General features: G+C 35.4%; 4 protein-coding genes across 8 annotated transcripts in view; 3 read left to right on the top strand and 1 right to left on the bottom strand.

The window, feature by feature from the left end:
* Positions 1-30,640: 30,640 nt before the first annotated feature.
* On the bottom strand, positions 30,641-56,018 carry ALDH4A1_1 (Delta-1-pyrroline-5-carboxylate dehydrogenase, mitochondrial). 3 transcript variants are annotated; one of them, XM_051214466.1, is made up of 14 exons: positions 55,930-56,018; positions 52,783-53,008; positions 52,537-52,740; positions 52,413-52,493; positions 52,303-52,371; positions 52,113-52,249; positions 46,278-46,403; positions 44,275-44,348; positions 40,631-40,872; positions 37,173-37,322; positions 34,532-34,634; positions 33,510-33,650; positions 32,547-32,801; positions 30,641-30,903 (listed from the first exon to the last, which is right to left on the bottom strand). In XM_051214466.1, the coding sequence occupies exons 1-13, from the start codon at positions 55,947-55,949 to the stop codon at positions 32,791-32,793; spliced, it is 1,584 nt and encodes a 527-aa protein (XP_051067644.1). In that variant the 5' UTR covers positions 55,950-56,018; the 3' UTR covers positions 30,641-30,903; positions 32,547-32,790. The 3 variants fall into 3 exon arrangements, with proteins under 3 accessions (XP_051067644.1, XP_051067643.1, XP_051067645.1); XM_051214465.1 differs by having other exon boundaries at positions 52,413-52,747; XM_051214467.1 differs by lacking the exon at positions 32,547-32,801 and having other exon boundaries at positions 52,413-52,740.
* Positions 56,019-72,092: 16,074 nt separating this feature from the next.
* MS3_00010770 (uncharacterized protein) lies at positions 72,093-98,834 on the top strand. The gene is made up of 12 exons (XM_051219171.1): positions 72,093-72,290; positions 77,068-77,351; positions 80,792-81,064; positions 81,449-81,742; positions 83,472-83,610; positions 85,201-85,324; positions 87,414-87,616; positions 89,875-90,031; positions 91,979-92,228; positions 92,964-93,152; positions 94,376-94,843; positions 97,837-98,834. The coding sequence occupies exons 1-12, from the start codon at positions 72,152-72,154 to the stop codon at positions 98,065-98,067; spliced, it is 2,751 nt and encodes a 916-aa protein (XP_051067642.1). The 5' UTR covers positions 72,093-72,151; the 3' UTR covers positions 98,068-98,834.
* A 676-nt stretch (positions 98,835-99,510) lies between these two features.
* Positions 99,511-137,178, top strand: FGFR1_1 (Fibroblast growth factor receptor 1; the record flags this gene model as incomplete). Of its 3 annotated transcripts, XM_051214463.1 has the most annotated exons (11): positions 99,511-100,003; positions 100,560-101,538; positions 104,263-104,603; positions 112,772-113,021; positions 116,551-116,713; positions 119,518-120,117; positions 122,818-122,925; positions 124,643-124,854; positions 126,833-126,949; positions 128,344-128,414; positions 135,089-135,581. In XM_051214463.1, exons 2-11 carry the CDS (start codon positions 101,407-101,409, stop codon positions 135,579-135,581), a joined length of 2,487 nt encoding a protein of 828 aa, XP_051067640.1. In that variant the 5' UTR covers positions 99,511-100,003; positions 100,560-101,406. The 3 variants fall into 3 exon arrangements, with proteins under 3 accessions (XP_051067640.1, XP_051067641.1, XP_051067639.1); XM_051214462.1 differs by lacking the exons at positions 99,511-100,003; positions 100,560-101,538; positions 104,263-104,603 and adding an exon at positions 136,424-137,178 and having other exon boundaries at positions 112,529-113,021; positions 124,694-124,854; positions 135,089-135,188; XM_051214464.1 differs by lacking the exons at positions 99,511-100,003; positions 112,772-113,021; positions 116,551-116,713; ... (4 more) ...; positions 128,344-128,414; positions 135,089-135,581 and having other exon boundaries at positions 100,559-100,627; positions 101,363-101,538; positions 104,263-104,743.
* Positions 137,179-143,146: 5,968 nt separating this feature from the next.
* The window catches only part of MS3_00006332 (uncharacterized protein), an 8,853-nt gene continuing 7,820 nt past the window's right edge, over positions 143,147-144,179 (top strand). The window contains exon 1 of the mRNA XM_051214461.1: positions 143,147-144,179. This exon is cut by the window's right edge and continues 2,746 nt beyond it. The gene's annotated coding sequence lies outside the window, so the exon portion shown is untranslated.

Genomic DNA, 144,179 nt, shown 5'->3' with positions numbered 1-144,179 from the left:
TTGAGTTGATCTAAGCTAGACCACCATTGACAACCTGGAAGCACTGGATGGCCATTTCGTCCTAGTATGGGACTACTCATCATCCACGATCGTAAACCCAGGACATTGGTTCTGGATGATTTTTTTGGATATATATATATATATAATTTGAAGATCAAAACCATTGTAAAGTTTACATACTTATAACCGTAAAGTGGATGTGTATCATCATGGTGTAGTAGTGAGAGTGAAGATATATATAATGAGTGTTGTAAATACATATAACACATGAGAGAAGATTCTGGATCATCAATCATAGTAACAACTAATCAATTGATTATATAACGATGTAGTTGGACATAAATTAATAACAACTAGTAGTGTTATTCCAAAACATTTTTGTGATTCAAAGCATCAAGTTAACAGACTAAAATATTTCAGCATTATCAATCAGCAGTCGAATGTTGTTCTTCTCAAATTCGCTGAAGCCATAGCCACTAAACGACTCAATCCGGATTTATGTATCCAAAAAGACAGTTGCAAATCTGTCCTTAACATGGTAACTTTGTCGTCATTTTATTACAATACTTTTTGCAATTTTATTTTCTCTCCTCTATCCTAATTGCATCACTTATTTCAAAGCCATAAACTTACCATTTGTTTTTTTAACTGACTGATCGCAACCCACGTTATTCTTGATTGCTACTAATTTATGTTCATCTACTTCGTCATATAATCAATTATCGGTATAGGGTTGTGGAGATTAGTAAATTCTCGATTGAGATCATGGACTGATTGATGTTAGACCACTATTAAAAACTTGGAAGCACTGGACGAACGTTTCGTCCTGTTGTTGGACTCCACGGCGGTGCGCATCTACGATCTCGCTCGCGTTCGCGTGAGAGACTGAAGACCCTGGGTTCGAATTCCGTGAGCGGGATTGTGGTTGCGCACTGCTGAGGAGTCCCACAATAGGATGAAACGGCCATTCAGTACTTCCAGGTTTTCAATGGTGGTCTTACATCAATCGGTTCAGTGAAAATTGATGAATACTAAAGTATAAGGAAATATTTTATAGTAGCAATTTTTCGATTATCATATATTATAATATTTCAGAGAAAGATGGGAAATAAATGCAAAAAGTGATCATTAAAAAAACAACAACGATAAATTCATTGAATTTGTGTGATTGATAAAATGCAAATTGTCAGACTCCAATTCTACTTGAATTTTTTGTCTACAAACAATTTTAACATGAATAGAGAACTTCGAGTTAAAGTGATCTACAGAATCTTCTATTCGTCTGGTTCAATGTCTTATTAAAAAAATTGTTATTACACAGATTAATCATTGAATGGTAATCGGTGACGTGTTTGTTTAATCCCTAGTGATGAATAAATCTTGCCGATAACTCTATAATGAGACAATAAACCGAAGTGACTTAACATCTCATGTACCGTGTTTTGATAATAACATGGTTAGGGTCAATGCATAAGAAGGATTGAAACTAAATTTCGTGCTAGTAGGAACCTATTAAAATCAATGATTGAATAAACAAAGATGATCAATTCATATAAATATCGAAGTCCTACAGGAGGTCATTTAGTCTATTAATAAATCATAGGTAGCTTCCATGACTAGGGGACTCGGTGACGCATGTTAGAATATTAAAAAGAACGTCTTTTTTATAAATATTTTAGATATACACTTATGAAGAGTGTCAAAAAGTACGAAAGCTAGTCCTAAGATTCTTTGCAGTTGTTTTCAACAGCATAATATACTTACTTTGATTCGAAACATATTATGTTAATATACTTTCAATGGTTGATATTATTCTGACTTAAAAATTTGCTTACGTGAAAATAATTTACACAGCTTTAAAATTAATTTAATAAATGAAATCTTAGCAATATAGGGGTTTGTGATTTTTTAACGTTAGTAAGACTACGAACAAATTTAGTTTACACAAGCTATCGAAAACCTAGGAACACTGGACAGCTGTTTCATCTTCATATCCTCAACAGTTCACATCCATGGTACCAATGGGGATTGAACCCAAGACCCTCAAATCTTATAGGGAGTGATTAACTTCCATATCAATGAATTGATGTTCATTGATTCATATGTTTAACTTTAATGGTTTTAAATGGCTAGCTAACATAGGTTGATTCGGGATTTCAATAAAACGAAATATTGTTTCATACAGAGCCTCAACAACAAATTGGTAAGTAGCCAAACTATATAATTACTTTAAACAATGAAACTACAACTAAGGGATTTGTAACTTACTCATTTTATTCTTACTTATCATTATTGCTCGCTCATTACATAACCGTTTATTTCTAGTCTTATGGTTTTGGATTTTTGTAAATCTCAATGTTCTGGAATTTTCTTCTGTATAATACACATATTTACAGTTTTTTATTTGGTTTATGAGATTTATTTACATTTTTGACACTCCATACTGATGTGTGATCGCAACAATTTTCAAACAAATTTACGCCAGTATATTCAACCCACTTTGGTTATTTTGATTTTTAAATATTCCAGGTTTTATGAACCAGCTCATGAAAACCTAGTGAAATACGATGAACCCTGAAGGTGAACGGAAAAGTGGAAGTCTGAAGAACACACGGATTTTTGAATTGGAAGCAGACACCAAAAAAGATGAATAGCAACTGAAAAGAATTGAAATAGATTGCTCAGGACAGAGTTGGATGGAGAATGCTGGTGAGCGGTCTATGCTTCTCCACGAGTGGTAATAGGAGTAAGTAAGTACATAAGAATTCATGTTATTCTGAGCAACTCTTTATTCTTGCTGTACCCAGGAGACTATTAGTATGAAAATAACATTAAAGTTTTTCTTAGGATAAACATAAACATAGATTTTTTGAGTTAAATGTTCAATTATTTAGTTCGATAAAAAAATTTCACAGTATACTTATCCGATGTAAGAATAAGATTTAATTATCATGAATAGGCCAAATGTACTCAAATATTAAATCTAAATCTTCACGAAAAAGGTTCATAAATCTCAGCACCAAGCAACTTGAAAGATATGACGTTTATTTATGTTTTCATAATAATGTAGGGACGCAAAAGAAAGCTCTGTGGTAAACAATTATTTTGTAATGAGTAATCATAGTCAGTGTGAATAGCTTTTCATCAAGTTGTGGGATATCAACTCACTGAAGACAATGGTGTGCGGTTGCGCAACTTCGTGGATTGGTTGAAGGTAGACATTAACACCGTTGGATGCTGGCTCAGTGGTCTAGTTGGTTAAGGGCCTGGCGCGAGACTGATGGCTCTTGGGTTCGAATCTCGAGGGGTGTGGGATCGTGGATGCGCAGTGCTGAGGAGTCCCATACTGGGACGAAACGGCCGTCCAGTGCTTCCAGGTTTTCCATGGTAGTCTAGCTTCAATTGACTCATGATTTCAACCAGTGAAATTTCTAAAATCTCCATAAAACCCCTTCTGATAATTACATATTAGCCAAGTATTTGTTATAGTAGGAAAAGACAAATAAAATCACATTGTAGAATTCAGTCAAGGATATTAAAGACAGATACCAATTGTTTTCAATAACAATATTTCAACAACATACGGTAATATCAATCACTAATGACATTCACGTTTTTAGAAAGCAAACTATATTTCTGAAGAGACATGTTTGAACTTTTCTTACATCATCTATTTGCTATCTCCCAGTAAAATGATACATACCTTTCTTTGTCACGTAGTTATGATGGTTAGTCTCCAAGATTATTTTGTCAGATAATAAACAGGAAATCAATAAATTATTACGTTTTACTTCAATGATTCAAATGTTTATTTTGTATGTCGAATAACTAATAAAATAAATTATGTTTTTACTTGTTATTATGTAGTAATTATAAATATGTACTTCATTTTGGCTGACGATCCCTGACTAAATTGAAAAGCATATTCTAAATGCCAACTTATAGCAGCATAAATGATATCAACTCAGGACCAGTTGTTAAATCAAAAGATAAGTTGCTTAGAAAGTTTGACTGTAACATTTGTGACTGTAGGACTAACTAAATCGAATTATATTCTCTGATAAATTATTCGTTTTATCAAAATTGTAAATATATCTTGCTAATGAGTGTCAAAGAATATAATGTGAAAAACTGACCCTTCCTATAGATTATCCACAAACCACTTAACATCAAAACGTAGGATTTACTACAAAGATAAATATTGAGAAATATCAAGTCATTTTAAGTAAACATAATCGTTAATTACGTGTTTAGAAAGAAATTTGAATAAAAGTTTTATGTATTCATTTGTTGAATGTTAAAAAGAACTGATTAAAGAGAAGATTCACGCATATTGATATAAAGGCAGATTAGTAGTTCTGGTACTTGTCAACCACATTTATAACGATAAAAAGACATTCATGAAACTGAGAAATACAAGTTCAAAAATCAAACTATCGATTCAGTTCACATTTGTTGAACTCTATCGGTTGAATAAGTAATATTTTGAAATTTTAGTCTATTCACTCTAGTTCATTTTTATATTGGTTGTTTGGATCTTCTGATTAATTTTTAGGACTGCAATTGATCAATCTCTTGTTGGTATATGTGCATCCTGTGCGGATTGCCTCGATATTGCTTTAAGTCACAAATATTAAAAAATGAATTAAACCTCACCGCATTGCACAAGTAAGTGACCATTTGGACTCAGTAGCTAAGTGGATAACGCGATGGCGTTTTAAACGAATAGTACTGGGTTCGGGTGCCGTAATAAACATCAATTCTGGGATGCAGGTACATTCAACTGGCGAGTCCCGAATAAGACTAAACAAGCATCCTGGATTCCACTGTTAGCCGTTTCTGCTTATAATATTCACTTTAGGTTCAGTATTGGTAATTATTTTGAGAATACTGGAACATGACAATTAGAAGCACGAAATTTTCGACAGTCTTTGAATATTAATATTACATGAGAGAAAATCACTTCTAAGGTAATCTGTTTTCTCACAAAATTTCTTTGAGAACTGTTGTAAATAAACACATCACACACGAAATGATAACAAACCGTGACCAATGGAGTTCAACAATGTCGTGTGAGTGGCAGTTACCTACAGAAGGTAAAAGAACATAGTTGTGTAACATCGTGAAATAATTGAAGTTAGATATGTACAATATTAAATGCTGGTCTAGTTGCCTAGAGGTTAAGCGTTCACTATGTGAGTTAGAGGTCCCGCATTACATCTTCATTTAGGTTATGAATGTTTGCCGCTGAACAGTACACACTGTAATGAAACGACTATTCAGTATTTCCTGGTTTTCATTGATTGTCTCATCTAAGTGATTTTGATAGTATCTAACATTCCCACAAATACTGTCACATTTATTAAGATCATTTTCTAATCTAAACAAAAACGACATTTCTTCCAATTAATGATTAAGGATTAACTCAATAAAGAATATTATGATAAATACTATCAGCCTACATGTAATCTATTAAAAATACATTTAAAAGCATAATAGAAAACAATTTATTAGGATGAGAAAATCAAAACATAATAATGTAAGCATGGTTAATATGAAGTGTCGATTGTTTCTCATCACTTTCATTAAATCTATCTATCTATCTATCTATCTATCTATCTATCTATCTATCTATCTATCTATCTATCTATCTATCTATCTATCTATCTATCTATCTATCTATCTATCTATCTATCTGTCAATTAATATTGGCATATTATTAGACTACATGATTCAGGTAATTAATAGTAAATCGAGTACAATTTGGATAGAAACTATCTATACATATACATGTAATTATAAATTTGAAAAAAAATCCAGTATTGTTCTAAATACCGAAATGATTCAATTGATTAATGTTTATGATAATTCAATGTAAAGAAAAATACATAAAAAGGCATTTTTCATTAATTAATTAAATCAACATTTGTTAATGATGGTATTAACGTTGTAGTAGCCCTTATTTATTCAGTTATTTATATAACTCAATAGTTGAATTCATGAGTCAATTAAAGCTAGGCCACTATAGAAAATCTGAAAGTACTGGACGGCCGTTTCGTCTTAGTATGGAACTCTTCAACAATGCGAATCTACGAGCCCCCATACGGGACTCGAACCTAGGTATCTAACCACTGAAGACAATGATGGATGGTGGTGTAATATCGTGAATTGGTTAAAGTTAGACATTAACACCACTTGATGCTGGTTTAATGGTCTAGAGGTTAAGTATTCGCGCGCGAGGCCGAAGGTCCTAGGTTTGAATCCCGTGTGTAGGATCATGAATGCATACTGCTGAGGAGTCCCATACTAAAATGAAACGGCAGTCCAGTACTTCCAGGTTTTCCATGGTGGTCTAGCCTTTAATCGACATATGAATTCAACTGCTGAATTATTACAATCTCCACAAACCCTCATTCTGATAATATATAACTCAGTAGATTCAATGGCTTTTGAAAAGACTTAAATGCTAATATAAAGATGATTTTGAGCTTTTTAAACGTTCGATTGTTATAGCTGAAGTGTAACAACACTGAAACTTAATAAGCTGTGATTTACAGCTAAATAATAAAGCCATAATGCTACTTTTAATGTAGCGTTTACCAATAGATATTCATTGGCAAAATTTTTTTTTAAAAAAACAGTCATTTTTATTCAAATGAACAAACTCTCAGAAGAGCACCCGTTTAAAGAAAAATAATCATGTTCAGATATAAGAATTGAATTGAATTAGATGAAGTTTATCAGCCTAATATCCTTCTGTAAAACTTACTTTCATATGATAAGGCAGCATTATACTAACATGGTTTGAAGAACGTCAAATCATTCAAAGAAATATTTCATTAAATCGTACAGTAAAGTGATCAGCATAATTTATGAATGTTAGTAATATATATGTAATTTCACCTGAATTTGATTAGGTTCTTATGACTATTTTCGTAGTTATTTTCATTTTAATAAAACTGACATGTAATTGAATTCAACAAATGTGAGTCATCGGTTGTACTGGCAACCATTCATAGAAACTATATTAATCAGTCAAATTAGTTAGTTATTGACATATAACATTTCTATCAAAGGCAAATAATCATTTTCAAAACTGAAGATAAATACGATTAATGTAATATGTTTTGTTTGAAGGTCAACTGCAAAAGAATTCGAGGATGCACTTTAAATATTTATCATTTTATTTATTTATTTCATAGTGTGCTCTTTGGATAAGTATGTTAGATTTTGTACTATTCAACACTCGTTAGCAATACATATTTTCAATATTTATGTAATCGATACTCCCTCTACCTCTCATCATCAAGTACCATAGTCATATTAACTATTACTGACCTTTCCGAGGTGTGACTAATCTCCAGAAAGACTAAGTTATTCAATAAGACCTGGATTAAGAAGATATTGGTAACTACTCAGTGATCAGTTCGTGGACTGGATAAGTATAATAAACAATAGATATGGAAGACCAAGTATTTATGGGATCGCTCTAAAGGTCTAAAATGACGTTTATCAGTTTTTCTATCTTGTTGAAGCAGCTATCGTTTTGGCAAAGATCTCTATCAAATGAAATAGATCAAAACTACTTTACAAAACAATGTTTAGCAGTTCTGGATAGTCGGTCCCCTACAGAAATCTGCTTTGTATGCCAAAGTTCTAAAGCTGTATTAATTATCAGGACAGCAAATGATATACTTCTGTTAAATGATAGACTGATATCACGTCATTGTGTTTAGAAATATAAAGGAGTTAAACTTGATAGGAACTAGTGGTCGAATCCAGGACGTGTGTTTTATTCACCTTACTACTACTACTACTACTACTACTACTACTACTACTACTACTACTACTACTACTACTACTACTACTACTACTACTACTACTACTACTACTACTACTACTACTCAATAGTCGAGTTACATACTATAACCAATATAAACATGTATATCAAACAAACGAGGAATAGAATTCTAAAAAAATAAATTATCTATAATTTTAAAAGTCCAATAATGACTCAGTAACCTTTAAAAATACACTTATCTGTCACATCTATATATTGGCACTTTGCTTACTTGTCATAATTTATGATTGTGTGCCAAAGTATCATCACTGTTCATATTACAATCATTTTAAAAGAAACAAAATTTTCAACAACAATAAACAGAAGAGAAATACATTCACTATTCAGACATGACATTTCATTATTAGTAACTATGATTTATTTATATGTAATTTAATTTAATTTCTTTTCTTCATCATTCATATCATTATTAAACTGATGGACAGTTTTAATTGTTTTTACACTAATGAATTGAATCAACTATAAACATAACAATAGTAGAAGAAGAAAATTTAAACAAAACATGTCATGGAAATAAACAATGTATAAAACAAATAATATTTGATGATATATATAATATTGAAACTTACAATTGAATGTTCATGATATATATATATATATATATTTCTGGTTAGCGTTTTTTTAGCAAGTTAGTTTTCTACTGGATGGAGTCGCTAACCCCATGCCCAACCGTCCTCCTTTATCCGGGTTTAGAACCGGCAGTAGTCGCAGAGGGGCTCCAGGTGGAGTTATATATATACAATTTCGTTTATTTGAAATATGAATAAGAACAGCACTTATTCTAATATATATATTGTATAGTAAATGGATAAAATTCAAATGGTACCCGATTATATTAGAATAAATGAAGAAAAAATTTTAAGGTTTATAAATTATGCTCATAACTTTATTTGATAGATTGGTTTCATTGTTCAATCACAGTAAAAAAAAATGACTGCTTATTCGAAGGTAATCAACTCATATTACTTAATGATTTAAAATTACTTTCAATTTTTCTTAGTTATATTTTATAAAAGTTGACATAAATTTTATCTAATGAAGTAACTGTGTAAACATATTGTACAGTTTGCAAATAGGGTTGATCAGTTATAGAGTGGGGTTCGATGTTATGTTTGTTTAGTCACTTAGTGTTGAGTGAATCCTATTGATCAAGTTGGTCATTAGCGTCAGTGGCTTGAAATCACACGAGTTATTTAGATATGTTAAGTAGTTGGAAGTAGTTGTCAACAAATGCTGGACTTGGGCTTTATTCTAATTGGTACTTGACACCATGGCGTACCTACTAGTGGTCACACTGTAACTTAAGCGATAGGACGTGAACAGCACTAAGGAACTAAACAAACATGAAACTAATCAATACTCTGTGTTCAATCACTTATGAATATCTCAGTCCTGCAGGAAGTCAGTCGTATCTATAATGGCTTAATCATTACGTCTCAGACCATGAACTTGTGTAACAATGGTCCGAACCCTACAGGAAGGATTATTTCCTTTGCTATTGTTGGTATGACTTGCTAACATGTTGCAACTAGCACGAAATCTAGATTCAGAGACACCTTCTGGCCACTTAACGATCTGAAGGTATTTTCACTATAAACAACAAGTATACGAATGAAAATCAGGAATCACTGAACAGTTACTTCATAGTACTCTAAGTCTTTTCAGTATGAAATATCCATGACATTACCAGAGATTTAAACCTGGACCTTCGATTCTCATGGTGAGTACGATATTTTTCAGTCACTGAGTAGAAGTTTTGTAGTTCATATGTCCAAACTTCTGATATATGGTGATTTACGCATAATATTACTGATGAGTCACTGTTTCACTTCCGATTAGGCTAAATCCAAAGATTACGGATTGCAACTTAAATTTTCATAAATTTATCTTCGATTTGATAAGTAATAAATATATGGTTCTAACTTATTAAGTTAGATGTACGGAAAGGTTTTACACCTCGAAATAAATCCTGACTCAGTGGACTAGAAGTTTCCGGTGTTTATTATAAGACATATAGACATATGGTTCGAAACCATATAGAATCATAAGTGAGTCGAACTACTACCTCTTTCAGTAATTACATATTTTCAACTAAAATAAATAGCAAGGGAAGATCAGTCTCAACATTTTAAACAGACACTGAATTCGACTATAATTCACTGTCTTTCTATCAAGTATTCTGTATTCGTTATTTAAGATTCCATAGGCAAAAATTAACAGAAGTGTCACATTAAATAGGCAAGACTATAATTTATGAACGAACCAATCAGATATAAGATAACGCTTCTCGGATTTTGGCGCGAACTTTACTAATCCATTTGGCTAACTCGAGCTTTGGCATTATAACTTATGTCAGTTCGTGATGAAAACCTTAAATCTAATTTCTAACCTTAACCATCAACTGTACATCATAATTCTAGTTTCGCACACTGGTTTATAACTCTCATTTGGTCGTAGTCATTAGGTGGACACTCTCAAAGTCACATTAGCGTCGCCCAAAGGTCGTCTATAAATTACAATCTCACCATAATTATATGTACATTAACTATCCCACATAATTATTTGCTTGAATATATTCTGTAGTCATTTAGTAACCAGTTAAAGACACTTCAGTTCACTTTGTATTTCACTTATTTTTCGTGAATTCATGTGAATTAAAAGATAAATATTAATATCTACCCAATTAATCTGAATGACTATTTGGGAGAAAGAAGTAGTGAATAGTGATCTCGTTTCCATTTGATGCTATTGAATGATGTACCCCTTTAAAAATCAATTACATTCCATTTAAATAGTTGATTTGTCGCTTTTCAATGAAATAATTAACAATTTCCAGCCATACAAACTATAATTTAACATAACAACATGAGTACGGTATCAAGAAGCACACTTTTTTCGGTTACATAACTATTGAAAAGCTGAAAATCTGTGGAAATTTCACCGATTAGTGTCTTATTTCGGTCATTTTAGTTGGCTTTTTTCAATGTAAAAAAGGTCGAGAATGTTTTTCATCACGTTTTAAAGTTGTTTGAAGAACTATTAAGATTGAGTAGAAATGAAAACGACTTGTCTTAGAATATGAATTCGCTCATTTTTCTTCAAAAAATCACTTATGATAAATAACAGTTACAAAAATAGCTTGATAGTTGAAAACTTCAGTCTTATGGTTTGATAGGAACTATGTATTTGACAGAAACCAAAAAGGTTAGTAGGATTTTGATTTACATAATTTTAGGCATTTTCAGATGGTGACCAAACATCTATTCGTTGCTCTATATTTTTGGTTTTTTTTATACCGAAAATGGGGTTATGAAGTGAGAAAAAAGTCTACTTCAACAGCAGTCATAGAGGTATAGCATAAACTAATCAGCTTTATTCACTTATTAATAGGTTACATCAACTGATGATGTTTTGTAAATAAAAATCAAGATATTGAAATAATCAATAGCATGGGAGTTGTGGAGATTGTTATATTTTCTTGAGATCGTGAATGGATCTAAGTTAAAAATGTACACCAATGAGTTTCGAGTCAGTTGTCTGAAAGTTGAGCTTTCGCTTAAAGGACCGAAGGTATGGGTTCGATCCCCGACTACGGAGACATGGATGGATACTGTTGAGACATCTCATACTATTACCAAACTCCATCAAGTCTAACTTAGATCGATTCATGATCTTAATAAGATTAAAGTAATTGTTTAAAAGTTTGAAAATGTTACTAATTAAATGGTAAAAAGTTGGTTATATTAACTAATTAGATCAGTATAATATTAATTTGACATTGATTAATAATTCAAACGAATATCATTCGTAGAATTTCCCTATTATGAATGAACACCATAATACAGGTTACACTGATACTTGCCCATAAAAAACCAAATTAATCGTTTTTATGTCCACTTTGAACAATGAAAAATCAAATAAATGAAAGAAAGAGGTTGTATATAACAGTAGTTCTTTTACTAAAAGAAAAAAACACAATAAGAATTTCAATCTTGTTGGTAGCTTGTATACTGCCTAGAATTTATGTATTATTGAATTAAATAATCATGCTTTACTTTCCTAAGTTGGTGTTATATATAATGATCACAAACAATAAAGAATAAAGTTGAATGAATATCAGATCAAATTACTCTATTCAAAATAAATTCACATTATTAAATGGTATGTAGAATAGTTTCTATATTGAATCGATTTAGTTGTTAGTTTAAAACATATAAATTTCTCACATTCTAATAAATTTGTTGCTAAGGTATTCTCAATAACCCTGGGATGATAATGTCTTCAATTTAATTAAAATAACTGCTACTATACGTTAAGTTACTTAACAGCATGTCAAATATTCAGTGCTGTATAAACAAAAGAATTAACATTTCGGAAGAATCAAGCCGTGGGTTTCTGCTTTAAGCAAAAAAATTAAATTTAAAAATGACCTGTTCATATAATGATTCTGATGTGAACAAAGAAACAAGAGGTCCTGACAAACTACGAAAGCTATTTCTCGAGACGTTATTTCATTTTATTCAAAGCTTGTAAAACACTAACATTTATTTTTGTCCCTAATCTATTCTATAGAACATAAGCTTTCGTTCGATGTATGATTCACTAACATACCCCTTTTCTGTTCCGATGCTATTGTAATTTAAACATAATATTTTGCACCCTATTTTCTACTCTAATTCCCAGCTTTGGACATAATTGTATTTTTCCAAATGGTTGACATTAAGTAACCGGCCTATATGATTCCCTACCACCCCTTTTAAAAAAATTGTGGGGTGTGAATGAAAAATTTAGGTATCATTGATTGGTGGACTTGTTTTGCAAGTGTGTGCTCAAGTGATAATGAACAAACATTTTGTTACCTTTAATAATTTTGTGATTGGTCGTAAACTGTTCATCTTTGTAATCTGATTAGTTGAAATCGAAATCACATCTGGAGCTGTGATTGGATACCAGAATTTTCATTTTTTACATTTGAAATTTATCAATTTTTGTTTTCCGATCAAGTATACCTTGAATTGAAGTCGTTAGTTATCGGAACAGGAATAATCATATGTATCTCAGTAAAAGAAAGTTTTTGGGAAAAAGCATCTGTAAACCGGTTTGAATATTTGATAATAGTGATTACTGAATGAGGTCCTACGTCGTATGAACATTTTGCAAATCATAACCATTGTTTTATCTTATTACATTCACTAATAAATGTCATCATAAGTTTATTGACCTAACGACAAAATTACGATTTTCACTCATTTAAAATATTCCTATTAAAATGTACTCAAAATGTACTTTTATTAGATAGTTTACAAATGTGTTACTAAAACATGAACGCTAATCACATTATTTTCAATATAAAATTACTAGATTAGTCTTCATTAGATGACAAAATCTTGTCTAAGTTTTCTTAACCTTTATATCTAATAAACGTTAGAAACAAGTTTACGAATACATGAACGATAATCGCTTTTCCACTATTAATCTCTAAGGGATACAACCAACAGCATCACCGGTTTCACACGGAGGCTGCGCAAGATTACAGATGTCGCAGAGTCGATTCTCGTCATGCTCTTCTTCATTTTCGATGTCCCGTTACAATCCATTGAATATTTATGTAATCTTGCTTCCATCCAATATCCAGTACGAAGCAGCACATTTACAAAACATAAAAAATTATTTTAACGCTTCAACCGATGGAAACGCAACCAGAAACAAGGTAGTTTTTGGAACTAGCCATTTCATTGGACGAAACACGGGATGAAAAATATTGTAATTTGGGGTTGGAAAATTTTTTTTAAAAAAAAAATGGCCGGTCGGACAATATTATTCTTTCCAAATTATTGTACGTTGTGGTCGGGTTAGTCACCTGTTTATTCATGTGCCTTTTTACACTAATCTGAAATCAGAACAGAAATCAGGATATCAGGAATAGATCGAGTAGTGTTCCAGTTGTTTTGTCTTCTCTCATTCTCGTGCTTGTCAGCCAATCAGGTGATAGAATAGTTTTCTTCTCTCTACCCCACCTCGAACTCACGCGTACTAGCCTCAAGATTAAGCCGGTCAGCCCATCGCACGAAGGTCTTAATCTAGATTAGACAAGTTATCCTCAGCACCAAAAGTGGGTAACAGATCAAGGACGTAACAAATTCTATCATAAAGACAATAGCATCTAAACAGCGATTTTCTACCTATAATAAACGTACCCTTAAATAACTGAATATTCATTACGCCGGGAATCTGGCTTTTATACTTCGTTGTGATTTTCATCAAGAGATATCTGTAATGTTTGGAAATAACTATGTTCCACCATAGACTCTGAGCTTTATTTGGTGAGAAGAATAGTAATGGATATTATTACTAGACCATGAAAACCACGATGGATACAAATTAATATTTAACTAGTATCAAGTGTTGTAATGAAAAACAAAGGGTTGTTCTCAAAAATCTTGCTAATGAGAGCCAACCAACAATCTGTGTCTACAGTTTGTTATCAAGTGAATTAATGTATGTAGTTTCAAGTATACGATGATAATCCCATAATAGAATGGACAAGTGCTCAAGCTGCTCAAATTTAAATCGGACCTATCCCATTCAATGCAGTAAGATAGTTGAGCATAATTAATAATCCTTAGATAAAATATATGCTTCAAAGTCAAATAATGAATCTATACTCAGGTAATTAGTTGCATTCATTTATTTGATTCACTTGGTGACTTCGATTTAAATATGATACAAGTTAGTCTGTAGTAGATTAGTGTGCATACGGTATTTGAGTTTATTCCCCTTAATTCTACTGGAATGCATAGATATAGATTTAGATGCTTGAAGAGATTTAGTTTTTTTAAAAAAACTAGAAAAAATAAGGGAAAACATGTGCAGTGGTGAATAATTCCATAAGATAAATAATTCAGTAGGTGACCAATATTAGATACAGACCTCGTTAGTTTTAATAAATTATACTATTCATAGAAGTACGGTAAAGCATTGATTTTATTTTTGAGCAATTCACCGGTTGCTTTACCTACTCTTTCTATTTTTATAGTTAGCTAGCTTATCAGTCTCACCACTGTCAGCTTCTGTGTATGATCAGTTATATTATTTCCTAACAACCAACGACGTCATTTTTCTTATCAATCATCTATCGAGTTTGTTTGTGCTATCTAAGTACAAAACCTTGAAGAGGATGTTATCAGAGTCGTCACTGGCATCAGGAAAATCGAATGAAGACAAAGAGAATCATAAACTATTGCTGTACTTACATAATTAAGATGTGATAATTCCTAGGGTCAGTTTACATGACCGCTGCTTGTCATAGACAAAATAAATGATATTTTCAGCTTATGTTTATCAAAAAACTTAGGACACGCATTTCTTCCAGTTTCTGACTCGTCAACCGAATGTATTTACATCCCACTGTTGATGTCCAATCCTAAGGCCCGAACCCAGTGCTTAATAATTTTAATGCCAATGAATTATATACTAATCTAATAAGTTTAAATGATAACTAGCTTCTTCAAAAGACTCAACATCTACACAGACCATCCTATAGATATCACTTCACCAATGATAGAAGAAATCGGCATAGTCATCAGACATATCAGGAGTGAGAAAGCAGAAGGATTCGAAAATATACCGGCTGAAGCACTGAAGTCACACATAAAAATAAATGCAAACATTCTCCGCGTTCTATTCAGGGATATTTGAGAGGAGAATTAAGTCCCGACAGAATGGAAAGTAGGACACCCCATCAAGATGTCAAAGAAGGGAGGTCGGAGCAAATATGAGAACTACAGAAGAACCGCACTACTGTCAATATAAGGAAAGGTCTTCAACAAGGTGTTGTTGAACCAGATGAAAGATCCAGTAGACGTACATCTTTTAGGTCAACAGACCGGATTCCGTAAAGATAGTTCGTGCACAAACCAAATCGTGACACTACGAATCATTGTTGAACAATCAGTTGAGTGAAACTCATCATTATACATCAACTTCCTTGATTATGAGGAAGTATTTAACAGTGTGGTTAGGAGATTATTATGGAATCTTCGTCGACACTATGGTGTACCTGAGAAAATCGTCAACATCACACGGAATTCATATGACGGACTATATTGCAAAGTCCGGCATGGAGGTCAGCTGATAGGCTCATTCTAAGTGAGGACCGGAGTCAGACAAGGTTACCTACCCTCACCCTTTCTCTTTCTTATGGTGGTTGATTGGATTATGAAGACCTTCACTTCTGACGGGAAGCACAGAATACAATGGATAACTTGCATGCAAATAAACGATTTGGACTTCGCAGATAATATAGCTCTTCTATCCCATACACATAAACAAATGCAGGTCAAGACAACCACTGTAGTAGCAGCCTCTACATCAGTAAACCTCAACATACACAAGGGAAGAACCAAGATCCTCGAATACAACGCAGAGAACACCAATCCAATCACACTCGATGGACCAGCTCTGGAAGAGGTGGAAACATTCACGTATGTAGTTAGCATCATCGATGAACGTGAAAGATCTGATGCAGACGTAAAGGCACAGATTGGCAAAGTAAGGACAGCATTCATATGATTGAAGAACGTATAGAACTCAAAACAATTATCAACCAATATCGAAGTGAGAATTGTCAATACGAAAGTCAGGATAGTCCTACTGTACGGAGCTGAAACGTGGAGAACTAACATACCCATCATTAAAAAGGTACAAGTATTTATAAACAGTTGTCTACTCAAGATACTTAATGTTCTTTGACTGGATACAACCAGCAACATCCTACTATGGGGGAGAACAACCTAGCTTCCATCTGAACAGGAAATTAAGAAAAGACGTTAGAAGTGGATAGGACACACACTGAGGAAATCATCAAACTACATCACGAAGCCAGTGCTAACTTGGAAACCTGAAGGGAAACGGAAAAGAGCAAGGCTAATGAGCCAACTAAGTCGAGAATAAGAAGCAGACACTCACTATATTTTTCGATCAGGTAAACCACATTTTAGCCGCAAATAATTTATCAATCTATCATGTATGCTTCTAGTTTAACCAGATCCCATAAAACTGGTCTGCATACGAAATAATACGGTAATTTCAAGCCATATACGAATGAAGAAATATGGTTGTGACAGAAATTAAACAACATTATTCTATCTATAACAACTGATACTGATGGTAGATTTTATAATTTATAACATTAAATCCTTTAGTTTTCAATTTCAATATTTTCATTCACCAGTCTTAATTGAACTTCATTTTAAGTTTATAGGAGAAATTAAACATAATAGTGTAAAACATGACAATAGTTAGTTGGTGTGAACTCTAGTTGAGAGCAGTTATAAAGTATTTACATAATACATATACATAGCTTTCAATCGTCCATTTGCATTTTTCGGTGTATTCTGCAATCTGAACTGTCTTCTCGACTAATCTCCAGGTGTTCTGCCAACTTCATGTTTCGATGCACTGGAACCTTTCAATTTGTCAGACACTTGTTGCAACTTCAACACCACCTTCCGCTACAAACTACGTACAAACATCCTTGTGAGTAGAGTTCATTACAATGGTACTGAATGATAATATGTGACAAATGATAAAAGTTGCATATTATTTGGTTTTTCAGGGTTGTTGTTCTTTTTCATAATCTCCATCGTCAATTCTAGAGCTAGGAACTTCTTAACTTGTCTGAGGTTAAGAAGTTGTTGTCGAGGTTATTTTCTTTTTCATTTTTAATCTCGCTAATTATCTTTGTTGATTATGTAATATGCATGATATACATAGTTCAAAAGATCATATCAACTTTATTTATAATAAGCTTTATTTTTATTTGAATACAGTTTGCATAAAAAAAGTTACATTAACTGGAGAACATTTGGAAAACTAGGATGGGCTGAGAAAATCTTCTACTAAAATCTTGTGAGTTTAATAATATTGAGGTAGTCAGTCAGTAAAAAGGAATTAACCATTCACAATCCTTAATTTATCAGAGGCAAGATTGACACATTGACAATTCGAATTCATTCCTGTTGCATAAGATAATGGCTTTTTGAATTCAATAGCTCCGTGGATAACGTGTTATATGTTCGAAGAGAAAGGCCTTAATTTTGAGCATCTGTATGAACTACAAAGTTAGGGTACAGGTTTATCCAGATGATGAGTTCCAAATAAGATGAAACCCTTGTTCTAGATTCTCTTTCTAGCCATAATCTAATTCTGATTTAAAAATATTTCATTTTAGTTCGAATGTACTTGCTATCTCACACAGAACTAAATCTATGAATTTCAAATCTCATGACAAGTACAATACCTTAACACCCTTAAGACTGAATTTAAAGGTTCACATTTCCATTAATTACATACTTTTGTCACATAAAAGTCATTATAATTCAAAATAATTATAATTTGTTATTGCGATTATTGTATTATGTGATTTGAGAGATTAACAATAGAATAACATTCTATTGTCAACTATTATCCATTTGAGAAATTCAATCCTTGGTTTATGCAATTATCAACAACGATAATGTAAGACAGCATTTATTTTATGGATATTATCACTTAATTTAAATATTTAACTGAATTTTCAGTTTTGGGTTGTGGAGATTGTTGTTCGTATCCTGCGTGCGGGATACTGGATGTACACTGTTGAAGAGTCCCATACTAGGACTAGTGCTTTTAGGTTTTCATCGGTGGTCTAACATTGATCGGTTCATGATTTCAATGAAATTCACCCAAATGTTTCATCTTTGTTTAAAGAATGTAATAATAAAATGTATTGATGTCCTATACGGTTGTAAACTGTGTGTATGACTTGGAATAAAGTTCTATAAAATAAAAGTAAATCAAAATTGAAATATTTCGAATCTCTGAACTAAACAATGATAAGTTTAAAAACATATGAGAAAGATTTATCACATTTAGAATAATTTAATAGTTGAATTGACTAGTCAATTGAAGCTAGACCACTTTGGAAATCCTAGAAACACTGGACCGCCATTTCGTCCCAGGATTTATCAGTCTTGCGCGCGAGCGCTTAACCTCTAGACCACTGAGCTGGCCGGCATTCAACGGTGTTGATATCTAACTTCAACCAAACGACTAATCCTCTAATAGAATACTTCAATAAGACTAAGAATAATTAGAAAAGTATTTATTGAAAATAACATTTTCATGATATAAAATCGAGTAAATTTACTTCATATTTTAGTAGTTTTGAGAAAATTTTATAATATTTATAGATGATTTTCACTAATAAGTGATATCGACTGGAGAACTGTTGAAAATCATAGGGAATTAAGCAAACGTTACATCCTAATTTAAAACCATGTGATAGTGTTCATTTACATTAGCAAATAACGTTGAAATAATGACCTCCAGGATTCAAAAATATTCCGTTACCACTAGTCTTTGGATCTGCGATCAAATAGTCTACATAGAAAACTTCCATCATCCAATATCACTTTCGAATTCTAACAGGAAGTTGTGTGGCAAGTCAACTGGGAATATGATATTGACCCATCGGTGACAGTGGAAGGCAAACATGATTTGTCTCGAGTGAACTGAGGTAAAAAAAAAGTATGAACGATTAAATTTTGAATAGGTAGTTGAAGGCATAAAACTCACCCATAGAACTTACAAATTTTGGTCTCAGTATCGTGTAGGATTGTTAGTGTACACTTCTGAAGAATCATGAACTAAGACGAAACAACTTATAAATGTCAGCTAATATTAATTGAATCTTATTGTAGTTTTATAAACTCAGTATTTCCAAATTCAGAAGTAAGATATTTGAACATTTACGAAAGAAAGAAACATTTTTAAGTTCTAAAATCTAAGTATTTCCTGTTTTCTTTTTCTAATTAAGAAAACTGAATAAATAATTAATGAAGTTAAATAATAAAAGAGACACTGGATATATCCACATACATACACCTACTTACATTACTATTAATAATGATGTCGATAATAATAATAATGATAATTAGTAGTAGTAGTGTTAAAGGTAACACAAAACACGTAATGACCTTTCACTTTGAAGTTAAAGGAAATGAAATCGGATTCTTTTACAAGTTGAATAATTTTCAGTAGTCTATTTATGTATTAAAGTAAGAAATTATCTAGTAATTTTTATGATAATTCATTAATGATGTTTATGAATGAATGATGTCAGGAAATGTAACATTGTAGCTTCTCTTGACTTCTATGTTCAGTCTTCACAATAATAATAATAATATAATGACCTATTAGTTAATTATATAAATAGTTAGGAAATAATGGGGTGACGAAAACAGCAATAATCTGTCTGGAGGTGTGGCTATAAATTTATAAGGATAGAGGGAAATTATGGACAAAGGACACAGACTATTTTTAAAATTTACTGATATGAATTGTGAGCAGCTGCAAAATATGGTATCCTATAAGTAAAATGTTTAGTAAACAACTTCAAGATGAGTTCCGAAAAGTTTTGGAAAGAAATTATAGCTACTGGAGTCAGATCACCGTAGTAGCATAATAGATATCAGTGTTTTTATTAGATGATTGTCATGCTATACATCAAAATGACTAGTTGTAATGTGGACGTTAGGGTTCTCGTCCACTAATTTTAAATTCTTGTGTTTTCAGAGAAAAATAAAAGGTCCTAGGTTAGATCCTTGAAAAGTTTATTTTTGTACACTGCTAAGGAGTAAGTATTTATAAATAGCTGTCCACTCAAGATACTCAACGTCCATTGGCCGGATACCATCAGTAACAGCCTTCTGTGGGAGAGAACAAACCAACTTCCAGCTGAGGAGGAAATTAGGAAAATACGATGGAAATGGATAGGACATACATTACGCAAATCGTCAAACTGCATCACGAGGCAAGCCTGTTATATCCGAGCGAAGATTAAGTCACGAGTAACTTCTGAGACATATTAATTGACTAATATTATCTATACATTCTTATGGTATAACTATTCAATAATTAGATTATGTATATTTATATTCCTCTCATTATAAGCTTTATTTTGACCTATGATTTATTATTGTACAATTTACGGTTCTTAAGCTATGTTCAGTTTATTGACTACTGCCTCCCACGTTCACAGCCACTTTTTGGCTTTATTGTGTACAAATCTTATTTCCTATTTTATAGTGCGTTGCGGTCTGTTTGTTTGATATATATAAACACGGTATGTTTAAAATATATGAGTCACATATTGGAAGCTGGTATTTGGGGTTCTGGACTCAAGTGGACGGGCTAGGCGGACATAGGACCAATAAGGACGCTAGACTACCCATACCGGTCGAACGTCATTGGTTGGGCACAGTGCGAAGATTGTATAAGTCGTATTTTGATTAGTGGATAAATCACGTGGATAAATCACATAACAAAGCCCTAGCTTGGAATCCTGAGGGGAGGCGGAAAAGAGGAAGGCCAAAGAACACATTACATCAGGAAATAGAAGCATATATGAAAAGGATGAACAACTGGAAGCAGCCGGAAAGGACTGCCCAGGACAAGGTTGGATGGCGAGTGTTGATGGGCGGCCTATGCTCCTCCACGAGGAGTAACAGGCGTAACTAAAGTAAGGATTTCTAAAGTATTGAAAGATATCTAGATGGTTTGTCAGAATTTGATTAATTACCCTGTTTGAAATATATTATAACTTATTCCAATATTACTTCTTCATTCATTAAATTGTTTGCTAATGGAATAAGAAACATACTGTACATTTGTCTGTATTCATTGAGCATGAAAAATAAGGTATTCGGATCATTGTGAAAAAAGTTTTCTTTTTTTAGGAAAAGAACAATTTCAAACAACCAAAAGATGATACTATGACGACCATTAATCCTTGACAAGGTGTTTTAAAGTTTGTATTTCTTAGCTTAAACAACTCTCTAAAGGTAATTAATATAAGCTGCTAACAATCTCAGTGTAGTATCAGGCAGGATAAAATGAATTAAGTGTTTGTTCTAAATTAAATAAAAGAAAGATTTTGTTTAAATTCTGTTCTTCGCTGCTTAGAAAATAAACTGGAAATCTATGTAGTAAGCTGTTCAAACCTAATACATATATTTCTATGTAAGACACTTTCAAAGTTTCAGATCAGTTTTCTATTCATTTTGTTTTATCAGGTATGTATATATTTTTTGGCAACGCGTTGAACAACCACCTCTTGGCATTCCAAGTAATAGATACTTGGTTTGAGCATGAATGTTTGCACCAACACTACAATTCAGGTACATCTGGTTGTTAAGTTCCAAATAAAGAGAAACTCTGTCGGCTATTATCCAAATTTAATATCAGGCTAGTTTCAGAGATTAATTCTTAGAGGTCATAACTGGCCAATCCTGAAGAATATTTCATAATATTTGATTGTGAGTTTGGTATTATTTATTAGTATGACTGGTCACTCAAATATTTTCTATATATTCGCACTGCTGAGGAGTTCCATACTAAGACGAAACGGCCGCCCAATACTTTCAGGTTTTTACCAGTGGTCCAACATTGATCAGTTCATAATTTCAATGAAATCATAAATTGCCAAACAATGAAGAGTAGCCATAGGTCATATTAAACACAGTAAGATTGTTTTAGATCCAAAAATTAAATTTGACCAAGTAAACTCACTGGTTAAAACTCGGTAAAGTAATCGTCTTACTACCAAGTTATGAGCTTCCTTCTGAATTGTAATGATTCGGCCCTCTGTTGAAGACCTCTGAACTATAGTATGAAAAGTTGTTTAATACTCACTAATTCTCAGTTTTACTTTCAAATTTCTACAAGTTTATGGAGAAAACTGTATTCAAAATAATAGGTAATGATCCATGTTATGAAGAACGCTTGATAAATACTTTAGCAGAACCGTTGTGCACTTAAAGATAAATTACAAAAAGCTACCTCTATTATTTACTGAATTGATGATAGGATGACGAGAATGATAGTTTTTATTATCTTTCAAAATGATGTCATAATCAACACATAAGCAAACAACTTTCATAAATAACAAATGAATGACCTATAAATACTCTCTTAGATGGGATATTTGTTAGAATTTGTATGATCCCGTTGCTGGCACTCGCGAATGAACTTCTTGATTAATCTCTTTTGACATATGCGGATTCTGAGCGGATGCCTCGATGTGACCATTTCGTTATATGTTCTAGTATGTTTTGATTTTGAATACCAATAAAATCTAAGAAGATCGTTTCTTCCTATTTTTAACTCATCAACCACACCTCAGTATTGATATTTATACTGAAACTGGAACCTAGTACATATTGCTTCAAACCACAAAGATTTATCCAGTTAGCTACTGAGTACACTTATAAACATGACAGAATAATACTAATCTTTATTAATAAAAATCAAATCTGCCTTTTGGCTTTTTTGGAATCAGTAGCTAAATAAATAAAGAGTTGGTATTTGAAGTGCTAGTAGTAGGCTCGAGTTTCAATGTAAACACCAGTGTTAGGTTACAAATATATCTAGATGAATAGTCCATAACAGAAAGTAATGTGGACCCTAGATTCTAATGCTATCCAGAAACTAGATGTGATTATTCTAGGTATCACTCACGTTTCCCATCAATCGAAATAAATCCTTATTCTTTTAAAATAAAATTATCCAGAATTAATTATTATCTTGACAGTAAGCTTTAGAAAATAACTGACATTCCACAAGATTCTAACAGCTTTTACTATGAGAATACTTATGGTGATGTTTATTTCATCATAAGATGTATGTCATACATTTTCTATTTATTTCCTACAATTGACCACTTAGAAAACAATAATCAGAAAGGTGATTTTGTTTCTTAACGCCAATCAAACTAGATAAAAATAATATATGTTAGCTTAATAGCTCTGAGATCGAATAGAGTTTTTTAAAATTTTCTTTTAATATCATCATACCCTTTGAAATTATTGAATTATTATGTAGATATATAGTTAAAGTTTCATTTATATATATATGTAGTTTTTTAATAATAATAATAATAATGGGGGAAACCGAAAGGTACAATCAGAACACATTTTTCAGTTAAGGAAGATACAACCACTTTTATGAAGAAAGTAAAAGGTTACAGCAGGATCGCCACTGGCTTCTATTCTGAGCCATATCCGATAACGTTTCTATCCACTGTGTTGCACCATCTCTCGGACCCCAGCCAGGGAGTTGTGAAGGACCAACAGAAGCCAGCCCTTTGCAGCTTTCTTTCATGCCACGACACCATGTCATACACTGACCACCTCTCCGCTTTCTCCAACCAGTCCCAGAGTCGGCAAATAATGCACGACGTGGACTTCTCTGGGACGATATTCGGAGAACATATCCAAGCCACCGAAGTCGGTGTTTCAAGATGGTGACACAAATTGCATTATCGTCTCTGTGCCCGAACACACGATGCCGAACCTCTGCATTACTGACATGATGTTGCCACTGGATGTCAGCAATCCTTCGGAGACAGCGATGATCGAACACACAGAGTCGTCTAACGTCCTCAACTCGGAGAGGCCAGGTTTCACAAGCGTAGAGCAAAACTGCTCTCACGGACGCGTTGTAGATCCGACATTTTACAGCCGAACCAACATCATGAAGGCGCCAAAGATGGCCCAGATTGGCATAAGTCCCTCCGGCTTTCACTATACGTGCATTGGTCTCATCACTCACACCCCCACCAGCATTTATGCAGCTACCTAGATACACGAACTTTTCGTCTACTTCTATATGCTCACCATCCAGGGTGAGTACAGGATTAGAATCCTGCCAGTCTTGTAGAAGTACTTTGCACTTCGAAGGTGCAAAGCACATACCATACCTACGGACACTGATTGCCAACTGACTAAGCGCGAATTGTATGTCTTGGGGATTATCGCACAGTAAGACAATATCGTCCGCATACTCAAGGTCGAGAAGCCTTTCTCCAGGCAACAGATCCACACCACCATTGCTTACATCCATCAGAGCTGTTTCCAGAATGTCGTCGATGGCAAAGTTGAAGAGGAATGGTGAGACTGGGCAACCCTGTCTAACCCCACTGCTCGAATAGAACAATGGAGAGAGGTGGTTGTATGCCCTCACTCTGCCTGAGGTGTTTGTATATAGGGCTTTTAGGATGTTAATAAACTCAGGCACATGCTTCTTCAATAGACAATCCCAGAGAACAGTCCTGTCCAACGAATCGATGGCAGCCCTGATGTCAAGAAACATTACGATTGTTGGCCTTTGAAAAGTGTGCCGGTGTTCTGACATTTGGCGGAGGGTGAAGATATGATCAATACATCCTCGATCAGAACGAAACCCAGTCTGCTCCTCGCGAGTCAATCTTTCTCGGGTTTTGAACAACCTACGAAGTATGACGAAGCCAATAGCTTGGACGCAATCGGAAGTAGACTTATCCCACGATAGTTGTTACAGGGACGACGTGAACCCTTTTTAAAGATAGGGACAACTATCGACTCATTCCATGACGTTGATACACTCTCTAGCTCCCACACTTTTGTAAACAACGTCGTCAGTTCCTTAGTCAGAAAGTCACCACCATCTTTAAAAAGAGCCGGAGGTAAGTCATCTGGGCCAGGTGATTTGTAGCGCTTCAAGAGTTGGAGTTCCTTGCGGACTCCCGCCACATTTGGTGGATCAGTCGTCACCGGCCATGGAGGGCAGGACAATTCGACCGATGTTGCCGGAGCAGCAGGTAAGTTGAACTGCCCTTCGAAGAATTCTGTCCATCGTCCAAGACGTCGATGGATGTTAGTGATTGGCATTCCGTCATCCTCGCAGATTGTTTTGCTCACACCAGACCTTTTGCTTCCGGTGGCCCGGATGAGTTGGAAGAGCTTCCGGATGCAGCTGCCGTTTCCAGCTCATTAGCACGCTCCGACCACCAGGCTTCTCGGTCCTTACGCGAACTTTGCCCAATTTCATTACGTAACATCCTTCGTTTGTGGTCAAACTCACGGTCACCCGGAATAGACCGACGAGCTTCAATGAGTTGTGAGGAGCCTGAAGAAACACAGTGCTTATAAGCGGGACGTTTCGCGAACCCACAACTGACTGTACCCGCCATTTTCATGGCGTCATGCAATGCAACCAATGCTCATCTATACTTTTTGGTGGAATGGTAGCTAGCCTAGAAGCTAGCTCGGTTCGATACTTACTAGCAACTGAAGTTGCAACCAACTTGCTAACATCAATCCGTTGGTGGCGGTCACTCCGTTGGCCACTGAAAAGTAAGGTAAGATTGGCGCAGACCAAGGCATGATCAGAGTCCGGATAGGTACTCCAAAAGGAGCGGCAGTCTTGTACACAACCACGCCAGCAATAGCTGATCGCGATGTGATCAATCTGAGTCCAGGCTTGAGATGCAGAGGGAGGATGCCAGGTGGCACATCGGCGATGACTGTGCCGAAAGGCCTGACCCACAAGGCAGTGGAGTATCGTGAGGAGATGCAGTTCCACGGAAGCCGGTGACAAACGATTGGTTCATACACCATTTGTTCCTTCAGGAAACTGGAGCCCATGTGCACCATTGGTTTGGAATCCGGTTAAAGCGCCGGACATTCGCTTTTCGTCCTCTCACTTTCGTAAACAACACCCGTGTTGCGAGAAGGCAGTGAGTAGGACTTCCGTGGTAGAGGCTGTATAAGCGTGGCCGTGTGAGAGTATTTCTAGAGGGAGGGCGGGCCCAACCCAGTCTCAGCCATACCAGGGCATGTGGGGGCTATATTTATAAAGGGGGGTTTTCTTTATACATAATCGTGAAAATTTATCAATAGATGGAGAACTAAAGTCACACTGATAATGATTTCACCTATATACTTATACGCTCAATAAGTTTTATAAACTGCGCCGTTGATAATTTTCGTAAAATATTTAAGCTACTGAAAAAGCATGAAAGTAAGATAATGTGAAAAGACGAAATAGATGTGAGACTTGATTGACGACCATTTGTATGAAATCATCATTGAAAAATGGGTAACTTCTAGTTATCAACACAGACCATAACAGTGAAGAAAGTATCAAGAAACTACTTTCATAGCATGGAATCTAATCTGAATGTTGTAAATGATGTATTAAAACAGTCTAGAGGAGATATTAGATAAAATGAAATCAATTTTCAATAGAAATCGTACACAACCTATGGATGAACAGTGATAATATATCATGATTAGAAATAAATTTCGAGAGGTTGAATAAACAAAACATTAACGGCTAATTACAAAACAATGTATAATGGACACATGAGATCCTCAAAAACATTTCATAGGTAAGAACACCACATCTGAAATTGATGGAGAGCAGTAAGTATGATCATCGAATGACTGACAAAGTATAAGAATGTTTGATATTGGCGAGAATAATCTAACAAGTACTAATCGAAGAGATTTCCAAAAGCAGAGCAATCGGTGGAATGAACTCAGTGATTTAAAATGTTATATTTTTATACAACAAATTTAATCCAAACCATGCAGCTTGACCTCAGTAAAAGGTAATTAATTGGTGATGAAAATCATGGTCACCAAATAGCTACTGAACCTAAAGCTCTGTTAATCATATAATTATGTTCATTTTTCTAGTGTTATGAAATGTTAACTCTTGTGATCAGCCTTACGGTATTTTATAAATGAGAGTGATTGAACCTGGACCTACACGAATTCGATAGACTGGACAATTAACGCACAACTATAATCTACAACGTGAAGGAAGAAGTCAGGAGGAGCTCGATATTTGAGAAAACATACTTAAAATAGATCAAATCTGTGTATATTGAAACAAACATGACCTTATAAAAATAACAAACGTGAGAACAGCTAATCAAATGACAGTAAAGTCAGTAAAGCAATATTAAAACGTCACTGAGGTTATTATTCCACTAAAGAACCAATGTTTCTTAACAAAAACTGGACAACCTGTAGCTATCATAGAATAACATCATATTTGAGGACGTTTGAAGATAAAACTAAACTGAACTGACAACCTTGAAATGAATGAAACCAGCCAATCAAAATAAAGATACTGGTTGTTGAACTTAAGCGCGAATTTTAAAACGAAACCAGGGATAGTGCGACAAGCTTCAGTCTTATCCCACCAATACGCGATTTCGACTTTCAGATTGTCTTTACCTTATGTTACGTTATGGATAATTTTTATTAATTGCTTTGATTATTAAATATAAGTACATTCCAGGTGCTTACTGAGTTGTAGGCTCACTTTTTCTCTTGTTTCTTCCTATTCCAGAGTTCCTCACACACTTCCTCAGCGTCTGGTATATATTAGTATCTCATCAGGGGATTTACCCATCGGGTGATTCTAGCCATCTAATCGAGTTGCACACTAATAATAACCTCTTACAGGACACCATTTTCCATGAGACTTCACATTTCCGCTAATTTCTTTGGTGATATGATTGTAGATCGCTTACAGAATGTTGGACCACTAGGAAAAAGCATCTTACATAGCTGTGGTCAGGAAATGACTCGCAGATAAATCACAAAGTCAGGAGATGAAGTTTTAAATAGCAAAATTGTAAGTATTAAAATTAGAATCGTTAGGTTTAGGAATATTAGTGTAAGGAGTGTCAAGTTTAGGCTCAGGATAAGAGCTGAGATGCTAGCATTCTAACACTACATTCTTTTCAGTTTTACCGTTTTTTCGTAATATAAAATTCGTTTACAAAAGCTTGTAGTGTCAGTTAAGCCCATATATCATATTCTCGCTTTCGGACAGGTCAATCTATTCATTCTACTTGAGTCACATTTTGACCTTGTTAATTATTCGCTTATCAATCTTGACTGTTTTTATATGAGCGCGTAGGTGTGTGTACATTTCTTATCCTATTCATCACACGTCTGTAACTTATTTTTGTTTGCCTATAAATATTGATTGACGCTGGACTAAAGGGAGTTGGCTTACCCGCCATCTCCACTGCGCGTCGTTTTGATTTGATCTATTCCATTCGCTCTATATACAAAATATATGTATTCAAAAGTCCATTCTCGTCATTTGACTTATTTAATTCCATTATTGACTACCGCGATTTAAGTCGATGATTATATACGAGGATAGGCGACATATATATTTCAATAACAATCATTCATACGATCGAATTAAAGTCAGAACTCGGGCCACTAAAGTGGAGAGCCCGTCAACAAACATCGTCCGATTTAAACGACGACAAAATAACGGGCCCCCAAAAAGTGGTGAGCCCGCCGTCGACGACGGAGTCAACACAGCAAGCTATGTCGATGAAGAAACTTCCGCACTCTATACTTTCGACGAACAAATTCAGCGAAGCCAGCACAATCTTCAATCCGAAGCAATCAGCAAAGCCTGTGCATCATGGTATGGACATGCTCAAGACGTATTATCTTATCGATACTTTGTCCTCATGTCAACTATTCTCATTGATCCATTTGTCGGATTGTTTCCATTATGATTCAAATTATCATCATATGCTTATTATTACATTATTGTCATATCATGACCGAATGTGGGATTACTAATTTTGTTCGTGCTGACATCAAATATAATCATCGACTTAAATCGCGGTAGTCAATAATGGAATTAAATAAGTCAAATGACGAGAATGGACTTTTGAATACATATATTTTGTATATAGAGCGAATGGAATAGATCAAATCAAAACGACGCGCAGTGGAGATGGCGGGTAAGCCAACTCCCTTTAGTCCAGCGTCAATCAATATTTATAGGCAAACAAAAATAAGTTACAGACGTGTGATGAATAGGATAAGAAATGTACACACACCTACGCGCTCATATAAAAACAGTCAAGATTGATAAGCGAATAATTAACAAGGTCAAAATGTGACTCAAGTAGAATGAATAGATTGACCTGTCCGAAAGCGAGAATAAGATATATGGGCTTAACATAATAACTGACACTACACCCTCACGTGGAATCCTCAAGGCCAAGGGAGGATAGAAAGACTGAAGGACACATTACGCCGAGAAATGGAGACAGACATGAGAAGGATGAACAACAATCGGATCGAACTAGAAAGGAATGCCCAGGACAGAGTGGGATGGAGAATGTTGGTCGGCTGCCTAAGCTCCATTGGGAGTAACAGGCGTAAGTAAGCACGCTCAGCATGACATGCAGCATGTGATTTGTAATAACTCTGGACATTTTTCATATATGTGATTCTATAGTAATTACTAACCAAAATGGGTGTAAGACCAATATAGAAATGAATGTATTTTCGACTAGGGTCGGCGTTGTGTGTTGGGGTTAATAAATCTTAATTTGTAACAGTCTTTGTGTTCTTACTTCCGTGTCGTGGGAATTGCAGTAGTTCCTCGTTTTCCGAGTAAAGTGATAAGCTATTCCGACATAATATATCAGCGACGACCAGATACAACAATTAGCGTTAAATTAGAAGAATTATCAATGAAATTACGAGATAAGCAAAACGTGTTTAACTGTCAACCGTCTCACCATGAATCCTAACTACTAATGTATGTGACTTCGATGAAAAAACTATGAACCATTTTATACATCTAGTTACTTAGTTTTAGCCGTGCACGAAATGCCAAGAGAAGGGAACTAAGGAAATCCAGAAGTGGTTAGAATAAAAATTCACACATTTTGAAATATGTGCCTTCTGGATGCCTACTGATCACTAGATGACAAGGAAAATCTTCATCCAAAACCTATGAATGAGCTTTTTTCCTATAACTGATTCACAATCGGTTAACGAGTAGAAAATATACTACCGTTTTTCGAAATATAAGTGAAATTGTGACAACCGTTTGAAAGGTTTTTAAATAAGCAAAATATCATCGAAAAGTATAAAATTTATTACATGTAAGATTAAAAAAGAGTACAAACATTTTGTTGAAATAACAAGTATAAGGATGGTTCAACGATTAGGCCTTATACGTATGCAATGAGTAATTTCCAAATAGTAAAAGTGAATCAAACAATTAATCAATCATATGTGCTTGTTTCCATGATGGAATGGGTTTAATTTGTGTTTTAATCGAAAGCGGAGAAGTGAATTTCAAAGTGTATTGAGGTCCACCGGCCTTATCATTTGTACCTAGATTATAACATAGGAAAAAAGAATCACGACAAGTTAATCAGGTACACAAAAATGAAATCCGACAAATTTAACTTCGAAATTATTGAAGATGATCCTAATTTCACCTGAATAACGCAACGGAGTCCGAATATTAAGGTTATCGTAACATAATAATAATAATAATAAATATATTATTATATATTAGTACGATTTAGTACTATTTAACCTTGTGCTAATTTTATTTCGATTATCTATTTACTCTGAAGAAGTGGCTTACACTAAGTCACGAGACGTCAGACAGACCACAATACTTCAACTTTTCTATTTTTCTATGATAAGCCAATAGATGGTTTGAGAATCTTTTTTTATCACATTCAATAATTAGTTAAGTTTAGTTCATACACAGTAAAATAAGAAAGTAACCATAACTTTGAAATTTTACAGACTTAATGTAATTCCAATTAGTTTGTATTATAACGTTATGAATTTTTGTAAACTTACACATCAGCATTATATTCTATTCATATTCTTATAATAATAATGATAATAATAAGGTAATGAACGTCAACTAGTTTTCCTACTACTTATAAATAAACATACGAAAGTCATGTCAAAAACTGATAATTATTAAAATTCAATGAATCCGTACTGTCAAATCATTCATAATTACTGATTACTAAAGGTCAGAGCATAGAACAAATGGATTATTGAAAATTCTATTCCGTTAAATTGACAATGAATAATAAGTGGCATGATACATTGTGAAAAGCTCATAAATTGTTTAATCTTATATGAATCAATAAACAAGTAAACATGTATACTAAAGCTTTTTACCTGATTAAATTAGTGAAATTATACGTTATCATTATGTCAAAATCATATACGAAATAAAATCAGCGATTAGAATTTACATAATTCATCGATCTTGGAACTGAGTTGAGGTGAACTGAGAGATCGTTCCCATTATACCACCAACGACTGCTCAAACGATGAAACTTTTGATGGAGATGTTCGCCCGCAACGGATTAGAAAATGTAATCGTATCCGACAATCGTTCGCAGTTCACCTCAACTCAGTTTCAAGATTTTTGCCAACGGCTGTCTATCAAGCATCTCTGCTCTCCACCTTACCACCCACAGTCAAACGGCCAAGCAGAAAGATTTGTGGATACATTCAAGAGGGCTGTAATCAAGTCGAAAGGGGAAGGGACGCCAGTGGAAACATTGAACTTCTTACTCGTTTACCGAACGACACCTAGTGATATGCTACCGGAGCGGAAGTCCTCGAAAGAGATCCTCATGGGAAGAAAGTTTAGGACGATCCACAATCTGATGCTTCCGAGAACCACACAATTGCCATCACAGACCAAGTCCCAGAAGCTGTTAACGTACGAGGTTGGATGTCCGTTGTTCGCTCGGGACTACAGACAAAATCATGGTCCCTGAACCGAGGCACGTGTGGTCGGAAAACTAGGCCATGTTATGTACGATGTAGGGGTGGGAAGAGACAGGTGGACTCAACACCGAAACCAGCTACATAAGCGGTTAGCCCCAGTTCGCCCATCGACAGAAAGAAATCTCCCGCTGAACGTAATGTTGGATACCAGGAAATTACGTTATTAGAAGGGAAGGTGTTGGGGATGTTAGATCCCCAGAACTCACTTTGTAAATGCCTTATTTTTGTAATTCCATTGTAAAAATTCGAATTTCTTGTTTTCGCACCAAAAACCCCCTTTTCACCTTCGTGTTGTATTTCCCACTTGGAGGGACCTTAAATACCATTGGTTCGTTGTCTCTTTTAGTATGCTATTTTGTACCGTTTCCCAAGGACATTTTTATGCTGTATATATACGCTTGCGTTTTTCAGCGAGTTAGTTTTTACTCAACATCCATTGGCCGGATACCATCAGTAACAGCCTTTTGTGGGAGAGAACAAATTAGGAAATTAGGAAAAGACGATGGAAATTGATAGGACATACACTACGCAAATCGTCAAACTGCATCACGAGACAAGCCCTAACTTGGAATCCTGAAGGAAGGCGGAAAAGAGGAAGGCCAAGGAACACATTACGTCGGGAAATAAAAGCAGATATAGAAAGGATGAATAACAACTGGAAGGAGCTCGAAAGGATTGCCCAGGACAGGGTTGGATGGCGAATGCTGGTGAGCGGCCTATGTTCCTTCACAAGGAGTAACAGGCGTAAGTAAGTAAGCAATATACGCTTGCGTTGTGCTTATTGTTGTAGTTCGTGTTTCTTGCTGCTTGTGAAATATATTTCCCCCTTTCGAACTTGGACTTCTCTCTCTAGTTAGCAGGGCTGGGACCATCAGAATAGTTAGCCGATCCAGTCATTATGTCACAGAGTCTTAGTTCCGTTCTTAGATTAGGTGAACTCGTAATCTCTTCAGACATGGCAAAATAGTTTGCAACGAATTAGATAATTTTTTTCAACAGTTCAACATAATGAACAATTTTGTTTTGTTAATATTTAAACTAATTACTAGTGTTTAATTATTGAATTAAATAATAATAATTCTTTTAAGTTCTATTGACAAAGGCAGGAAAATAAAAATGCTATGGTTTCATTGTTAGTTTTTTAAAATGGTACAACACTTTAAATTTACCTGATAATCTAGCTCCGCCAAATGGTTGTTGACCAACTACAGATCCAGTGGATTGAACATTTACATAAAAATTACCAGTTGTATCGATAAGGCGATCAGTTGCATACTTAATAAATTCTTCATCCTGAGCAAAAATGGAACCTTTTTTTTTAAAAAAAAGACAATAATATCTTAATTTTTTCCAAACCAATAACTGGATAGTTGAAGAAAGAAAAAAAGAAAGAAGACGAAAACTATTACAACTTATTTGAACAATATGAAATGTGAATTTCAATGAGGTGATTTTTACAAACACCTGACCACCTGAAGAGCCTGCTTATACTACTTTTCGTCACAGTTGCATGGACTGCATACACATCAAATTATATGGAGTTTGACAATAAAAGTATGTGTTTCTGTACTTCACCTATTTTATGGAAGCTAGAGAAATTGCAAACCGATTTTTAAAATCACGTCAACAGCGCAAAATATGATCTAAAACTTAATTATTTTAAGTGGGAATTTTCAAATTAATACGTTAAAATTATCTCAAGGATGATTAATTCATGAGGGTTTAGATTGTCTCCCTATCAACATGTGATTGAACTTCGATCAATTAGTAGCTATTTGAACCGCTTAGCTTACTGAACAATCCTATAATATTTGACTTGGTGGGTACTGGATTCGAGTTTTAGTGTAGACATCAACAATGAAATGTAGGTACATTAGGTTGATGAGTCCAAAATGAGACGAAACGAGCATCCTGGATCCCATACAGCTCAGCACAACACAAATCTACTGAAATTTGTTAAATATAATTTCAACCACTAAAGAGATTGTAGTATCATCAGCTTGTTTTCTTGATACCTGATTATGAACGCTTCATCAACAGATTGGTGGCTTAAAACCGGAAAATGAAGTGCATACGACAATCCCTAGTTGACTTGAAAAACAATTAATGAGTAAAGGAGAGTTTTATGATATATATATATATATATATATATATATATATATATATATATATATATATATCATGTAGTTACCAGTTAATGCATAATCTGTAGTTGAATCAACAAGATCTAAGGTTTTCTCAATTTCATTTTCACGATATAAATATGTGCATAAAACCGGTCCAAAAATGTCATCCTAAATTTAATTAGGAAAAAAAGCACAAATGGTAATATAAATGAAATCAATATATGAAATATCCATATACATATAATCAGATTTCATCTGAGTTGTTTGAAGAAATAAACCTTACGAATGAAAGAATAACTCACTGTATAAGAAATATGTAACATATGCTGATTAGAATTATTATATTTATTATATACTTTTGACATAATGATGAAAATGTTTTAACGAAGATAATTGATTAATTCAATGTAATGTAAGAATGTAAAAATATCAACACGAAACCAACTTGGATGTAAGTAGTTCAAACAAACTTTACAATGTAATATATCCTAAGTGGCTTGGTTCATCTAACAAGAGAAAATTAGAATAAGGTATAGTTCACTAATCAGTGATAACCGCTAACTAAATAGTTGTTTGCAGAATTCAGTCAGTAACAACGTAGAACTTCGTACGTACCTACATCAGTTCGAGCTGCTATACCAGAATTATTCAAAATTTATTATGTACCCCTCCCATTTTTAAATAAGTGACCATACCAAACTTATTCATATATTTGACTACATGATTTCCATATAAATACAATTGTACAGCATTTGAAAATGAAAAGATATTCCTCGATGAAATATTTGTTTACTTCCTAAATAAGAATTATGATGAATTCAAGTATTATTGAAATGAATTATTTTCGAAAATAAAATAAATGTAAACTATAATGTAGCTATCAGGACTCAGTAGCTGAGTGGATAACGCGATGGCGTTTGAAGCGAATGGTACTGGGTTCGAGTCCCAGAGTGAACATCAACTCTCTGAGATGCAGGTACACCCAGCTGACGCGTCCCAAGTAGGACGAAACGCGCGTCCTGGATTCCACTGCTAGCCACTATCCATCATTGCTTACAAATAGCTTGTGAATTAAGGTAATATCGAGGCATACACACAGTATTCACATATGCCAATAACAGACTGATCAATTGCAGTCTTAAACCTCAATGGGAAGATACAAGCCAAACAATACCAAATGAATTTTAATGTAATATTATTCTACAATAGTATTTTTACTAATAGATAATCTTGAATTTGTAAGTTGTTAATTAAAAAGTGATTCAATTTTATCAACTAGATGCTCATTAAACAACATCCATTTAACAATAAATTTACTATAGCTATATTGAAAATCAACTTTAATTATATTCATATGGAAGTTATAAAAAAGTAAACAAATGAAGTATCAATTAAATCCTCTATGTCTTTGTTATCACACATAGAATTGAATGTCTATGATTAATGACATCAAGTTAAGCATTTGAAGATAATCATGTAAAAGGTTTAAGTCACATGCAACCTGTTCAACAGTAAACTATAAGAAAAGATAAAAATTTTGATCATTCAATCAAAGTTTAGATTTTACATCAACTCCCATCTATCCATGTACACACGGTTAATACAAGAATATTTTACACATAGTATTCTATCTTTGACCAAAATGACTGTTGGGGTCCACAGAGAATTTCTTAATAAGGTCTTCAGAGGCCAAGAGAAAACTAAGGACATTACGTTAAATTAGCATGCATTGGGAGCACCCTAGGAACTACTAGTAAATTAATGAATTGTGTGCTAAAATCTGATTGGATTACGTTACTATTAAGTTAACGATATCTTCAGAAGTTTTCAAAGGTGTATAGGTTACCAGCAAACGATAAATCCTGCTGTTCCCTGCAAATAAACGAGCCTAGAAGTAAAGCTTTTCTCCTTACTTTAGATCTTTTCCCCACAAGCCGGAGATCTATGAAGCAGTTATGGAGTTTTTATTAAGCGTTCGAGTAGCAGACTTATCGACAACTTTATGATGAGAAGTGGAAACTTTTTGGATATACCAATTCATTTTTAAAATTGTATTAGCAAAGAGAAAGTTATTTATTCTTTGAAAAAGTGACTTAAACTAAGCTTTGAAATATCAGAAGTTCGACTTCCCTACTAACTAGGATGGAATAAACTTGTCAATGTTTTCTTTTAGTGAGATATCAGTATGACGATCAATTTTAAGTTTGGTATCTTTAATTCACAGTACACATATTCATTGATACAGTATGTTTAATTTCGCTTCATGACCGTAAAACACGAGCATAACAAAAATATGGGCGGTTTCATAAGATCATCGTCAATTCCAAGATATTATAAGTACCCAATAAAAACATCAAATGCAAAGAAAAAATGACAAGCATGTAAAAATTACAGAGTTAGGGCTTTCAATTGAATATCAAATGTGCATTAAGTGAGATGAACAGAATAGGTTTGACACACATCAGTCATCATGCTAATATGAAAGATGAAGAATCCAAAGACACTAATAGCATTGAAGATGTCAAGTTCACACATGGTATTAAATTATGAATTGTCTAATTACCATTCTGAAATGTAAAATGACAGAAAGCTATCGGAATACAAATAACATTGTAAACATAATTTAAGGGCTTTTAAACAAAAGAAAATGACGTTATTTTTGTTGCTAAACAATATCGATTCACAAGTATAAACAATGATATATACCTTCATTAACTTGTCTGTTGGATTATTAGTAATCAAAATTGTAGGCTGAATAAAGTAACCAACGCTGTCATCTCTATGACCACCGGCGACAACTTCAATATCTGGACAACTGGATGCATATTGTAGATAGCCAGAGATTTTATTGAATGCCTAAAATCGAATTTATATTCATTTTGTGTAGTGGTAAATTGATGATAAAAACAATTTCCAAATAATATCAAAAAGATTTAAAAATCTCATTGTATTTAATAATTCAGTATTAACCGACCTACAATCTTTTATTTGCAGTAGGTTACAATTATTTTGATAGGAATGATGAAATACATTATTATTCCAAAATATAATTGTTAGGTCATTGATCTGTCTACCCAATAATACACAGGAGGGAACTCGTCTCGATGTAGACTAATACCTTGACACTATAGACTAGCTGAATTAACCTTGAGGCTAGAGATGCGTAATTTCAAGTTGAAACTAACGACCTTGGGTAAGTAGAGGAAAACTAAAGTATTTCACCTAGTCCGCCAAAACTGTACACTTCTTTTAGATAGAATCTATATTCAGATATTTTGGCTAAAACAGCATCGAGTCGATTAAGTAACTTGGACATACTGGAACCTGTAACAATTACATCATCCAAATAGACAGCAACCCCTGGCAAATTCGCCAGTATAATGTTCATTATCTATTGAAAGATAGCTAATGCCAGAATTACACCAAAAGGTAAACGTTTACATTGGTAAAGGCTTCTTTGGGTATGTTGGCGGGATAAAGATAGGATTAAAGCATGTTCCGTGCAGGACTGTGTTGGGACACTCTGATTGGCCACTTCTTAGCCGGATAGCGCTGCTGGATACTTGGAGGAGACTCTAGAATATTCTTACGTAAAAACTATAAATATACTAGCGTTTTTCTTACTGTGACTCCTACTTCCATTCAACCTTGTTTATTTGGAATATAATTAAGTTCCTGTTCAACCGTGTTCTGATTTGGAGACTTGACTTGGAATTATTATGAGAACATTTTGCATCCGAGGTATTTGTTTGGAAATTTTATGAGATCAAGTTACATTAGAGGCCATAGATTCAGAAATATTATGAGAAATTCGGATAGATTCAGAGGAAGGCTTATGAGAACATACCTCATGCCGGCTTGTCAGGTAACAGACGTTATCGAATTTATGTTCCTTGAATTGCACCTCGCACACGACTTCTGTTAGCCTCACCATAACTCCTCAGGCATTTCGGGCAACATGTTCGGTTGGTTGAATGCGTGTATATCCCCCAGCTTACGTCACGTGTTTTTGCAAATCAGTGTAATATCGGAAGCTGTATCGAACTGGATACGATAGATTTTTCACTCACTAATAAGTCTACATACTTCCGTTTAATCTAAAAGTTGCGAACATGCTCTTGATTTGACCTAGTGAATGTCGCTTCATATTTCCGCTACGACATTTCAGCTGGTATTTCTTTGGTGGACAGTGACTTTCTTTATGACTAGCGCGATGACAAAGGAGGCGTTTGTGACTCTTGAGCGGATATAAATTCACAAAATACCATGCTCCACAAAACTAACATGGTGATTGTGGTTTACCAGCAGCTTGCTGTGATTTGTATAGAAGATTTGAGTGCATTTACTGAACTGAAATCGGAAGGTTTCACCTTCGTGACCATTTGCAGTCATATTGGGTTCCTGTTCAATTAACGTTAAAATCCTGGTGCAGATGTCCACATCTTCTGGATTCTTTAATCCACAAATAAAAATCAGACATTTAAATTGATCTGCTGTAATTCCTTTTAGTTTAAATCATTCGAATTCTCAATTTACTTTTCCAGCATATATGGGATAATCACCGGATGGTGATTTTGATATTTGAAAACACTGATAGCCATTGTTGAATAATGAGGACAACTCACCAAATTTTTTAGATAATATATGGACTGTATCATTAAAAGATAAATCCCGAAGATTTCGTGGTAGGATGAAATTCACATATTATTATTGTTGTTCCGAGTCTTCTCAGAAGTAAGCTAACTTTAGCTGCGTCATCGAAATTTGAGCATTCGGCGTGGAACATGTCTTCGAAACGATAAAACCAGGAATCGAATATGATATCAGATCCAGGATCGGCGAGACTATAATTTATGGACGAACCAATCAGGTATAAGATAACCAGCCACGAATTTTGGCGCGAAATTCATCCATACATTTGGCCAAATAGAGCTTTGGCGTTATAGCTGATGTCAGTTCGTGATGAAAGCCCTAAATCTAGTTTTTAACCCTAACCATCAACTGTGAATGAGAATTCTAAAAGCTTTATAACCCTCATCTAGTCCTAATCAGTAGGTGTTCACCCTCAAGGTCACTTCAGCTAGGTACTACAATATATACGGATGATTGGAGAGCGTACAAACTCCTACATAGTATTGGTTACGTGAATCGTGTGGTTATCCACAAGTGGCATTTTGTGTACTCAACAACCGGAATGCACACAAACAATATTGAAGCTGTGTGGTCGAGGCTGAAAGAGTTTCTGAGACTTCATCATGGTACTCTATTTTTTTTACCCTGATGGCCAGTTTGGACATGATTATATTTTTCTAATTCAAAAATGAAGAATACGTGAGTGAACAATTGTTTGTACGCTGTAGTCATGTTAGTCATCTCCCGTGTATAAAATTGGGTAGACAGATCAAGGATGTAACAGTTGGGTGGTTATTCCCAATATAATTAGGAAAACAACGAACGAAGTAGGATATTCTTAATTTTAAAAAATGACCCAAATAAATTGAGATATAAAAGAGTGAAATAACAACAGAAAAGAGCCAATAAACTGAAAGATTCGGCAAATTGGAATTCGTAGAAAACAAATTAGAAAAAGAAAAGTAGTTATTTTGATGGGTACTTCATAATCAGTGGTTAGACTAAATTATGTATCCAAATCAATCATTATATGATACACAATATCGCATTTCGCCCTTTGATGAATAAACTAGTCGAGAAACTGAGAGAACCAGATTATTAGTTGAAATCTAACTATTTAAGTACATATTTTAGTACACTCTTAGGTCATGCTCTTCAAACCTTTTTATTAGCTTATTTATTACGTAAAGACTTGCGTATATGGCTGAGAATACCATACTTCAGGTGTGATGTCTAGTGATATTACCCGGTAGCTCAAACAGAGGAAGGTGGAGCGAGGGTCTTAACCTGCGACTTAATAGCTAAAAACCTAAATTCTTAACCTGTGAGCCACAGTATCGTTACTAATACTACCTGGCTGCTTATATAAAAGCTCGGAACTGTAACCAAGTAGTCGGGATTGAAATCCTGTAGCCATGAATTCGTTATCGAAGATTCCAATACAAATCACATAATAATTGATCTTTGTTTCTACTATAGTTAAGTGATCACAAAAACCCCTTAAAAAGATTATAATAATACTAATTGCTCACAGTATGATCAATAACTGCAGATGAAAATGTATCTGAATCAAGTGGTGATCCTATTTTCAATTGTTCATAATGACCAAGTAAAAGTTGTTTAAATTTTGGCCATAAATTTTCTGGTACAAAAAGTCGACTACATGCGCTACATTTTTGACCAGAGTATTCAAATGAACTTCGGATAGTGCCGAGAGCAGCTTCTTCCAAGTTTGCAGATGGATGGATAAAATGATAATTTTTGCCGCCACATTCTGTAACAATTTTATTGAATAAATTAGTATAAATATAAAGAGGTCGAGAAGTGATTTATTATTATTATTATTGTGTGAGTTAATACTAGCATATTAGATTTAACTGACAAGCGAACAAAACACAAAACGATAAAGAGATTTTATACAATTTAAAATCAATGAAAAGTTGGATAATATCATGATAATACAATTTTATATATAAGAATATGCTCAACACAACCTGGTCGTGGCTGCATCGACCACATATTCACCATTCGTCAGATTCTAGAACACAGGCATACTTATCGGCGTCCGACAATGGTGGTCTTTCTCGACTTAAAAGCAGCATTTGACTCGGTAGACCGCGAGATTCTGTGGCAGTGTCTGTCATTGAAAGGCGTACCTCAGAAGTACATAAACCTTGTAAAGGCTCTTTACTCGAACACTACTAGTCGAGTCAGGGCTTATGGCGAACTGTCATCTACTTTTGCAACCTCAAGTGGTGTCCGTCAAGGCTGTCCACTTTCCCCATTTTTGTTTAACTTCATCATAGATCTACTGATGGAAATAACTTTCTCGTCAACTGAATTCTCGGGTATTGATCTCCTAGCAGGAGGTCCACTTATCGACTTAGAATACGCAGATGACATAGTCCTGTTTGGTGAAGACGCTGACAAAATGCAGAGTCTTCTGGTAGCACTGAGCAACAATGCCAGGATGTTTGGAATGCGCTTCTCTCTCTCTCTTTAAATGCAAGTTGTTGCTTCAGGACTGGTCTGCGTTAACACCTGAACTAAGGATAGGTAGTGAAGTAGTCGAACGCGTTGACAACTTCACTTATCTTGGAAGTCTAATCAGCCCTAATGGGTTGGTGTCTGACGAAATCTCAGCACGGATTCGAAAAGCTCCTTCGGCTTTTGCCAACTTACGTCACCTTTGACGAAGGCGAGATATCCGTCTATCAATAAAAGGACGAGTATACTGCGCGGCAGTCCGTTCTGTTTTAATTTACGGCAGCGAAACATGGCCTTTAAGAGTAGAAGACACTCGTAAGCTATTAGTATTTGACCACAGATCCCTTAGAAATATTGCTGGCGTCTGCTGGGATCATCGGGCAAGTAATAGTGAGGTTAGACGCAGGGTATCATGGAATGGTGGTAAATCAGTTGATGACGTTATGAATCTTCATCGACTGAGATGGTTGGGCCACGTGTTACGTACGCCTGAACACCGATTACCACGACGTGCAATGCTATCCGGTATTGGAAATGGTTGGAAGAAAGTTAGGGGCGGCCAAACCAAAACGTGGCATCAGTGCTTGAAGTCACTAACTTCTAGTCTGAGCCATGTTGGTAGATGCAGACTACTTGGTTGGGGTCCGCGTGACTATCGTAACCAATGGTTGGAGACTCTTGGTGACATGGCTCAGAATCGATCACAATGGCGTCGGTGTATACACTCCCTGTCTTCCCTTAAACTAAGAGATTAAAATCGCTTCATATCTTTCTTTCTACGAACCAATTCTTTCTTCTTGTACTATATCTCTATATGCAATCTTCCTCTTACATATTACTACCTTTGACCTAACCACTGCTATGAATCCGGTGTTCATCTTGTTGTGCTGATGCGGTATGGCAACCTGGACTGATGCACATATGTGCCTGGTCCTACGTTGTAGCTGACTGACTGACTGACTCAACACAAAAAACACTGAGCACAAAATATTATTTACTGAGAAAATCATATTAATTAAAACATTAAGTGATTGTTTTAGTTAGCTAGAACTTAAATTTAAGGCAATTATTTCCTTTGATAAATTCCGATAGTGTGATAAGAAGACGAAGATTATCAGAACTATGTTCTGATAAGTTCTGCCACATTTAGCTAGGACCCTATGAAATTGTGTTTCCAGTAGCTTTGTCGTGCGTAAACTTCAGCGGCCTCAAGATGACGTAATAACACTACACCATAACCAGTTGAAACCAAAGCGAATGATGGTGCATTTAAATACCCAGATTGAGAACCCCCCCCGCCTGCCACTAGCTATTACGAAGTACCATTAGAAAGAGATGTAGCATACCCGTGTTCACAGCCAGGCACTGAGGACAGTGCCTCCTAAAGAGACGGGGTAGTGTAACAGTATTAAAAATCACTACATGTGTCGTTGTTAATATGAATCTGTTTTTCTTATTGCACGGTAAAAAAATAAACAGGCTGGAAAAAGAGGAACAAACCCTACATAAATTAGACTTGCAAAATGATGGATGAGACCTTTTTGCGATAAGTTTTTCCCTTTTGTACATGTACCGCGTTATTCGATTTTTGAAATATATATGCGTTGTGCTAGCACGTCGTGTTCTTGCTCCTTAGACATTAACTGATACTGATTCGTGTGCTGTCGTTTCACATCTCTTCTGCTTCCAAATAAACGGGGCCTATGCTCCTCCACGAGGGGTAACAGGAGTAAGTAATTCACAATGTGGAGTGTCATTAAACCGAATTATGATATTTGTTCTGAGAGGAGAAAATATCATTGTTATATCAAAGATGTAACATGAAACAGATATTAGCATTCAAAAACATTGAGTCAGTTGTAAAATTTGAGGCATTTCAATGACACTTTCAGTAGTTCACATCGAACATAGAACAATCTTACAAAAACTGAATGGATCGAAAAAACCACGTTATTTTCAACATTTGAGTTATAAAAATACATTACAATTACAATTATATTTATTAGATAATTATATGCAAAACAGATACATACTATATTTTTATTATAAACTGCTAGATTGTTGAAAATCATCACCACTGTACTAGACGTCTTTTTCATTTCAGTTTGCAGTTCATAAGCAGCGGGTATTTACAAATCCATACGGTATGGAACTAACCATGACTATTAAATCTCACGGACATGCGATGCTGATCGATCAGAGTGAAAACCTAATGGACCGTATGTTTCCCAAAGTCCTGTCTTAAAGTCTTATTTGAGTTACCTTAAGTAATTTACTTATTACACAATCCCTGTATTTTAATATTCGATATTGTTCGGAACATATTGACAGTATAGACTCTTCTTTGAATGAGCTACTGATTACATTCATCAATTCATAGTATATTGTTTTTAGTAGAAGATTGTAAAATTAAATGTTTCGTGTATTGATTTGCTCAGGAGACTGCAACACACAAATGTGATATTGTATGTATTATTAGACCTAACAGTATGTGACAGTATCCCTTCAAAAACCATCCATACATTGAAGTAATTATTTTTTTTCCATAGTCAAGTACTTCAAATAAAGCTAGAGTAAATCGACTCAAGAATCTGACTGAACAATTTTCTATGCATACAAGAAGAGAATATGTGAAATTCAACAGAAAATGAAATATTAAACGCTTCACCAAACCGATTTCATAACTTACCACCTATAGTTCTTGGATAACCACGATACTTATCAACATTGTCGCCAATCATTTTCAATATAGCACGAAAGGTTCTAAAATGTAAATAGTAATTCCTAATAAAAGTGCAACAGTAGGAAAATCGAAGTGGAAAACGTTGGCAGTCAAAACCTTCTTAAATAGATCAAATCTTAAGGTGAATTCTGAACTAAATGGCTGATAAGTTTTGTGGATTGAATGCTATATTTATTTCCTAAGCTATTCCGATGACCCGCACGCTAGAACGACACAGCGACTTGAACACCAGAGAGAAGACGCAAGTACGAGAGAAAATACTTTACTCCAAGGTTCATTTTATTACAGAAAATATAGGGTTTTTATAATATATCTAAATGTCCTTGGGTCGCTGGAATATTCGGGAATGCTACTAAACATAACAGCACTGTAGTAGCCAACCAATCAGAGCTTCCGCATGTGACGTTTCGTCACCTTGATATTTCTGGCCAAGACTCCAAATGAACGCTGATTGGACGAAACACATCTTAGTGTTTCTTGATGCTTGCTTGTCTTTTGCAAGCGATTTCTGGATCACCCCAACAATGGCACAGAGACTAAACACGTACTCTAAGATCGGCTTAATCATTACACAGCAACAAAGACGCTTACGCTGTGCAAGGTAACAACACATCAATCGTTGGGTAAAACAGTATAAGAAAAAAGAACCGATCGCTTAAAAGAGAACCTTCCTAGATTTAAGAGAAGACACAATTATTGTATAACACGCCTGTCATTCAGTCAGTAACAGTTGATAATTGACCTCTGACAGCAGCGAATGAAATAATATAAAAGACAAAATAACTATTAAGGGAGCAAAGGAGAATGTGGTTAGCAGGTTGAAGGCAGTTTCTATGAGAAAGCAGAAATTAGAATTACAAAACTTTAAAAAAAAACTAAGGAGCTCGAGCTTCCCCAACTTCTCGTCTAAGCTGTAACAAGACAGTTTGAATATTCGAAACCATAACACCATAACTACTCTACAACTCAAAGCTTTTTAGTGATCATTGTCTGACTCCAATATGATTGAGTGACTATAATGCTAGTGCAATATACGACCTATTAAACTTGGTACATCTTCTGAAGACTAATAACGTTAATACAACACAGAAATAAAAAGTTGGATAGAAGTAGCATCTAGGACATTTATATTTCAAACATTCGTGTGAGCGGGTAAACTGAACGAGTGAATATGTAAATTGAGTAGATGGAGAAAGGAGTAACTGTAAAAAGTTACTCAGTAAACAATGAGTGATTTTTTCTCTGTATACAGTGAAAAATGTATAAATTAAAAAATAACCAATTAGGGTGTATAGTTCAGAAACATGGTGAGCGCTACTAAAATATGTTCAAAGTCAGAAGTGAATAATCAACAAGAGCATATATGTGAAAATAGACATTCACGCATATAATATAATCAATAAAGTTATAACTGTATATCTAAAAGTAAGTAAAAGGTCCTACAACAATTTGTATTATTCTGTTATATTAACTAAAAATACGACCGTAAATTCATTAAGTATTTACGATTAAAGTGGTCAATGATCATTACATATTACATTTACCAGTGAATAATTTCAAAAAACAAACAAATGATTTAGTTTTAAGTAATGTTATTTTTCAATGGATGGACTCAATAACATTTTAGTGTAATTATCATCGTGACGAATCTAGGTTGAGCAAAGCCGTCCGAATGGTTTGAAATCGAAAATAAGACAACTAGCCAGAAGAAACGACCATTCTGATGGTAAAAGAACGGATTTATATACAAATTACTAACGAAACTAATGACTAAGTGTTTTAAAACGACTAGACAATATTTTGTAGGTTTCAGACTCTCCAATTGATAAAAACATACCCGTCATTATTAGGTTTCGACATATGAACAACATTAAAACCTTCGTTCTTTGATCCCACTTTATATAGGTCATTTATATCACAAATAAAATAAACAAAAAGATTATCCTCACTTCGTGCTTCCAGTGAAGTTGATACCAGCAAGTTGAGGGTGTTCACAAATTATTTTACCAAATGTTGGGCCATCTGCTGGGACAAAGTTGATTACACCAGGGGGTAAACCTGCTTCGCGGAATAATCTTTAGAATTACATAATAAAGAAACTGGAAGATATGAGAGTCAGCGTTGTGAAGTGTAGCACATAAATGCGAATAAACACGTACAGTAAATTTAGTACGTCAGAAATATTCTTGTTATTATTATGACATTCACTAAGTATAGGTTTATGTACTCAGCTTTCAACTAAACTGCGCGAAAGTTAGTGATACTACCTGATTCCCAAGAACAAAGGGGAGCGGTGTTCGAACTTGAAACACAATGGATGGAAGCAGAGTGTTTTAACCGTTAACCCACAGCACCATGACTAGATTAGTAAACATCATTATTATTTTATTATTTAAACATATAAACATTGGTACGAGGCACCAAATAGATAAGCGTCACATAAATCATTCGATTTATAAGAGGGCTAGGATACTGCCTGGGTGCCAAAACCCCGAGCTTTTGACCTTGGGGTCTAATCCACGAGGTGCCCCCAAATGCCCTGGTACGGCCGAGAGTGGAGTGGGCCCGCCCCCCTCTCGAAATGCTCTCACACGGTCACATGTATACAGCCTCTGTCAAGGAAGTCCTACTCACTGGCTCCTCGTGGTGTTGTTCACGAAAATGAGAGGACGAAAAGCGAGTGTCCGATGCTTTAACAGGATTCCAAACCAATGGTGCACATGGGCTCCAGTATCCTGAGGGAACAAATGGCGTATGAACCAATTGTTGGTCACAGGCTACCATGGGACTACATCTCCTCACGATGCTCCACTGCCTTGTGGGTCAGACCTTTAGGTCAAAGGCTCGGGGTGTGGCCTCCTAAGAAAATCACATGCTTCGGCCTGGGCATCCGGGCATTATCACAGCCCATACCCAAACAGAATGAAATGACGATACTTACGGAAAATACTATTCTTGCTTCGATTAACAGTCAGACGATTCACATTATTATTATTATTACTATTGCCATTGTTATTATTATTATTATTATCATTATTATTATTATTTACTACATCATTTATTCACTCTCTTTTATTCCCACTTTATGTATCCTTATTTTTCGACTTATACAGCAGCTCGCCTACGGTGGAAACTCGGATGTACCTAAACGTTCTCGAATCACTGCCTGGTTGAAAATTGAATGCTACCACCAAATACGAATACTGAAGCAGCTTTTCTGGAACCACGTGCACCATTCAAACTGGCTGCATTCAACGTCCGCACACTTATGCAGGTCGGACAACAGATAGGGATGGCTATGTCTTTGGAAAGTCTTAATATCGATGTTTGCTGTCTATCCGAGACCCGTATTCAAGACTCTGGTGAAGTACTACAAATTTGCTCTCCATTTGTCGCTTCAAAAAGCTTATTTTACGTGCGCTTATCTGGGGACCCTGTGGCATCTTCGTCTGGTCTTGCTGGCGTTGGTGTCGCACTAAGCGCTAGAGCTGAGGCAGCACTAATCGATTGGATTACCTTTAACAGTCGGTTATGTGCTGTTAGATTAGAAAGTTCCATCAGAGTGAAAAGAAATCGGAGTGAGAAACGATGTCTTTTCGTCATCTCAGCCTATACCCTGACAGATTGCAGCCCGGATGCAATCAAGGATGAATTCTGCCACCAGTTAACTGTTCTTCTCCAGAAAGTGCGTTCGAAAGATATTACAGTACTAGCCGGAGACTTGAATGCTCAGGTCGGGCGTCTAGGCACAGAAGAGAGTCGTTTAGGTGGCCGATGGGAACTCGTTGGTCGCAGGTCAGATAACGGGGACCGTCTACTGCAACTTTGCACAGACCACAACCTGTTTCTGGCTAGCACTAACTTTCGGCACAGTCATCGCCGATGTGCCACCTGGCATCCTTCCTCTGCATCTCAAGCCTGGACTCAGATTGATCACATCGCGATCAGCTATTGCTGGCGTGGTTGTGTACAAGACTGCCGCTCCTTTTGGAGTACCTATCCGGACTCTGATCATGCCTTGGTCTGCGCCAATCTTACCTTACTTTTCAGTGGCCAACGGAGTGACCGCCACCAACGGATTGATGTTAGCAAGTTGGTTGCAACTTCAGTTGCTAGTAAGTATCGAACCGAGCTAGCTTCTAGGCTAGCTACCATTCCACCAAAAAGTATAGATGAGCATTGGTTGCAATTGCATGACGCCATGAAAATGGCGGGTACAGTCAGTTGTGGGTTCGCGAAACGTCCCGCTTATAAGCACTGGGTTTCTTCAGGCTCCTCACAACTCATTGAAGCTCGTCGGTCTATTCCGGGTGACCGTGAGTTTGACCACAAACGAAGGATGTTACGTAATGAAATTGGGCAAAGTTCGCGTAAGGACCGAGAAGCCTGGTGGTCGGAGCGTGCTAATGAGCTGGAAACAGCAGCTGCATCCGGAAGCTCTTCCAACTCATCCGGGCCACCGGAAGCAAAGGTCTGGTGTGAGCAAAACAATCTGCGAGGATGACGGAATGCCAATCACTAACATCCATCGACGTCTTGGACGATGGACAGAATTCTTCGAAGGGCAGTTCAACTTACCTGCTGCTCCGGCAACATCGGTCGAATTGTCCTGCCCTCCATGGCCGGTGACGACTGATCCACCAAATGTGGCGGGAGTCCGCAAGGAACTCCAACTCTTGAAGCGCTACAAATCACCTGGCCCAGATGACTTACCTCCGGCTCTTTTTAAAGATGGTGGTGACTTTCTGACTAAGGAACTGACGACGTTGTTTACAAAAGTGTGGGAGCTAGAGAGTGTATCAACGTCATGGAATGAGTCGATAGTTGTCCCTATCTTTAAAAAGGGTTCACGTCGTCCCTGTAACAACTATCGTGGGATAAGTCTACTTCCGATTGCGTCCAAGCTATTGGCTTCGTCATACTTCGTAGGTTGTTCAAAACCCGAGAAAGATTGACTCGCGAGGAGCAGACTGGGTTTCGTTCTGATCGAGGATGTATTGATCATATCTTCACCCTCCGCCAAATGTCAGAACACCGGCACACTTTTCAAAGGCCAACAATCGTAATGTTTCTTGACATCAGGGCTGCCATCGATTCGTTGGACAGGACTGTTCTCTGGGATTGTCTATTGAAGAAGCATGTGCCTGAGTTTATTAACATCCTAAAAGCCCTATATACAAACACCTCAGGCAGAGTGAGGGCATACAACCACCTCTCTCCATTGTTCTATTCGAGCAGTGGGGTTAGACAGGGTTGCCCAGTCTCACCATTCCTCTTCAACTTTGCCATCGACGACATTCTGGAAACAGCTCTGATGGATGTAAGCAATGGTGGTGTGGATCTGTTGCCTGGAGAAAGGCTTCTCGACCTTGAGTATGCGGACGATATTGTCTTACTGTGCGATAATCCCCAAGACATACAATTCGCGCTTAGTCAGTTGGCAATCAGTGTCCGTAGGTATGGTATGTGCTTTGCACCTTCGAAGTGCAAAGTACTTCTACAAGACTGGCAGGATTCTAATCCTGTACTCACCCTGGATGGTGAGCATATAGAAGTAGACGAAAAGTTCGTGTATCTAGGTAGCTGCATAAATGCTGGTGGGGGTGTGAGTGATGAGATCAATGCACGTATAGTGAAAGCCGGAGGGACTTATGCCAATCTGGGCCATCTTTGGCGCCTTCATGATGTTGGTTCGGCTGTAAAATGTCGGATCTACAACGCGTACGTGAGAGCAGTTTTGCTCTACGCTTGTGAAACCTGGCCTCTCCGAGTTGAGGACGTTAGACGACTCTGTGTGTTCGATCATCGCTGTCTCCGAAGGATTGCTGACATCCAGTGGCAACATCATGTCAGTAATGCAGAGGTTCGGCATCGTGTGTTCGGGCACAGAGACGATAATGCAATTTGTGTCACCATCTTGAAACACCGACTTCGGTGGCTTGGATATGTTCTCCGAATATCGTCCCAGAGAAGTCCACGTCGTGCATTATTTGCCGACTCTGGGACTGGTTGGAGAAAGCGGAGAGGTGGTCAGTGTATGACATGGTGTCGTGGCATGAAAGAAAGCTGCAAAGGGCTGGCTTCTGTTGGTCCTTCACAACTCCCTGGCTGGGGTCCGAGAGATGGTGCAACACAGTGGATAGAAACGTTATCGGATATGGCTCAGAATAGAAGCCAGTGGCGATCCTGCTGTAACCTTTTACTTTCTTCATAAAAGTGGTTGTTTCTCCCTTAACTGAAAGATTTCTTTTGGTTCTACCTTTTCGTCTCCCCCATTATTATTACACTACCTTACACTAATCTGTGGTTGTTATTGTTCTTCTTTCTTTTCTTTTACGCCCCTTACCTTCCTTTTTCTTCTCTTCCCATTCTCATTGTTTTGTGTGGCGCATATATATTTGGTGCCTCCCTTGTACCAATATTTATATGTTTAAATAGATAAATAAATAATAATCCACAAGGCAGTGGAGCAACGTAAGGAGATTCATTCCCATGGTAGCCGGTGACCAACAATGGGTTCATATGCCATTTGTTTCCACAGGATCCTGGAGCCTATGTGCACCATTGGTTTGGAATCAGGGTTTTCAAACTCACCGGGTTGGTACACACGGAGCGCCATACATTCGCTTTCCGTCCTCTCAGTGCCGTAAACGACACCCCCACCGCGAGAAGGCAGTGAGTAGGACTTCCCTAGCAGTGGTCGTATGCACCTGACCATGTAAGAGCATTTCGAGAGGGAGAGCTGACTCTCCCAACTATCGGCCGTACCAGGGCATTTGGGGGCGATTAGTAAACAAATGGTTTATAGTCCCAACACATACAAGTACCAAAACTGTTAACTAGTAATACCATTTAGTTAAAACTTAATTCACAATAGCTGTGCAATTATGCAACCATGAATTATTATATTTCAGTTTAGTTTATCTGACAAAAGTTTTGCTCCAACTTTTCTTTTAAAGAGTGATGCCAATAAAAAAGTGATATAAACTAAAAGGATACAGGAAAGTGCAGAGTAAACAAGACCAAAATAACTGGATTGTCAAATTTGAAAGCAGATGAATGATACATCAGCACCACAGAGACATATTTGAGCTACTGCAAAAACGGATTTTATTTACTGATTAACACTACAAAACAGACAAACTAAATATTTATCAGAGTAGACTGTTATCTCCCATTTCTCATAATAGTACATAGTATTCGTTATCCATTCATTGAAAGTGGGTTAGTGAGAACCATATTTTACAAAGTACAGTAACTCAGCCAATGAAAATGTCTCGTTAAACACTGAACCAACCAAATCCCGTATAATATAAATAATTCTGTTATTTCAAAACTTTGATATGAGAAATACAACTTATGGATATCTCCACTATGAGCTGAAGGTTTTCGATATCTTTGGCTACCAATATTTTCATGGTTTGCTGAAACTAACGGAAGAATTATACTAAAATTTAGTGGTCTGAATTTGAAGAAATCGGTGATTGATCAATTATAATGCGCGTCAGTTATCAGAATTACGAAGAACACCCGGTCGACAGCGCAGTTTGGTGGTCGGAAAACCATTTGTTTGTAAGTATATTAACGAAGATTATGAAATCCCTACAAACCCATAGACCTTAATTGATGATATATCCATCCACAAATGTTAATACGTATCATAAGGTCAGATTTACCAAGAAATACCTCTGGACAGAAAAATAGACAATATGGCTCTTGTATGACTACTACAAATTATCTCAAAAAAAGGATATTGTAAAAATATGTTCTAATGAACTTCTTACCTGTAAACAAGATAATTAGAATATATGGATGTATCAGCGGGTTTCCAAATCACAACATTCCCCATTAAAGCTGGGGCACTTGCTAGGTTCCCTGCAATAGCTGTAAAATTAAATGGTGGTATAGCAGCCCAAAACCCCTTTAAGAAAAAGAGACAAAAAATAATCAAAAGGGATGAATGATGACAATTACTTCATTTGCTCGGTAAACTACTTCATTCTTTGCATCCTGGGTATTGATTGGTTTATATTGCAGGGCTTCCTGTGGTTAAGAAGAGATTTGAACTTGAAGTAAATACATACTGAGGCAAATTTCACATTAAAACGCAAGAAATCTGCTAATTCTGCAGCTGCGTCAATCTCAGCCTGAAAAATTGTTTTCGCCTTAAAGTGGGCATAGCCTAGAATAGAAAGTATATGGTCTTACTTGACCGAGAATAGTTGATGCCAACAACTCCATGCGATATTTATCGCTAACAAGGTCCGCTGCTTTTAAGAATATCTTAGCGCGTTCATCAAAACTTGTGCGTGACCACGTTTTACGAGCTATTAGACAAGATTCAATTGCAGATTTTATTTGCTCTCCTGAGGCATGATAAAAATTGACCAGTGTTTTCGAATGCTCAAATGGCTTGATTCTTCCCATTAAAAAAAAAACACTTTATTGACATACCAAAATCTGCCTTCGAGGTTGTCCGGATGATAATTCGTTTGAATCAATACATATAGGCACATGATAAGGCCCGTTTATAATCATAGTATCCAACGTACTATCCAACTTCTGACGTTCCGTACTACCCGGTTTATGCAACAGAACTGGTTCGTTTGTGACCTGGAAAAGCCTGCTCAATAGTTTTTGGTACTGCCATTTCGGAACACAACGACAAACGCTACACGATCTACAAGTAATTTGAAAAATCAGGAATGGAAGAAACTTATCTTAATAAGTCTACAACATAAGTAGTCTTTAGATATGCGGTACCTTGTAATCGTGATGATATGATGTATATACATATACGCATGTTACGGGTTATTGGGGTGAAAGTGCCGAATCAAACATAACATGGGTTCTTAAGTACTTCAATAACTACACATATCTCTTTCTTTTGAAGTACCAAAAATATAACTAACCTTCCAACTTAGAGGAAGATGTGAAGCAATTTTATGAAAGTCGCATTAGAAATTTCGAGAAAACGTTCAAAATCCCCAATATTCGCACACAATGTTGGGGTTTTTCCAAAAACATTCCATACAATTCACATTACATTTACACAAACTGGGGAAATCTAATCAACATCATTAAGACATCCCGGAAATCTCCAAAAAGAGGAAATGCACCTCCCCACTACTCGTAACTAAAATTTTAAATTTTCAAAAACTTAACGCCCTTAGAAAACTAGTCACTTACTAGTTGTCATAAGAAATTACTGTTTGTACCAGGCCTCTCTGTATCAGTCAGTCAATCATCTACAACGTAGGACCAGGAAAATAAATGCATGGATACAAGTTGCCACACCTCATTAACACAACAGGATGAACACCAAATTCATAGAAGTTAATTAAATGGTAGTAATATATAAAAGAAAGATTGCATATAAGGAGAAAGAACTAGTTGGTAGAAAGAAAAGTATAAAGCAACTTTAATCTCACTGTTTAAGAGAAGACAAAGAGTGTATACACTTACGCCATTGTGATCGATTCTGAGCCATGTCACCAAGAGTCTTCAACCATTGGTTACGATAGTCACGCAGACCCCAACTGAGTAGTCTGCATCTACAAACATGGCTAAGACTAGAAGTTAGTGACTTCAAGCACTGATGCCACGTTTTGGTTTGGCCGCCCCTAACTTTCTTCCAACCATTCCCTACACTAGTCAGCATGCGCGTCGTGGTAATCGGTGTTCATGTATACATAACCCAACTACCTCAGTCGATGAATATTCACAACCTCATCAACTGACCTACCATCATTCCCTAATACTCTGCGTCTAACCTCACTATTACTTACCCAGTGATCCCAGTAGATGCTGGAAATATTTCTAAGACATCTGTCATCAAATACTAGTAACTTACGAGTATCCTCTACTCTTAATGGTCACACATCGACAACTTCACATATCTTGGACGTCTGATCAGCCCTAACGGGTTGATGTCTGAAGAAATCTCTGCGATGATTCAAAAAGCTCGTTTGGCTTTTGCCAACTTGGGTCACTGATAGCGAAGGCGAGATACCCATCTACTAATAAAATAACGAGTATAGTGTGCGGCAGTTCGTTCTTTTCTACTTTGCGGCTACGAAACGTGGTCATTAAGAGGCAGACGCGCTAGCAGACGACAAATCCCAAGATCACTTTATGGGTTGCAATTATTGTTAATTACAATTCAGGTGAACAAATTGTCGGGGGTAAAGGAAGACGATCACTGTAAAACTGATAGGTCTTTATTGGCCCATGTTATCACCCTAACTCCACATTCAGTATACTGTATGGAACAAAGCTGAAGGCGGGAATTAGTAACTACCGATTTCAAAGAACAGTTAGCAGTAATTGTTTATAATAATCACATATGCCCTAGTGCAACATGTGAAAGCAACTAGGTATGACCTGAACTCTGAATAATCTTTACTAGATCCTTTATTGACCTATTACATGGATGAAGTCACGAGCCTCTAGGTAAAAGTGACCATGCAGTTCTAATACTTGACTTCTGTATAGTTGTCAAGATCGAGCACGCGCCAGCCCAATCCAGACCTAACGTCTGGAAAGCAAATATAGATGTTATACGCTCAGCATCGTCAGTAGATTGGATAATGGAGCCAGAGTCCCCAATTGAAACAGCTTTTGATGTATTTCGGAATTTACTTAAAATTTACTGCACCCCATATACCTTGGACTACACCAAGGGGTCCGAGAAACTCTCCACTATGGTTCAGTAGGGAAGAATGTGGAAAGGATTTAGGTTACTGGGTAATGATGAGACGAAATCTCAGTATCGAGAAGCTCAAAATATTTGTGCCTCGACCCTCCGTAAGTCTAAAAGGTTGTCCAAAGAAAAAAATAGTTAAGTAACCTATAGAATACCCTAAACGCTTGTATTCGTATATAGACCAAAAGACTAAAAGAGGAAATATTCCGGAACTATGGGGAGACAATAATGCTTCATCATTAGTGTAGGACGACTATGGTAAAGCTCAGGTATTCTCACATCACTTTAGCAATGAACCCAGACAACCCAAAAAGGGGAAATAAAGGGGTAAATGCTTTGGTAACGAAAGGGGAAAACGCGCCAGAATGTCGCCTTTTTCGCCTGTCCGGGGGAAATAATGCGGATTTTCCCCTTTATCGCCTTTTTGTCGACAAATTACGGACTTATCGCCTAAGTATCCGCCGAATTGTCGCATTTTCGCCTAAATATCCGCTGAATTGTCTACTTTTCGCCTAAATATCCGCCGAATTGTCGCATTTTCGCCTAAATTTCCTACTTATGCGCTTAGTTTTCTACTTTTCGCCTAAATACACACATTACCTCCTATTTTCCATCCATCGACAAAACCCCAAACGGTATATTAATATACCGTAGAGACACCCTTCCCTTCAGTTCATACAAATCCCCAAACATGAACACACTATAGATAATATGGCCATTAAAGAACTTGATATCTTTGGTCTGCTAGATAAGCTTGATATAGGTAAGTCCGCTCCAAGTTTTCGACGAAATTTTAACATACACAGGCTACGTCTAGTGTTTCATAGATCGATCACTATGGCATCAGTAGATATCGTATTAATTCGAAAATGAAATAAAAATCATAAACTTGTCACCTTGAATGTACTCCTAACATGGGTGAATGGGTCGACGGGCGCAATTCAATAAGACAACTTAAACTCCCCCAAAGTGTATAAATTTAAATAGCTTTCAGGTTGTTCAATACCTAACCACCCGGCTAAATATCATATTCAGTTCAGACAAAATCGACTTTTAGATTTATGAATCTCATCATCGTATAGTGCTCAGTAAGATTTTCTACCACCTCAGGGTGTCTAGTTGGAGCCATCTACAAGCCCAAGTACGACAATCGTATGTTGGAAGGATTAACCCGCTCTACTAGTCTCGGATTCACTAATATCCTAATTCTAGGGGACTTCAGTCCTCCTAAAGTCAGCTTTTTTTGAACTCACATACGTTGGAGGTGAAAACTCTACTGAAGCTCGGTCCTTCAACCTTCTTATTATTCAAAAATGTCAAGTCGGCAACAGTCAGACGTCGTCACGCTTAAACTGCATATTTAAGAACGAAGAATTCTTAATCGCCAACCTATCAATCCTGGCTCCCCTAGGGAAAGACAGTCACGCTATCACAGCCTTCTGTTTTATCAACAAAACTGATCTAGAACATCACACCGACAACAGGCACTGGAATTTCGAACGGCTGGATGTCAGCTTTACAAGACATTCTACAGCAAGTGGACTGAGAAGTTCACCCTCAACTTGATCATGGTGCTCATGGGGATTTCTTACTGCATACGATCTTATGAGCTACAAAGCAGTCTGTTCCATTAACGGTTCCAAAAATCTACAAGCATCATACAGTCATTAAGAACGGCACTCTGCTTTTGCTAAACCGCAAAAGGCACCCCTGAGCGGAACATAAACAAACTGGAAAAAACGATGCATATGGGTAATTCAAACAAATAAGGAACTTAAGTACAAAGGCAATTAGAGAAGGCAGGCTTCAGCACCAGATAATGCTTATTGACAGATTTGTCTCCAATTCGGAAAGCTTATTATTTTATGCAGCCTCCATTCGTTGGGCCGAAACCGGGGTTTTTCGACTGCTAAATCCTGGTAGCCCGACCAACAATGATAGTAGTGCTTCTGACCTTCTGGCAGGACAGTACTCTCGGATATTTCAACTGACCCACTTCAACTCTACTGATGACAGATTCATCTGCAACTGAACAGGACTTTTGGAAGTGAAACTGAGCTCTGACTTGGTGTTCCGGAAACCGCAGCACCCAAGAAAAGGCACTTCTCCTGGTCCGGACATGGTCCACTCTGCTATACTGAGAGAAACAGCTTCAATCTTAGCAACACCGCACAGCTGAATGTTCTCACACTCGCCGACCCGAGGCACATTACCGGAAAATTGGAAGCTGGATCACATCACACCAATTTTCAAAGGAGGTCGCCGCACAGTAACTTCAAGTTACCAACTGGTGGCTCTTCTCTCTATACCTTCGAAAATCATGGAGCCCCTGATATGCGATGGTATACATGACTATTTACTGTCCTTAAATTTCTTCTCACCCCAACAGCATGGTTTCAGAAATGGTCATTCTTGTATAACCGACCAGTTGACGTCAGTGGACAGATGGACAAGCATCCTTGGTCGCAAGGGGAAGGTTGAGATCATTTACCTTGATTTCCCAAAAGCTTTTGATAGGGTTAACCATATATGTTTTATCAATAAGCTCAAACGATTGGGTATCAGACCACCTCTAACTGATTGGCTCATTTCATATATGAAAAATCGGCATTTTAAAGTCAGGGTTACCTTCACCTTATCTCAGGAATATCCTAGTGGGGTCCACCAGGGCTCAGTACTAGGACCTCTTCTCTCCTTGATTTATATATACAATCTTCCACAACAGGTATCATCTGACTTATTACTTTTTGTTGATAATGTGAAACTTTGGAGAGAGATACACAACCAAGAGGATATACTGGTACTTCAGGAGGGTCTAACTCGACTTCATGATTGGGTAGATGATAACGAACTTACCTTCAACACCTCAAAGTGTAAAGTAGTCCATCTGAGACATGTTGCAGACTAAAGTTACAGTTTAACAAACTCCTCTCTAGAAGTGCCCCAGGTTGAAAAAGATTTAGGAGTCCTAGTGCCCTACGATTTGAAGTCTTACGCCAACTGTGACAGAAATACCTTTCGAGCAAACCTTGTACTGGTAGCATTGAAGCGCATTTTTGGCCATTTCGACGGAAGAACTTTCCACATTATCTTCAACAGTTTCATTCGTCCTCATTTAGAGTACGGAAACATAGTATTTCCAACCTCACTCTAAAAGGACAAGGACACTCTGGTAGCTTATAGTATACTTAACACTTCTGGACATCCCCTTAAACACGTACTTAACCTTGGTCTCAATACAAGCCTAAGGGATAACACCCAGAAATCGGAGACACGACATAGCAGAACGGACTGTAGACACAACTTCTACTCCTGAATATTTGTCAAAAGCTGGAATTCGCTGCCGACTGAACTAGTCCAAGCGACTTCCCAAGGATCCTTTAAGAAGAAACTTGACCTATTCATAAGGACTAAGGAAGACATCTTTTTATGAGTTACCAATTTCTTTTTTTCTGCTCTGTTATAGTTGATATACCTAGGTTCCTGCCTGGAGGTATTGGCGATCCACTGCTAATAGATACAGGAGCCCGTTAAGCGAAAGCTTCTTCTATTCCATCCGCAACCATTTGAACCATTTGACATATCCTCCTCCAACTCTAGATGTCGAAACAAGCAAATGACGAACAAGCAATCTCTCACTTTAAACCCATATCACACCCTTGAAGGTTATAACAGCTTTAATCCAGATACTCTCACCCATTTTAACTTAGTAGACCATTTGTTTAATAAGTGTGTTTCAACGCTAAGTCGATAAAAAGACGAATTTAGCTCTCTTTGTATCTTTTTATCAACCATCACTTTTTATGATATCTGAAGCATGGACTAATAGAAATATTCCCGACCCAAGTATATCTGTTTATATCTATTTCCCATATCAAAATGACAGATTGAAAGGGCGTGGTAGAGGATGATTTATTTACGGTCACTCTAGCTTAAACTCACTGTTATGTGACATACCTGATCTAAACAAACTGCAAGATTCGATGTGGATTGTTTTAAAGCCATTGAATCCCATTATCTTACCGTTCGACTGTGTCTATCGTCAACTTAACGCATCAGTAAATGAAGTAGCAGTATTATCAGAGGTTTTTACACTAGCATCATCCCCTCCATTCACAGGCAAGCTTATTTATTGTGATTTAAACATACCTTATATTTCTTAATCTCAAGTCAAGGCGCCGAAACGTTATGCACTATTTATTAAATTTCTAGAGCTTGGACATTGAATCCAGTATGTCAGTAGCCCTACCATACATCAAAATATCTTGGACTTAGACTAAATCAGGAGCCTCACCGCTGTTACTGTGCACAATGGAAAAACGTTTCCAGGCAGCAGTCACAACATTGTCATGTGTAGTCTTAATATAAAAACCACTACCGGTAGACATGAAACTGTAACACTTCATAAAAACCATCTCAAGGTTGATAAAAAAGACTTCCGAAATTACCTAAGAAGCACTGATTAGAGAACTTTTTTACTGTAAACAATGCCGACCCACTAACTAATATATTGTAACACGACATCAAAAATATCTTCAACAAAATCGCACTTTAGAACACTGGAGACCTAAGTTTTCTAATGATCTGTATATTGTAGAGGCTAATTTGCTCTATATCTGACTCCAATAAGTAGTATCCTCTTAACTGAATATTTAACGCAGGCTAAATCTCCTAGTGGACTCATGGGTTTACTGGAGATTACTCATAAGCCTGAACACCAATTATAGAGATAGTTTATTATTGAAGATTAGTAAAATCCGCAAGCGTACAGGAATCAAGCATACAAGGAAACCAAGCGAGTATGTGCTTGTGTGAGTGTTAAAAATACATATATATTTATGAGTGTTAGTTGGTTGTGGATAAATTATGGATTGTCTGTGTGTTACAACCAATGAGAGAATAGATTAAATATTGATGTGCAGACACGCTCCCAGTCAGAATCACACAGAAATTTACATAGTAGATTAGGTGTCTAAATTACAATGAGTAGTCAAATAATACACTAGTTGAATGGGCTTAATACAATATACCGGTCTCTACGCGGATTCGTCTTCAAACACACTGTACTCGATTCCACGACTTTAATGACTTTTCCTCTTTAGTGACGATGACAGAAATATTTGTCCAGGCAGAGGCAATACGTACAAAAAAATAGTCGCACTGAAAAAAAGTGCTGTTGAACTTAATAATGGCTCCTCAACACTCACCAAACCTTTTCGTAATAAACTTAGTTATTCTAAATCGAAAGGAGGAAACATATTTATTACGGACAAACAAGTATGCGAAGACACTAAACTTGCTACGGAACTATTCAGTTAACACTTTTGTCCCTCACTAACTAACGAAAACCCACTAAATGAATCAGAACCGATCATAGTACCTCGCTGTAAAATTACTAAGGTGAACTTCAATGTACAAAATATTTCTAAGGCAATTAGTAAACTGATGCACTCCTACAAGGATGGACCAGATGGCATTCCGGCCAGCATGCTAAAATGTGGGTGATAATCTGTGTGTTTCACTTCTCAAACTATTTCCGATATCACTCTCTACAGCGTGTTACCCTACTGCCGGTAAAACTACACATAACATCCCTAAAAGTAAGACAGGACCTGAAGCAAATGTTGAATATTATCGGCCAATAAACACAACCTCAGTGGTACCTAGATAGGTGGAAAATGTAGTTAAGGCGGTGGTAGTTCAACATCTACTTACTAATAATCTCATCTTGACCTCCCAGCGTGGGTTTCCTAAGTTCAGGTCATGAGATACCTGCCTTGAAGACTACCTGTATGATATGACACTGAAACAAAACAATGTACTCCTTGTATCAGACCTATTCTTAGACTTTAAAAAAGCCTTTGATGAGGTCCCAAACAAGAGATTTCTCGTCAAACTAAAGTCACTTGGAATCAACAACCCACTATATTATTGGTTTGCTTGATTCCTGACAGAACGTAAAAAAAGGTAAAGTACAATGACTGTCATCACCTAAACTAATGACTAGCGGAGTCGTCCAGGGGAGCGTATTGGGTCCACTCTTGTTTTTTATGTATAAGAACGATATATGTAACATCATAAACCTTGGGAAGCCATACTTATACACTGATGATTTCGAAATACTATACAGCTTTAAGCCTGAAGCTATAAGCGAAAGTGTATCCTAGATTCAAAGTTACCTCGACAACCTAACTATCTGGAGCGAAAAATGGCAATTACCATTTAATTTCGACAAGTGTGGGATCATGTATTTCGAAAAACATCCATATGATTTACAACTTTACTTAAATAAAAGTACAGTTCTACCTCGAATTTCTTAACAACAAAGGCTAAGCTTACCTATACACCCCTGCCTTGAATATTGCTGTTTTATCTTCATAAACATGAATACCACAGACAAGATAAGAGTAGAATATGTCCAAACATGCTTCACACGCCGATATTTAGGATATGACTTCACTCTCAACTACACGGATACATGTGAGCACCTCTCCTTAGAACCTTTATTGTACCGTCGGTTAGGAAACAATCTAATATTTCTCTAAAGAGCATATCTGGACTCTCGTTTCTAACCTCTTGCTCAACCATGATCCATAACCCAGTCTACAGACTCAGAAACAACGCATATACATTGCTTACTGTAAGACACTGAAAACCAGTGCGTGTTAAGTTTTTTACACTGCTGTATAGTTTATAATGAAACAGGTCACAAATCCCTGTTCGAAAGGCTAATAATCCTGTTACTAGACTCTAAAGAGCCTCATCGACTTTTCCCTGAACTTCCGCCCACCAATGAAGTACTTTATTATAGACCGCCAAATATATACACCGATCATGAACATAACGGACCCTCATTGTCATTAATACGAATATAACCAAATGATAGAACACATGGTTTGCCCCCTCACACTACTCATTGATTATCAGTCATTCCTTCGTGCTCATACTCCCCATTTTCAGATTCCGAATCACCGTGATGAACAAAATTGTATTACTCTTCCTAAGTGTCATGTCTGTTTTTTATTACAGGTAGACAGATAACACATTAATCTTATGGATGCTGATTAACTAAGGCCGATCATAAGTAGCTCATAATGTCCTAAACTATTGTGAGTTGCTCAATGTTTTGTTTTCTCACTCTGAAAAATTGCAATCCTATACTCTCAAATTCTTTGATTTGCTGACTGTCTTGACATTATCAAACGATATATAATCTGATCAGTATCTTATAACTTATACCACTAGTTATCGTCATAGCAGTGTGATATACTAAATGGATATCTAGCCCATTATTATTATTATTATTATTATTATTATTATTCACAAACATCTTATGGGTACATAAGTGTTGTGAAGAAACCATTTCGGGTTTCTTCAAAAAAAGCCTCTGATACAGAGGCTTTACCCATTTGGTTCGCTGGTAACACGGAACTGGTAGAGAATATATTCCAACAATAGGCCTAGATTAAAGCAATATTCATACACACCACAAACATAAGATAGCCTAACATCACGAAAGAAGGGTGGAGTTATTGACCAGCAAATATGATGTTTGAGAGATAACTTCAATCCACCCATGTGTGTAAGGCAGATTACTTTGTTTAATTACGTCTCATTATGGTCTAGTGTAATGTCACGAGGTAGTGGTATTGATGCTAATTTATTATTCAAAATACCTCTTCAAATCGTGTTTGTAACGCTGAATCAATTTCATTTCCTACCGAGTAATCCTATTACAAACAACACTAGACAATTCACTAAAAACAAAGCCTGCTCATGACCCCATAAAATCAATAAAGGTAAAAATGAGCTGAAACAGCCCTGACAAAGAAGGGCGACAGCCATTTGTGTATCAGAATGCCATTTTCAGTACTATATTTTAAAACTACACATAATCTTATACCTTCATCTTTTTGAACCACTTTCATTTATACAGTTCTTTGTCCAGTCATACAATATTTACGCCGGTTTTCTTTAACTTACTAAGATGCTCTTGCTTAAAAACTACATCAATAAAAGAGAACTAGACTAAGCCGTGATACCATAACTATTCCACCACAAACGAATCAACTTCAGTAGGCATGAACGTGTCTGCCCCGCTTCTCTTCCTTTCTTTTTATTACCCTCTTTTTCAGCCCCCTCGATATATGCCACTGAAAACACGTATGAAATGGGTGACTTCGTCCTGCTCCATCACTCACGCTTCAGCTGTTCCAGAAGGATAGATGGTTGCGGTTTCTAGAAGCTCTTAACTGTATGTGGATTTATTCTCGACCATCCGTTGTACATCGCAACACAACGTCCATAAAGCGCTTCAATTGTCATATTTACAATACGAGTCTTACTAATATTATTTACATTCATATGTGAGAAGCGTTATACCCTATAATTCTATGACCAGTGTAGCTTATAAAATATAAACCTGAGTAATCTACTACAGTGAAGACTGTATCCACTATAACAATTTGATCTTGCCTGTGAATTGGCATACCCTATGTGACAGATTGTTATTTGGGAATAAATTAATATTATTTAGGCTGGAGAAAAAAAAAGTATTTAATGTGAATAAAAGAGATAAGTTGCACAAAAATTATCACTCGTGCTAGGCGGAGTCGATCCATCTTATTCAATGTATGTTACCGCGTTCACCATTGTTTACCTTCTCTTGGTGTTAAATGGTGATCGTGAATCTCCTCAGTGATAATGTGTTCAGCTTCGAAGACCATGTGGTTAGGGACCAATACCACTAGAGTGTCTCCTGTTTGCAAGTGTATTATCAAGTAACCTTTTATGCAACTATGAAATTGTAATTTGGAGCAGACGGAACTTATCTATATTCGTTTGTCGATACCTGTTGACTACAGAGACCTGGTTAAAATCTGTTTCGGCATTGTAAGTACCTTTATTTTTATTAGTACCAACTCCTTAATCAGTTACTACGTTTTTGATTATTCTACTCGATGAACATAGTACTGTCAATTTTATATCTATATTGATCGATCGATAGCTCTTGGAATTACGGACTTTATAGCACTGAATAGCGGCATTACGGTGATAGTCTTTCTTTGAGTTGATCTTTCAGTGAAACACTGAATACTCTCGTTTCCATCGTTGGTACCAATCAGCTCTCGGGATCGATGTTCTGTTGCATTTTCTATTCGTGTTTATAAAATTTATTCGGAATCGCCAAATATTTTGGAATCGTTGAACATTATACTTTTGCTAACTGTATGCATCATTCTGAAATACCTCTATCAAGAAAGAAGCCAGTTCTAGTACGACTGAGCGATAGCAAACATTTTAGGAGTTCGTACGTGATACGCGGCAAGTTACTGACAACAAATTCACTAAGTGCACTACATAATAAAGTAACGGCTCGCCATGCAGACAGAGTCAGTAATAAAACGATAGATACCAACCACCGGTGACCAGTCGAATTAAGGGGTCTCTGTTCATGAAAGTGAGACTGAACATAGAGTAGCTGTAAAATCACCAATCTTCGCCAACTGACTGCAGATAAATAGAGTGAAAAATATGCTTTCGATAATGATATTAGAAGACGAAGATTATCAGAACTATGTGATATATTAGCGCAATACATTTCGAACAATCCGGTCACACATATACTTGTTAAGATCATTTATACATAAAAATAAAAGGTCAACTAGACAGGAAACGGGGTAAGAGGAGATAAGGATAATGATAAGAGCAATAATAATAATAGTCTGAACACAAAGCGAAACCTAATCACTCTGGATAATAAGTCAATATTACCGGGGTAGGTTTAAGGTAAGAACAAACTGTTTTTGAACACACAAAGGGGGTTTGAATTTTCGTATGGCTAAGGCTTCAATAAACCTTAGTATACGCCCTTTTACACTTTTATACAACACTACGAAAGCTGAGTTTAGATCAATCTTGTGTTTAGCAATAGAGGATGATGGATGTTTATCCTGTTCTTATTGGGTCACCTGATTGTATTTGTTCCTGCAGCCATTTGGGAACCCTAATGTTGAGATCACGATTGCTCCTCCCTATGTGTGTGTGACTACACACACATTTAAATTGGTAAACACAGTGGGATGTGACGCAATCGTTTCCATGTACTTTAGGTTTTGAATGAAGCATGCACCTTGTTCTTTCTTTGATGATGACCTTTGCTGCGCAATACGTTTCATTGATGACTGATTTAAGTCGTTGTTTCAATAAAAGACTATTTGAATCACCTCTGAACGGCAAAGTGATGTAGACAGGCTTTTTCTCTACCGAGGCTACAGTAGGTCTCGCTGTACCATGGACTTTCCACCTATTTATGAATTTCAGAGGATAGCCATTTTCTATTAACGTTTTATTAAACAGCTTAACATCATCATCAATGGCGTCATTGGTACAAATACGATCGAGTCTGTTGAAAAGACATCTTATCAAACCACGTTTGTATTGCACAGGGCAATAACTATAATAACTAAGATATTGACCTGTCCACGTTGGTTTTCTATAAACAGATCGCTTGACTGAGCCATCTTCTCGTCTACTCAGAAATATATCTAGGAAAGGAAGTTGGTTGTTTTACTCCTCTTCACATGAGAGACTAATATGGTTTTGGAGAGTGTTAAGTTTATTTAATAAACTGTACATATCCTCTTTTCCCTCACAAACAACTAAGATATCGCCCACAAATCTCTTATAAAGTGACCTGCTTCCGATTAGGTCATCAGTCGGAACTTCAACATGTGCCATGAACACATCTGCTAATAATGGTCCTAGCGGATAGCCCATGGCAAAACTGTAGGATCCAAACTACGGTTTGGATGTTGAAGAATAGCCTACCGGGGACTTTAGACACGCGCCCTTTCCCGTCGAAATCAGAACAAGTAATCGGGTAACTAGCGGTTCTATAATTCATAATAAATTTAATGTAAATCATTACCTAAACAAATATTATCACCCGGCTATTCAACCAATGATTGTTCAATCAATTAAATCTGAATTACAATAAATAAAGAAGTTGATAGAAGATGAGGAAAAATTACCAATCACAACAAATCAACGTTATTCTATCCTGGCTGGATAGATCACACACAACAGGAGGAACAAATCAATATGGCTACCGCCAAGAACAAGTGTCAAGTAAAACAACGCAGATGCAGTTCAGGAAGAAACACAAACTTAGTAAATGTGTAATAAAAACAAAAACTATAACAAAAATACAAATATTAACAATTCAAATGTAATCAAAATACAACAATAAACAACTAAGGGGATCAATAGGAACAAAGTACAAGTATATACATGGAGGGATTTTCACCAACACACAACACATTCAAAATGGATCTTACACCGGCCCCCAAAATCCTTCCATACCACACAAGCTACCTTGACGCCTACGGTCATGGTTCATTATATAACATATCATACCATAGGAACGAGTAGGACTTACAACAGTACGCCTACTCGACCTAACTACATTAATAACAACAAAGACTAATCCAAAGCTTCAAGGAGACCTGCTTCACCTGTTCTCTGATGATCAACAATAACAGTCGTGATATAGACCTAACCACTCTTCCCCAAACTCCGCCCATGCTGTTGGATGAGGGCCTCGCTGACAATTCAACGTTTATCTTCTGATTCGACTGCTGCACAAACTTGCTTAACTCAGAAACTGTCCCCACGAAGCTTGACGCACTGACACTGTAAATCTCTGGAGGTTTCCTTCTTCTTCCAATAAAACGTAATAGAGCCATTAAAAATGAATCAGTAATCAAACTACACATCATTTCAATATGTACTGCTCATGTTTGCAAACAAGTAAACACATATCCATACCCTTTTTCTAATGATCTTCCCATGTGTCCTTGTTCTTTATGACAATGTCTAATTATCATTTCCGTCACTAAGTGTCGACTAGGTAAAATTACTGGATATCTAAAAGCATTTGGGAAATCTGAGTATCTTAGTCGACCTCCAACGCAGAGTAACCCATCAAGCATTATCAACGATAAACCTTTCAGATCATCATGGCTTACTACTTTACTGCTGTTTTTAAATTCACTAAGTAATTCTCCATACACTTCTCTCTGAACCATCAATAAAATCTTACGCTTGGCGATCTCAAGCTCTTTGACCTTTAAACATCCTAGATGAACGGATCCTTCACAACTCGGCAAACGAAGTACCATCAGGAGTTCGATGAACCTTTTAAACCGGGTTACATCTCTGACTAATTTCAACCACTCGGAATAATAAAAGAGAACAGGTATCTTGTTGTACTTTATACCACTCAAGTTAACCACAGCAGTTTTTCTAAACTCAATATCGTCAAGAGTAGGTTCCGGACAGTCAGTGATTGTTATATAAAATTCGCCATGCAATAAAGTAGGACATTTGAACCAAGATTCAAGATCGGTCATTTTTTGTATACTTCCTCTACATAATAATTCACTTATATGCTTAACGAAACTCTTTGCTTGATCACAAGTGGGAATGGATATCAAGCAATCATCAACATAGAAATTATTCTTGACATCATCTACAACATAACCATCATAACCGTCAGAGAATATTTGGGCCGTCTTATTCAGGGCAAAGTTCGCGCAAAATGGCGATGATGTGGCATGAAATGGATGGGATGTCATTTGAAACTCGGATGGTTCCCTCGACATGTCTCCCTCCTGCCACCACAGAAATCTTGAAGCTCCTCGATCAGACTCAGTGACCTTCGCTTGCATGAACATTTCTCCAACATCTGCAGGGATTGCAACTGCCTCCTTGCGAAAACTTATTAATATACACCTTAACTCAGCGGTGGTATCGGGTTCTTGATAAATCATATCATTTGGGGGAACCCCTGCAAACTGGGCGGCACAATCAAGGACCACTCTAAGATCTGGTTTTTTCATGTTTAATACTGCATGATGAGGTAAATACCATCGAGGGCGATAATAAGACTGCAGATATATTTCAAAGACCCTCTCCGCATAAGTCTTAGTAAGATCACTTTCAGTACTTTTGATATACTTGATGTGCAGACTGACATCCTTCGACAACATACCCTTCAAACTTTGTAATCTACGGTTTGCTACTTCATAATTATCCACTTTCATATCTCGATTCTTTTTCCACGGTATAGAAACTACAAAATGACCGTTGTCGAAGCGCGTGCCACCTTCCACAATCTTTATAGCCACCTTGTCGTCTACTGATAATGATTTATCACTTGAATAAGCATCTGAAGACTCTACGTCATAAGGCTTACGTATTTCGTTCTCTAATGTCTGTATCTTACTGGTATGATTAACAACTCTTTTCCTATATTCCGGGCATGATGGCTTATCATTTACGACGTTGCTTGTCGAGTCAGTGTGCAGCAGAGCGTGATGTCTCCTCTCGCAACTGTCAACCTTACAGAACCTTGTCATCTTACATTCATTAACCTTATGTCCTTGTCTAAGACAGACGAAACAGATACCCTTGCTTTTAGCGTGAGACCATCGGTCTTGAACTGTAAGCGCTAAGAACTGTGGACATTTATCAATGGCATGGTCGTACGAACACATACTGCATTTAGTTTTCATTGTCGAACTATTCCCTTGCTCTGATTGCACGTGACAGTTCGTCTTTACGTTATGTCCTTTTCTAGAACGGTTTGCTAACCGTCCAAATCTACTACAAGCCACTCTCGCACGCGATGCGATAAACTGAGTGAGCTCGTCGAAGGTCGGTTCCCTGTTATCTTCAGTCAATTTATCCACCCACTGGGCTTGCATAGGTTGAGGCAAGAGTCTCACTATTCTTTCCAAGGTAACTAAGGAATTTAGATCAGAAATATAATTCATCTGCTCCAAGACCATGGCACAGTTTTCCATCTTAATAGCCAAATTTGATAGTTGGTCCCCGTCAATATACTCAAAATTCACAGCACTGAATAAGTCCTCTAGTGTTTCTCGAGCAATTACGTGAGACTGTCCGAAAAAACATTTTAAAATCTCCCTTGCTCTTTTATAGCCAGAGGATGCCTCCATCATGACGCAACCTTCAATAGCTGTTTTAGCCTTGCCCTTACAGTAGTGTATCAAATAGAGCAAGCGCTGGCTATCATCCGTGACTCTTGACGCTACATACGTCTCAAATTGCCTCATAAATTTCCAATAACCTCTTGGCTCTCCATCGAAATAACTCAGTTCAACCTTTGGTAGCTCTGGGCCAACAACATGGACTCTAGGCAACATGCTCTTTCCTAGTAATTCAGACCTTTGCTCCTCCTTTAAACTAAGATTTTTTACATCATCTGACATCGAATTAAGACTCGAATCACTGCCATGATAATTAACCCTATTTAAGTCTGAACCATGACCCTTAAGGACGTCAAAAGGCACTTGCTTGACAATAGGGGATTCTTCGTTAACATCGACGAACTTTGAGCCTGATCTCCTTCGACGACTAACTGGCATTATAAGCGACACGACCAATTATTTCCAGAAAATCCGTGAACGATTACCAAAGGATTTCGGCCAAGTAATATTTGTTTAGAACTGTAGGATCCAAACTACGGTTTGGATGTTGAAGAATAGCCTACCGGGGACTTTAGACACGCGCCCTTTCCCGTCGAAATCAGAACAAGTAATCGGGTAACTAGCGGTTCTATAATTCATAATAAATTTAATGTAAATCATTACCTAAACAAATATTATCACCCGGCTATTCAACCAATGATTGTTCAATCAATTAAATCTGAATTACAATAAATAAAGAAGTTGATAGAAGATGAGGAAAAATTACCAATCACAACAAATCAACGTTATTCTATCCTGGCTGGATAGATCACACACAACAGGAGGAACAAATCAATATGGCTACCGCCAAGAACAAGTGTCAAGTAAAACAACGCAGATGCAGTTCAGGAAGAAACACAAACTTAGTAAATGTGTAATAAAAACAAAAACTATAACAAAAATACAAATATTAACAATTCAAATGTAATCAAAATACAACAATAAACAACTAAGGGGATCAATAGGAACAAAGTACAAGTATATACATGGAGGGATTTTCACCAACACACAACACATTCAAAATGGATCTTACAAACACCTTCAATCTGACGAAATTATTCACCTTCAAAGGTGAACTTTACTTTATCAGTACATAATAACAGTAAATCTCTAAGAAGTTTTAGAGGTACACGTGACTGAAAATTGTTTACAGATTTGTAATCACATAATATATCAATGGTGTTTTTCAAAGGTACATTTGTAAACAATTAATTTACATCAAATGAACACATTGTCTTTTTCTTGACATTAGTATCACCTAAATGATCAACCAGTTCAAATAATCCTTCAGAGAATACTTACATAGATGTTTTCGAATAGGATCCAACAACTTTGCTAACCATTTACCCAGATTATATGTAGGTGATCTGCACATTGATAGAATTGGACGTAAAGGAACATTAGGTTTGTGAATTTTAGGTAGTCTATATGAATGAGGGTACTCGGAACCCATAGGTTTTAGAAAATTAAATTCCTCTTTATTAATAATATTCATGCGTAACAATTTTTCTAGGTTTGAATTTACTCTTCCTTCTAGTTTGCTAATACCTCCAAATTCAACATCAGGCATAAATTTACCTTCATCACTAAGGATGGATAAAATCTTACTTTTATATTCACATTTATTCATGATAACTACGCCTGATCCTTTATCAGGTTTTAACAATACAATATCAGAGTTTGTTCGTAGTTCTTTTAATGATTTAAAATGCTGAGAAGTTAATATGCTTCTCTGCTTCGGTCCAACATTATGAAATTGGTGTGCTGTATCCACTAGTTTAGCTTTACACCAGCTTTGATTATTTTAAGACGTAGGGGTTAGAGTACCCAGTTGATCGTATAGATTTTCAAATTGGGCATTTATTTCCAATTCAGACATTTGCGTTATAGGGACCGAGAAATTAAAACCAAGAGAAAGTGCTTCCTTTTCATTAGCAGATAATACAATGGAGGATAAATTAGTGACATACTTTTCAGGATTTACTGGGAATAAATTAACTTGATTAGTGATAATACAAGATTTTTCAAGCTTTTTACTGATCCTTTCTATTGTTTTCAAAATGATATTACTGCAAAAGTTGGTGAATTTAATATGGCAGACTAGAGATATTTCATTTAATATAGGCAATGCTTGAGCGTGTAATTCCATTAAATTGACCAGTTTGTCTTAGCACTTATATACATATGATTTCGACAATTGAATAAGATTTGAAATATTTGGTTGTAATTTACTTGAACGTAAATTCTCGTATAGTTGATTTGGGAATATGTGACTCGACATACAAGATTTATAGAAGTTCAGTTTCACGCGTTCCGATACAATTTTGAAAAATATGCGGAAATTATTTGATATTGAGGATGTTCGCTCTGGAATTGTTGAATTACTGAATGTAAAAGATATAAAACTGTCTAACGTTACTGTAACAGCATAAGTGGTATGGTTAAGAGTTTGCTTAGAACGTCTGATTAATACTTTGTGGAGGCATGGTATTTCTTGCTATTCTATGCTGAATGTTGATAGATGTGTGTTCTAAAAAGAAAACTTCACGATAGCACCGTTCTGCGCTACAATCTTCAGGCTCTTAATATACATAAGCGAGTGTTAAATGTCATGATTATTAAGAACTGTATATACTGCAAAAGGCTTTACATATGTGTTCTATGTGAGTGTTGGTTCTGATAAGCACTATTCACAAAAGGGGTTTTTCATATTTCCTGATAACTTTAATCCATATTGGAACCCAATTGTCGCTTTAAGTAGGCGGTGTGATATTGCCCTGTTATTGTTTATATAAAGCCAAATTTAATGTGAATCAAACCTCTTTCACGAACGTGCTTTGCTGAAAGATGAGAGAATTAAAAATATACTAGCAATAATGTCAGTCCGTAATATGGGTAAACGTTTTGTAACATATCTTAAGTTTGACAGTAACAAAATAAAAATGTTTACAACCATCATTTAGTTCAAGTGTTCATCATTTCACCTCTGCCCGCTTCTGGCGGTCACTGTGACTTTTGACTTTGGCGGGTTTTCGCCTTTTTTTGTTGATATTGATTAGCTAGTATGTTACTTTCTGAATCCAGAGCCAATCTTTTCGACTCTTTCAAAGCTGATTCTCCAGATGATGAGTTCAGCAAACCGAAAAGATGTTTGAAGTCGGGATCAAGCCCTCATAAGTCATTGAATATGATTATTTTGGAAGGTATATATTTTGTACTTTTTTCTACTGTTTTGTCTTATCATCAGATTTTTTGACCTTTTTATAAAATGTGGTTCATGTTTTGAATGCCTTTTAATGTGTTCAATCCCGGTTGATTTGGTATTTCTGACAATATGTTATATCCTCTGAAATACATGTCTTACCCATTTTTTGTAACAACGCAAGTAAAAACCTTCTTCTTAGCGTTTTTTGAAAGGACTTTTGAATAGAGGGGAAGTGGATCTTGACACTGAGTTATTATTTTGTAACGATAGCATTATCCTTTGAATGTTAAGCGTTTTTTTACGCGACTTTCATGGTAGATTATAAATTTGTAGTTGTTCACCGATTTTCGAGAGACAGCATTGCCTATAGACAGTATTGAAGTTGATAGAGGTACAATCACTGAAGGTAAGATTTGCCATTCCAGTCAAGCTGGGTTTAAAATTTATTTACTAAGTTATCTCGATCCCTTTAAGCTTACATATAGCCGTCAGTGGTCAGTCAGTCAACAACGTAAAACTTCGTATGTGCGTATATCAGTTCGAGTTGCCGTATCATGTCAGCACAGAGATACAATTGTCGATTCAAATCCCATAGTGACAGAGGTAGCAAGAGTATAAGCAGTAGTCGGAAAGATTAGGGTTTAAAGATGTTATTCAAGGAGTTTAATCCAGTGAAACAAATTTGGAAAGAAAATAAGGGACATGAAGAATTCAGAAGATTAGAATTTGGGAGAACACAAAGAGTGGATGCACCTGCGCCTCTAACCATCGGTCGCTATGATCTCGCGGATCCCAACCAGGTAGTCTACACCTACCAACATGGCTCGGTCCACTTGTTACTGACTTCATGGATTTTTGCCATGTTTTGGTCTGGCCACCACTAGCTTTCTTCCAACCTACTACACCATAAAACACCGCACGTCGAGGCAGTCGGTGTTTGGGCGTAGGTAACATGTCGTAAGTGGAGTCCAAGCCCATTCTAAACTCCCACCATCGTATTTTTGGAACTATGTATCTTGTGTGCATGCGCAGTTTTTAACTGCGTCAACTTCGTCAAGTCACAACGTCTTTCATAACCTGTCTATATTGTATTGCTGCTCAGATTTCTGTAATGAAAATGCGATCGTAGTGGCTTTTTTTCCTTAAATGTTTCCAAATGAGTGAGTTTTTTTCTCTCACCCTTGTGATGCAGAGGAAGTTGTTTTTGAGGTTAAGAGCCAATATTGTGCTCCCACAACGCTAAACATCTTTAATATTACCCCACTCCAAGCACACTGCTCGACAACCTGTCCGTCATAATTTGATTTTGTCTACCGTATAAAGGGCAAAGTTTCAATTATTAGTGTGCATCGAAGTCCAGATGATAGTAAGTGGTACTTGTTAGGTAATCATCTCACATTCCTTCAATTACAGTCTTATCTAAAGGATGTTTATTGTGCCATTTTAAGTCCCCGACCGTTGTTGCTATCTTAACGTGGTGGTCGGGCTTGCGTATCGTGTTGAAGCAACCGAGCTAAACTGGCTAAAACAACTGTTCCTCAAGGTCCTACCACGTCAGAAAGGTCGGTTGAAGAGCGGTAAGACTAAAAGCAACAAACCCAAGGTCCGAAGGCGAAGTCGTACTGCTGACTGTACAGAGGTGTGACAGCAGTAAGGTTTTTCCTCCAGACAACCAGCATGATAGCGATGCTGCCTTGCCACAGGGAGGCGTGGGGTTAGAAAAGGTTGACCCTAGAAATGCACACCTCGCCTTATCCCACGGATATCCGTCTCCGTCGGTAAGGTCTCAACAAGTACGAAGCTAACACAAAAATTACCCACAAAAGGTCGTGTGTGACCGACCTCAAGCAGTTGTCCCTTGGGCACTGTGGTCACGCTCTCAGGTCACTAAGACCACCTCTAATCCAATTTCTTTTTCAGGTACCTCCAGAAGAACCCTTCCAACGTGTGGGCAGCCTGGAAGTGATAACCGCCCTCATACCTATAACAGCACTCAAGACCACTGTATTAATAATCATTTTAAGTCACTAGTGGCTAAAGTAAACTAACGTTGTTCGTTTCTAGATAATTTTCAAGCCAATGTGCTCAGCAGGGGTGGATTCGGAGTTCGTCTATATATATATATATATATATATATATATATATATATATATATATATATTAGTCATCAGAAGGCAGTAATCAGCACTTTGCTGCAACAGGCTAGATTTGCGTCCGTATATAGACATTTTAGAAATAATGCTAACATTCCTTACCATTCATATTGATGTTTGTTGTCTATCCGAGACCCGTATTCAAGACTCTGGTGAAGTACTACAAATTTGCTCTCCATTTGTCGCTTCAAAAAGCTTATTTTACGTGCGCTTATCTGGGGACCCTGTGGCATCTTCGTCTGGTCTTGCTGGCGTTGGTGTCGTACTAAGCGCTAGAGCTGAGGCAGCACTAGTCGATTGGATTACCTTTAACAGTCGGTTATGTGCTGTTAGATTAGAAAGTTCCATCAGAGTGAAAAGAAATCGGAGTGAGAAACGATGTCTTTTCGTCATCTCAGCCTATACCCTGACAGATTGCAGCCCGGATGCAATCAAGGATGAATTCTGCCACCAGTTAACTGTTCTTCTCCAGAAAGTGCGTTCGAAAGATATTACAGTACTAGCCGGAGACTTGAATGCTCAGGTCGGGCGTCTAGGCACAGAAGAGAGTCGTTTAGGTGGCCGATGGGAACTCGTTGGTCGCAGGTCAGATAACGGGGACCGTCTACTGCAACTTTGCACAGACCACAACCTGTTTCTGGCTAGCACTAACTTTCGGCACAGTCATCGCCGATGTGCCACCTGGCATCCTTCCTCTGCATCTCAAGCCTGGACTCAGATTGATCACATCGCGATCAGCTATTGCTGGCGTGGTTGTGTACAAGACTGCCGCTCCTTTTGGAGTACCTATCCGGACTCTGATCATGCCTTGGTCTGCGCCAATCTTACCTTACTTTTCAGTGGCCAACGGAGTGACCGCCACCAACGGATTGATGTTAGCAAGTTGGTTGCAACTTCAGTTGCTAGTAAGTATCGAACCGAGCTAGCTTCTAGGCTAGCTACCATTCCACCAAAAAGTATAGATGAGCATTGGTTGCAATTGCATGACGCCATGAAAATGGCGGGTACAGTCAGTTGTGGGTTCGCGAAACGTCCCGCTTATAAGCACTGGGTTTCTTCAGGCTCCTCACAACTCATTGAAGCTCGTCGGTCTATTCCGGGTGACCGTGAGTTTGACCACAAACGAAGGATGTTACGTAATGAAATTGGGCAAAGTTCGCGTAAGGACCGAGAAGCCTGGTGGTCGGAGCGTGCTAATGAGCTGGAAACAGCAGCTGCATCCGGAAGCTCTTCCAACTCATCCGGGCCACCGGAAGCAAAAGGTCTGGTGTGAGCAAAACAATCTGCGAGGATGACGGAATGCCAATCACTAACATCCATCGACGTCTTGGACGATGGACAGAATTCTTCGAAGGGCAGTTCAACTTACCTGCTGCTCCGGCAACATCGGTCGAATTGTCCTGCCCTCCATGGCCGGTGACGACTGATCCATCAAATGAGGCGGGAGTCCGCAAGGAACTCCAACTCTTGAAAAGTTCGTGTATCTAAGTAGCTGCATAAGTGCTGGTGGGGGTGTGAGTGATGAGATCAATGCACGTATAGTGAAAGCCGGAGGGACTTATGCCAATCTGGGCCATCTTTGGCGCCTTCATGATGTTGGTTCGGCTGTAAAATGTCGGATCTACAACGCGTCCGTGAGAGCAGTTTTGCTCTACGCTTGTGAAACCTGGCCTCTCCGAGTTGAGGACGTTAGACGACTCTGTGTGTTCGATCATCGCTGTCTCCGAAGGATTGCTGACATCCAGTGGCAACATCATGTCAGTAATGCAGAGGTTCGGCATCGTGTGTTCGGGCACAGAGACGATAATGCAATTTGTGTCACCATCTTGAAACACCGACTTCGGTGGCTTGGATATGTTCTCCGAATATCGTCCCAGAGAAGTCCACGTCGTGCATTATTTGCCGACTCTGGGACTGGTTGGAGAAAGCGGAGAGGTGGTCAGTGTATGACATGGTGTCGTGGTATAAAAGAAAGCTGCAAAGGGCTGGCTTCTGTTGGTTCCTCACGACTCTCTGGCTGGGGTCCGAGAGATGGTGCAACACAGTGGCTAGAGACGTTATCAGATATGGCTCAGAATAGAAGCCAGTGGCGATCCTGCTGTAACCTTTTACTTTCTTCATAAAAGTGGTTGTATCTTCCTTAACTGAAAGATTTGTCCTGATTGTACCTTTCCGTTCCCCCATTATGACTATGATTATTACTACACTCCCTTACACTAATCTCTTCATTATTGTTTAAAAAAAATTTTTTTCTTCTTAAATTCTCATTGTTTTTTGTGGCGCATATATATTTGGCACACTCCTGTACCAATATATATGTGTTCAAATAAATAAATAAATAATAAATTCATACTAAGGCATCTAATGACGTGTAATCGAAATTCGTTTAGCAACTGGGAGATAAAAGACACGTGCTATTTCAGTACAAAATATACGAATTAAAATCTTACACGTCATTCAGAACTGTAATTAAATTTTGAGACGAAATCCGCTTGTTGTCATCCATGGATGGGCATTCTGAATAAATATTTTATGTGTTTGTTTGTTCTCTTTGCAAATGACTATTGTATACGTAAACAAGGTGCACTTAATCTTTATGCACATGGTTTGTCTGTATTTCAGATGAAAATGATGATGATGACGAACGTTTGGCTCGACGAAAGTCACGTTTACTTGAGCCTCATCCCGCTAGTGTTAATAGTCCAGGTGCTAGCTCTACTGCAGCTAGACGACGCGCAGATGCCGCAGCTCCACGTGGTATACCTCAGGCACAAATTGGTGAACATTATGGCAATTGTATTCGACTAGCTGCGGAAAATAAAATCACGGCCAAAAATGCTTTTAACTTACATCTGATCGATTACATGAGTGAAATGATAAAAAAGGAGGACTTCGCAAGCTTCCAGGTATTATACGTCTTTTACTTCGACTTTCTTATTTGTACAAAGTCTATACAATCAGTTTTTTCCTTTTGCATCACAACGGTCAAGCTATTGTTTTGAAAAATAATAAATCACGTTACTTAGTCACTGAAACTGCATTGATATTATGATAGTATTTTTAGCTAGTTAGTGATAACCGTTTAATTCAGTAGCGGTTATGTTAAAAATCTAGTGTGATGGTAAACGCACCAGGTCAAGTAAATGTATAGCAAATGAATGCAACGGTTATTCTAGCGAATTATGTGCTGAGAGCACCAATCTTTCAATGCTGTTTGATTCACTGAAGGAGAATGTCGACATCTTTAATACTTTTGTGGTTTGTGAAGTGGATATTTAGATGCTGATTGAGTCTTACAACCTGACTGCTTGTTTTCGGGTCGATATATATTGAAGCTGTTTCAAGCTTAGGTTTTAAAGATATAGATCTATCAATTGTGTAGTTTATGTACCTATCCCTGTATGTATTTCGTCAGTAGCCAAAATTATCTGAATAAACTTAGTTAGGAAAATGTATGGCTTAATGAATGTTGACTAGCTGGGACATTTGATGACATTCAATAAATAGTAGTTAGGTTTTTCTGTTCTCTTCAGTTACCAACCATTCCACAACAACCTGAATAAAAAACTGACAATACCTCCCCCGGTTGTTAAAAAAATTGGGAAGGAAACTTCGTCGGGAGAAGAGAGACCTGCTGCGTTGAATCATGTCTATGTGCCTCGCAAGTTGATGGTCCAGTCTTAGCAGTAAAACTGAGTAGCTAACCAGAGCCAGGTAGTTCCATACATATCTCTCAAACCGGTTACAATCACGGATCTGTCATCAGGATTGGCAGCCTCAAGTAATCTTGATCGAACTCCCCCACTTCATTTTTATTTAATTTTGTTATGGGCATATCTTCAAAGATAATACTTCTGGATTCCCAGAAGTTGATCTTCTACAGGAGAATCTAAAGTATACAAATGATATGGTTCTGTTGGACAAAAACGCCTAAAATATGCCGTCTTCTAAACACCATGAGTAACCGTGCATACTTGTTTAGGATGAATTTCTCCCCTAAATATTACCTCAAAATTTGTCTTTGTCGGTGGCTAGTTTGACATTAGAGAGTAAAGTAGTCAAGCGCGTTAACCACTTTATTATCTTGAACCTCCCATCAGCTTAAGAGCATTGGTATCTGGTGGCCTCTGGAAGGATTCACAAAGTCAACTCACGTTAATTACGGTGTGGTGGCATCAATTCATAAAGTCACTAACTTCTGATATGAGCTGTGTTGGCAGGTATAGAGTACTTGGCTGGAGTTTGCGCGACTATCGTAACTAATGGTTAGAAGCTCTGAGTGACATGGCTTTGAATCGATCACAGTGGTGTAGGTGTACACACTCTTTGTCTCCCCTTAAACTATGAGATTAAAGTCACTTTACACCTTTCTTTCTACCAGCTAATTCTTTCTCCCCATGTTATAGCTTGTGGCCTGTGTGCCCTGTTGATGTATGACGTAACGATACCGCCAATTAGAGAGCAGTGAATTGTCGATCGGACCAATGATGCATAAAACCCGTGCGAGCAGTCTAGAGTACTTATTGGTCCTGCTTCCTGCCTGGCCCAGCCAGTTAAGTCCAGAACACAAATCTCAGCGATATGAATCATTTATTTCATACATACTCGGTTTATATGCCAACCAGACAGACCACATCGTACCATAAAATAGAAAATAACATTTGTACAAGATTCAGCCAAAAGTGGCTGTGAATGTCGGAGGTAGTAATTAATAGACAGGGCATAATTCAAGAATGGCAAATCGTATAATAGTAGTTCATAGGTCAAAATAAAGCTCATAATAAGGGACATGAATATGCATAGCTTAGTTATTTAACAATTATACGATAAAAATATACGCATAGAATTGGTCCGTAAACTGATCCCAAAAGTTACCATTCATTATGCTTATCGGGCATAACATCCTATTTCATATCCTTATATGCAGTGTTTTTTAACTATATTACTACCATTGAAGTAACTACTTCTATGAATTTGGTGTTCATCTTGTGCTAATAAGGTATAGCAATTTGGACCGACGCATATATGTACCTGATCCTACGTTTTAGATTACTGACTGACAGCAGTTCATCCCATATTAATCGATGTATGTGAAACATGGCCTGTGAAAATAGAGGACATACGTAGACTTCAGGTACGTGATTGTAAGTGTTTTCAAAGAACTGCTTTCGTGTGGTGGAACACTAGCTAGTAGTCCTTAGGTTAGACCTATAGTACTAGGAAAACATGGCAAATAATTTGATGAGTCTGTGGGTCACCATCAGCTGGTATTTCCTGAATATGTATGGCATATATTCAACCACCACTTACCTTGATGCTAGGTTCTGACTAGTGTGCAATCAGATTGAAAGTAAACCATGAGTTACTAAACTACGACATGATATCATTCTATGAAATCATTAAATATGAGCTGTATTTGTAAGTGTTGAATACCAGATTGAGGTCCTAGCTATAGTCGTGATCGTCAGTCATAGATTTCTTCTTACATAACTAAAAATTGGCCTCACTGGGGCAGATGCATTCATTCTGAAATCCTCTTAAAAATTGAGCTTCATGATTTCTAGTACTATTTTTTCTGTTTCGTTCCTTTTCAAACCATATTCCCTAAACTTGATTTTGTTGTCATTGATACTATTATTCCAAATCTTTTGGCACTCATTTTGTCAATTCCTCACTATTCTGATGTGGTATAGAAATTTGGACTGCTGTAAAAATGTCAGGTCTTGCGTTGATTGTGATTAATTTCTGTCTGATCAGTAGTTGTATGGTTTATAAGAACGTAGATATTTTACTTAAATTAATGTACTGGGGTTAACGTTTAATATCTAAATATTTGAGGTTACTGAACGATAAGGAGTCAGTTATTGAAGCCAGCAGTTTGCTACTATTGAACGGAATCCAAGATATCACAAGTTAGTGACTTATGAAGCTACCGTAAGAAGGCTTTAAAAAGTATGTGATAACCGTTATGGGTGTCATTTTTAACCTTCCCTTTAATACTAGTTATTGGGTCGTGCAAGATAACCGTAATCTACGACTGAAAACAGTTGCAGTAACTCGTTTTTCAGTTCGTTTCTGCATCTTAAATTTAATATTATTCCGTAGTTTCCAGTTTTCAATTTCACTTTTATTTTTATTTTCCTACCGTTTTTATTAACATTGCTTCAAATCATTCTCTTTTCCTCTTTCTGTGCACACATTTATACACAGTAAAAGCTCATGTATCTATTCATTTCTATCTTTAAAGCGCTAAATGCTTCCTCACTTTTTATAACTCAAATTGTAAAGCTTCATTTGCTTATAATATAAACTTATACAATAGTCTTCTCGTTTGTATTACTTTTAGATTGCCAGCTCATCGTTGGATGCTGGAGCAAAAATATACGCAGGTCGTGTTGATGCTGTACATCAAGAAACGTATCAGGTTCTTACTGGACTTGGTCGCTCAGGCAATCCTCAAAATGGAGAGAATGAGAGTAATGCCGATAATGTTGATGATGACGATAAGACTCATTCACATTCTAAACCAGAGCAAAAAAAGAAAACTGCTTCACATCGAGATATTATCCATAAACAACTAAATAAGATTCGAATTAAAACACTAGCTGATAAGATTGATGTAAGTTTTTGCATAAACTTCGTACCTGCCTATCTTATTTTACCACTTTTTGTCAAATAATGTATAAGCTTTCTGGTAGTGAATACCTAAAATCTCGAGTAAATATTTTCGTGGTTTAAGCTTTCGCAATGACGCTTAAATCACGTTATAAAAGAGAACACATTAGTTGGGCGGTGTCAAAACGTTCGATTTCCGACCACTAGGTCCCAGGTTTGAACTCCATTCTGCCTATTTCAGTTTTTTCAGCCAGCTAGTATTATTGACCCTCAAACTTAGAGTGTGGCTTATACCCACGCATATGGTGAGTGAGTTTATTTGGTTTAATTTGGAAAATACTTACCTTTTTACACAGTTAAAATTGTACGTAATTAATTGTATCTTCAGGTTGACCCTTTGTTTCAACATCAAACAGCTGCCTACGATGAGGGGGGTACTGCTGAACTAAGATTAAACCAGCTTTCCACTGCTAATGCTTCATGTGAATTGATTTTAGACTCATCAACTCCTGTTATGCTCCGTACGTTGACCACCACTCAACCAATAACTCCTATGAATGTTACAAATGTTACTGAATTTTTGTCTTCAATGCTTGCAAGATCACTAAATCAACTATCTATATGCTCTACGTTGCAAAGCTTTCGCTTTACCGATTGGGATCTAAACAAGAACAGTTTTGATGTAAGTTTACATTATATGTTCTGTAGATCACTAGTTAACAATCAATAAATCGTAATCCATTTCGTTTGCAAATCATACTGATTAATCATTACATTCACTCAATTACATCTTGCTAATCACTCTGTTATTCAATTATATTTCCGGATGTTAGTATGTCAGGTTTTCAAGCCATAAACCTGATTGCTTCAAAGTGTTAGATGGCTCGTATCATATAACATTTCTCTAAGTATTATACTTGTATTATTTTTCTGTGTAGTATGCTTTTTTCGAATCGTTTCATTAATCCTTTGAACATAACATATGTCATCACTTCACCTGTTTTTGGGATTTCCTTTACAGGTCTCACACTCAACATACTTTCACCAGGGTTGCTTTCCAAACCCCTGTTATATGTTGTTAAGTCTTTCGTTATCCGACCCGAATACCCTTATTGTTTAGCATTCCGACGCTTTATCTCATTCGACTAACCACAAAAACAACACGGCTTGGTCAAGTACATAATTTTATTCCAAGTTAGATTAAATCCCATCAAGAAAAACGTTGGTATATTTATAATTCTACGCAAGAAGGTTCTAGAGTCTTCATTTATTGGATAGCGCTGATGGGCTTAGCATGTTCCATGCAGGATTGTGTTGGGGCACGCTGATTGGCCGCTTCTTAGCCGGTCAGCGCTGCTGGATACTTGGAGGAGACTCTAGAATATTCTTACGTAAAAATTATGAATATACTAACGTTTTTCTTATTATGATTCCTACTTCCATTCAACCTTGTTTATTTGGAATATAATTAAGTTCCTGTTCAACCGTGTTCTGATTTGGAGACTTGTCGAGTGAAGCAGTATCCAAGACTACTAAGCATTAAGAGCATCTGGGTCGTAATAAGAGAAACTATAACAGTTGTAGACTTAGGATTTTTATCTGACCACATGTACCCATATAAGGGTGATTTCTGGACACAGATGGAATCCGAATATCCACTTAGTAACCCTAACGTAACGACTAGATTTTCAAACGAGGTCTTGTACTGTCTGAGGAACAGAATAAATACAATATCAGTAGTGATGTAAAAGTGGGTAGCCAGTTATCCTAATGACCGAAATCTACCGACACCGTTCAGTGTAACATCAATAAAATGGTCGACACTAGCCAACTGAATGTGAGTAAAATCATATTATCAGAGCGGCGCTAATGGGTGAAAGTCCAATATACAAACGGAAATTTGTCAATATTTAAAGTGAAACTGGACAGTTGTCAGCGTTTTCACATAAGGAATCAAGAAATATAAAAGTTTATGATTTACATTTTCCGGATCAACTCAGGAATGTAAAAATGTTCTCTGTTACTACTTCTTATACTGTTGACATTTCAGTTTCATCCCAGTTTGTATATGAAATCTAGGGAGGTTGCATTTCACTACATCATACGATATATTTGTTACCTCTGGCTGAAAACCCAGATTTCAACCGGGACAAACATATTGCTAAAAATCAATAAAAACTAGACACAAAATGCGAATTAACTTCAGAGCTGTCTTGGTGGATAGTTTTCACAAAAGTGTCAGTATATTAAAGGATTTTTCACAAAAATATGTAGTTCAAGTGTTTAGTTACTGTTAAACTATTCGAATAAAATAAACATGCAATGAACGTAAGTACTTAAATTCTTAGAAATTAAAAAGAGATAATTTTGAATCTTTCCTAGTGATAATGTGTTTTCAAATTATCTCTTAGTCAAATAGCCAAATGAACTGGGATACAAATTCACAACCTATTAACTTGTTTAATCAAGACAATAATGATGATGGTGATGACAATGGATTCAATCCTCTTCCAGTTCAGGATGATAGTTTTTGTGACAATATTCATGAAGGTAATCTTTGTTTGTGTAGTTTACTGCAGGTAAAAATTACTTTGGTTATTTATCTAACAAAATAATCATTTAAATTCATCAGGTTTCATGAAAACACTTATTATTAGTATTACTTTCACAGTGTCATTTTAAACATATAATGGCTAAAGCTTATATAACATTATTCTTAAAATAAGTATTCTAATGTCGATTTGACATGTCGTGAGTTATAAGTTAGATGGTATGTTGATAATTTTTAAGGATAGGCTATAAATTCTCATGAAAGCACAATCCTGGTACCATAGTCTTTACTGTTGGTTACTGTTCAAGTAAAGCGGATCATGAAAAATACAAAAAAATTGGTGACTTATGCTGGATAGTTTTGTTCTTATCATAAATATATATTTGCCTTTCCTTCACCACCTGACATCTGCTCTAGTTCTGTTAAATGTTTGAATGCTTAAATAGAGCTTTTCTTATTAAAATTAAAACATAGGATTATGGAGATCGTTGAGCTTCATTGAAATTATGAACCGACCAGTGTTAGATCATTTTTTAAAACTTCGAAACACTGGACGGTCGTTTTGTCATCGTGGATTGGTTTAATTCAGACATTAACACCATTGGGTGCCGGGTCAGTGGTCTAAAGTCTAAACGTTCGCACGCGAGGCCCGAGGCCTTGGGTTTGGGTCCCACGTGCGGGATCGCGGATGCGCACTCCTGAGGAGTCCCATACTAAGGCGAAACGGCCATCCAGTGCCTCAATGTTCTCAATGGTGATCTGAAATTGATCTGTTCGTGATCTTAATGAAACTAGCGATTTGATTATTAGTATGAATTGAATAATGGTTGTATTTAGCTGATATCTTGAGGTCCATTAGTATTTGCTCATTGACTTGTGACATGGGCCGTTTTATTTTCATCTAGGGACAGTCTAATGATAAGATTTTACTATATGGAACCATTTTTTGTCTGATAGAATAATAAAACCTGATCGCTATCAAAAAATTTATTCAGTAAGTTCCTAACAACTGTTCGACCTTCAGATTAAATAAGTCTTACACTATGTATTTTCTCTTCACTCTTCAAATAAAAATGTTTTCATTTTATGAAATCTAATTTAGCAATATTAGTATAAAACTGATAAGCTTCTGTTTCATGACACTGAATAAACTTGTATTGGTAATTAGTCTCTATCTAAAACAAACGTAGGGTGGTGATTCCAAACTAAACGATATATTAATGTGACTATGAAGAAGTATTATAATATATTATTGTCTTAGTCCCATAAAGTTATCTTCAATGTAAATTCTCACCAAGAACTAATTGACATATCACTGAAGTTGGTTTTATCAAGCAGAACTGGATATTACCACACCAGCTCTTTACAGGCCTATATAATTAGACTATGGACCATATTTATAGTAATAGTAATACTATTTAATTGTTAAGTCACATTTGTAGAATATTGTTCGTACCTGTGATTTAGTTAAAACAATTCAAAGCACAGCATTACATTCTATAAAAACATATCAAGTGATTCGAAAGGTTGTCAATACTTTTAAGTAAATATGATTTAACTGTCATTTCCATGTTTTTTCTCTACTACAGACATAAACTTGGACCCAGTGTGTGAAACTGGAATGCAAGTTGAGGTGAATGGTTCATCAGCAGAAGCTGTAAATAATAATATTGGATCTGATAATCTGTTGGCTAATATTCCCGTTACCGAAAAGTAATATATATGCATCACTTGCCAGCTGTTAATAAAATATAATAGGTCCATTTCTGTTACATCACAGTATTTTCTAAAAGTTTATTAATTCTAAGCAGAATTGAATATAAAATTATATATTTAATTATCTCAGCGACTAAAATTTATTTATTTCAACGGTTCGCTCTACAGTGTATTGCTAGTTTCTCAGAATCAATCGGAAATAGATTTTAAGATTTCGCAGACAAACTCTCTACATAAAAAAAGTTCAGTTATTTTATAGATGTTCAATTTAGTTGAAAATATAAATGTAAGTCATTTAATTTGAAATATCTTTAGATTGTCGCATTGAATCATGTGTATCAAGTTCTTAGCCAAGTTTCATAATTATATTTGGCCTTAAGCTATGATCAGGATCAAACTAGTCAATCAAGTATATAGGAGTTAACTGAACTTGTCAAACTATGTGCCGATTGACAAAAAACCAAATAAGTGTATTCATGTTTGTATTCTGTTAATCAAAACAGTGATGAGTAAGTTATCCAACCTTAGCAATTAAGTAAGCAATTGAATGTATGTTGTTGATGTTTATAATCCTTTGTGTGTTAGTGAATGTGTCAGAGTAGCAGATAATTGTTTTTTCATTTGTTATTCAGTACTTCACTTGTCAGCGCTAAGTTTACTCTTACTTACTTACACCTGTTACTCCCAGTGGAGCATAGGTCGTCGACCAACATTCTCCAAACCACTCTGTCCTGGGCCTTCCTTTCTAGTTCTATCCAATTGCTGTTCATTCTTCTCATGTCTATTTCTCAGCATAATTTATTCTTTGGTCTTTCTCCCCTTTGGCCTTGCGGATTACATGTGAGGGCTTGCCTTGTGGCACAGGTGAATGCTTTCTTCAATGTATGTCCTATCCACTTCCAGCACTTCTTCCTGATTTCCTCCTCTGGGATCAGGTTTGTTCTCTCTCACAGTAGGCTGTTGCCGATAGTTTACTCTATCGCCCATATAATGACCTCCTTATTCGTCAGTCTTTCCTTCTAAGACACAAAACACTTTTAGAGGGTTTCAAATCATTGGAATCTAGTTCAATGTCCAATTTCTGTTGAATACAATGGTCGGACTGGTGTTTCATCCTTAGTTGTCGTTAATAATGAACTAAGAGAACCATTCATTTGTAAGTGCACTTTTATGTCTAAAATAGAATCCTTCAACTCCCTCTAAATATTTTTCAGCAGTTATCTGAAAAACTACGTCATATGGTAATACAAAAATGAAGGCTCACTGCGTATCACGTTCAACTAATTCATCCAATTATCAAAAATCTTTTATCTTAAATAACTTCAATTCAAAGAAATGAAAATATGAATTGATTACTAAAGCTTTCACTGTAAAATTTTCCACTTCTGTACTTCGATAGTTATGAGTCGTACTCAAAGTACCGCACTCATTGGAACCTTAATTGTCTTAAATTAGCGCACAGTGTTTATCATGAATCCTTATGTAAATATTTACCTCTTCCGAGTAACAACAATGAATATCATTTTCACCGTAATCTCTTTATTTTTATATATTTCAACTCACAAAGGTCCGAGTTAGAGAATTGATTGATTAGTTAAAGCCCATATGGTTTAAATCCACTGTCATCTTTAAATTATGTTTTGCTATAGTTTATGTAGAAATTTTCGAAATTAACTTATCAAGTTCAAAACAATTTACCACTATCGAAATTATACCTTCTGACCAATAACTTTCCAATTTACAAAATTTCCTGTTTCATTTATTATTTATATTCACCATTACAATGGAGTGATGAGAATTCTCATAATTTCAGTCTTTCTTTGCAACAGTTAAAAAACAACTACCCAATTCAGCTGAATTATTCATACTAGGGCATACTTGCAACTCTATGTGGATCAATGTATTAAAATAACTAAGACCATTTTGGTTTCAATCATTAAGTAGATCCACTCACTTCTGTTTGAACATCTTGATATATTATCAATAGTATTAAGGGTGGCAAAGACTGAGATGTTTTTAATGTACATATGTACTTATTTCTATTATTTTCAAACAGAAATAATTCTGTTCTTTATCAATTATTTAGTACTACCGCTACTAATACTACTACTACTACTACTACAGCAGATGGTGAATTATTTGTATCCTGTTTAAAAAATATGCTGGATAAACAGTATGAACATTTTGGAAAATTAAATGATCACCTGTTGGGTATGTGGGCAGGACCTGAACATTGGCGTAAAAAAGCTAAAAGACCGAAGTTGGATGGTACAGTTAAATTAAATGAAGGTTTGTTTTGCTCATTTTATTATTTTCACTTTATAGGCATATATATGACTATTGATCTTTATAAAATAAAAACCGTGACATGACATTGATCACCACCCAGTGATCAGTCAATTGTGATTACATCTCAGTCCTACAGGAGGTTAGTCACGGCTCGGATAGCTCACTGGTAACGTCTCTGACTGTGAAGCTAGGTGACACGAGATCGAATCCGTCAGGGAGCACCAGTTCCCTCAAGATTACAGGTACACCTTACTGACGAGTGCCAAGTAGCACGGAATCCGGCTCCAGGGTTTCCTGTTGACTACCTCCAACCACCAACTTACGTCCTTGTTACCACGTTATGACTTCGACTTACACATACTAATACAGTTACTGTATACGCTAACGGTCGATATTTGACGCAAAATTAACTTATTCCAAGATCACGAATCAGGGTACTATAAAAACCGGGCTTCAACATCTCACGTGATTACGCAACACACTAAATGATAAATCTCATTGAGTACTTAACTATATCATTTGTAATACGAAATTGATTAATAAATTTAAATTTAACTAACTGAAGGTCAAAGATATCTTAACAAAACTCAAATGAAAACCTAAATTTAGGATACTTCAATAAAAATACTATTAACTAACTGTTTAAGAAATAAATATTGGAAACATACAACCTAGTCCTCCCAAAAATCTTTTGTCATTATTCAAAATTTCCGTGATTCGTGCTAGCGCCCAAGATCTAGATGCCGAGTGTAGTGTTTAACGTTCAATGTGTTAGTACTCTACTAGCTTGCATTTTTTCCTTCTCAATACTAACCTAAGCGTTGTATATATACGCATAGGAACCTGAGATCAGTGATTTTTTGTGTGTATATGGTGTTGTAAACTTCAATGGGTGCAGACTACCTGGTTGGGGTCGGTATGATTATTGTAACCATTTGTTAGAGATTTTAAATGACATGGCTCAAAATCGTTTGCAACGGCGCACGCACATTCAATCTTTGTCTTCCCGCAAATTCTGAGATTCTAATTTCCTCACAATTTGTTCGTTTTTATTTTACTAATTTATATCTTCCCGAATCGTATCTTCAATGCTCAATCTTTCCTATTACAACTGATTCTGTTACTACCTCTATTATTCTGAGATTCGGCTTGACAATTCCATCTTTCTGTACGAATGGGGTGTGGCAATTTGAACCCATGTACATACGTACCAGGTTCTACTCCGTGACTGACTGAATCCGTATTAATCTAGTTTTTCCCGTCATCTATGTCAATTATTTCATATAATATCATACCTTAATGTTACACGTTAATACACATCAGTGGTTGTAAGGACTTGATGAGAAACCACAAAATATAATGAATTTATATCGTTCTGCTTCAGATGTTGTTATGGCTTTATTTTAATCAATTTATTACACGTAGAAATTTTGGTACAGTGGCATACCAAAGAAATGTAGTACAATTTTAAATAATAATGCTATGAAGGAGATGAAACGGCCACATAATCATTAAAGAAATGAACAAAATTAGTATTTAATAGCAGAAAAATATTAATTAGAAAGGAATTTAACCAAGATAGATTCCTTTCAATGTACGCGTTTTAAAACTATTGACCAGTTAACCGTCGTTAAGTTACCAATTAACATGGAAGTTTCAGTTTCTTTCATTGTCCGTAATCAATCATATTATATGATTAGATTTCTTGTTCTACTAATAGAAACTTAGCTGCCAAAGCTTAATAACTAGTCATTCCACAATGGTTTCTGTAAATAGATCTGAGAGCTCTATCAGGTTTTCTCGCCGTTTCAACATCGAGAAAGTGAATACTTTGCTTGGTTTCGGAAAAATTAAAAGAAGTTATTTCTACTTCGCTTGTTACTCGTCTATTCTGTTTTCCCTTTCATTTTAATTTGTATTTGTACTCTTTTCTAAACATTTATCTTTATCTTAATGTACATCGAACAACAGTAGAAATAGTTTTTGTATCATTGGCAGTTCAATTTTTATCCTAAGAAGTTCAATTTTTGTAGCGACATTTTGAATTTCATGTGTGTTCCAACAAATTCCTTTTTTCTTGATATCATTTTGTTTAAATGGAGTCGACCAGTGTTGTTTAATGTATAGTTAACTACTCTAAAAAATTGATGCCTTAACACTTAAGTGTTTTAATGTCGCTTGTCGAATATTTTGATTTTATAATATTTTACTCAATTTAATGGTAATTTTTCGGTCAATCCATTTCATATTTATTTCAGACAACCCTGAGAAAAATTTTGAACATGGACTAGGTGAAAGTGAAACGGGGATTGTTGACAAGGTAATAAACAGTCGAAAGATGACCAAGTCGAAAAGAGATAAAGCGCAAAGAATCTGTTATGCTGAAACGATTAAACCGAGCGAGAATCGAACAAGGCAAGTTTGTTATCTAGTCGACTAAAAATATACTTGTTGCATAGCACAGTTCGTAGCAAGGTCGTATTTCTTACAATTCAATGTAGAATATAAATATTTTAACTTTGTATAAATTAAAATGCACAATTATTTTGGTATATTTGTTCTTAAAAGATTGTTCGTAAATTGTATTTCTAAAAACAATATTTTCGTATTTGAAATCTGTCACTAAAATGACTTGTAGTTATCTTTTAACTGATTCCTTTTTTCACAATTATTAATGTTAATATAACCACTATCAAATACAGGTTTATTACTCTGGCTCTCTTTATTGACATTGTCTAAGAATTAGCTATTCTATTCGACTTCATAAACCAAAAACCGGTCGCGCAAGGTTCTAACCGAAAACCTGAGTGTTGTGATCACTAAATTGCCGTTCCACCGATTTCTTTTCACATTTCCATCATGTTACAATTTTCACCACTAGAAAGTACATTTTGTTCAGTTTGGGGTTAACGTTGACTATGTAATCTTTATTTGGTCTCTGATGTTTTAAGATCGCATATGTGAGTTTAAATAGTCTCCGATTTTTCAAATGCTAGACAAATATTTAGAAATGTAAATGACCGTTATGATCAATCTGATAACCCTACGATTAAAATAATATCCAATAAATTGATTATTTGCAACGACATCATACAAAACATTTTTTGCTTCTAAAGTGACCCATAGCTATCCACCATATTTGTACTACTATAGTAAGTTTAAGATTTCGCATTTACCGACATTCAGTATGTAGATCAAAAAGGCTTCGGATTTTAGAAGTATCCGCTTCTACCTCTAATTTTATAGTTATAGAAATCAGAACCATTACTAAAAGAGTACTATCTACTATTGTCTATGATGAAGCGGAGTTGTCATAATCTATTATTTTTCTTCATCATCTTCATGTAGTTGTCCGCTCGAAAAGAGCTGAACCATGTCTTCATCACTTGTTTCCAAATTTTATTCACTTCAGTTCTTACATCAATTTACATTTACCACCAATAAACAGCTGAATACAAATTGTAGTAAACTGTGATGTGTCTCAGAGAACAGTTGATCCATATAGATATCTTTTTTAAGATAATTATTGAGCTATATTAGAGTTTACCTATGAGTAATTTACTGATACCAATAATCAATTTTCACTCTACAAAATCACAATTTCAAGGCCCACTAAACGTTACTATACCTCAGTCATTTTAACAGCTGTTATATTATCTGAATAGTGACACCTTTATTGTTAGCCTACAAAAATGTGACTGAAGTGTCTTTAATTTCATAATACTTTACAAATACTGGATTTATAACTAGTTAGCATTAACGTCCGAATATTTGGTGCATAGTGAAATCAACAAATGCGTCACACGATATTTATATTCCCAATTTTATTTATCCAAAATGTTATGCTACTCTATCTTGACTTGTTTGTTACTTTTTTTATCTCTTCTTTGACTGTTTTGGGTGAAGTTTGATTCCTTAAATCATTGTGGTGTTACTCCGTGGTTTTAGTCGTTCTATCTATATAATCTAAAAATGATATAGTTTTTTTATTCTAACGAAACAAAAATATGAATAATATGGTAGAATTAAGTTGAGTTACTCGATATAGGGGACTATGTTGTCTGACTTTACCATATTACACAAACTTTTCTTAATTAGTTCTCTATCAGTAAGAACATTAATAATTCATACATTATAATAGTAAATAAACCATGTTTAATTTTTCTTCCAGCTATCAACTGTAAAGTAGTTTGCTTGATTACAGTGAATATCTCACATTAATATTTTATCGGGTCTTTTTCACCATTATCTGCATGACATACAAATGTAGAAATTTCATTTTATTTCACTCACGTTCTTACTCGTCTGTTTCTTTTAATTTTTAATTTTGACCATTTTAATCTTTTCCATTATTTATATTAGGAGTGGTAGATTGTCCAGACGAGATTGGCTCAAAAATGTCCTATCATCTGGTGTAGAAAACAGTACTGCATCCAACTCTACGATATTTAAGGAAACCTACAGGCAGAAAGCCAATCGTCAAATGAACATGCTCCCTTCAGAATGGTCTGATTCTCGCCAAACTTTATATCAACTTGTTAATCGAGATGTAATTCTGCGTCCGAATATTCTCCCTGATGGTAGAAATCTCACAAACTGTAATAACATTACAGTAAGTATTTATTGTTTCAGTTATGTATCATGAATTAGGTGTATCGATTATTAATCATCCGTTTCTTATTATGAGATTTTATATATGAGATCTGGGTATCCCTCCTACTTGTATTACTTGTATTTTGAATCGACGACTTACTGTCACTAAGCCTTTACACCAACATTACATTACTCATCTCGAAAATTCAAGCAATCCATGCATTTTATTTTGTGCTGCTGTTTAGTACGATCAATCTCCAAATTGTTGTTACAACTAATGATCTCATACGCATTCAAACTTAGTTGTTGTGTTTTTTTTTAGCGAAAGTATATGATGTATATAATAATTATAATAGTTCACCCATTCACCAGTTACGTGACTATGAGCCACAATGTAAGTTTGGGGGCTAATGATACTCTTCGATTGCCCAGACCTAAGTAGCTGGAGCGGCGTTGTGAGCTTCGATTAAAAAGCTAGAAGTCAAACGCCTTAGTCACTAAGTCACTGCTGCACTAAATGTTAAAGTGGTTGGAAGTAGTCGAGAGGAAACCCTGCTTGATCTAGGTATCGAGCTACTTGGTACTCATCAACAAGGTGTACCACCAATCTTGGGGGGATTTTTGCTCCCTAGCGGATTCGACTCCACACCACCGATTTTCACAAATCTGAGACATTACCACTGAGCTATTCGGGGCGAACTATTTGCTGTGCATGTCAATGGATTTATCGTTTTTCCTTATTTCTAATTGTCAGAGTGAGAACGCAGACTATATGGTTGGAACTAATGAATTATGTGCAGTTCTAACTGTTGGTAGCTCAGAACGACCTGTTGACAATGAGTATGAAGATGCTGATGGCGGACTCGACCAGTTGAGGAACCATCAAGATGACGACGACGATGATGATGACGCAATAATCCCTTTCGAATGTGCCTTTACACAAGTAAGTCGATCAAAAAAATGCTGTTCAACATTTGTTTTATGGGATTCAAAACAATCTGTTATTCCATTAATACTAAGTGCGTAATAGAGAAGCAATAATAAGGTGTGTTAGTGAAACCAACCGATCCATTCGTTTTTGTCCATGAGCAGAGTCTGAAAGAACCATCGTACATTTTTTTGGTCTTTTTTCCCAAATGCTTAGTTATAGTCACAAATACACATAAAATGTTTACTTCGTCAACGGATTTGTTTGTTTCTATATGCTAACAAGCGTCTAAAATGTTTCTGATTGAATGTATCAACTACAGTTGATTTTTTGGTAACCATTATATATATATATATATATATATATATATATATATATATATATCAGTAAGGTATGTGGAAATTGTTGAGTTTCATTGAGATCATAAACTGATCAATGTTAGACCACCATTGAAAACCTTATGAGACTCCCTGTGAGTGCACACCCATGGTTCCACACGTGGGACTCAGACCTCTGGTCTTGCGCACAAACGCTTAGTTTCTAGACCTCATGTTCTTATTAAAAAATAGGTATATTGTTTGTTAGCCGTAATTTAGTGACTAAAGTTTAGTATATAGTATCTGCATATATGTGGTTCTACTGAAGTTTCCGTCTTTGTATAGCATTTGTTGCGCTTCGTCACTTTGCTTTCTGGGATTATCAACTACAGTAGTCTGTTTTGTTGTATCGTTCTCAATATTGGTTATAAGTTGTCGGCTATTATCGTTATTTCTACTCAATGTTCATACTAAATATTTACCAGAAGTTGGTCAAACTATTCTTGTAAACTTTTTGCTTTTCACACTACTTAATACCTGGAAAGTAAAATTATGCTCTTTCCTCCATGATAGTTTTGGTGGCTTTCAAGACTAATCTCTTAATTTTTCCTAAGTCTGAATAGTTACAATCATTTCCGAAGGATAATACTTTATCATTTGTGTACCCATTTATTCTGGTTGTGCAGTAATTATTGATTCTTAAGGCTAATCGCCATATTAATTTCCAATACATTCTGTGTTCCATTCGCTTTCTCCTATTAATTAAAATACATTCAACTTTATACCGGAATAAAGCAAAATTGTCAAACTGAAAATATTTCGACTTGTAGATATATGATAAAATCTGAATAATCTCAATCCTATGAGAAATAACGTACTTCAATAATTGATCGTTTCTTATAACATCTCATTTTTTTTTAGAACGCTGGGTATAATGATGGTGAATTGACTGATATAGAATTAATTTCACAACCAAATAAAGTGGCTCGCATTGAAATTGGTTACGCTCGAACTGCGAAAATGATTAACGTTCAACGGTTAAAGTGTGCTATGTGGGGATTCCTCGAACATACAGTTCCTCACGTTGGTTTAAATATTCCATCTCAGTCACCATTATCTGTTGCTTCTACAGCCTCAGCTCCTGATACTAATAGTTTAGTGGACGATCCAACATCACACAATGTAAACGAAAACCAAAAACAATACCCGATGAACGAGGACGTTATTGAGTCGGACAGTGGAAGAACATCATGTCTACCTAAAGTTCACGGTGCTCGAGGTTTCTCAGAAGTTATTGACAACTTATCAGGTCGTATAAGTTGGCAAATGGCTAAAGAACTTAGTATATCAATTGCTTTAAATTGTCTTTTGCATTTGTCTAATGAGAAAGTGAGTTTTTAAAACGACATTTCCTTGTTTGTTCCTTATCATTGACATTTATAACTCTTTTACCAAGCACAGATTAACATACCCATATCTAGGGTTTCAATTATTTCCGTGATGCGTAATGATAATGATGATACCGATATTGCATAACTGGCTAAACTGAAATAGGTTGAGTAACATATCAAGCCACTGGTTGAAAACTCAATTCTCTCATCTCTGGTTATAATATAACTGAATAATTTTGGAGAATATTATCATCTCCATATAAATCGGTCAGTCAGCTGCAACGTAGGACCAGGCACATATGTGCGTCGGTCCAAGTTGCCATACCTCATTAGCACATCAAGATGAACACTGGATTCATAGAAGTAGTTAGTTCAATGGTGGTAATATATAAAAGAAAGATTGCATATAAGAATATAGTGCAGGAAGAAAGAATTAGTCCATAGAATGAAAGGTATGAAGTAATTTTAATATCACGGTTTAAGGGAAGACAAAGAGTATATACACCTACGCCATTGTGATCGATTCTGAGCCATGTCACCAAGAGTCTTCAACCATTAGTTACGATAGTCACACGGACCCCAACCAAGTAGTCTGCATCTACAAACATGGCTAAGACTAGAAGTTAGTGACTTCAAGCACTGATGCCACGTTTTGGTTTGGCCGCCCCTAACTTTCTTCCAACCATTCCCTACACTAGTCAGCATGCGCGTCGTGGTAATCAGTGTTCATGTATACATAACCCAACTATCTCAGTCGATGAATATTCACAACCTCATCAACTAACTTACCATCATTCCCTAATACCCTGCGTCTAACCTCACTATTACTTACCCGGTGATCCCCGCAGATGCGAGCAATATTTCTAAGGCATATGTGGTCAAATACTAGTAACTTACGAGTATCTTCAACTCTTAATGGTCACGTTTCGCAGCCGTAAAGTAGAATAGAACGAACTGCCGCGCAGTGTACTTGTCCCTTAATTGATAGACGGATATCTCACATTCGCCATAGGTGACGTATGTTGGCAAAAGCCGAAGGAGCTTTTCGAATCCGTGCTGAGATTTCGTCAGACACCAACCCATTATGGCTGATCAGACTTCCAAGATAAGTGAAGTTGTCAACGCGTTCGACTACTTCACTACCTATCCTTAGTTCAGGTGTTAACGCAGACCAGTCCTGAAGCAACAACTTGCATTTAAAGAGAGAGAGAGAAACGCATCCCAAACATTCTGGCATTGTTGCTCAGTGCTACCAAAAGACTGCATTCTATCAGCGTCTTCACCAAACAGGACTATGTCATCTGCGTATTCTAAGTCGATAAGTGGACTTCCTGGTAGGAGACCAATGCCCGAAAGTTCAGTCGACGAGAATGTTATTTCCATCAATACGTCTATGATGAAGTTAAACAAAAATGAAGAAAGTGGACAGCCTTGACGGACACCACTTGAAGTCGCAAAATCAGAGGACAGTTGACCATAAGCTCTGATCCGACTAGTGATGTTCGAGTAAAGAGCCTTCACAAGGTTTATGTACTTCTGAGGTACGCCTTTCAATGACAGACACTGCCACAGAATCTCGCGGTCTACCGAGTCAAATGCTGCTTTTAAATCCAGAAAGACTACCATTGTCGGACGCCGATAAGTATGCCTGTGTTCTAGAACCTGACAAATGGTGAATATGTGGTCGATGCAGCCACGACCAAGTCTGAAGCCAGCTTGATTTTCTCGTGTTTGCAGTTCACGAGTCTTAGTGAGGCGACCGATAATTATCGACTCTAGTAATTTAGATACTATATTAGTTAAACTAATCCCGCTATTGTTGTCACAGGATGATTTTGACCCTTTCTTATACATTGGGACGATAAGTGATTGTGACCAGTCAGATGGGATTACGTCCAACTCCCAGATTTTAGCTAAAATATTAGTCAACCTAATCTGTAAAATTGGACAACCATCCTCAAAGTCATCTGGAACAGCTGCCCTTCCTCGTTTCAGATTAACTACAGCCTTTTGAACTTCAGCTAGATTTGGCGGACGTACGGTGTCCCTCCTTATGCTTAAGATTTGTGCTTGCTAAAAATAAACGATTGTCTGAACACCATTGCAACAGACGATCATCGTTATCTGTTCGCTGTGCCGGATTACTAAAATATCCACCTAAATGCCTTGCTGTTTGGTGTAAACTACCTATCTGGGCATTAAAGTCATCTGCTACGAGTACTATATCTGAACGTTTAGCTGTCTGAAGAAGTTCGGAAAGCTTTCTGTAAAATTCATCTTTCACTTATCAGTGTTGTAGTCAGTGAAAGCGTAGGTAGAAACGACAAAAAGGCAACGACATGTGTCCCTATCCTTTCAAATTCTTACGGAGCCGAACAGCACATAAACGACTGTTAACGGGGATGCACTCTAATAGTGCTTGCTCCGCCCTCATGCAGCACCGCTGTCATGCTGGTTGTCTGAAGGAAACGCCTTACTGCTGTCACACCTCTGTACAGTGAGCAGTACGACTTCGCCTTCGGACCTCGGATTTGTTGCTTTTATTCTTAGTGCTCTTCAACAGACTTGTGTGGGATGGTAGGAACTTGAGGAACAATTGCTCCAGCCAGTATGACCTGATTGGTTCATTACGATAGGCACGTTCGACCACCAAGTCAAGGTAGCAACAACGGTCGAGATCATATAAATGGAATAATAACGATTAAAAATAAAATACTGAAACATCAGTTTTCCTGTTTTCCAAAGCTTTTTTATACGCTGTAATACAACGTCTTAATCATAATTCCTACCACCAATGACAACTTTATCCCTTCTTAATATTAACACGAATCTTCCCATTGTTTTCTTGATGTTTATTGAGTGTTAGTAATTTTGTTCTTGTTAAAATTTAGTGGTTACGGTGTGCAAAAGCATTTACAAATTTCAGAAGGAACTTTTTAAAGTTTGTTTCATTCATTCCATATTTTAATAGTTTTTTTTCTTTTTTTCTAGCAATTATATCTAGAAAATGTAGACAGTTTTTCAGATATATACATCTCTCAAGGTTTGCCTTCATTTGAATTGAAACATCTTGAGACTTACACTAATATATGTGATAATAACGCTATTCATCATGGCGATATAATATCTGGTAATAAACCAAAGTTGAACAATCAAAAACGTAATAAAACTCGACATATACGTCCGTCTACACTAGATTCATGGCTTATCGAAAATGATTAAGGATCGTTGGTTAATAATTTGTTAAATTATGCAAACAATAATATTGTATACAGATGAATATATTTTGTATTCTTTCAAATTAGATCAAAGATGTATTATATGTTTTGAGATTTTCATTTTTTGTGTGTAGTAATTATACATATATATATATATATATATATATATATATATATATATATATATATATTCCTTGTATATATAAGATATTCCCCCGTAAATTTGTCTATATTCTTATGTAATATTCAATTACATACCATTTCATTATCATTAAAACATCTTGATGACTAACTTTGTCATTTGAAAGTTCCCTATTTTACACCTTGTTGTTATGATAATCTAAACCGTTTTTTGTTCGTCTTTCTTCTTCATAACTCATATGGTCATTTTTTTGTGTACACATACCCCAATACAACCGTACTTTATACTGTCTATTGATTAATGACATTAACTCTACTTAATCCTATTCCGATTCATACTATACTTAGTCTTATGTCTGGATTCCTACTGTGTAATATTATACGTCATTATGTTATCCTTGTTATATTATTTGTCTTCGAATTACACATGTTATTATACGTATATGTGCTTGCTTAAGTTAAATATTATTCTGTACACAGACAATCCTTTTCATTGTTACTTTTCATTTGTTCAAATGAATTGGCAGTGTTCCAAATTTGTTTTACAATTTACCTTCTATTTTTTTAGTAAAATATACTTTATTTTATTTCTTTATTGTTAAAATGAAAGAAAGTGCTATGCTATTTCTTAAATTTAGTAATTGTGTTCATTTTTATTTAAAGGTTACTTAAATACTTGTTTGTTTATTTGGTTGTTTGCGTTCGCCGATTGTTTGAAATAATACAACTTGTACATTTTATTGTTATATTAAGGAGGTACTTTGTATGTAATCAACACGTTGCATAATAGTTTTAGAAAATTCCGCTTCATTGCATAAATGTAATCATCATGGATAGTTTAATTAGTAACTGGATATTTAGGAATTTAAACGGTGTTATCATATTCAGGTCTTAAAAAGAGAATCACAAGTCCAATGTCGCTTTAGCTACTCAGTTACATGTACCACCGTGAACATTTAGTCATTCAAAAACAGTACTAGTCCGTAACATGATAGCTTACAAAGCGGTTTTTTGGACATCTGTTACTGTTAAAATATTCATCATTTCCTAATAAGTATTAATTCTTTGACTGGTATATGACAAATCATTTCGATCGTCAACTATAATTATTGTTTTTGATCCGAACAAGGTAACGAGTTCGGATACTAGTTTTGTTCGGCATAAGGGTTTCATTACTCTGCCGAAAATCTTTAATAATCAGTGAAATATCTGTAATAATTTCCAACTAATAATACTATTTTCAAAACATGTAATTTGTTTGATAACAATATAATTATGTTGACATACGTATAAACGCTCAAAACACCTGGAAAATAAATCTAGTATTATTCGATAATTTAGCTTTGGTTTGTCATATTTAAGAGTCTTATTCGCATAAAAGTCGTGTTCTATCTGTTTATACTAAAAAAAAGTAAGCTAATTAAATCACTTAGTAATTGATCATTTAAAGAAATGTCATGAGTTTCATTAGGAAAACAATGACTTTCATCCCATTTCTTTGTTTATTTGATCTTTCGACTTAGCTGTTTTAAATATTCATATAGCCAAATTTCGTTGAATAGTACATATCACCTAATTATTACGTTCAAAATATGTTAAGATATGATAGGATTATTCATATTTACAAGAAATTATTGAACACCTGTTTGGTTGTTTTTGGTTCAGTTAGGATTACGTTAAACTTCGTGAACAGTTCCACATAGAGAATTCTATCAGTTTGGGAAATATATTATTCGACTATATATCTAATTATTGATTGGTTAAACGTTGGGAATATAAGGAGTTTCCGGACGTTATTGGTAAACGGTATAAACATTTTAGGTCTACTGTTCATAGTCACTAGACTTTAACCCTCCATCACTCAAAATTGATCTTTAACATATTTAGTCTCTTATGAATCCTTATCTTCAGTTCCTTAGTCAGCTGTGTTTGTACAGAAATCGATCAATAATGGCGAAATTTAAGCTAGTAAAACTACTCGGTAGTCAAATACATTAATAAATTCAAGCTGAGCATGTATAACCCTATTTCGATTAACTAGTGGATTTCTACGACTTTGTTTAGTGTAAAGAAGCAAATTTTAAACAATACATCAATTTAAGTACTGAACCCTTGACCGTCGATTTTCTGTACACTCGAACACATCGATTATTTTATTTTGAACGGCAGATTGGTGTCCTAAATCGTTTTTAGCTTGAACCGGTTTGATGTTATCTAGTCAAGCAGTTAGTAAGAAATTAAAAGCAAACTATAGCTTGTTAGTTTTTGTCCCGTTCAATAAAATTCGAAATGATTATTCATTTAATATGATTTGCTCATGCTCATTTGCAGTGTTTCCCTCATTCTTTTGGACAGGATCGTTTATGTGGAGTGTGATATTAAACACATTTCAAAACCAATAGCAATTAAAAGTTACTTTTATGGTAAGTTTTGTTTGAAGTTTACGTTCAACTGTTCATAAGTAGCAATCAACCTGTCACTACCGGACATTGGTACAAATGTCACCTTAATACGAAAATAAATCAACCAGATGATACTCTATAAATGTTCAATTTACCGACTGAAAAATGTTTTTTTTCTTGTTCTACAGGTGACTAAGGTTAACAGAAGTCAAGTGAGTTTAGTAAATCCATTCTTAGATTTCATCACTCACCAGTCAGTCATTGTTAACGTAAACCGTAGCCGAAGTTGCCAAATCATATTAGTACGATGCGATGAAATTATGAGGTCTAGTTATGTTTAGACTAATCACGTACCGTTAAAGTGCAACTAATCACAACTTCGTTTACACTCATCTTAGAGCAATAATTTTTGTGCAGGGGCTTGTAATCCTATCTCAATCCGTTTTTCAGATTCTCTTTGTAGAATATCGATATACTTACAAATAATCAGATGTCTAAACATTTATTATGGTTCTCCCACATTGATCGGTGTAGGGTTGCGGAAACTGAGGGAGTGTACTGATACTTAAAGTGTTGTTTTTTTTTCTGTGATTTATTACACAAATTATTGGACACCCTGAGCTTTATCGTTGCTACTAAACTATTTTGACTGAACTACCATCATTTCACTACCAGACCAAAGTTCTTATTTTTACAATACTGAATTAATATCTGCTCGTTAACGTTGTTCTTTTTCACCAAATTCTAATCTCACAGAACAACAGAATTCATGATAATTTTGTAAGAAATAATCATGCAATATGGAAAATTGTAAAGTTAATCTAATTGGAAATTCAACGGATGTTGAACTGATCACTTCTCTCGAAGATTATAAAGAACCGGTGCGTAGAGTGCGTCCAGATGCATGTAGAAAGTCTGTACAAGCAAGAAGAGTATGTTTCATTTATTAATCTCAATTTTTTACTGGTAGGAATCTCTTTTCAATTAATAAGTGTCTAAATATGCATTACATTTTTCCTTCTTTGGCAACATGTCAAAGTGCAATGTGTTTTATGTTTAATAACAGTTTTCTATATTCTATCCCGACTATTATTGGAGTTTTATTCTTACATCAGGTGAAAATCTTGATAATTTAAGTTAATTAATAATAATCATTCTAAATGATAAATGACAATATTTTTCTTGCAGTTGGTTCTCTTCACAGAAATTACTGCAAAAATTAACGCGATTATGTTTGCGGTATACAATGAATTCATTGTAGTTTGATACTGTCTCTTTACATCTACGTCGTACAAGATAATAAGTTCTAACTTTTCGATAAATATTTACGTATTTGACAATTAAAAGTATGAGTTTTGTGGAGATTGTTCAACGCTATTGATATAATGAATCATTGAAAACATGGCAGCTCTGGACAGTTGTTTTATCCTGTTATGGGACTACCCAACCGTGTAGATTCACAGCCCTACAACTTGAAGTCGAACCCAGGGCCTTCGGTCTCGCGCCAAAATGCTTAACATCTACATCGTGTACAATTCTAACTCTAATCAATGCTGTGTATTGCGCGACCATCTCCCATTGTCCTCGGTGGGTACCTTCTTCTTGTCTAACATAGTTGGGCTTCCCTGGTCAACATTTCTCACTTGAACTCCGGAATTTTCTATCGAAGTTAGCCGCTAAAAAAGCACATGATGATTATCAATATGTGGATTGTGCAGATTGTTAGATATTAATGAGATTACGAATCAATCTAAGTTAGACAACCACTGAAAACCTTGAAGCATCTTGCAACAAATATATTGTTCATCAGTGAGTAGTATATTGTATATAAGATGAAATGACAACTTACTTTAACTGAAATAGTTTTGGCAGCATAGTTTTAGCATGATTTTCCTAGAATATTATCAAAAATAATTTTATTACACCGAAACGTTTTATGACTACAAAGAGATGAACAAAATTAAACTTACTAAATTGTAAGTAATTAGTTCTTATTGTTCATTTCTGTTAATAAGACTACTTTACACTACTTTTAAAGCCTGTTGCATTCATTGAACACAAATCAATCGATCGTGTGCTGCTTAATTTTTTTTATTGTAAAGCGATTCAGTTTCTTTTTTATGTGGCAATAACTTAGATGAAGTCATCATAATAAAGGTAATGGAGTAAATGCATTATGATTTATTTTCGAAATTCTCTTTAGCTGCCTAAATAAATTTATATTCACTTGGCAGGGTGGTGGTGATTGAAATGAAAATAATATTGTGAATGTCATTTGATCAAGTACATTAGGATTGGAGAATTTCTTGTATGAGCTATCCAGAATGGCGTTTATTTGTGTGAGATTTCAATTATTATTCGATGAAGTGGGAAACAGTAGTTGGGCAGGTTTTTCCATTAAAGAGTCACAGGGACTCATCTATTACATCAAACAAGCTATTGATACATATATTTTTATTTAGGATATTGAAATACATCAGTTATCAATGAAACTGATATACTTCGACGAGAATAATGAATGTTAACTGTTAGGATCTATTTATGGACTAATATTATACATGTATTTTTTTTATCGTATCATTGTTAAATAACGAAACTATGCATATTCATGTTCCTCTTATTATAAGCTTTATTTTGACCCACAGACTATTATTATACGATTTACCGTTCTTGAATTATGTCTAGTCTATCAATTACAGTTTCCGACATTCACAGCCACTTTTTCCTAGATCTTGTACAAATGTTGTTTTCTATTTTATGTGATGTAGTCTGTTTGGTTTGTATATAAACCCAGTATGTTTGAAATACATGATTCATATCGCGGAGGCTGATATTTGTGTTCTGGACTCAACAAACAGGGCTAGGCAGGGAGAAGGACCGATAAGGACTCTAGACTGCTCGTACGAGTTCTTGTGCCATTGGTCCGGTCGACAAGTCACTGTTCCCTCATTGGCGGTATCACTACGTTATATATTAATAGGGCAAAAGGCCGCAAGTTATAGCAGAAACTAACACAATGATTAGCATAAGCAATACCATTTTATCAATATGTGCAGCTGTGCGTAATTTCTTACTAGTGCATTGTTATCTGAAATTATTTTACTTATTATAAGGCATAATACTGAATCTATCTTGACTTACATCTGTGAATTGAGATCTGAATCTGAACTATTTGAAGTTCATACATGAAACAGGTACTTCATAAATGTGGTTCAACTCGTAAACTGGACATTCTGTGAATCTTACTCTGTTTTATTGTCGAATAGAATTCAGTCAGCGTTGAGTCCTTAAAGCACTCATTCAGGTCGTCATGAGTGTACAAGTCTATAAGCTCCATATTATTTCCTTAAGAATAATTAAATCGTTTATTATTTTCTGTCCTGTTAATTGACTTGTAATTTATTCAGTTGTTTAACTATTTGTTAACACCCACCAAACCTTCCATTCTCTATGTAATATGTTGTTCTGTATATGTTAACACAGAATAACACATCATAGACTTAAAGGATTTACATCTATGAATAAATCAAACTTGTGTTAATTGATGAAAGAGTCTCTAATCAAAGTTTAACATTCATTCAACTGTAATGATTAATTTATTTAATAAAATTAATTAATGGACGATTTAAAAATTGTATATTTTACAACATTTTCAGTGTGTTCAACATTTGAAAAGATTGAAAACGCGTTCAAGGAAACTTCAGTACAATTCAACTATTCAAGATAACCAATATCAACTATCATACGAACTGTTTAATTCAATGCAAGATCTAGGTTCAATCTCCTTAACTTTAAATAATAATAATAACAATAATAATAATAATAATAATACTAGTAACTGTTCACAACTTCCTCAACGAAAAAACATTCTTTCATATAGAGATTATTTAGCCTTACCAATTGAAATACGTTATCCATACAATTACGTCAGTGATTTATTTGAAGATGCTCATCCTGAAAATGCTGACAGCAATCGGAATAATAATAATTATGAAGAGTAAATAATATAGTTATGTTAACATCTGAAAAGGGGATAAACCAACTTTACTACATACAGATAATATATTAACCAATTGATTTCATTTTTTATCATTTCAATAGTGATGTGTTTATTTATATAAATAAAAAATTACATTTCACATTTGTCTAAACATTTTTCCATCTCTTTTGTTTCGTTTTTGTTAAAAGTAACACTGAGTATTTTGGACAGTGTTACTGCGCAACAGAACGAAACGACTAATTTACTGTTATATGTAATTGACACCAAATTCTAGTCGATATTTTAGAAATAATAAAGGAATTTGTAGTGGTTTTCATCTCAATACAATAACAAAAATTTAAAAATCATAGAAAGGGGTGTAACGTTAGCCTACAGTAGGTTCGCGTATAGTCTGAAGATACCTTCTGTGCTGGAGGAGTGTCAGGAGCAGTAAGTGAAATTATCTGGAAGAAAAAGAACAAGAGGAAATGTTTGCTGACGACTCAACAAGCACATAGCATGCACTTACATTAAAAAACAAAGGCAACTGACAACAATCAGAAATAAAACGAGTTTGAGATTATGACAATCTGATAATTGGAACAATAAGTTGATAGTGTAAGGTTTCAGACGTATTACAGGAGTTAAACTTTCTAACCTTAGTTACGCTTGTTAAACCTTGGGGAGGAACACAGACCGCTCACCAACATTCCCCATCCAACTCTGTCCTGGGCAATTCTTTCCAGTTGCTATTCATCCATTTCCTGTCTGCTCCCAAGTTCTGACGTATTGTGTTCTTAGGCCTTCCCTTTCAGGATTCCAAATTAGGGCTTGCCTTGTGTGCAGATTGGTGATTTCCATAATGTATGTCCTATCCACTTCCAACGTCTTCTCTTAATTTCCCGTTCAGATGGAAGATGGTTTGTCCTCTCCCACTGGACGGCCGTTTCGACCTAGTTGTTAGGAGTTAGACATTAACACCAATAAATGTTGGCTCAGTGATCTAATGGTTAAGCGCTCGAACGCAAGACTGATAGGTCCTGGGTCCGAATCTCGCGGGGGGCGGGGTCATGGATGCGCAGTGCTGAGGAGTCCCATACTAGGGTGGAACGGCCGTCCAGTGCTCCCAGGTTTTCCATGGTGGTTTAGCTTCAATTGACTCATGATTTCAACTATTGAAATTACTAAAATATCCACAAAACCCCTTCTGAAAATATATATTCGACAATAGGTAACACTAAAATTCAAAGTACATATTTCATCCTTTTTCTGTGTTCATCATCATTTTATATACCTGTGTGTCTGAATCTTAAATTCGTTCCTGAATGTCGACATCGCAGAAGTACAAACTCTTGTAAGGCTAAATAACTGACAGCTATCCCGACTTACTAGCTTGGCATATATCAGCCTAGTGTTTTCAGCCATAAGTATTAGATTTTGGTCCCATTAAATATACAGATACAGGTTCATTCATCTGATAAGTCCTAAATCGGATTGACATCATCAAACTAATCTTACATTTATCAGCTCTAATATCTCACACAAAAGTTGTCATCGTATGAACTGATCCATATGAACATTTCATATGTATGTAGATTTTGGTCTAATCGCTTTCATTGTAATTGGAAATTAATTATAACTATAAATCGAGTGTTTATTTGAAATAAATCTCAGAAATTGTTTTCATTCAACCAATTGGAAATGCTGCAACATATCTATGAATAAGAATTATTTTAGAGAGATGACTTTTTTAGTGTTAATCAACTAATATCAATGAAATAATAACTACAGTTTACTAATACATTTGTCACTAAACATGTTCATAAATAAAAAAGAATTTCATGGTATTTCCCTTTAAATTATGATATAGAACATAACCAACCAAGGATTAAAGAAATCAAATTTTAGAAATAGAGATATTTTCTGAAATAAACTTCAGTTTCAGTTAATAGGTCACGTTTCATTGCTTTGTTCAGTGGAGTAGTTTACTTATTTTCAGTATTGATTTGATTTGTACCATCTCCAGATGTGCATGTTTCTTTGTTAGATCGTTGTATACTTTTTTACTAACTTGGTACCTGAGAGTAAAACATGACCCTTCTGCCTTTTCATGAATCGAATCCCCATCCTTAAATTTTGAGTCAACGTCACCACCAATTCAAATTTGTTCATACGCAAAATATGAAAAATATTCGTAACTACTGGTTACAAACAAGTAGTATAGGTTGAATACCGAAGATTTCTGGACGTTGATGGCTGGATGGTATGAATGTCAGCTATGACGCAGACGAAGTTTCTTAAACATCGGTCATGAAGTATTAAGAATAGATTATATCTAAAAATATTTGTCATAGGCTCAGTGACCGAAATCTCCCCATTTCACTAGGTCACTCAAGAACCAGTAGGTACATACCCGATATCTTGATACTGAATAGTTATAGATAATCAATCCTATGCTTGAGGCAAAAGCTTTGTGTTTGTATTAACTGTAGTTAATGTTGACCAACTTTGGGACTTATTATAAGACTGGGAAATTGATATTTGAAGTTACAATCGTATCTGTAAACAAGAGTTGGCTAAACTATTAATTAAATGGTTTGAAACTATTAGATATTCGTTTTTTCTGAACATTTAAATATTTAATTTTTCTATTGAAAATGTACTTCTGTTTATTTGACTGTCGATTAATGATTATTTCTCAACTTCCTGTCCACTTCGAATCTCTCATTGGCTTATTTGCTTTCCACTCTGGAATAAGCCTGCATCTAAATATATTTCTCTAATTATCTTTTTGATTCCCTATTCAGCACAGTCTGAAAAATAGTGTGTCAGTAGTTTAAGGCATTTAAGTACTGTCACTGTTATAACCCAGTGAAGATTAAGTTACAGGTAACTTCCGAGGACTGTTAATATACTAATACTATATAAATATTCTTATTGTATAATTATTTAATAATTGGATTATATGTATTTATACTCCCTTAATTATAAGCTTTATTTTGACCTATAATTTATTATTATACGATTTACGGTTCTTAATCTATGTTCAGTCCATTAATTACTATCTCCCGCGTTCATAGCCACTTTTTGGCTTGTTTGTGTACACATGCTATTTTCTATTTTATGGTACGTTGTGGTCTGGCTGATTGGTATATAAACAGAGTATGTTTGAAGTACATATATTCATATTGCGGAAGCTAGTATTGCGTTTTATTTGGACTCAAGCAAACGGGCCAGAGGGACCTCGTACCAACCAGGCGCCGGTTGAACGTCATTGGTTGGCATAGAGCGAAGATTTGTATAAGTCGTATTCTGATTGGTGGATAATTCGCGTGGTAGAAAGGTCAGACATCAAGGTCATAACAGTCACAGCATCCACAAACTATTTGACTTTAAAATGCTCATGGTCTGACTTCATTATGATCCAATCGTATTGATGCTAATGAAATATGTGTCCTACACACTTCACACGTATTCCGTCGATAAATCCCGTTAATAATAATGTAGATATAAAAAGTCGAGTACAAAAGTATTTGAGGTGTCTATATTTCAGACATTCAGTAATGTAGTCGAACGATAAGATACGAAGAAAATGCATGTAAACAGGAAAGGCAGAAATAAACAACTCTAAGTGACAATGTTTATAAACACGAGAGAAATACAAGTAAATACACCAACACAAACGTACTATCATACACGTAAAATGCATGATCAAGCTTAAATTTGTGTAGTTGGTGGGATCATGTGTGAGCAATAAGATAAATGGAAAGATGAGATTAATTTGTCGATCCAAAAGTTAGGATAAATTAAATTGGGTGTGCGATGAAATAGAAGCTCCTATAACTTGATAGAGAACTTTCTCACATGGAAGGTTAAAGTAGTCTTGATAGCACATTTGTTCAGTATAAAAATTTCACATCACCTTTTATACTGTACTGCATTTGACTGAAAGCAGAACATTTAATCCGCTTTGCGAGATTGTTTTCAGAATGCAGTGATTCATTTAGTGAACTTTTATCATGCAGTGAAAAGATGTAAATTGATATCATGAATGGATAAATATTAGACCACCATTGAAAACCTGGAAGCACAGGACGACCGTTTGATCCTGGTATGGGACGAATACTTGATCATCTGTAGTGACCTAACTTTATCAAGAGGACGCGATTGGTTTAATGGAAACAATTATTATTATAACCAATTGTACCAATGATTGTTTTACTGTACTTGTTTGTTTGACTGTACTAAAGGCATACTTTCTTCCGTTGATTGTGACCTTGCATGAATTCGGTTACGCTCAGTAATCACACTTTTAACCTGGCACGATCTCGGTATTCTTTTGATATCATGAGGTCGCTAACAAATACATCTCAACTACAGCCACCAACTGCCTTCTGATATTTGGACTACGGATGGATCTTATCGGTTAACTGGCACGTAGTCTTCCTGTAGTGGTGATCATAGTCAACCGCGACACGACGCCACACTACACATCTTGATGAACATGGGCAACTTCCGATAGTCATGTTTTTAGTTCAACTGACTGAAGATAAGTATGAATTCCCTCGTAACCTTTTTTACAAACACTCGAACGATTGGAAATTAGTAAAACTCAGATCATTTATTACTATTTTAACCCAAGTATTCATTATTGTTTTAATTTCTCATCGTATGTATCAGATTTATTATGGGAAAAGAAAAATGGCCTTGATACATTTTCATGCATTGTAGCAACTGAATTCGCCTGATGGTTGAGTATACAATAAATAAAGGGGTCTACTTTTAAACGGATTAATATACTATATTCCACACAATGCACTAATTCATTCTTTTTCAAAGTTGAGCATACTTTCTGACTGATGTAAATAATACAAATAGCTTCATATGGGGAATAGAGGTTAGGGAATTAAGACAGTTGAAAATTTAGCAGACAATAAAATTATATTATTTGATCCAAATACACATAACCATATTAAACGATGATTTTGTATTCATATCAAATTAATGAATAGTAAAGGAATTTTTCAAATTTCATATTGGCTTCACCTCAGAGTTCTAATGCGAATTTAATTCACTGAACAGTTACATCATCAAATTAAATAAATGAATTGACGGGACGAAAGGGAAAGCGGTAAACAGCTAGGGTGTTTAACCACTATGAAATCACGAGTTTCGTAATTATGAAATGTTGGTTGTCAAATGTCGACTTTTGGTGGAGTTTTGTTCTCTGAGCTGGATGGTTTGATTGTAGGGATTTAGTCGTTATTCTGGACGACATCACCAGTGAATTGTTCGAATTTCTCCTCATATGGCTCACAGATTGTCCTGTAGACCTCAATCTTGATTGGTTATTGTTAACCTTTAACCTGACATTGTTAACTCCTTTATTTTGATTGTATCTCCCATCCAGCTCAGAGAACAAAACTCTATCAAAATCATCCACCTGAGCTACAAATCTTCTTTACAATCTCACAAAGATGACGAAAACACTGCAGTTGAAGGGTTTCTACTCATCTAACTAACTAATTTTTCAAAGAATGTTGTTGATTTAAAATCGAAATAGATCGAGTTCTACTGAAATATATACTGATTGGTAAAAGCAGTCATTTGTGCATAGGCCACTACGTTTTTATAAAAGTGGCAAACAACACATAACATTTTAACAACATTTATTAGATAGAAAGATAAACATAGTGAGCGGCGGTCATGATGTTTTTTTTTAATACTATGCACTCATTTAATTAGTTACGAGAATTTATTGTTTAACGCTCCACTAAATACACGTAAGAAGTTGGGTGAGAAAATGTTACTGAAACTGAATCCCATTCCTGTTTTGAATAAAAACAAAAATGTCTAATTCACTTTGGATATTTTAATGAAGGAGCCAGAATTTAAATTTGTGTACAGAACAAATCTATGTAAAGAATAAAATATTCTAACTGAAAATTGATCGTACATATATTCAGCTGAATGAAACAAAAACAACAATAAAATTGGTTATTAGTAAAACAAAATCACATTTAGTCATTTCTTCCTCTTTTTACGGGCATATACATATCGACATAACAATAATTACTTATTTAATTACTCTTGTTAAACCTTGGGGAGGAACACAGACCGCTCACCAACATTCCCCATCCAACTCTGTCCTGGGCAATTCTTTCCAGTTGCTATTCATCCATTTCCTGTCTGCTCCCAAGTTCTGACGTATTGTGTTCTTAGGCCTTCCCTTTCAGGATTCCAAATTAGGGCTTGCCTTGTGTGCAGATTGGTGATTTCCATAATGTATGTCCTATCCACTTCCAACGTCTTCTCTTAATTTCCCGTTCAGATGGAAGATGGTTTGTCCTCTCCCACAGTAGGCTGTTGCTGATTGTATCCGACCAACGAACATTGAGTATCTTGAGTAGACAACTGTTTATAAATACTTGTACCTTTTTGATGATGGTTGTAGTAGTTCTCCACGTTTCAGCTCCGTACAGTAGGACTATTTTGACGTCCGTATTGAAGATATTCACTTTGATATTGGTTGACATTTGTTTTGAGTTCCATATCTTCTTCAATTGCAGGAATGAGGCTCTTGCTTTGGCGATCCTTGCGTTTACGTCTGCATCAGATCTTCCTTGTTCATCGATGATGCTCCCCAGGTACGTGAAAGATTCCACATCTTCCAGAGCTTGTCCATGAAGTGTGATTGTGTTGATGTTCTTCGTACTGTATTTGAGGATCTTGCTTTTTCCTTTGTCTATGTTGAGGGCTAATGATGCAGAGGCTTCTGCTAGACTAGTTGTCTTCATCTTCATTTGTTCATGTGTACGGTATAGATGGGCCATGTCATCTGCGAAGTCCAAATCTTATAATCGATTCCGAACTGTCCATTGTATTCCGTGCTTTCTACAACAATAATTACTTCGGTTGAATTTCGCTATGCAAAAGAGGATTAGTGAAAAAATAACTTACTCATTGAAACAATGTAAATGGAGAACAAATTTCAAATAAACCGCACTCATTATTCACATCAATGTGGAACAGATTGAATTCACTGAAAGTGAAACCATTTTTCTCCTGAGAAAAAAATTGGATCAAAATGGTTAATATCGAAATAGAAACATTTGTTCAGAGATAATAATTGGAAAGATTTAAAGTGAACTGATATTTTTAAAACTAATGAATAATTCGACAGCAGTTTTATGGGTAATATCAACTTTATGGCGTCATACAGTCACAAAAATATTAAAAGAAATAATTTTGGATTTTCAAAGAAGAAATGTCTTGACTTCATTTGTGATATTATCGTTAAGGCGGTGAGGAAAATTGGTAAATGTTGTATGCGTTTGCTAAAATTGTGCTTTTTGAATTAATTGGTCTAACTCCGATGATGTTCAGAATAACGATGAAAGCTTCACGACCAAACCATCCAGCTCCGAGAACAAAACTCCACCTGAGCTACAAACCTTTACCATCTCAATGTCGACTGTTTTTTTTGAATTTTCACTAATGGAAATTAACCAGTTGTTAAAAGTCACATTGAGATACATCAGTCTATAAATATGCCCAGGTTGCACGAATTGTCGCATAACTATTCTCAAGACATACTTAACCAAGTGGCTTACTCAAATTACATGCTTCTCTATATCAGTTGGTAAATATCACGTAAGAATAATAAATTTTCTGAAACGCATAAACCAACCCGAGATTTATAGGTGAATTTTGTCCCACAGTTTTTGTAGTCGAGTTAAACTTGACCACAAAGGTGAATTTCTAAACATTTGGTAGTAAAAGAGTAGGTTCACAAACCCACAAAATTTAATAGCCAATAGCCTTGACGGATTTACTGTCCTTATTCTCATCCTCTGACCCAAATAATATTTTAACCAATTAAAATAGAGAAACCAGAAATAAAGGTGGAATTACACGACTGATCAAAAATACAATTTTGCATTTCCGTTTCTATTTGGCTACATTTTGGTGACCTTGTAAGGAGGATTTAACTACTTGTGTGACTGTCTGATCAGATTAGTCATAAAGCGTCCACAAATCATGTTCTATCTTGTTTTCATTTTTGTCCTAGCTGATGAGCTCATTACTGTTATGCACACAAGATTATTTGAAATGCACCCGTTTCTTCCTATTCGTTCACTCTTCAAGTTGTTTTACATTACATCTGCTTTCTGCACTCTATTCAGACCCGATGTTTTCCGGTTCAATCATGACGATGTAGTTTGTGAGGGAGATCACTATTTATTTAACTGTGAACTCAGTGAATATTTAGCTGATGGAGTATTGGGGATTTACAAGCTGGAAAATGAATTTATCCCTGCTAATTTGAGTGCCCGAGAGAAAGAGGTGGCAGAAATTTTCAAAAAGGATTCCTATCCCAATTTGGTCATATGGTCTCTAAGAGAGATTTTCGAAGAACACGGAGTTCATAAATGGGTAAGTACCTGATGTGAAGAAGTGTTGGGAGTATCTAGTCTATTAAAATATATGTCACCATTATGGTTCACTTTAATTAATTTCAGGATTAATAGTGTTTTTCGATTCAAAATTTTGGGATTTGGTTTCTAGAGACCTGGAAATAGTCTTTATTCTAATAAATAGTGAAATCAATAAGAGGTTTCCTCAAACACAGGAACATGAAGCACGATAATGACCTGGATTCTTTTACCAGATCAAGATGGTTCAAGCCTTTCCAATTACTTTGCATTATCCACCAAACGGCTGAATTTCCTCATTAAATTCTTTTGTTGTAATCACAACACTTCAAGCTTATGTGTAACAGTTGAATAAAAAAATATATCTCTGCGATGCCAACAATCTAAGAGGCTAATGACTACTAACATAGTATCTACAAGTATGACAGTAACAGGCGACCATCAAGATTGACGAATTATTGAGGTAAACTAGTGTTGCCAAATCCTGTCACAAAGCTATAATTTTTGAGATGGCATCTGACCTATTAAGGAAGTTGGAACTGTGACTAATTCCTTTTTCTTTTTATAATTATAGCATGTCTCAAATTAACAATACTTACGTACCGTCTAACAATTCACATGGTTTCAGTCTCGCTTCATTGTTGATGATAAATAGACTAGAGCACCCTTTTGTGTTTTGACGTTTGTGGTCTTATATCCTTTAGTGACTGTGAAATTATTGAGAAATACGTTATCCCTATTTCTCATTAATGTGCTGGAAACGAGGCAATAATTAACCATTAGGAATATTAGGAAAATAAGTTGGTTACAAATATGAAGGATTTCAGTATTGGTCACGCTCCACAGTCAGGAGAATTCTTACGTCTTATTATAATCGCTTTCCAACATTTAGCGTTTTGGTTCAAGTAAGTGGCCGTACGTTATTGTATGCAAGCAAACAGTCGTACAATTGGCTTATTGATATGTTACACATTATCTAGAGTGTGGTACCAGATTACCTAAAACACACTTCCTTAGACTAAGAATGCGTAGTACTAGGCGTAATCTGTATGTTTAAACTACTGAGTACCACGTTAATACAGATTGAGTCTTATTCACTTGATAATTTTAATTTGCAATCAGTACTAGCTACTATATTTTATCAAGTGCCTGTCAAGTGCTACCTACTTACTATAGCTAATAGGAGAGTCCATTCTCGAATAAACTGACTTTAGTTCTCATCTAAGATAACCTTCGGAAACACAATACTCATCATGAAGAAAATGCAGTATTCGTCCTGACAGGCTGACGCAAGTATACCACTCCACCGTAAACTGTATTCCACACCTACTTAGTGATCGATAGGTAGGACTTTTAAATCTAAATTCCTTAACGTCCAGATAACGTCTGAAAATGAGCAGTTACCCAGTTTGTAAATGTGCTTTCACTTCCCGAAATTCTCGCTTGTCTGAAAGGAGCACGATGTGGTAACGGTAACAAGAAGTTATTTTTGTTAATTATGTATATATTTGAAAACAATTCTTTCGTATTCATTACGTTTTTGATAGATATGAAGTAAAGTGATTATATTAGGCTTAATGATGAAGTCTATCAGAGAACAAAATCCAATCTGGTTCTACATTCCTGAAATAACTACAACTACCATAATAGACAGTAATAACTACTGAATACACTCCAGTCTCATTGTCTTAATTTTAACATGTGCTTACTGATTTATCAAATCTCTTTAATTTCGAGAACGTTTAACCGTTATCATCGGCATTTGTCTCCACAGTGATTTTTATCGTCTTATCGGTAAATTACTTTCGTAGTCACTAGACTGAAGGCTTTTTCAATGTGCAAAAACTATTATTTTATAAAGACTTTCGTAGGAAAATTGTCTCAGTACTATTCATATTGTTTTGGGGGAGTTCTTCGTAATACACTGTTGGTTTGGTACTTTTGACTATGATGTCAGGTATGGAACATTTCATATGAATAGTTCCACAGTAGTTGGGCACCAAGTTAATGTAAGGCATTAAGATGATTATATTAGTAAAAACCTTAGCGTTTGTTCAATCGAATAAGTCTTATCCTACCAGTATTTTCGTGACTGAAATATTCCGTTGGTAAAATAATTCGCTGTAAATATTTTTAGTTTTATTTCTCTAATGAGGTTAAATGACGTTTCAAAATCTAGTGTACTATCTTTGAAATAACTATTTTGAAATAATAACCGGAATACTAATATTCTGCTTCTCATGGTACCACATTAGACATAGTCTCCGTATTCTAGGACAAATACAAGTTAGGTTTCAAGATAAGTGGGAGCCGTTTTGGTTCTATCTTACTAAAAGGATGTTTCGGATGATCACACCTTTGATAACCTGGTATCTTTTCTATAACGGTAAAGTTTTGGAATACAATAACTAAGGTGATTATATTCATGATTTATTGCATTGAAATGTTTTAGTATATATAGAGTTTCTAACCTTTATATATTGATATGGATCACTCCTAAGTTATTTCCTTTAGTTATTCAGTTTCATCCTGCTTTTTCCCCTTTTGAAAGGCATAGAATACATCTTACCGTTATGTGAATATGAGCTTGTTTATTGCTCTGAGCTGGATTGGTTTCTATTCATTCGATCTGATAAGTCATACATTCGCTAATTACTCGACATTATCTTGTGCACATTGTAACTATCGGGTTCAAACCTCGCTGTGTTTAATTTCGCTTAGGAAGCTGTGTAGTAGTATCTTTAATTCTCACAAAGTGCAGTTCAGATCTAAGTATGTGATCTTGTGCTTGGCATATGGTTTGCATCACGATCGGTTAAACATTCTTTGCAGGCTGTGTCTGATACATTGGATACATACAGTAGTTTCCACGCTTGTCAACGTGAACCTGTATTTTTGTGTCTACATACTACTATACTAGTGTAAACTTAGTATTCAGTCAGTCAGCTAGCTACAATGTAGGACCAGGCACATATATGCATCGGTCCAAGTTGCCATACCACATTAACACAACATGAAGGACACCGGATTCATAAAAGTAGTTAATTCAGAGGTTACAATAAGGATATAGTACAGGAAGAAAGGATTAGTTCGTGAACGTGATCAAGTTAGCTAAGTTGTTTATCATAAGATGGGAAAAGTTTCCAAGTTACCAGATAAAATAAGTAGCAGTTTCTTGAGTTGTATTGATAATCCTAAGCTCCTTGGTTTTAGTGCCTTATCGAAGAACTACGTTACAACGTGAGTACAAAAAGGGTAATTTCAATTACAATATTCCAAGTGGTAGAATGAAGTTGACAGAGTATCTGTTATTAATTAGCACTTTGCAATTGGTCCATTCAGATGATGATCAGAATGTTTTCTATAGTCATATATTTTCTAATTGAATATTACTCAACTATTTGCATTCATGTACATCTTAAATTTACTGGCATTGTAAATTATATCACAGTTTCCAAGATGTATTTATTTATTGTCAGTAATTTACTTTATTGATTATCACTTTAATTGATCAAATTATTAATTTCCAGAATCAAACTTACGATCGAGATCACAAAACATTTAAATATAGATATGGACCATTGGCTCAAAATGATTCTGGACTTTATTATTGTCGTTTTATTATTCCTGGTGAATATTCGACTTTAATGTCGACTTACATGAAACTTGAAGTTAATATGAAGTGTCCTAAACGTAAGAATATTTTAATATATCAGAAGTCTATTATGATTTGGTTCCATTTAGTGATATTTAATGAATTTAATGCCAGTCTTCACTTGAAGTTGATCCCACCGGGAAGAAACTTTAAAAAATCAGATGTTACTTCGGGATCGTTTTTTTTTCTATTTTCATGCATTTTAATATTTCATGCTACTAATCTGTTGTGTAGAAGAGGTTTAAATGATAAGTTGACTTCCTAATACTCCTCAATTTCCAATAGGTTATCGATCTGCGGTAATAATAGATTTGAAATATGCTGTTGACTTGCACAGGGAATTTAGTTCTGCACAATATCCTTGACGCCCTGTATCTTCTTTTCATAGGAAATAAATATTTAGAACATCGTTTAGTAATTAGAATTCAATACTACACTGTATTTTTCTGGGAGAAAAGAATTTTTAAAATAAATAAAATCCATTAGAGACGGAATTTTTCTGGACTAAGATAATGCTTTTTGACAGAATACTATTAAAAGTATCGTTTTCTGGTTGAGCAAAATAGAGCCCTCTGGGTTTTATAATGACGATAATGGATGCCTCTAGTTGAAACGATGAATAGAATCTTAGTGGATGAATGATGTACAATCATACAGTGTAATTGGCTGACAAGTGCTTACAAAGCCGAATCATTGATGTAAACATTCGGACTGATATTAAAAGACAACCAAACTGCTGGGAGAATAGATTGTTTCTGTATTAAAATAACATGCTTATATACAAAGTCTTAACCCTAAAATGTAAACATAATTTGAAGTAATTTGGAAGATACAGGTTACGGTAAGGCAGATTTTTCTTATGTCACATGCCAATGAAATTAGAACCGGGCTCATAGTTTTTATTCATAATCATTGTATCAGAGTCTGAAATCTTTTTTATGCGTGTAAATTCAAGTTAGTGTTAGAATCACCAAATAACTGAATGACAGCCCGATATACGTCTTGGAAATTATTGTCTTATTTTCATCAGTCACTGACTTCGATTGGCATTTAGTATGAATCTCTTTATTTTAACTAATGAAGAATAAACATATTAAGTTAGAACAGAGAAGAAAGATGGAGGACTCATCTACTACATCATTGTCGACTTCATGGTGTTTTTCAGTCCTAACTACATAAGCTATATATCTCGATGATTGCTTCAAATCAATTTCAGTTTCAACGCAGATTACAAATTATTATCACCTAACTCATTTGTTTATACTATGTATTGATTCCTATGTATTTTATTCCTTTCTAAACTTCTATTGGGACGAAAATTGCACTTTGATATATACAGTTAGTGAATGTCAGTGACCTAATTTGTTTTATCTTCACTATGTATATTTCATTTTGGCAGACTCATCATTCACGAGCTATCTTTAAGTCATGGAGTTATCTTTAAACTATTAATAGTCACATAACTTTGTCCGAATTTGTCTGGATTTATACATTGGAAACAATTAAATGAAATTCATATTTTTGATAATTGTATTGGATTTCGGAAGCACAATTACGGGTTCTCTGAAAGAGGAAGTCGGTTAATCGATTGAATCAGTTTAGGTGGATTTGGCTATAAATTTCATTTGGAATGAAGTATGCACTGTTAAATATAATCTATATAGGATACATTTTTGAATGTAACTGGTTTACCTCCCAGAATCTTTTAATGTATGGACAATGGTATCATTATTATTTATAAAAATAGCCGTTTCAAGTGCAAAACTTCACAACTGCTTTTATCGGTGGGATTCTAACTAAGGGGAACTCAGTGTCTTAGTAATACGACCCCTGAATTATCCAGATCACTGCTAGGTCTACTGTTAGAACTAAATTGATTATTCTACATGATTACTGGTAAACATACAGTATCCCATTGTTGATTACCTGGTGTTAATCGAGTCCAATAGATCCGTTTTTAATGTTACCTAGTTGTCTAAGTCACCAATCAGCTACGCTATATGGGCTGGAGACTGATTTTATGTTGGAGTAATAAACGGAAAATTAGTCCTAACTTATATTTAAAACTATATGTATGCTTTAACTTACTTTCTCACAGACTGGCCTTAGGACTGGATGACTCATTTAAAGCCATCCATCCAATACATCTCCCCATCCAATTTCCAAATCTCAATTCTCAACGCCCACGCTATCTCAACTTTCTTGTTGTCTAAGTTTTATGAACAGTTTTTGTGACCTTGATCTTGTTTCAACAGGTTTACAATCTATTTAACTGATCTGTACTGGTTAGTTCTTAATTCATGATCCATTTTCGTTTCATTCCTAGCGCAACAAAAACGGCCATTCAAGTACGGTTTAAATTCACTTGGTCTAGAATTTAGAATCTATCATCTTATCACGGATCTAGTAGCTTAGCTAAGTGTGATTTAGCCGCACACATTTTGATCTTAAAGACTCCATGTTAGTGTATGATTGAGTCATTGATTATAAGATAGTTTAACTGGCTGGTATGATATTATGCTTTGTTTGTTACTTTCGCCTGTGGTCAAGCATTAAGGTAGGGATAGCATTGCAGTTTATTCATCTAAGTTCTTAACAGTTATTCTATGGAGTTGTGCTTGGTTTATCTCCATTTCCCGACAGCTTATTTCTAGTCATGACCGCCTAGCACGTGAACTTGTATTTTGTTACTGAATTCCAATTACTTCTATAATGCTTTCTGAAATCGGTTAACATGTTTCGGACATGTTTTTTCTCTCTGGATACAATTATCGATAGTTTTCAATTAACTTAATCCATTTATATTTCTATATTCATTTTACTCCTCCTTCTCCCCCCGTAGCATTAATCAACTGGATTGTTCGATTACTCCCATATTTCCTATTGTTCGTCTTCATCTCATTGATTCTTCAACTGGTTTGGCTATGGAGACGAAAATCTGAAATTATTACATATAAGTTGATAAGTATTGGACGTTCTATAGAGTACTATGAGTTTACTACAGGTGATGCACAAGTATCAAATAACAATAATTCGGATAATAATTCATTTGAAAATACTACAAGTTTAATGTTAGACCCGATTAATAAACCTGTGATTAATATAAACACTATTGTCGCCCGTCGTCCACCGAAATTTATAAATAAAATTAAAGAACGATATACTACTAATCGTTATGTAACTTCACCAAGTCAACAACAATTTTATAATAGGTTCACACATGAAGAAGATATACAACGTTTAAAAGAATTAGATAAACTATTCTTATCCAATTATCAACTCGAAAAAGATGAACATTATGAGTTCTCACGTAAAAATCTTCAATTAACATGTCGATTAGGTTCAGGTGCTTTTGGTATTGTTTATAGAGGTGTTGCAGAAAATCTACCAAATTGTGTTAACCCTAATGAGAAAATCGATGTTGCTGTTAAAACTTTAAAAGGTTTGTGTTTATTTTTATTTTGTTAAAAATGTTCCCGTGTTTTCTTTCTACTATTGAGATTGAAAGCGAATCTGGACTACAACTGTGACATATACCATCGATAAAGTCATTCCACCAACGACGGCGATACCACATGGTCTAATTAATATATCTTTTAATTAATAACTCAGATAAATGGAAATTATTACATGGCTAACTAATTGTTAGCTTTGTAGGGGGTTTGTTTAACGGACTGATGTCGGTTAGAGTTACTATTGAAAAATAGTGTACACTGGTTTTCCGCCTGATCCTAATGAAATACGCACCGATGACCCGTACCAGAGTTAGAGTGATTTTTATCCGTTAGTAAACTTTTAGTGATGTTTTTTTCTATATCATCTTCATTGAAACCTTCATCAATTTAGTTTGCTGACCAATTACAATCAAGAGAGTTGTATGACAACTAAAATGTCGATGGATAAATGGAATTTTATATTATCAGAATGGGTTTTGTGGAGAGTTTTAGAAATTTTCACAGATTGAAATCATGAGTCAGTTGAAGCTAGACCACCATGGAAAACCTGGAAGCACTGGACGGCCGTTTCGTCCTGGTATGGGACTCCTCAGCAGTCTGATAATAATCAACTGCTCATTAGTGACTGACTTCAAGAAAAACTCCTGGAGTTCTAGTGAGAAGCCGTTACCAGTGGAGTTCAACGGGTCTGTTGTGAGATAACAACTCACTGAAGACAATGGTGTACGGTGGCGCAACTTCGTGGATTGGTTGAAGTTAGACATTAACACCGTTGGATGCCGGCTCAGTGGTCTAGTGGTTAAGTGCTCGCGCGCGAAACCAGTGGGTCCTGGGTTCGAGCCCCGCGTGGTGCGGGATCGTGGATGCGCACTGCTGAGGAGTCCCATACCAGGACGAAACGGCCGTCCAGTGCTTCCAGGTTTTCCATGGTGGTCTAGCTTCAACTGACTCACGATTTCAATCTGTGGGAATTTTATAGTTAATGGTTGAGAATTTTTTATTTGTTAGACCATCGTTTAAAAGTATCTAGGTATGAAAAGTCGAAGTAATTTCATCTATCAGCATTGAAAAATTCAATTAAATCACTTAAACCTCACTATTACAAAATAGAATATCACGAAAGTAAATTAACTGGAATAATTACCAGTGTAATTCAAAATGTATTTACCCTGTTTAATACATATCAAATAAAAATACCTACATTTCCCTCTTACTATCATTCATTACAACATGTACTCATCACCAATCACTTTATTTATCAGGATTAAGCGTAATCCCATCATTTGTCCAATACTTCTCAGTCTTTAGAATAACATGTAAGCATAAATATGTACATTTTTCACAGTCTACAAATTCGGGCCGAGTGCAGTAACTTCTAATTTTAAAAGTTACCCATTCTCTTTCAAACCGTTTGTTATATCTTAACGAAGAATAAACGAATGGTAACGACTAGTAATTATTTACGGATTGTTATTACATATATTCCTATTGGATAACTATCAAGCATAACTATATTATGTATATTCATATTCCTTTTATTATAAGCTTTAATTTGACCTATCGACTATTATACGATTCATTATTCTTAATTTATCCTCAATCTATTAGTTATTATTATTATTATTATTATTATTATTATTATTATTAATGGCTTTATTCATAATATTTTTGGTACAATGTAGAATCCTCAGCACAAAGTATCTCAACAAGTTTCCTTTTCTTATTTCTTGATCGATTCTGGTGATTATTATTGAGTGATCGCCAGTTATATATAAGCAGTTTCAGGAATCAACATCTGAATAATGTTCATTCTTTTCAATTCAGATTACCGACAACCACGACGTCGCTGATTGTACTTTCTTATAAATTGTACAGCGAAAGGTCGTAAACTTTCAACAGACGGGCCTGAATAGGCTATGCGAATAGTGGACATAATGATGTGTTAAAACAAACAGAAACAAATAACTTGTCGAAACATCTAAATAGTAAGAACAGGTTGCCCAGATATTCAAGCAAGCCACCTGCCTCACAATCATAGCCACTTTTGACTTGATCTTATATGACTGTTACTTTTTATTTTATGGCGTGTTTTGGTCTTATTTGCTTGTATATGAATTGCGTATGTCTGAAATCCATGATTCATACAGTGGGAGCTGAAGTTTGTGTTCTGGACTCGAACAGATAGGGCTAGGCGAGAAGTGACACAATAAGGACTCAAAGTTGACCTGAGGCTGCTCATATTGGCTAACGCGTCATTATTTTGGCATAGTGCTAAGGTCAAAAAATCACGGTGTTTCTAATTAGTGATCTTATCATGTGGTAATAAACAGGCCAAGAGACAACACAATTTATGACCGCTTTCGCCTTTATATTTGCTTCATTCTGGATTTGTTTTATTTTGAGTTCCTGATACCATAAAACCAATGTACCATCGCATTTGAATCTATGTCTAGATTTGTCATTGATGCTTTAACAAGATTAGAAATGGATTGTAAAGTTATATACTAAAAATTCCATGTTCAGATATATTGAAAGTTTTTCCGATGTACAACACTATAGTCCTATTAAGATTGATTAAAATTACCATGAAATATGTAGTTTCAGTAAATCACCTTCAATTTCTACAATTATCCTCTTAAAAATATACAATTATTTAAATGCTTTGTAATTTGTTTTACTACATATAGATGATTTCACAGAAGAACATGTGTCTGAATTCTTGATGGAAGTGAATATTATGAAACAGTTGCGTCATAAGCATATCATTGAATTTTATGGAGTTTGTACGGAAAATGGTTAGCCTATATTCTACACGCTCTTCATAATATCAATATTACCTTTTTGTATTACTGAATGTTTCTGTCGTTCCATTGATCGTCCGATTGGATGATGACGTTGTTCTAATCGGTTATAAAATTCATCAGCATGTATGTGGATTGAGTAAAAAGTAGGATAGTTAGAACGTTCATTACATTTAAACTAATTAGTAATGTTAATGCTCTCCAGTATATTCTATTTTTACAGTTGGACCAAGACACGGGTTACATTGGTGTTTTCTAGTAGCTGGATTGTGCAAAAACTGATCACACTGATAATATGGATGAAAAGATATGATGTCCTCACAAAAAGAATACTGACTTCAAACTGCACGTGATAAAATCCTACTTTTCAGCAAATTGATTGACTAAGCTAGCCTTTGTTGACTCATTTTTGTTCTCCCGAAAATGACCATCTGATATTGTCGAGCCTCTTTATATGTGACACTGAGAATGCTATTCATGCCCTATATATATACATAGTCTAGTGAAACACGGCATACAGACCAAATCGATTAGTGTGAGAAAATGTAGCTGCTTTAGTATTCATATGTTATCCAATCATATGCAAAAAGTATTTTGTTTAGTAAAAGCTGTTTTTCCACCTTGCCCACAAATTGTATCTCTCTTGCTAAGCTTTTAGTGGCCCGTGAATCTGACTCCAATTTAGATCGTATAAATGTTTGCTATCGCAGATTCTCGTATATCATCGTCGACTTAGATCGCGTTATCCAATAACGGAATTAAATAAGTCGAATAACGAGAATTGATTTGTGAATACATATATTTTGCATATGAAGTGAATGAAACAAAGCCAAGCAAAATGACGCACAGGGAGGATGGCTGGGAAGCCAACTCCATTTTAATTAAGCGTTACTCAATATTTATAGGCAGACAAAATAAACTACAGACATGTGATGAATCATGGGACATGAAGTGTACACACATATACGCTCATGTGAAAACAGTCAAGGCTAATAAGCGAATAATTAACAAGGTCAAAATATGACTCGAGTAGAATGAGTAGAATGGAATGTCCGAAAACTAGAATAAGATATATTATGGGCTAAAATTAATGACTAACACTACAAGCTCATTTAGTCAGAGCTTTTGGTTCAATATTCATTTTATTAAAGCTGTCGAATTTATAGTTACAACAAATCCTACCACATTTCAGTGACTTCATAACATACCGAATACACGATGCTATTATTGTTTATAAGACATCAGGAACCGGCAATAACTTTATCAGTCTTGACTATCACAACCTAAGGTAACATGAATAAATTACACGTAAATTCTATTAGGAAATTACTGCGTGACTAGCATGAGAAGCAACCACTACTTTGGGACGGATCATCCCAAAGTTTGTACAGGTGATACGTACTAATATTACAGGTTTTACGATATTACCTTAATAATAAGCTATCGACTTTGCTGAATTAAATCAACCCATAAAACCGAAAACTATTGGGAAACAAAAAAATGATTGCTTTGGAATATCTTCAACTCAGTTATATCAGTTATGCATGATCTGAAAGCATTTACAATAAAATTTTTATTGAGTAGCACATTCAGGTTGTGGTATGATATCAGTCTCCCCAGGGTCGATGTCTTTTTTTGTCAAGATTTGTTAGACTATCAAGGTTCTGTTTGTTTTGATGACTTTTTATAAGTTTACATATATATTTTACAGGTTTTGTGCTTTTGCATACAGCTAGTAAATATCAGTGGTTTTATACTGTAGGCTCACCACTTTTAATAATGGAATATGCTCCTTACGGGAATCTCAAAGAGTATCTACGTCGTCATCGGGAATTTTGGTTGAATTGTGACAATTTATCTTTGAAACTCTTAAATTTTGGATGTCAGGTTGCTAGTGGTATGAAATATCTGGAGTCAAAGTGTGTAAGTATAATTTGAGCTAAGAGAAAGATTCTGTTGTTCATATTAACATGCAGTTTGAAATTTAAACTATTATAGTTTCCTGTTTAAGCGCGCTTATTAGTTTATCATTGTCATAGCTTTTGTAATGAAAAAAGCTGTACAACTCGCCTGTGAAACGCATATGGAGAAATTCGAACACTTCACTTCTATCTGAAGTTTGTGCTGATGATGTCGTTCAGAAGAACGATGAAAGCTCCACGACCAAGCCATCCAGCTCAGAGAACAAAACTCCATCAAAAAACAACTCGCCTATATTTATTTTGCAAAGGTTCGTTTTTTTAATTTCTAAGGCAATATTTTCCTAGTATTCACTTTTCCTAAATCGGCTCCTGGTACACAAATATTCTCATATCAACCGGTAAGTTACGTTATAGGTTCATAGTTCAATGCCTCATAGAGTATCTGGTGATATGTTTCATTTGTAGTTGTGTTCTATGTGAGTAATGAAATTGTTTATCTAACTGTAAACTTTTAATGGCCCATTGATCTGACTGCAATATGAAAGGACTTATGAATATGATGTTGCGTCTTTATGGCCCGCTAGTTATCACGCAATCTATTCGCCAATCAAAATACGACTTATTCGCTCTTATACTGTACTAAACCGATGACGTCCGACCGGTCTGATCAGCCTAGCGTCCTATTGGTCCGTTGCTCGCCTAGCCCCGTCCAGCTGAGTCCAAAATGCCAACAACAGCCTCCACTATGCGAATAATTTATTTCAGACATACTGGGTTTGTATACCAAACAAGCAGACCGCAACGCACCATAAAATAGAAAATAACATTCATACACAATAAAGCCGAAAAGTGGCTGTGAACGTGGGAGACAGTAATTAGTGAACTGAGTATAACTTAGGAACAGTAAATCGTACAATAATAATCTATTAGTCAAAATAAAGCTTATAATAAAGGGAATATAGATATATACAATCTAATTACTGAATAGTTATACCATAAGAACATATAGATAATATTAGTCCATTAATAGGTCCCAGAAGTTACTCGTACTTTAATCTTTACTAGGATATAACATATGCCATCACTACATATCTTTCATTTAACTCTGTACATTACACTTAAGCTAATCCCGTTTGTGTGACGGGGGGTAATAAGCACTCAAATATGGGTTTAGTTGGATAAACTTATTTCAGGAACTCGTTCAATCATACAGACATTAAGAATGAGAGGTGGGAAAGAGAATCATACCGGAGAAGGAAATCGTGTCAACCCCATTTGATAATTCGTGACTCAGTATTTATAGCCAGACAAAAATAGGTTCTCGACATATGGTGAATAGCGAATACATACGTCCTTATAAAAACGGTCTAGGCTATAAGCGAATGATTCACAAGGTCAAAATGTAACTCAAGAAGAATTAACAAATTGGTCTGTCCGGAAGCAAGAATACCTATATGGACTTGATATATATTAATAGACACTACAAGCTAATGTTATTTACACTTAAATTCAATTTGGTTATTACGATCGACCACTGAGTGGTCACCAATGTCACATTTGTCTAGACCTTTTCGGTCCTGATCGAGTTTTCTCGATCAATTTGCAGTGCGGTCACCAATCTAGGTGACTAGACATTGCGTGCACTGTGTTGAGATGGTAATTATTTGGAGGTCGTTGATAAAAAAAAGTTCTACTTAACCTGTGTTTTGCTCGATTTGGGACTCATCAGAAAGGTGTACCAGCAATCTTGAGGGAGCTAACTAATCTTGTCAAGTGAACTGCAAAGTTGGATGATGGGATCAAACTCGCCAGGCAGCACCAGTTCCCTAATGATTATAAGCGTACCTTGGTGATGAGTGTCAAATAACACAAAAACCTAGGTCAATCAAAGTTTTCTGTCGGCTTTTTCTAACCGCCTAATATTTTGATTTCATTATATTCATCGTTGTTTGTTTTTGTTTCTTATATCTAAAAAACAGCTTATTCATCGTGATTTAGCTGCTCGTAATATTTTGGTTGGTAAACATTATCAATTAAAAATTGCTGACTTTGGACTTACAAGATTTGCTGAGAATTATTATCGTAAAGTGAAAAATGTGAGTATCCACCAACCAATGATTTTAAATTAATTGAGATCATGAGCCGACTAGTGTTAGACTATCATTGAGAACCTGGAGGCATTGGACTTCCGTTTCGTACTAGTATAGGACTCTTAAGCAATGCGCATCCATGGTCTCTCGCGCCGCAATCGAACTCAGCACTTTCGGTCTCTCCCACAAATGCCTAACCTCCAGACCACTGACCTTGCATCCATTGGTGTTAATGTCTAACTTCAACCAATCCATGCTATTGCTCGATCATCTATTGTCTTCGGTGGATAAATGCCTCATATCCGACATGGTTGAACTCCACTGGTTATAACTAAAACTCAACAATCTCCACAACCCTTACTGAAGTTGATATTAACTTATACCACCCATAATACTTAACGTTGATTCATATGTACCGGTCAGAAATACCTCACCTACTTATACTGCATAGGTAGTGAGTTGGTAACTTCATAAAATAATCCCTTATTTTCTAATGAAGATTACATTTTTCCAACTATTTCGTGTGACCTAGTAAGCATTTCTAACCAGACCAAATTAAATGTCCAGTACTCATTTGTTTCCATTGGTTCTTCAACTGTTGTCACCATATAACCGAAATTCTTGTAGTTTATATAACGAACTAGTCTCAAAAAAAGCACTGAACAGCTCTTTTGTTCCCTGGTTTTCAGTGATTGTCCAACTTAGATCAGTCTCCGATATAAACTCGGAAAAATCAACAATCTTGATAAAGCCCCCTATACTAATGAAAGTATTGTCCTAATTACTTGTAATAAACTTCGTTTAGATTAATTTACGCGAGTCAGTCATACTACTTGTTAAAATAGTTTTAAAGTATTTTTTTCATTCACTCGTTACCTGTTTTGCATGTCGGAATTAACCTGTCATCAAGGTTAACTGCACACATATAATTTGAAAAAAAAATGCTACATTGTTGTAATGTGATCAAAGTTTTGTGCTAGATAGTTTCAATAGAAATGTTTTTTTACTAAGAAAATTAAATTTATAATTGTGTCGAGGATATGCTACTTATATCAATTGGAATAGGTGAACACAAATGCTTTTCATATAATAGGAGAGGAGAGAGTTTAGTAAGTTTATTGTTCATCTGATCAAGATGATTGCATGAATGTTTGTGTACGCGTCAGTGTCAATTTATATAAATACGAAACGGTTGTTGACATTATCATTCAGCTTTAGCAATAAGAATAACTATCCAGTCAATCTCAGTCAACTCTTTCTGAGTAGTTGAGTTAGTAATGAATTTGAGAGTATAAGTTAAAAACTGAATTGGGATATAGAATGTAATAGGTTATAATGTAGAAAGTAAATTTGTTATTTCAAAATTTAACACTTTTTTGTTTACGATTTGCTTTTAACAGGGTCGTGTTCCTTTAAAGTGGTTAGCTCCGGAATCTCTAGGTGATAAAATCTATACAATTAAGTCGGACGTGTAAGTCATCTAATAAAAACTTTCAAAATTAACTTATTTCTGTATTTATATTAGTATTCGTTTACTTAATGAATTTGTTAGTCGAAACAATGATTTTAGCAAACAAAATTATTGGATTAGTAATGAGTATGGATAAGTGACTTGGTGATATCATTAACCTTGACACAAACAGTTATGAATCAAAATGTTGTATTCAGTTAATGGATCAAAGTACTTGTGCGTGAAGTCTGACAACTATATAGTACAACCTATTTCCACTAAACAAGTAAATAACAAACTAATTGTAACGGATTTACCTTGATATTAAATTTTTGAAAGGAATCATTAGAGGTAGGACATACCTGGTTTTATTAAGAACTTTGCCTCCTAGTCATTATGGCTTAATTTTGGTCATAATACAAAATAAATGTTTGCAAAACAAATTCATGCAGTTAGATCTAGAAAGCTAAATTACTTTATCTCAAGCTAATTAATATGTTGTTTTATTAACTAGAAGTGCATAAAAAAACTGATGGATTAAAAGTTGAGTATATAAATGTGAGATCAGTCAACAGCATTATTTGTCTGACGAAAGAATCCTTAGAAGTATGTGAATCAATTCGTCGAACTATAATTATTCAAGTTCTGTATTTTTTCATATGTTTGATTCCTTTCAATTTCACTAATGATGGATACATACCCAATGTCGAACGAAGTTATAAATATACCTTGGCTGTATGAAAATTATACGTACATGGCGTTCGAGTTAATAAAACTAAAAAACATTGAATATCAGGTATAAATAACGAATAAAAAATCCCCTTCGACATAGTCAAGCGAACATTGATTCCTAAAAAACAGGAAACCTGGAAAAATATTGAGAAAAATAGCAGTTACTCATAAGTAATATAATTATATGAAATAGTATAAATATGACACACCGATTCACTTCAGTCTCTACAACTCAGTTATATTACTAGAACCCAGTTAAATTCTGTTGACAAACGGTTTAACTTAGATAACTTACTTATTAGGTTTTTGGTTACTAAAAAAGATAAAATAGTACTTGAATAAAACTCCGGTTTATATGAATGATACATTTTGTAAGGTTGAGATATAACGAGACTTACAGTTGAGTACAACTAAATAAACGAATTCAGTGCTTTATGAATAGCTTAGCGCTATCCTATGTGACTTGATACTCCTTAAAGCTAATGGAAGGTGAATATTTTCCATCATAAATACTGTTGTTTGAGCTATTACACTCAATGCGATACTGAGAAATTAGATATTTTGTGAAGTATTGCATATTGGCGTACTCGATTCTTATTATTTAATTCTCCAGATTAATTCCATATGACTAATATACTTAGCTGTTGCGTTTGCCCACGGTATAATAGTAAGTCACGACACTAAATAGTCTTACACAAGATTTACTTGAACCAAGGCGAAGCGAGGAGTCAGACTAATTAGCTAGTGAAATGAATGTCAAGTATATTAATGTATGAGTCATTATACATCTATATAAAAATGTCTTGAAGCAAAACTTAGCACCTAGAGCTAGTGGGACAAAGTCATCAGACAAAAATATATAGATGTTCTTATACGTATTTGTGTACACAGTTAAGCGTTCAGACGTACTTATTAGAGTGAATAAAAAGTAACCAATATTATTAAAACTTTACATTTGGTTTTTAGGCCTTTGTCTTTTATCTTTTTAACAGCGCCACTATTCAGAAAGATGAGTGTATAGTGTATATGGATAACATATGTGACACCATGCATACTTTATGGGTGGTTTTCGTCACCTATTGACATCATTTAGGAAATTATTATTATTTAAACACATAAACATTAGTACAAGAAGGCACCGAACATATGTGCGCCACACAAATGATTCAGTTTACGTGGAATACTGCCCGGGCACCCAAACCGAAGCAGGTGGTTTTCTTAGGGGGCAACACCCCGAGCCCTTGACGTAAGGGTCTAATCCACAAGGCAATCGAACAACGTTAGGAGATGCAGTCCCATGATAGCCGGTGATCAACAATAGGTTCATATGCCATTTGTTTCCTCAGGATCCTGGAGCCCACGTGCACCATTGCTTTGGAATCACAGTTTTCCAACTCCCCTAGGTGGAACCTCCGTCTCCACCAAATTAGTTAAAGCGTCGGACATTCGCTTTTCGTCCTTTCAGTTTCGCAGATAACAACCGCACCACGAGAAGTCAGTGTCAGTCAGTCATTCAGCTATAACTTAGGACCAGGCACATATATGCATGGATCCAAGTTGCCATACTTCATTAGCACAACAAGATGAACACCAAATTCATAAAAGTGGTTACTTCAATGGTGGTAGTAATATATCAAAGAAAAATTGTCTATGAAAATACAATACAGGAAGAAAGAATTCTTTGGTAGAAATAAAGGTATAAAATAATCTTAATTTCACGGTTTAAGGGAAGACAAAGAGTGTATACACCTAAGCCATTATGATCGATTCTGAACCATGTTACCAAGAGTCTCCAACCATTGGTTACGATAGTCACGCGAACCCCAACCAAGTAATCTGCATCTACCAACATGCCTCAGACTAGAAGTTAGTGACCTCAAGGACTGATGCCACGTTTTGATTTGGCCGCCCCTAACTTTCCTCCAACCGTCTCCAACACTGGTCAGCATTGAGTACCGTGGTAGTTGGCGATCGGACATGCGTAACACGTGGCCCAACCATCTCAGTCGATGAAGATTTACAACCTCACCAAATGATTTAGCACTATCCGCCAATACCCTGGCATCTAACCTCACTATTACTTATCCGGTGATGCTGGCAATATTTCTAAAACATCTGTCATCAAATACTAGTAACTTACGAATATCCTCTATTCTTAATGGCCACGTTTCGCAGCCGTAAAGTAGAACAGAACGAACTGCCACACAGTATACTCGTCCTTTTATTGAAAGACGAATATCTGGCCTTCTCCGTAGATGACGTAAGTTGGCAAAAGCCAAACGAGGTTTTTGAATCCTTGAACGACGAACGACATGTGTCCCTATCCTTTCAAGTTCTTACGGAACCGTTTAGCCGGACAGCACATAAGCGACTGTTAACGGGGCTATACTCTATTAGTGCTTGTTCCGCCCTCATGCTTAGTGCTATCCCTGCTCCTGCCAGTCCACGCGAGCAAGCTGTCGAGTCACCAGATAAACTGAGGGTGTATATTGTTAGCTCTCCGTTTTGCCGAGGTGAGGTCAAGCGAATGACCACACTAGGATTCTGTATGCGTGTTTCGGAGACACAGCATGCATCAATGGTACGAGATTATAGGGTTTTAGCCAAGGAAGCCTGCTGACCGATTTGACATAGTGTGCGTACATTGAAGGCTCCAATGTGTAGTTTGTAGTGAGGTTTCAGTAGACCTGGGACAGTGTTTTGAGCACTAGAATCGTTGGCTATGGTGACACTTGAAGAGGAATTCAAAAGAGCAAGTTTAGAGTTGACAGTCGACGTAGGAGAAATAGTAGGGATTGAAGAGTGAGGTTGATTATAAATACAGTGATCTTGATTGCTGTTATAGGTATGAGGGCGGTTATCACTTCCAGGCTGCCCACACGTTGGAAGGGTTCTTCTGGAGGTACCTGAAAATGAGATTGGATTAAAGGTGGTCATAGTGACCTGAGAGTGTGACCACAGTGCCCAAGGGACAACTGCTTGAGGTCGGTCACACACGGCCTTTTTGTGAGTAATTTTCGTGTTAGCTTTGTACTTGCTGAGACCTTACCGCCAGAGACGGATATCCGTGGGATAAGGTGAGGTGTGCGTTTTCAGAGTCGACCTTTCCTAACCCCACCCCTCCTTGTGGGAAGGCAGCATCGCTGTCATGCTGGTTGTCTGAAGGAAACACCTTACTGCTGTCACACCTCTGTACAGTCAGCAGTACGACTTCGCCTTCGGACCTTGGATTTGTTGCTTTTATTCTTAGTGCTCTTCAACCGACCTGTGTGGGATGGTCGGAACTTGAGGAACAATTGTTCCAACCAGTATAACCTGATTGGTTCATTACGATAGGTAGCAACGATCGGGCGAGAAGGCATCGAGTGGCTGTGTACACGTGGCCATGTGAGAGCATTTTGAGAGGGAGAGCTGATTCTCCCCCCTCTCGACCGTACCAAGGCATTTGGGGTCCCAGGACATTTAGGTCCTGTGGTTAGTGCAATACTATCAGAATCCAGTAGTCTATATTTTGCAACCTTAATCAATTTGTGATCCTCATACACAGTAGCTGATAACCTCGACTTGGCTGAGCTTGTATTTTACATCTTCACACCATAACTTTGAAAATTACATTTAAAAGTCATTCGCAAACAGTTATATGAATATTATTTAGTTAGGAATTCTGTAGAGAATCTTACAGTTTTTCGGGTTTGCTTTTGTCACTAACCGACATCAGTTGGAGAGCTAATTTGGACATACAGAGAACATTGAGTAATTGTTTCTCCATAGTCTAGAAATCAACAATAGGTTATGAAATCTATAATAAACCTCGGAACGTTAAATTGTCAATGTAAAGTTTTCATGTTTATTTGATAAGGAAAGTTGACTGGAAGTGAAAATTCCTGAACATATATAAACTGATAGTTGGTTAAAACATATGCCACAAATTCACTATTTTGTCTGGGATAATAGGGTCACCAAATAGGTCGTCATAATTCAACGATACATCGTATGGTACATATCAGTTCTGAAAATTAACTCAGTCCAAATGGACAATTATAAGTTTCCTTATGAAAATGATATAAATGTACAATTGATTAGAATGAATTAAAAGTAATTATGCATTATTATGCTACATACACTAAACATTTACAAACTTCTTTTTACTGGAATTGAAATCGTTTTATTGACCACTGTCATTTTTTATAATTTACTTCCTCTTTTCTGTTCATTTCTTCTACCTGTGCCTAAATGTATAATTTTATGAATTGAATTGGTACATTTATTGTTGTAATGTACTTCTTTTTTCTCTATATTTATATATTTCTCTATTTATCTGTCTGTTATCGATCAGTCTAAAATTGTGCAATAGTATTTCATTTTATTACATGATCAAATAAAAGGAAATCAATAATTGAAAACTTTAATGAAACACCCTTCAAAGTTGATCCTAGTTGGTCGGCTGTATTGACTGTGTTATTTTCTTTCAGAAAAAGAAATATTGTGTTTACTTTCTATCCTAGTTCTTTTATCTATTCAAATTTGGTTTCCTTTTCTTTCTTTCTTTCCTGTTACATTATTTAACTGACACATAATTATTGTTAAATACTATATGAATTCCATTAGCTTATTGATCTCTTATATACAGAATGTATTATGTATAAACAGAGTTAAGAATGTCATTCTTAAAAGCTTATGATTTGTTAATAGTTGTAATTTGGACTTTTCTAAGTAATTTGTTTCTTCAACAACAACAAAATTCATTATTGTTTATATTTTAGATGGGATTATGATTGACATAAATTGACATAAATAAATAACTATAACAGTCTCTTTGAAGTTGATAGTACAGTAAATGGATCATATAGGAAGTTGTCGCGTAATTCTATATTGATAATTTAGTTTAATCATTGTATTGAAAATAGAAACTGGTCAAATAAAAAGGAGATAACTGGATTTAATATAATTGAAAGTGATCAACAAGAAACTTTGAAATAGCAAATTCAAATCTTACAGAAAGCATTAACTTTCTGATGGTCTGAGATAAATCGTATTGACAAGTGTAAAATGACACGGAACCTAGATACATGACTTTCTTGCTGACCGTCTACCTTTAAAAAACTAAAATTTAAATAAAGCATACTCTATATCGACTAAAGTAGACTAGTAGTTACATTGAAATTTTGTCAACAGAATTTGATCAACACTAGGAACTAGACATACATGATATTGGCAAATATCCAATGATCAACCAGTATACATAAGTTATTTAAAGCTAAGAAGAAGTTGATCAAGTCGTTTTAACAAATTTTACTAAATAAGTTAGGATTTTTCTGTAACTTGCGTTGAAATCATATCACGATTTCTATATGATTCACATTTCCAGTCAATAATTAATTGTACTTCACCATCACTCAATGTATTTTAGTAAACTAATCATAAATCACTCATATTGTACCTACCTTGATTTAACCATTATTCATTATTGCGATATTTTAATAAGATAAAAGTTATCAGTCAGTCATAAACAAGTCGGATTAACAAAGGTAATTCACCTTTTAATATATTTCCATTATAGAAAGATATTTGTTATAAAGGAAAGTGATTTAAAATTTCAGTGATACGATATCATCGACTAATAAAACTATTCATGAGACCGATTCCAAATTCCATTCGAATAAACTGTTATCAAAAGAATAAATGACTAACCAATAGATAATATTATTATTCTACTAATATACCATTGCTTAAATACAGAATATCAATGACGAAGATAACCATAAGAGGTTATTTGATGAACTGTAGGGAACTGTGAAACATACAATTTTCATAGGTCACCGAATAACTGTCCAAACCAAATAATACCTCAAAATGGTGTTATTTTTTGTACTTCATTTCACAGTTCGTGAAACACAAGATTTTTTTGCTCTTAAAACTTAGACAAATTAATATAAGTTTTTTTCAAAATTTTCCTTTATTAGCTGGTCATTTGGTATACTATTGTGGGAGATATTCACCCTTGGCTCATCACCATATCCAAATATTAATGTAACAGGAATTATACATTCAATCCAATCAGGTGTACGTAATGAAAAACCATTATTAGCATCAAATACAATTTATCAAATTATGTGTAACTGTTGGCAGTTTGATCCAAAAGAACGATTATCATTTTCAGAATTAGTGAATTTATTAGAATTACAAATCAATGAACATGATGATCGTACTGAAATTAGTGAAACAACTTCAGGAATATCAACATATCATGATGATGATAATCATAATAATTATAACAGTGATTTATTAACAAATAATAATGATAAAAATAATAAATTAGATATGGACATTAGTATTACGACTAATGGATATGGTAGTTTTGATTTCTCTGACGATGATCAACAGAGTGATGAATATGTTCATCATCCTATTTTGTCAACAGTATTTACTTCAGTTTACTGTGAAATGAGAGCCTAATAGTTATAATGTACACTGTGGGGTTGGAAGTGAAGAAGCATGAAATGTAGAAGAAAATAAGTGTTATATATGTATACAATTGTGATTATCTGTTATAGCTACATTTTTTAAATGTCATCATTCTTGTGTTTATTATTATTATCATCAGTGTTTCCGACCATTAAATAAAAGCCATTTTTCTCAAATTACATGTTTTTCCCCACGCTTAATAGCATTTCACGTAGAAATTCCTTGTCAGATTGGTCGAATAGACAATCTGTGCTATTCGAATTAAGTTTATTAAATATGTTAGGTAAAAAAGTGTGATTTTAAAATTGATTTCATTATCCAGCGCCGTACATGTTCTATCATATCATTTTCCCTATCTTGACAATTCGCAGATCTATGGTTTACGTTAGTTCACCAACGTATTAGGTTTTTTCTAATAGAGCAGTGGCTTGATGGCTAAGGCGTTCAACTTTCCACCACCAAGTCTGTGATTCGAACCCTGTTACAACAGCATTGGTTTGGGCAACCGGATAGAATCATTGGCCCCCATGCCTAGAATTTGTCTCGTATCAGGTGTTTGATGAATAAGTTATTTTGATTTCATTAAAAATTTAGCTATCATGCAACAGATTGCAAAAATGTTTTGTGATTACAGAATTGCAGCCGCACCTTTGTGTATTTATTACTCCAAATAATGAAGTTGTGCAAATAGCTTCCTAAATTTCTTTAGTTCAATATTCATCTGTAGCACAGTATTTAGGAATTGATGTAAACATTATCTGCCCGTTTTAGAATATGGATTGCTTTGTTTTAATTTGCCTACCTCTATCAACATCTCTTTTTATCTCACATAGGTAAAACTGATGATTTAGTAGTAATGGGAATGTGGCCTTTCCAAGTTGTGGCTTCCTAATCTCCAACCTCATCATTAGCCTTCATGTATCTTCAACAGTTGATTCAAAGGTCTTCTGTATCGTTGAATTGGTTATCGTGAACATTAGTTACTTGTTCATCTTTTGTCAGTTAATTCGAGTGGACTAAATTCTTGGATCTTAAGCTTTTACCATCATAACAGTTATTTAATAATCTACTTACATAAACTTCCTTGAAAATATTTTGCAATCGATTCATTTAACATTGATTCCTTTCGTTGTAATAACGTTGTACTGTACTAGTTGTATTCGAAAAAACTTATTGAGAACATATTATTTTATTGACTTATCATGTATGCAATGTGTTCTTGAATTGGTTCTCATTAGATCTAAACAGAAATTCACCTTTATTAATGGTTTTGTGAAATATACGAAACTATTACTACTTCTACTGATTAACATGATTAAAGTTAAGTTTTGGCGCCAGTTTAAAAAAATTCGCACTACAAACAATGAATTAATTATCTGTTTATAATATAGTATTGAGTAGAGCGATTATTATCACAAAGCAATTTTTCAAATTCTAAGCAGAGATGGTGGTGGCTAGTAGTGGAATCCAGGACGAGTGTTCCATCCAGTTTGGGACTCGTCAGACGGATGTACCTGCATCCCAGATTTGATGTGCGCCTCGGGACTCGAACCCAGTACCATTCCCTCCAAATACCATCGCGTTATGCACTTAGCCGCTGAGTCCTGATAGCCACTAGCTTGTGCAATGAGGTGAAGTTTAATTCATTTTTGTATCGGTTGTTTGAATCTTCCCATTGATGTTTAGGACTGCAATTAATACAGGTACATCCAGCTGACGGGTCCCAAGTGGGACGGAACCCTCGTCCTGGATTCCACTGCTAGCCACCATTATCTCCATTTATAATGCTTGTGACTTAAGGCAATATTGAGGTGATCCTCACAGGATGCACATATATCAATAAGAGACTAACCAATTTTAGTCCTAAACGTCAACAGGAGATTCAAATAATCAATACGAAATGAATTTCTTTCAAATGGTTTGCGTCATTGAAATTTAAAACCAAATTGTAAACCACTGGAGTCAGATGTTTAGTCAATGAACTATTTATTCTTCGATCTACCCCCCTTATTATCAATGTTCATTGTTCAGTTTTAGAAAAAATCGTGTATTTGTACTTGTATTTTAGAAAATGTTCTTTTGTGAACAGTGATGATAATATTTGCTAAAGCGTATAAACAACTGAAAAGTTTGCCAATTATTTTCCATATGACCGTCTCTTAATGTATGTTGATTTAACCTTACAGATTCTTGATTTCTCCATGTGATATATGTCACACATCTATGTGTATACACATAGGTATTGAAATACATCTCTCTTTAATGTACTACTAATAATACAAATAATCTATTAACTGTTGAATTCATTTCATAAACTTATACATTATAAAAGATATTCCGTTTTCAGAGGAAAGAATAATTGGTTCAGTTAATGTATAACATTTCAGTGTAAATAAGATGTTAATTATTTCATGATGAAATAATGTGAATATATAAAGATTATTTTTTATTATAATGTGTGACACATATAGGAAGATTAATTCATTTTGCTAAATTTCTATGTGTACACATGACTACAACAAAATTAAAAAAGGTCATTTTTGGTAAATAATTTATAGTTGACTTTTCCATTAATTTACTTTAAAAAAATTAATAGTGTTTTATGTATTTAAGGAAATTGGAATATCAGATCTATCTAATTGCACTCTATTAACTACGAGTTGATCAGTACATGAAAACTGGAAAAGACTATGAACACATATGATAGTCGGATGTATGAATAGAGAGTTTAATTATGTACAAAGCATTTTTCATTTCACATACAAGTCAGAATAATTCTTTATCATTTCGTGAGAAAAATCAATTCCATTACGTAAAATGGTATTGATTGACGGACTAAATTTATATTTGAAGCTAGAAAGCTTTAGATATAAGAATGTAAGATCTGGTTTGTAGTTGAGTTTCTTACTTCAGTCTATAGAACACTGGGTCACTTGTTGTTGGAGTGACCCAGAAAATTCCTCGCAGAAAGCCACAAGGGTTCCTGAAAACACTGGGAAACATTTTATTCAATCAGCGTTGAATAGGAGTATCTCGGAAATATTTAGGATGTGAAGAGTCACGCGTCACATTTCTGATTGGATGGTTACCCATCCTGTTACTATGCTTAGTAGGGTTCCAGAACTCTTCAAAAGCCCAAGGTTACCTGAAGTGCTATAAATACCTTAAATTTACTGTACATAAACTAACTTTGAAGTGAAGCATTCTTTCCATATTTCGCATCTTTTCTCTCGTGTAGCGTTAGTCTGGTGCTATTTGAAGAGGTTGGAAAACCGATCCAAGCGTTCAGTTAGATGACTCACCACTTGCATTATGGTTAATTTTTTAAAATCTTAACATGATCCAGCTTAATTTTCATTCAGAATTATTACAAGTGGATAGAAATAAATACGACCATGTGAATAACATTTGATTATTTTCATTATTTCTGTAGATTTATTTCTACATAAATTTGGTCAGTAATCCATCATAACAATGGGACATGGTTATTTGGTTTATTGTTTTACTTGTTAATTACATCTCAGAATAAAAAATCAACTTCGTTAAATTTCTTGTTGTAATTAACTACCATTAATTGTTGAGCATCTGTCGATACATCGTTTGAATTGAAAATATATTTAACAGTTGTTTTACTTAAAAGACTTTAATACCTTTAACCTTTAATTCTTTGTCTCACAAGAAAGTCTACTTTTTTGACAAATTATCTATATTATTTTCCATGGTGGTCTATTTTCAACAGACTCATGATCTCAACTGTTGAAATTACTACAATCTCCACAAAACCCCTTCTGATACTAATCGACATATGCTCACTAGTGACTGGCTTCAAGAGTTATATCCTGGAGTTCTAGTGAGAAGCAGTGACCATTGGAGTTCAACCGGGTCAGTTGTGAGATAGTAACTCACTGATGACAATATTGGATGTGTCTCTCAATTTCGTAGACTAGTTGAAGTTAGACATTAACACCGTTGGATGCCGACTCAGTGGTCTGGTTGGTTAAGCGCCTGGCGCGAGACTGATATGTCCCGGGTTCGAATCCCGCGAGGCGGGGTCGCGAATGCGCACTTCTGAGGAGTCCCAGTGCTCCCAGGTTTCCAATGGTGGTTTAGCCTCAACTGACTCATGATCTCAACTGTTGAAATTACTATAATTTCCACATAGCCCCTTCTGATTATATGAATTAGCTGAAACCTCAAAATTTGTTACTTTTATGGAAACAGTTTTAGGTGGAAGACATCCCAAATATAGATCTTGTGTAAATAATTCAAGGATACTAAAATTACGAGAATAATCAAGATGATAAAACTGATGTCGGTTTACTTACAATAAAAGATAGAAAGAGAGTACTAAATATCTTCAACCATTGTCACAAGTGTTCTATTCAAAATGAGTGAAATAGCAAATTTCTAAGAAGTAATTGATTGTCTTTAGAATTTTCATACCATTTATTTATTGTAATGGTGATGAAAGAATATATTGTTCATAATCATGGTGAAAGATATGTAAAAGGTAGGATGGAATGTATTAGTTGTATTTATATACAAAGTAAATTCATGAGGAATTTAGGAAAACAAATTATTTGATTTAATAGTCAGTTCGAACCAAGTTATGATCCAGCTTTCCTATCCTCCAACTTAGATTTAGCTCAACTTTCATTCGATCTGTCTTAATTTGTTTGATGGCTACAAATCGATGAATTATTGTGATTTTATTATATAAGTGAAGTTGTTCTATCTAGTATCTATAATGCAATCTGATTCATTGCTCGTTATAACTAGCAATCTATCCAGGTTTCACTTATTCAAGTATTTATCCCATATTGTTTTGTATTTTAATAGGTAATTTATTAATTAACGGAAGTAACTCATGGTGTCATTGAAAAAAATTTAAGACAATTTAGCTAAGAGAATCTTCTTTTCGATAATATCATTCACCGAAGCTGTACACACATATTAGCCTCACAAAACGAGAATTTTCTAAACACATCTCCGAACACTATCCTGAGTGACTCTTGAAAGATCTATGTGAAACAATCAGCAGTTCAATATGAGAACATCTTGTAGACTTTAGTCACATGGCTCCACCTGATAGTTACTTCAAAATCATCTATACAGTCGAAAGATTCAGTTTTAGGGGAGCATTTATGAATAACATGTGCATTTATCTTTTCAAACTTAAGCTCTACGTACAGAAGCGATAAGTGCAAGATATCATTGTTCCATGATTCGAACACCTAATTTTTATGAACGGTAATTTGGTTGTTAATGCATTCTTCTAGTGTTTCTTAATATTCTTATATCGAATTATTCGTTCTCTTTCACGTTTTGAACTTACCCTTCATCCTTTGCAACAATATGATTTTCAAATCACATTTGACTACGATAAATTTTTGTATAAATTGTTATGAAAAAAGTTAACAGTTAAATCTATCAAGTTTTTTGAATCATCGGTTTGTACTTTGACATTCGTTCTGTATTATATCTAAATAATCTATTTAGTACGTTGTATTTTGTGTACATATGTTAAACTATACATTCATATTTTGATTTTTTTTTCTTTTCAGGCGTTTATTGTTTGACCTAGTTTTCTTTTTTTGTTGTTGCTTATTCCTTCATACTGATAAACACATCGTTTTATTCTTTTAGAACCTCTGAACTAGAAAAAAATGGTTGAATTCATGGGCGGAAAGTTTGTACAATTTGAATATTCTCAAATAGGTTATCGATAAGCTTGACTTCTGTTGTCGTTACATTAATGATACTTTCATTGTCATCAATCAGAACATTGGAAAAGAAGAACTCGTAGAGTTATTTAACAATAAACATACAGCAGTCGAATTTGCGTGTGAAGAGGAACTTGATAATAAACTACATTTCCTTGACGTTTTGTTAAACAGAAAAGAAAGTGTAGGTATCATTACCAAGGTTTGACTTAATAATTTCGAATAAATTGAGCATTGGGTAGATTTTTATAAATAAATTGATATATTTGTAATATCCCAGTGAATAGAAAGATTAAATTTGCTGACGTTTGGATTCAATTAAATTTTGATTTGGTTATTTATTCTCTGAAGAAGTGGTTTACATTGAGTCAAGGAAAGAAAATGGTTCTATAAGTAGAAGTGTGTACAGTGAAAGTTTTTCACTGAGCCGGTACACCCATTTCTTGAACTTTGTACCCATTCGTTATTGGAGAAACCTAGTTAGATGTCTTGCAAAAAGAGCTAGGAAGATGTGCTCAGACGATATTATAAACAAGGAACTAGAGCTTGTACATAATATGTTGGCTGGAATGGGTTGTCCACAAGGTTGTTTGAAGAAACACGTGAATGTAACAAAGAGGAAAATAGCGACATCAACGGCTCGTAGTAAACCCCTCTTCCTGAAGCTGCAATTCAAAGGAGGTGTAGCTGGTGATGTGCTACGGGATAAACTTACTAGAGTAGTTAAGAGAACGTTTAATGCAACTAACCTCTGTCCATCGTTCTCGACCTGATCTATGGTGATTCCTCAACTAAAGGATAAGTTACATGGCCCTGTCACATTTATGTGTATCTACGAATTTATCTGCTCCTGTGGAGAAAGCTATATTGGGAGCACAACCAGACAACTGAGCCAACGAGTTAGTGAACATTTCCCTTCGTGGTAAGGAAAGGATACCGTCAGAACAGTACGCAGCTCCGTTCTATCACACTTGGTCGATAGCAGTCATGTAGACGACAGAAATAGATCATTTAAAGTTATTTATCGAATTTTTACTAGTTTTCCTTATGCGGTTCGAACGCGTCTCTTACAAATAACAGAAGCTATAAGAATGCAAGCTAACAATTCAAGTCATTGTATTCATAGAAAATTTGTAACACCTTTTTCTCTTCCTTGGCCCTAATAAATGATTTTATTTATTATTATTTTCCATACTCTGTTAACTCCTCCTGGAGTCCCTCCGGGGGTTACTACCGGTCCCGAGCCCGGATAAAGGAGGAGGGTTTGTCATGGGTTTAGCGACCCTATCCCGCAGAAAATTAACTAGCTAAAAAAACGCTAACCAGAAAAATACTCTTTGTTCGTTTATTTTTTCCGCTCCCTCCCACCTACTTTTCTCCAAAATATAAGCTTCATTGTCCAATTATCCGAGCATTTCTTATTACATGATCTTATAGTTTTTATGAATGTTATCTCAGCATCTATATTTTTCAAATCATTGACCTAGTTCCCACTATGAAACACGGTACAAGCCTTTATTATTCTTATCACAACCAGTATACCTGTCATCACACTATCAATTTGTACTCTTTAATTATGTTTATTTATGTAATCTATTCCACTGTTATCACTGAAACATAAACTACCTTGATTGATTTCGTATATGCATATAAATATTACCCTAAATTAGAGTAAAGCCTGATGAGGATATAATCAAAAACAATATTGTTCGCTTATATATTCTATTCGTTGATTGTTTGTAGATATTTTCTACACAAGACTGTTGACTATGGTTGGTCTATAAACTCATAGGTTGTGATAAATTTTATGATGATCATAAAAGAATTCTTGTTCTGATATCTATTCAACATAGTAAGCAGGAGAACATCAATAGGATAATTTGCTTAGTAAATATTTTGTGTTTTCATGTAAACTTCACACATTCATTAGCTAAAAGACTCAATTAAAGAACTTAAAAGAATGGTAGTCACATCATAATTGAACTTCTATAGGAATGGAAAGTGTTTATAAATTAGATCCTGTTATGAAAATGAATGCACTGTTAAGGTCGTAAGTATTTCTTTTTGAAGTTGCTTCAGTTTATTACTATTTTAATTAATTACTGGCCTGTTTTTGATTCAGTAGTTTTAGATTCATGGAAATCTGGAAACCGGTTAGGAGGTTAGTGTTTCAAGCGTACAGTGTATGGAACATAATAAACTTATGTAATCATGTTGTATCATTTTAATGACATTTTAAAGATTCCAAAATTCACATCTCATAAAAATAACTTACTGAGACAAGGGATACTGATAAACTAATTAGTAATTTGGACCGAATTTGACTCCTACAGAATGTGTTGTTAGATGGTCAACAGACTAATGTTTTGCTTTATATTACCAAACGAATTTTACTTTATTGTTATTATCAACTTATTACCAGGTACAAATTCACGTACTTGGCCTTGAATACTACCAAACCGCCTAAAGTTTCATGTCAAATAGTTTGAATGATCATAACAAATGATGATGTTTAAACTGTACTACAGTGCAGTACTTTATCATTTGAAAAAAGCTGATAAGAACTGTTTTGTACAACTTTAATCACCAAAACGAAAGGTTACTAAAAATTTGAAATTTTAAAATAATCAGGCGGTTTTTGTTCATTCAAGATTAAAGACTTGATATATGCAATTAGGTGTAAAAATTGCAGTAACTTTTAAGTTTGAATTGTGATCTATCTAGAACACTTCAACCCCAGAAATAATGTCGTTTTCTTCTCCGGAACCCGATAAACATCCAAACAATTGATAAGACTTTGAGAAAAAGTAAAGTTTGTCACTTGTAGTTTTCGACCTGAAATTCATATTTCATAAAACTTTCCATT

Source organism: Schistosoma haematobium, chromosome 2 (assembly GCF_000699445.3).
Source record: "Schistosoma haematobium chromosome 2, whole genome shotgun sequence".
In the NCBI taxonomy this organism is placed as follows: domain Eukaryota; kingdom Metazoa; phylum Platyhelminthes; class Trematoda; order Strigeidida; family Schistosomatidae; genus Schistosoma; species Schistosoma haematobium.
This window is presented reverse-complemented; position numbering and strand designations above follow the sequence as displayed.

What these genes read in the sequence shown, in the direction of transcription:
- ALDH4A1_1 (XM_051214466.1), bottom strand. Translation starts at nt 55,949, where the DNA reads ATGTTAGGAGTACATTCAAG. An exon ending in TAGTTTACCGAGCAAATGAA is followed by an intron (nt 52,250 to 52,302) that starts GTAATTGTCATC and finishes TTTTTCTTAAAG; the next exon opens with GGGTTTTGGGCTGCTATACC. An exon ending in TTATCCAAGAACTATAGGTG is followed by an intron (nt 40,873 to 44,274) that starts GTAAGTTATGAA and finishes AAATTGTTACAG; the next exon opens with AATGTGGCGGCAAAAATTAT.
- MS3_00010770 (XM_051219171.1), top strand. Translation starts at nt 72,152, where the DNA reads ATGTTACTTTCTGAATCCAGAGCCAATCTTTTCGACTCTTTCAAAGCT. An exon ending in TAAACAAGAACAGTTTTGAT is followed by an intron (nt 81,743 to 83,471) that starts GTAAGTTTACAT and finishes ATTATCTCTTAG; the next exon opens with TCAAATAGCCAAATGAACTG. An exon ending in CAAACTGTAATAACATTACA is followed by an intron (nt 92,229 to 92,963) that starts GTAAGTATTTAT and finishes TCTAATTGTCAG; the next exon opens with AGTGAGAACGCAGACTATAT.